Source organism: Tamandua tetradactyla, chromosome 5, assembly GCF_023851605.1.
Source record: "Tamandua tetradactyla isolate mTamTet1 chromosome 5, mTamTet1.pri, whole genome shotgun sequence".
Classification (NCBI taxonomy): domain Eukaryota; kingdom Metazoa; phylum Chordata; class Mammalia; order Pilosa; family Myrmecophagidae; genus Tamandua; species Tamandua tetradactyla.
The window spans coordinates 99,036,063-99,177,364 of NC_135331.1; the positions used below are offsets into that span (position 1 = coordinate 99,036,063).

The following is a 141,302-nucleotide window of genomic DNA, read 5'->3' on the forward strand; positions in this document are numbered from 1 at the left end:
AGTGGATGTTAAACTGGATTAGCTGGAGGCGTGTCTCCACCCATTTGGGTGGATCTTGATTAGTTTCCAAAGTCCTATAAAAGAGGAAACATTTTGGTGAATGAGAGAGATTCAGAGAGAGCAGAGCAGAACGACGTAGCACCACAAAGCAGTGTCCACCAGCCGGCGACCTTTGGGGATGAAGAAGAAAAACGCCTCCCAGGGAGCTTCATGACACAGGAACCCAGGAGAGAAAGCTAGCAGATGATGCCGTGTTCACCAAATGCCCTTCCAGATGAGAGGGAAACCCTGACTGTGTTTGCCATATGCCCTTCCATGTGAGAGAGAAACCCTGAACTTCATCGGCCTTCTTGAACCAAGCTTATCTTTCCCTGGATGCTTTAGATTGGACATTTCTATAGATTTGTTGTAACTGGGACATTTTCTTGGACTTAGAACTGTAAACTAGCAACTTATTAAATTCCTCTTGTTAAAAGCCATTCTGTTCCTGGTATATTGCATTCCAGCAGCTAGCAAACTAGAACAGGGTCCTTAGTGTCCCCACCTTTTCCCAACCCCTACAGCCTCGGCCCACTGTACTCCCTGCCCCTGAATGCCTCTGACTACTTCGGGCTCCCTGAAACCCATGAGGAAAGCACCTCAGCGCTTGCTGCCCCCTCTGCCCCATTCTCCCATCTCCTGTTGGAGTAATTCCTCATCCTTTAAGATTCAGTCCTGTGGTCAAACCTTCAGCAATCCTTTCATGTCCGCAGCCTACCCCCACTACCAGGTTGGGTGAGGAGTCCCTGACTTGTGTTCTCATGATATAGTGTCTACACTGCAATATAATTCTTAACAATCTGATCACTTCCCACTACCTCAAGCACCACCCAAATCCAAGCCACCGTCGCTCACTTGAGCTACTTCAGTAGCCTACTTCCACTCTTGTCCTCCACCAGCAGCTAAAGGAAGCCTTTTAAAACATTCATTTGATCATGTCATCCCTTGCTCAAAACTCCACAGTGGTTCCCATTGCACTCTAGAACCCGGAATCTTACCAGGATGTAGTGGCCTTCGTGCTCTGGTCCCTGCTCCTTCCTGACGTCTTCATCTTCTCTGCTCCTGTCACATTGGTCTTGCTCTTCCTTGAACACACAGGCACCCCTGCCTCAGGTCCTTTGCAAAGGCTGTTCCCTCCCTTCAATCAGGTCCCTGCTCAAAAATCCCCACCTCCAAGGTCCTTCTTTCTTTTCCTTCCCTCATTCATCTCCATCTATGTATCATCTGTGCCAGACTCATAAATGAATGTCTTTATTCGGATGCTGAAGGAGTGGAGGGCTCTGGGGGGAAATGGGAGCACAATGTACGAAAGGGCACAGAGGTAGACTGGAGCTAAGGTCACATGGGGCAGGTGGAGCTGGGAAGGTGAGGTGGGGCCAAATTGCCAAGGGGGTCAGAGGCTGCGGACAGGATTTGTCTTTAGCTGATGTGCAGCATTTACAAGATCTTGAGTCAGAGAGGAAATTTTTGCAGAAAACAGAATTTGGGAGAAGAGTAATCAGGAAGGCATGGAACGTACTTAGAGATTCTGCCATCTTGGAAGATTCCAGAAGACAGGCATTGTCTTTGAGTCTGGCACCTCAAGGCTTGCGCCCTGAAACTTCTGGGCCTCCTTTCCTGGGTTTAATCACTTCCCGACTCCGTAAACTAGTTGTGGACACACCTGGTCCAACCACCCCTGAGGATGCTGGGATGTCTATGAGAAGATGTATAAGAGAAGGGTTAGATGTGAGGGGTTCCCTGAGGGTGAGAACTGGGAAAGGGGCCAGCTGGGGATGATCAAAGGGCCCCTTTTGGCATCACCTCTTGCCCAGGCCTTGGTCACCAAGAAAGGCCAGGGAAATCGGGCAACAGAGTGTCTCAGGTCTCCCCTCCCCCCTGTCTTCGCCCCCTAGGCTTTACTGTGGGTCAGTTGGAGCCTGAAGTGGCTTTTAAGCAATTAGACTGAGCACTGGGCACTTGCAAATCTAATTGTTTCAAAAGCCCTTGAAGTGTTTGAGTCTGAGCTCTTAAAATGCCAGAGAAGAAGAAATCAGAGAAGACGGTGGGAGATGTGGGGGCCCCAGCTTCCCTCCCCCTCTCCCCACCCCCTTTCTGTTCTTCTTATTGGGGCAGGGGGGCTGGGTCAATTCAGGGCAAAAGGGACAACAGCCGCCCTCAGGATGTGAAGTCTCCGCGTCCCCTCTCCCTTCGGATTTCAGGTCTCCTAGTAACAGTCTAACCAAACACTCCCCTTCCAGGAATCATTTTCAGTGGCCTCCCAGCTGAACTGATGAGAACTAGAACTGTCCAGTAAGTAGACTCTCACCCCTGGTGGGCAAAGTGCCCTGCTGTCACACCAGCAAACCTATCAACAACCTCACAGTAATGGTACACTTACAAATGGGCTGGGTACTTGAGATAAAAAAGGCACCCCTAAACTCAGAGAGCCCAGCACCCAACGAGGGAGGAAAGACCTGCTCGAGACAAGCAGAAATGTAAGCGAAGTTGTTCCTAGAAGAGGTATAAACAGCAAACTCTGGGGACACCAAAAAGAATGGGCATGGGGCTGTAAGAGAGAAGTTGGGGACATTCCATGAAGGAGGTGACATTTGATTAGGGCCTGAAGGAGGGATAGGATTTTGCAGGTCAAGTTGATAAGGGAGGCACATAATGAGTCCAAGGAAGGACCATGAACCAGAGCAGACCATGCTGGGGTGCAGGACCCTCAGGACCACCACCAACCCCATTATGCTCTGACTCAGTTTCCTTGTCTGTAAAGTGGATCACTGGACTACTTCTATGAATTCTACTGTGTGTTCTTCCAAGCTTTAGAGTTCCACAGAGGAGCTCTGGACTGCTTCGGGGGCAGCTGGGGGAGCACAGTGGTCAGGATCCAGCCCCCCATCCCTACCCACCTCACCCAGAGCTGCAACTTTTAACTGCTTCATATTTCAAGTTTCAGTATGAATTAAGTTTATTAAAGGTCTGTACTTGTAAAGGTCTATGCTACCCCCTGTAAAACCACTGGACTAGACGGTTTCTTGGGTCCCTTCCAGCTCTGCGCTCCAGATCTTCTGCTAATAGTTCATAGTCTGTCATCAGCTCCTTGTCTTACAGGGAGGGATAGAAAGAGGAATATCAAAGCCCTGACTGCCAGTGTCTCCCTTTGGAAATTCCACCCCAATGACTGGTGTCCTGGGTGGACTCCTGCCACTTGCCCTGAGGAACCAGCCCCAGGGTCAAGCTAGAATACACTGATGGGTTAATGGCAAAAAATCCGCCATTAGCATACCACCGATTTTCATTTTATAGCAAAGTCCCCCAAACTCTTTTTCATTAGGACTAATTGCCTTTCCTTTCACTGAGGCTGTGAAAAAGAGAGTTTGGGTAGCTGCCGATATACCTTTGTGCTGTCAGAGGGTGGCGGTGTCATTACCAGCAAGGCCCGAAGCTTGGACAACAGCCGACCAAACAGCTCAGGGATGTCCCAGCTAAGGCTTTGAGATAGCATGGAGGTTCTCCAGGATTCCACAGGAAATTGTTGAGTAAAAGAAGGAATGAATGAACAAACAAAGCAGCCACTGCCGAAATACCCTTGAAAGGGTCACTTTAGAGGCTGTTATCAGTCATGTTTACCTTGGTGTGAATGAAGTATTTTAGAGCAAGAGTTGACAGAAGAAGAGAAAGATCTTGGAAACTGGGTGCCACTAGTTAAGGAAAGAATGACACAAAGGAAAGGTGAAAGGTACAAGACAATCACACACCCTGGCCCGGACTCTCCCCTCCAACCTCCCTACCTAACCTCATCCCACCCCCGTTTCCCAGCTCAGGGTCTGGGTACTGAAAGGTATTTGGCCTGGAGTAGGGGGACAGGGTAGGGGGTGTCAGCCTGTGCCAACCCAAAACGGGTGGCCCACTGAGTGTAAGCACAGAGGAGCAACAGTGACTTCTGGCCTAAAATACAGGTGGGAAAGAGGGGAAATTCCTACCTGGCCTTCTCCTCTCTTCCCCATCTGCTGCCAAAGCCCCTCCACTTCCCTTTCACAAAGTGCAGACAGAAGTCAGTGGACTCTACAAAGACACCTGCTCCTGCCCAGGGCCTCTGCCCTCTGGAGGCCTCAGAGCAGTCATTGGCTTCAGCTTCAGCACCTGGGACCCCAGGACGGCCCCCACACTCTCAGTGCTGTGGCCCATCTCCCTGGCCCATTCCCCTCTTAGAAGCCACTTCCATCTACAAAAACCTGGGTAGGATTTAAAACACAAATAAAGTCCCCCATTGTTCTCCCACAGTCATAGGTTGAGCTGTCAGACAGTGAGCTGTGGGTCTTAGAACAGGTCACGTAACCTTTCTGAATTTGGGGTCTTTATCTGTAGAATAGGAATCATAGTCCAGTCCTACTGTCTACAGTGGACAAGATAAGTGCAAAGGCACTCTGAAAAGGATATAGCAGGGTCAGTAATAGTATTAGACCATTTAATTGTGGGTTCAAATCCTAGCTCTACCTCTCACTAGCTGGGTGGGCTTGGGCAAGTTCCTAAATTCTTGATGCCTCAATTTCCTCATCAGAGGTGCTTATGTGACCAATCTCCAAACCCTGGGATGTAGATTAATTGGCATAATGTAGGCAAATCACCCGGCCCAGGGCCTAACAGGTGGTAGAGATTAGTTCGCTAAAATTGTAAATTGTACCATTATTTTGTGTTCCGCTAAGAAAGAAAACCTGCTGACCATTAATTGTGAGACATATCTCTGATTTCAGACAACTGTGCCCTAGAAATACTGGATTATTGTGGAAGATGAGGAGAGAAGAAACAAGAACATCAATCTCTTTAGCATTTAGTTTCTCCCCAGAAAACAACCTAGGGAACTTCTGAAAATCCCAGGGCTCAGTCTTCATCCCAATTAAAACAAAAACCTTTGGGGTGTGGCCCAGTAATCTGTCTGTGACTTGGTTTCCCCATCTGCAAAACTGGGATAACAGCAGCATCTATTCGTGGGACTGTTAAGAGTATTGATTAAGTCGATTCATGTAAGTGAATTAGAATATTGCCAGGCCCATAGAAATGCTCCAGTGAATGCTAACAATCATTCATCTCTGTACCCCCAGGTCCCACAACACAATAGGTAGCTCATAAATGTTAGCTGAGTGCAGGAATACACAGTGTCACATGACTGCTGCTACACACACACACACACACACACACACGTCCAGCCAGGAGAGGCCCACTCTGGTTTCTGTCCGGGGTTAGAGGCCCAAGAAGAGGCTCACGTGGCCATGGACCTTCTGTCCAAAGTTCAAGGGAGCCCCACCCCTCCGGGCACTGCCCTCCCCATCCTGGGCCCTGCTCCCCGCCCCCACCCCCACCCCCACCCCTGCGGCAGCACTGCATGCAGTAGGCGCTGCCCCACCCAGAACTGCCACGGCCCCCTGGAGTCAGTGACAAGAACCAAACTTCTCTCCTGGCCTCCACCCCTCCTCTTTCCTGTTCTTATTATTTTCTTTTCCATAAAGATTAGTCCTTGTTGCTCCTCTATCAAGACCTGGAGGATAAACATGTGGTCCGGAGACAGAGGAACCCCAGGCTCGAAGGCCCCACTGCCCCCACCCGGGCAGCATAAACCTGGGGCTTTTAAGCAAGGAATGGTTTTCAGTAAATCTCTCCTATCAGCAGAAACCTTTGAAAGAGTTTGTTTAAAGGCCAGAGAGATAAACAGCAAGAAGAAGTGTTTGTTTAAGATGTATGTTCTGTGTGGCCACTCTGGGGCTGGGATTTACATCTAGGGAGAGAGAAGCCATTCAGAGATCAGGGCGAGGGCCTCCCAGGGCTGCCCAGGGCCCCTGGGTGTGGACTCCAGCCCCAGCAGGGACCCAGGGCCTCAGAGAAGGGAGGTGAGCTGGACTGCACCTGCAGCCCCCACCTAGGCCTGGGGAGAGCAGCGGAGGGGGGCAGAGAGGAGCCCCCGGGAGGGGAAGGAGGCCTCATTGCCCTGCATGAGAGGGAGGGGTTTTCAGAAGGACCTACTGGTTGGGGCACAGGCAGCAATCCCCCAGAAAGCCAGTCCCCCTAAAGTTCAGAGCAGGCCTAGGCTCAGGGCCCACCCCAAATGGCTTCACACACAGCTCAACATAACTGAGGGCTTAAATCTGGGTAGAAGCAGCTCTCTGGCCTTGGACGAGCCACTTAGCCCAGAACTGGAGCCCGAGTTCCTCTTTGTGGAAACAGCAATGCCCGCCTCCAGGGGTTCTGAGTATTCCTTCTTTCATTTAACAAATATGTATTGAGCACCTACTTTATGCCAGACCCTGTTCTATGGGCTGAGGCTACAACAATAAGCAAAGTAAGCAAGTTCCTGCCCTTTTAGAGCTTAAAACAAAGGGAAATAGACGATGAGCATAATAAAAAGAAAATTATAGAGGGTGACACAAAAGAAGATACGGAAAGGAATAGAGCTGGGTACAAGGAATTGGGAAAGGATGGTCAAGACTCGCTGAAAGGTGATCTTTGAAGGAGAGGCAGGTATTAGGTAGAAGACTCTGCCAGGTCAAAGGCCCTGGGGATTAAATCAAACATCACACATTAAGCACTCAGGACAAGCCGTGGAGCATGGTCTGGTGGTCAGCAAATCCTCAGTGAGGTTGTCCTTGAAGGATTACTGGGGGCTGGGGTGGGCAGGGGAGACTTCATGAGGGAAGCAGGACGTGTGCTGGGTTTCTCCCTTCTCCCTGCCAGCAGAGAGGAGAGAAAGACTCGGGAAGAAAAGGTGTCTTGGAGGTGGAGAGAGGAGATATGGAGCAAGTCACCTGAAGCTTCCTGGAGCTTTCTTTACTCTACAGTAAAAAGGAAAAAAACAAATACTCTCCTCACTGGATGTTTGGGAGTATGAAAGGAGACATGGTGTGTGTGTGGGGGGCCTGGAACACGGCCGATGCTCAATAAATGCTGGATTTGCTATTTTTTTCTTTTCCCTTCTCTCTTCCTTTCAGGTTCTTTTCAGCTCTTCCATGGGAGGGTGAGCTGGATGGTAATGGTCTCACCAGGTCCCAGAATTGGAGGAGAAATGTTGGACAGCTGAGTGGTGTCTTCATGTTGCTGAAGGGCTGTGCACAGGGAAAGTTTTGGATTTGTTCCTGGGGCTCCAAAGGGGACAGTAGGGATTTCAGGGAACCAGATTTTCATTCATTCTCAGGAAGAATTTTCCAGGAGTCAGGGCTGTTTTACAGTGACTTGGTCTTCATTAGAGGACGTGAGCTCAGGAATTGTGTGAAGAAAGGCAGCTGATTTTTAGATGGAGATAGAGCAGAGAAGAATCCTGCTCTGGTAGGAGTTTGGACCAGCTAGTTTCTGCAGTCCCTTCCGGCTCTGAGCTTTGGGAGATTTACCTCTGTTTCCCCCAGGCTCTGTCACCCATTGAGCTGCCCACACCCCAGATTTTTCTCCATTGCCTCATTAAAGCCTGCCTGACCTGAGCCCCACTCCCTTGAGGTTCTGCCATGGGACAAGCTAGAAAGCCTGATAGAAAAACTCAAGCTGAATTTGGAATGCTCAGATTGCCACATCAGCTGCCAGGTAACCTAGGTATGTTAGCAGGACCCAGGGGTATGAGGAATGGTGGAGACTCCAGCTCTGTTGCAGAGACAGAGGGACGGATATGTTTGGCGAAACATGTCTGAGGGTTCTGAGGACCCCCCAAACCCTACCTACACTAAGATGAACTCCAGCTAGGATCGCGGACCACAGCTCCAAAGATTTAAAGGGCCAGATTCCCTGCCTTGGCTCCTCCTCACAAACCAGGGAATCTCTGGGCACCTTCTCCCTGCTCCGTCCATGCCCTGCCTAGGAGAGCCGCTAGCTTGTCTGGCAGCTGGAAGCCAGCACTTTTCTTTTCAAAGCCTCTACATCTCCTTCCCCTCCTCCTCCTTCACCCCCCCCAAAAGGAGGATGCCCCTTCTGTTGAGTACACAGCCTATAATTTTGCTGTCAGATCTCAGCCAGGAGGTCAGTGTTGTGACTGACTGTGTAAGGATCGCTCCCTTAAGGGTAATTACACTCAATTCCCCTCTGAAGGACAGCTCTCTCTGGATAGAATACAAGAAAACCCCGCATCCTCATTCACGGAAATTCATGATTTCTGCGGCTGTCACTGGCACCCGGGCAGCGAGACACTTCGAGGAGGTGAGTCCGCGGGGAGCTCGCCGTGGTGGGACCCAGGTCATGGGGGATGGAGGGTCAAGCAGTATGGGGAAGGGGGAGTCCAGAGGGGCCACCTGGAGTCGCTGAGGTCCCAGGCGACAGAGCAGGAACTGGGCCAGAGTGGGGAGCATGTCTGTGCTGAGCTGGCCACGCCCTGCACGGGGAGAGCAAGAAGGCCAGCTGACACCCACCCCAGAGAGAGGAGCCCTCGGCTTTCCTGTGCGCGGCTGTTTAACAGGTTGTTTCTGAGCGCCAATCGCCTGCCATGCCGGATGGGAGGCCCTGAGCGCTACGCAAGGTGGGGCCGCACAGTCTGCTCTGGAGAGAGAGCCCGTGAGCTCTCAGGTGAAAACAAAGCAGGCGAAAGGTGAATTAACAATCCAAGCCTCGCCACCCTCCCCGGAGCCCTTCACAGGGGGCGACACGCTGGTCCTTGTCCCCCCTACCCCGAGGGAGGACGGCAGAGATGCCCAAGACGTTCCAGGTCCAGACTGCTGCACCCCAGCAGCCCTGCACTCCTACTTCTCCCCACCCTAGGGAAACCCGGGCGAGAGCTGGGGAGTCACTCACCCACAACAAACAGTTAAAAGGAAGAAAGCGGGCCTGGCGATATCAATGCACTTTGATAACAATAAACTCTGCTTTTAATTTATGCTAATGTGTAGGGCTGTGGTGACAGTAAGAACTAAATTACAGAGTGGCTTTCGAGCTGGTAATTATCCCTCCATTTTTCGCTGCTCTGGAAGATGGACACACAATTATGCTCTCTTGCTGTATATTAATACAGATTCTTGACATCTTCAGCAGACCTGGAGCTGTCATCGAGCTTTTTGTCTCCTTTAATTGAAAATTAATGGTTACTGGGTTGCCACGGAAACAGAGGCCACGGACGCCAATGGCGCTCACATCTCACTGAGGGACTGGCAGCGTCAGGAGTCCGGAATGACCTTGAAAGTTAAAAGAAAAAAAAACTTAAAAAAGAAGGCGAGAGGAGGGGAAACGAGGACAGGAGGGTGGGAGAGTATGTGTCGGAGCTGAGAGGAGAGAGAGAGGGAGAAGAGAAGGAAAAGAGAAAAAGAGAGAAGAGGGTAAGAAAGGAGAGAAAAAGAGGAGACAAAAAAGAGAGAGAAAATTGCAGGAGGGTGGGAGTATGGTCACTTGAGAGAGGGAAATTAAATTAGAAAGTTTTACCTCCCATTTTTTGCCTCTTTCCTCTCCTTTTTAAAAGGACCCATTGAAAAGCTGGGAGCTGGGCTTCTTCAACTCCAAAATCCATGGTTCTACAGGATCGGTAGAAGTAAGAGTGGGACTATCAGCAGGGGAAGAGACAAAGCCCCCACACCCCAGTGCCGTGGGAGGGGGCAGGTGTGAGGTATGCCCCGTGGGCACTTCCCGGGGACCAAGTGGGCTGTGCTGTCGGAAATGGGGGCCGGAGAGGGGGTGCCTCATGGGGAGCCGGGGGAGCTGCCACAGCATTACCCGGCAGTGATGAGCAGGCGAAAGGGCTCTGTGGGCCCGGCCTTCAGTTTGAAGACACAACAAAAGAGCTCCAAGGAGTCAGAGCTGGGGGGTATTGGAGGGGGAGGGCCCTGGCAGGGAGAGCTGACATTTGCCTGGAAGATAAGAGATAAAGTGAGGCAGTTCAGTGGGCACCGGGGGAAGGCCAGGAGCTTGGGCTTAGGAACTTTTTTTTTTTTCCTAGAAGTTAGTAGACCCAGCCTAGGGAAACTGAGGGCCTCTGAGTGTTCTATCAGGGAAGGTGAGCTCAGCAGCCACCATTCTAGTTCCTCAGCCCAGAGCACACACTCCAGAAATGCAATTAAATTCAACAATGACTGGATGCCTGCAGTGAGCCATAAGCCAAGTGAGGCTTTAAGATCACAATGACAATGAATAAGGCACAGACCCTGTCCCAGACAGGCTCAGAATTGGAGGTGGGGTAGAGAGACAATTATAAAGTTAGCTCCCTCCTCAAGGACACTGCTACAAGGATGTTCATCGCAGTGTTGTTTATAATAAATAATGATTGACAACTGATAAAATATTAGAGGGACCAATAATTGAGGAACGATAAAAGGAAATGCCTTGTGATGCACCCAAATGATGGAGTATTGTAAAGACATTTAAAATTATGTTGGAGAAGAATTAACATTCTAAGGGAAGAGGTTCTCAATATTTTGGTTAATGAAAAAATCCACTTACAAAACAGTAATATATTTATGATACTGTGACCCCATTTCTAAATTTTTAAAGATATGTGTGCATTAAATGTTATACTGTAATAAAAAGTGCATGAATGAACAGGTGTGAATGTGTGATTGTGTGTGTGTCTGCATACGAATGTTTGTAAATATGTGTGCAAATGTGCCTGAGTTTAAGTGCACGTGAAAGCATATGTGTGAGTGCACACTTACAAAAGGCTAGACAGTAAAATCTTACCGTGGTCATCTCTGGGGAGTATGGGATTATGACTGATCCTAATTTCCTTTTTCTGTGCTTTTCTGTATTTTTCCAAATTTTCTATAATAAATAAATATATATGTGTATATATGTGTGTGTGTATATATATTTAGATAACTTGTAAAAAATTTTAATTAGCTTCTCCAGAAATGCTTAGAGATAAAATTCCCAGGAAACAACTCCCCGTACACTTCTACAGAGACTGGGCCACCTTGCCCAGGCACTGCCCCCCGAAAAGCAGACTCATCAGACCCTTTCCCCAGTTACCAGTACCCCATCTCCAGCTCTCACTTCCAGCCCAGACCCTTTCCTGTCCCCAGCCCCCTGGCCAGGGCATCCAGGGACGGAGTGAGAGGCTAAGGAGGGGCTGAGGGGTGGGTGGGGTGAGCTGATCATGCAGCCCTGGAGGCAAGAGTGCCCCGTCCTTGGTTTCGAGGTGGAGAGGGCTTGGAATCTTCAGGCTGCTACCTTCTACCTCATGTTCAGGCCTGCAGGTGGACCACGAGGCCTCAAGGGACAGGAAAGAGTCTCTCTTTTTTGGGACTCCAGAACCTCATTGGACCTCAGTAAAGTCCAAGTCAAAGATTAACAATGGGCATTTATTGAGGAACTACTCATCATTCCAGCTCTAAGATGCATACTATTGTCAGGTTTTACAGACCAAGCATCTGAGCACAGAGAGGCTAAATGACTTGTTACACAGCTGGTGGGTGGCAAAGCAGGCACCCAACCCCAGGGACTGCCTGCCTCCGCGTCTGTGCTCCCCGCCCTCTCTGCTACTCTGTCCCTCACCATGCCCAGAGAACCCAGATGCAACCGGATGCCTCTCAGGATTGTTAGGATTTCTAGAGCAAGTCCTATTCTGGGGTGCATCACCATGATAAACAACATCTTTGCTTGGCCTTTTTACCCTTGACCTGCCTTTGGCAGGACTGAGGGGAGAATAGTCATGTTACCCCTAATTAGAGCAGAACTTGGAAGAAAAGCTGGCTGGGGTGGGCCTCCCAGCAAATGCATCCTTTCCACCTCATCAGACACATCCTTAAATCCCTAGCCCTCTCAGGTCCCGCACTCACCTGGCGTATGGGAGCTCTGCCCCTCACCCGCAATTCACTCCTCCCCCGTCCCAAGTCTTGGCCCCAAAATTGGATTCCACACTCACTTCCTCCAGGAAGCTTTCAGCCCATGGAATTTGAGTTGCCTCTACTATTCCTTCACTCTTCCCCCTGATAAATAAAGCAGCTCATTATGCACATCCTATGTGGCAGGTCCTACTCTAAGCCCTTTTCATGTGTTTATTCCCTTACTCTTTTTAATTGCCTCATGAGGAGATGCTATGATTTTATCCCCCCTGGGGCACGGAAAGGTTAGCTGACTCACCCAAGCTCGCACAGCAAATATGGCAGAGTCAGAATTTGAACGCAGTTAGGCTGAGATCAGAAACCACATCCTCAACTACCACATAGTAAGGGTTTGGGTTCCACTACCCTTCTGTTGCACTGGATGACCTGAAATCAGTAGCTCATTTGGCTGGGCTTAGGGACATTTCAATGATACAAAAGGTCGGGGTAATGGCCTTTCCCCAGAATAGGGCCTGGTCCGGGGCTCTTGTACTTGTCTGCAGGTAGAGACAGGTTTGTCCCCGTTCTTGAGGGTATATGGTGCCTGCCACGTTGGCTCGGGAGCCTCGGGGGCTTAGGTCAATTCTGCCCTCACTGCCCTGCCACCAACACTCAGGACAGGCTCTGTCCATAGGGGAAAGCTGACAGAGGGGCTGGCCAATGGGGTAGTTACAGGGACAAGGTGTCATGGGAGGGTTCGAGCCCCCACCCGACATTCAGAGAAGCAGAGGAGGCCTGGCTTCCTCTCCTCTCCACCTCCCGCCACTCCCCTGCTGCCCTTCCCCACCTCTCCCCTGTCCTTTCCCCCACCTCCCCGCCTCACCTCTGCCATTTCCCTCCCTGCCCCCGTTTCCCAGAGCGAGAACAAACAAGAAGACAAACCAAGCAGCGGAGGTGGTGGCAGCGAGGGGAGCAGGTGAACTTGCCTTCATTTCTCCGCATTTCCCTGGCTTCCCTGATCCGGACCTTAATCCCCGCTCAGCATCCTGTCAGCCCGGTTGTTCTCAAGCTGACATTGCTGCAGGCGCCTTCTCGGCAGCCTTTCCTCAGATCTGCCTCCTCTGGGGACTTCTAAAGAGGAGCCCGAGGTTTCTCTGTTACAGCCGGCTTCACTCGCTGCCCTCAAGCAAAGCCCATGCTCCCAGGGGGGCTGAAGGGAGTGGGGGCTGCAGGGAGGCCTGAAGTTTTGGAGGAAGAGGGGAGGGTGGAGGTGGCTGGACCCCGAAGGCTTCCCGAGTGAGGGTCAGGCCGGGGGCAGGAATTCAACCAGTGCTGCTGGACTCTTCAATGCAGGGAGGGTATTGCCCAGGTATGTGGGCCTGAGAGACAGGGGAAACTGAGGCTGGATCCCAGTGGATTTAGACTGGCACTAGTTCTGGCTGTGGAGGAGGCAGAGGGTCTGGTGATATGCTAAGTCTGCAGGGAGGTCACAGCTCAAGGTGGGCTTGGAGAGAGGGGTGGCTGCGGCCTGTGTCAATTTCCGATGAGCCCAAGTGTGCGTAAAAGAAAACACACATACACACAGGAGCCCACTGATCGCATCAACGAGGGCTTCCTGAATACCTACTATGTGCTGGGTGCTGGAGAGAAACAAGCACAGCAACCTGGAGAAAGAGGCAAAGCATGAGTGTGATGTGAGATGGATGTGGAGCCCAAACCCAGCTCTGCCCAGAGAAGGCATGTGGTCTTGGGCCAGTCACTCAGCTTTTCTGAGTCCCATTTTCCCCAGCTACAAGAGTGACTGGCAATAAAAGCTTCCTTGCAGGATCGATATGAAGTTTAGAGATAAAACATGAAAGCACCCAGCACTGGGAGTTTAGGGTGATTTTTACTATATATGTCATTGTCCTAAGAGGACATTATGGAGTCCAGAGCTTTGTCTGGCTTTTCATAAACAGGGACTCTGTATGAGAATCACATGAGAGCATGTGTGTGTGCATGTGAGTGTCTATGTACTTCGCAGGGATCTGGGCAGGGCCCCATGAAATTGCTGTGAATCCCTGCTTGAAATCAAACTCACTCACAGCCTGAAACAAACACCCAGAACAGTGGGCCCTGGCCAGCCCTGCCTCTTCCCACACACTCCCGGCTCCAGCTTGTGATTCATCCATCCTTCCTTCTCTCTATCCCTTCCATGGGAGCAGGGATACAGGAGGACCCTGGAAACTCAGGAAGTAATGCTCCTTGAGTGGTTCCTCCCTTCTGGACCCTCTGGCTTCTCAGAGTCACACGAGTTACAGGGACTAAATAGGAAGGCAGAACCTGAGAACCCAGGTGCTCAGTTTCCGGGCCTGAGCATTTGCCTTCAGGCAGAAAGCTCTGAGATGGAGGTGCAAGTTGGGTGGACTTCTCGAGGGTCTATAGGGCAAGGAGTCTTCTTCCCAAAGGCAGAGAGACTGGGCAAGTGGCAGAGAGGTTGTCTCCCCATCCAACTTCTCTATCCCATGGGGACGGAAGGAGGGAGACCTAGAGAGAAAGGGCTGCAAATTAGGTTCTGGATTCAGTTTCTATATCTCTTCAATATGATTCCTCCCTGGAGCAGTGAAAAGAACACTGGCCCTTCTTAATGCCAGGAATTACATAGCTAGGTGGGCTTATACAAGTTACTTAACCTCTCTGTGCCTTGGTGACCTCTTCAGTAAAATGGAAATACTATTATTACCTAACTGTCAGTGTTGCGGTGAGGAAAAAATAAAGCAATACATGAAAACACTTCAAACAGGGCCTGTAACAAGGACTGGTAAAAATACAGAGAAATAGGAACCCGTTGGTAGGAAGGTGAAATGGTGCAGCTGCTGTGGAAAACATTTTGGTAGTTCCTCAAAGAGTAAAACACAGAATTATCATATGATTTGGATATCCAACTTCTAGGTATATATCCCCAAATAATTTATTTTTCCCCCATGGGCAGGCACTGGGAATCGAACCCGGGTCTCCCACATGGCAGGCAAGAACTCTGAGCCACCGTAGCCCGTCCTTTTCCCCAAAGAATTTAAAACAAGGATTTGAACAGATATTTGCACACCAATATTCATAGCAGCATTATTCACAACTGCCAAAAGGTGGAAGCAACCCAAGTGCCCACCAATAGATGAAATGCAGATAAACAAAATGTGATATATGTACACAGTGGAATATTATTTAGCCATACCAAAGATGAAATTCTGATGCATGAGACCACATGGATGAACCCTGAAGACATGATTTGAGTGAAATAAGCCAGGCACAGAAGAACAGATAGTCTATGATTCCACTTGTATGAAATATCTATTGTTCTAGTTTGCTAGCTACCAGAAGGTGAAATACCAGAAACAGAGTAGCTTTTAAAAAGGGGAGTTTAATAAGTTGCTAATTTACACTTCTAAGGCTGAGGAAATGTCCCAATTAAAACAAGTCTATAGAAATGTCCAATCTAAGGCATCCATCCAGGGAAAGATACCTTGGTTCAAGAAGGCCAATGAAGTTCAGGTTTCTCTCTCATCTGAGAAGGCACATGGTGAACATAGTCAGGGTTTCTCTCTCAGCTGGAAGGGCACATGGGGAACATGGCATCATCTGCTAGCTTTCTCTCCTGGCTTCTGGTTTCATGAAGCTCCCTGGGAAGCGTTTTCCTTCTTCATCTCCAAAGGTCGCTGGCTGGTGGACTCTCTGCTTTGTGGTGCTGCAGCATTTTCTGCTCTCTGAATCTCTTCCATTCTCCAAAATGCTTCCTTTTTTATAGGATTCCAGAAACTTATCAAGACTCACCCAAATGGGTGGAGACACGTCATCACCTAATCTAGCTTAACAACCACTCTTGATTAAGTCACATCTCCAGGGAGATGATCTGATTAGTTTCAAATACACAGTGCTGAATAGGGATTATTCTGCCTTTACGAAATGGGATTTAGATAAAAACATGGCTTTTCTAGGGTCCATACATCCTTTCAAATGAGTACACCTAAAATATGAAAATTGACAGAGGCAGAAAGTAGAGGACAAGTTACCAGTGGGTAGAGGAAAAGGGGCACTGGGGAGTTAATGCATAACAGGCTCAAGGTTGCTGTTGGGGATGAAGGAAAATTTTTTGGTAATGGATGGTGGTGAGGGTACTGCAACTGCACATGTGAATATGACTAATCCTACTGAATGGTGCGCTTGGGAGGGGTTGGGATGGGAAAGGTTATGTTGTATATATGTTTCCATAATTTAAAAAATATTTTTATTCAGATAACATCACACACATTCAGTCCATCCAAAGTAAGCAACAAATGGCTCACAATATGATCACATAATTGTGTATTCATCACCATGGATCATTTTTAGAACATTTGCATCATTCCAGAAAAAGATAAAAAAGAAAAAACTCATACATTCCACACCACTTACCCCCCTTCTCATTGACCACTAGTATTTCAATCTACCCATTTTTTACCCCATATTCTCCCTATTATTTTTTTTCTCTCTACATTTTTACTCATCTGCCCATATCCTGGATAAAAGGAGCACCAGACACAAGTTTTTACAATCACACAATCACACTGTAAAAGCTCCATAGTTATACAATCGTCTTCAAGAATCAAGGCTACCAGGGGCGGGCCGCGGTGGCTCAGCGGGCAAGAGTGCTTGCCTGCCGTGCCGGAGGACCCCGGTTCGATTCCCGGCCCCAGCCCATGTAAAAAACAAACAAACAAACAAAAATATAATAAAAAAAAACAAGAAAATGTTTAAAAATGTTTCCCTTTCTTCCTCCCTTCCTTCCTTCTCTGTCTTTCCTTCCTTTAAAAAAAAAAAAAAAAGAATCAAGGCTACTGGAATACAGATCAACAGTTTCAAGTATTTCCCTCTAGCCACTCCAATACACCATAAACTAAAAAGGGAAATCTATATAATGCATAAGAATAACCCTCAGGATCACCTTACCACTCTGTTTGAAATTTCTCAGCCATTGAAACTTTATTTTGTCTCATTTCTCTTTTCCCACTTTTGGTCAAGAAGGCTTTCTCAATCTCACAATGCTGTGTCCCAGCTCCTCCCAGGAGTTTTGTCCCACACTGCCAGGGAGATTTACACCCCTGGAAGTCATGTCCCACATTGGGGGGTTGGGGGTAGGGCAGTGAGTTCACCTGCCAAGTTGGTTTAGAGAGAAAGGCCATATCTGAGCAACAAAAGAGGTTCTCTGGGGGGTAATTCTCAGGCATAATTATAAGTGTGCTTAGCTTCTCCTTCGCAGGAACTATGAAATATTTCATAGTTCACAATTTTTAAAAGAGGGAGAAAACAGTGCTGGCACATAGAAAGTGCTCCAAAAATGCATAAAAAGCATCATGCTGGCACAGAAAGTGTTAACTCAAGGTGGGGTGGGTGTGTCTATATGAACATTAGTTGGTAATAAGAAATAGAATGTTGGCAGAGTTTTAGACTCCAGAAATGGGTATAGATGTCAAAAGTCAAAGTAGCCAGGTCAAAAGGTCATATAACTGCACCTAAAAGGTGTTGGTAAATGCTAATTTCCTTCCTTCCTTCCTTCCTCCCTGTCTTCCTTCCTGCTTTCTTTCCTTCCTTCCTTCCATATTCTTTCCTTCCTCTTTACCTTCTAATTTTCATACCAATTTTATAAAACTTCTGATCAATGCCCTCCTGTGCTAAGGAAAGTCAAAATCAAATTCTTCTGATCTGACCTTGATACCTTCTTCTCTTGGGCAGGTGTGGGCGGTGGGGGGGGGATGCCTCCTGGACCCACCGAAGGCACTTGTTGTCCCCAAGTCCTTGGGGAACCACCAGACTCAGAATCCCCAGGAACTTGTTGAACATGTGGATTCCTAGACACACACACACCTGCAGAATCAGCACCCAGGGATGTCACCTGGGAATCAGCGTGTAACAAACCCTCCTCATGATTCTAACATCCTCTAGATATGAGGATCACCTCCTTTGCACATTTTCCCTGTTGCAACGGGCCCTCAGAAGCCCTGAGATGACCTCCTCCTGCTTCTTCGCTGACCAGCCTAGCAGACCAGGGCAAGTCCCTTCCCCTCCCCATCCTCATTTGCCTCACCTGGGAAGCAGCAATTAAAGTTGTGAGGCCCCAGAGAGACCACAGATATAAAAGCGCTAAGTGAACACAAGGTATGGATTATTTCATTCTTTATTTTATGGAATTAATCAATCCTTCTGAGACCCCCTGCCCCACCCCCAGCCCCTCCCCATCCCTGCAGCAGGTGCAGGCTACCTAGGAAGCCCCTAGTCCAACTGCCTCCTCTCGGGGAGTCCTAGCCTCAAGCTGTCTGGCTCCTAAAGCAAGCCCATCTGTTTAGGGGGGTCTCGGAGGCAGCTGGGAGGGGTCCTCAATCACCCCAGCTCCTTCCAAATCAGTGGAGTGGGAAAATACCATTCTAAGGCAGCCTCAAGCTATAGTGTCTGCCTTTGACGGAGTCACAGGAGGCAGGGATGGGAGACACCAGAGGAGGGGGACTCTGTGAGGCAGATCCTGAAACTCTCATGGGCGTGAGACCAGAAACCCGAACCCAGCCCCCCACCCCACCCCGCAAGCCACCGTCCGGAAAAAATAAACTATTTCCTGCAAGCAGCTCCGAAACAAAGTCTGTGAGTGAGCTGTGACACATGTTACATAAATAGAAGCCGCAAAGGGGAAAAGCCTGTTTTCTCTTTCATTATTTATCACTCTCTAACCATCTCCAGCTGGGTGAGTAAACAGGCGCATTGGCCCATAATGAGGAACAGACTGCTGCCGTGGGGCTGCTGGAGGGGCGTGTGTGCGAGTGTGAGCGAGTGTGTGCATGTGTCTGTCTGTCTGTCTGCCCCTGAGAGGGAAGGTGGGAGTCTGAGAAGGAGGAAGGCTTGTGGGGGGCCACCTGACTCTAGGGGATGAGGGGTATCCACGTGGTGCCGAGAGGGCTGGCAGGGGCCGGGTGTGTGGGCTGGAGGAGGAGTCAGAAGGGGAGAGAGCGTGTGGGTGGGGAGAGGATGTGAGAGCTAGGAGGAGAGTGTGAGTCTGTGACTGTGCCCATTTCTGAGCATGACCTCTGCAGGGTGGCCTCTGAGCGTGACCATGGGTGGGTGGGGGAGGGGTGGGGGAGGGGCATTAGGGTGTGTGAAGGGGTGTGACTATAAAAGCCTAGGGGGTGTAGGGTTGTATGGAAGACGGGAGGACTGAAGGGGGTTGTGTATGTGACAGTATGGCCACGTGGGAGTGTATGCAGAGTATGCGGGTGGGGCCTTGAGAGTGTATGAGTATGTGTGTGAGCCCTTGGGAGTGTATGAACATGTGTGTGTGATCTTAGTGGGATTCATGGGTATGTGTGATTGTGTGACCATGGAAATGTGTGAGTTTGTGTGTCCTGTGTGATTCTGATAAAGTATACATATGTGTCACTATGAGAGTATGGGAGTCGGGAACTGTCGGATTGGTGTGAAATTTTATGGCCATAGACATATATGAACATGTTGAGTGAGCTTGTGAGCGTAAATAAGTGTGGGAAACCATAGGAATGTGCCTATATATGTGTGTGAAATCCTAGTGGTGAATATGGGTGTGGTTGTGATTATGTGACTGGAGTGTGTAAATAAGTGTGTGTCTATGTGACTTTCATACTTTGATAGTATGTGTGTGTGTCACTGAGTGACTTCAGAAGTGTGTAAATATGTGTGTGAGGCCAGGGAGTGTGTTAAGGTGTGCATGTTGTAGGTACAATTGTGTGTACCAGCACATACGTGCTTGGCATCTACATATCATCATCCTAGAAAGGAATCCAGCGGCCATCCTCCACCACCAGCTGCCTCTGCCCACTCCCACATCCCTTCCCTGACCTAGGCAGCCCCGGTGGGGGACAGAGAGGGTCTGGCTGAAGGCTGCCCACAGCCTGACCCTGGCCCTTGAGACATGACTGTGCTCATCAGAGACCCAGATGAGGCCAGACCTGAAGGCTGGAGGCTGCAGGCAGTGAGGTAAGGAGTCAGACTACTTTTTGGTGGTCCCAGGAACTCATGCTTGAAGTCTGATTCCTTCCTGGCTCTGGGTTATTGACCTGAATCACCTGTCCTGTGTGGGAAGTTATATGAAGGACAGACCTATGCCCAGAGAATTCTGAAGCATAGCTGGGTCCTTGGGCACCTACTATAACCAGCCCCATCCTAGCTAACCAGTGAATGACACAGAGCCAGCTGGAGACCCGGTCTCTCCAGCCATGCCCACACCAGCCTCCCTAAACTTCTACCCTTCCAACCTAGAGATACCACATTTGTTCAATTATTCATTCAACAAAGCACAAGTTTCAAGGCCCATGGTTTAGAATCCTCAAAGTTGTCCTTGAGAGGCCTTTCTATGGAACTTCAGATGAACCACTTAGCTTCAGTTTCCCCTCTGAAGAAAGGATGCAACCATCCTTTCCCTTCCTACTTCGTAGGGATGTGGTTGTCAGGATTAAGGGGCCCAATGAACATGCCTTTTAAAGAACTGCCTTATGAAATGCCCTCCATAGGCCTGACTCTGAAAGCACATCACAAGGTAGCATGACAGACAAAGACCTGCAGTAATGGAATCATCTCCAGCATGAGTGATTTGGCATCTTCTTTTCCAGCTTCCCACAATATCTTCTCTTAGCACTATAATGGTTTGATTTACTTCAGGGGTCTGCAAACTACAGCCTGTTCTTGCTTTTGTATGGTCTGTGAGCTAAGAATGATTTTATAGATGAATATTTGCCATCAATTCAATAATAGGGGTCATTAACTTTGAACACTAATTAATCACCCCCCCAAAAAATTCCATTCTCCTTATTAGACCTTCATTACAAAAATTATTAGTGTGTTTATAATGGCGTCAATAAAAATTTGGTGGAAATTTATTTTCTCTCTTGTTGTATAGGTATTACATCCTTGATTTTGTCTCTTGGCCTGAAAACCTAAAAAATTTGCTATTTCTTCCTTTTTAGAAAAAGCCTACATGCTCTGCCTTGACTACTCAACTTTGCTGTTGTAGGACAAAAGCAAACATATGTAAAAAAAAAAAAAGCAAAAACATGTAATCAAATGGGCGTGGCTGTGTGCCAATAAAACTTTATTTATAAAAACAAGTGGATTTGGTCATGGTTTGCTGACCCCTGAAGTAGAGCACTGTAAGCTCTTGGCCATTCTGATCAGTTTGGAGAGGAGCAAGTGATTCCCTAATCATGGTCCAAATCAAGCCAATATTTGCTTGAAGAATTGCTGGACTGAATTTGGGAGCTCTGAGCTGGAAGCCGATGGAACTCCCTCCAAGGTCTGAAGAATAAAGCCCACCAGGGAAGGACAGAACTAAGCAATGGAGAGAACCATCGAGGGCATCACTTTAAATGCCCGGATCCTGTCTCATCTGCAGCTTGCCCTATTCCCCGACTTATCAGTTACACAAGGCAATCAATGTCCATTATTATTGAGTGGATTTCCTGATGCTTGCACTGATACAAGAGCACAAAAGAAGGGCACCTCATCCAGCCCAGGGCATCTGGGAAGACTTCCAAGAGGAGGGGCTATCTGAGCTGAGTTTTGAAGTCAGAGTCAGTAGTGAAAGCAAATGGGAGAAAAGAGATTCCAAGCAGAAAGCAAGGCAGGGAGGCAGCACAGCTGCATGAAAGAGCAGAGCACAAGCCTCAGGTGCCCCATGGCAGAGCTGGGAGGGGCCAGGGATGGAATTGGAAGTTCAAAAAAAAGACCACCCTGTGCCTGAGCACCAGGCCAAGGTACTTGAGTTTGGTCCATGGAAATGGGTTTTGAGCAGGGCATGACAAGTTGGGGTTGGCACTTTCCATGGAACTTTTTTGACCACTGTGAAGGATGGATTGGAGGGAGGTACCAGGAGGGAATGAGGTCAAAAGTAAAGAGGATGGTTAGGCTCCTGGAATACTCCAGCTGGAAGGTGATGAGGGTCCTGAGTTGGGAGTTGGAGTTGAGAGAGTGATTCTGAGAAAGGTTTGGAAGCCAAATCCACAGGCTCTGGTGACAGATGGGATGTGAAGAGGAAGGGAGAGGAAGAATCAAGGGGTGATACCTAGTTCCTAGAGTGACAGGTGGGTCGTGGTGCCAACCGTGGGCAGGAAATGCAGAGATGGAGCAGACTTTTGGAGAAAGATGATGACTTGAGTCCAGGATAGGTTGAGTATGCCATGGCTAGAGGCCCACAGACAAGGGGGTGGGAGCAAGGCCCAAGATATGGCTAAGGCTTGGAGTCCCCACCCTACAGGTGGTAGTTAAAATCATGAGAGTAGATGGGAGGGCAAGTAGGTTTAAGAGAGCAATGGATCAAGGCTTAAGCCTTGAGAATACAGAAGGTTTCAGGATGGCATGCTGGAAGGTGACCCCACAAAGGAAAAGGAAAAGTCAAGAAGGGGAATGGGAGAGCAGAGTGTGGCAGGCACTAGGTCCTGCTCATATCTCTCAACACTCACCTCTAAAGGCAGAGGGCTGCTTACCACAAACACCTGCTCTTTGCCTGAGGGCCTTTTTCCGGCTAAGGAAACACTCTGCTCCTGCTCAGGGCAAGCTGGAAGTGCTGGAGAGCTAATGCACCTGGAAGCAGGCCTCAAGCAATGACAGAAGGGGAGGTGGTGGATAACTACCACAGCTTCTTCACCCGTGGGATGAATAACTTGAAGCTTGTTCCATACATCATCCTGAGTTCCCTCGGGCCCCACGCTCCTCTTCCAGCAGTAACTTATATGTTGATGTTTCTTTCCCTTCCTTCTCACTTCCTCATTCCCCTACTGGTATTCCCTGGGGCCTCTTCCCCAAGAAGCTTGAATCCTTGTCTCAGAGTCTGCTTCTGGGAGAACCTAAACCAAGACAAAGGTGTCTTGAAAACCAAATAGAGAAAAAATGTCTAGACATCCTTTCTTGATAACTTTTGTCTTTTGGGGGATCAACTCATCCCTGCCCCATGGTGGGTGGCTGCCTCCACACTTTGACCAATTTCTTCCTGGGGAAAAGTCTCAACAGGGGCTTTCCTTTATTCAAAGGCTGAGCAAACTTCATTATCATGAAATCCTTTCCTATCTCTCATCTTAGTTCCTCCTATAGAGGTCATGGGCTTTTGTATAACAACAAAGGCCTGGAAAGATTCCCCAGCTCTGAGCCTATAACCTCCTTGCACCTCTGGCTTGGTCCTCTCCTTTCCCAGGACATTAAGTGACTTTCATTCTGTTTTCATTCATCATCTGTCCCACCCTGTAGGTGTTCACTTCTTCTCTTTTTTTTACTGTGACCAAGGGACTGGCCATGATTGTGGCCAGGGACCCACAGAAGGAGGTAGGGAGTGCTGGGTGGTCTAGAAACACTCTCCACTGCCAACCAGTGCACAACTGACCCACCCTGCTTCTTACCACTTACCTCTTAGAGCAAGAAACAAGGAATGGTCTTGAACTAGAATTCTTGGGAGGAAGGGCCCTCAAGAAGCCATGTAGTAGAATGGTGAAGTGAATACTCTGAAGCCAGAAGGCGAACGTGGGCCCTTCACTTCTGAGTCATATAACCGTGTGCAAATTTCAACACCTCTGAGCTTTAGCCTTGCCATTCGTAAAGCAAAGATAATAACAACTTAGGCTAAGTTCCCCCAGAAGCTGCCCCTGAGACAACTTTTTCACTTGCAGTGAAATGGTTGATTTAGGAAGTAAAGGAAACACCAGTAGAAAAGTGGGGAAGGGAGACAAGGCAATAAAGTGTCTGCTACTGAACGAGCTACTAGGGTGGGCTCAATCCCACTAGGGAAACTCTGGGAGTCCATGTAGAAGACAAGCCTCAGAGTTATCCCACCAGAGGGATGGGGAACTGGGGTGCTGATATACCAATTCCTGTCATTTATGGACGGAGGACTCTCCCAGAAGGGGTTAATACCCCAGCACTTCTGGCCTCCCCACTGGTGGCAAAGAGGGTTCCAGTAACCAGGGAGAGCCCTCAGGCAAGGAAAGGGAAACACTGGCAACTGGGAGCCTTGAGGTGGGGAGTATGGGCAGGATACCAATAGCATCTGTTACATCATCTTACAGGGCTTTGGAGATGACTTGAGGTCACACATGAAGAGTTCTTAGCACAGTATCTGATATGTGGGTGGTTATTCTCTAATCAAGATCCAGCCTCGCTCCAGCCTTCGGAGTTCTGGCTCCAAGGGATTTTTCTGCTGCCTAACAGCCATGAGGGAAGGCTTAAAGGCCAAAGGATCAGAAGTTAAGAGCTGAGGGAACTGGAAGAAAGAAGGCTCCAGAGGATATGGGGAAGGCCAGAAAGAAGGAGTGTAGGAAAACCAGGAAGGAGGTAGGGTTGTCCCAAATGGAGCTCCCTAAGTGGAGCAAATGGACTATGCCAACTCTGCCTAGTTCTTTTTTTTTTCTTTTTTATAAACAACCAACATTCTTGACATGGTTACAATCAATGGCTCACAGTATCATCACATAGTTGTGTATTTATCACCATGATTATCTTTTTGAACATTTGCATCTCTCCAGCAAATTGCAAGAAAGAAAAATTAAAAAACTCATACATGCCATGTCCCTTACCCCTGCCTCTCATCGACCACTAATATTTCTATCTGCCTAATTTATTTTAACCTTTGTTTCCCCTATTATCTGTTTATTTGTTATCGATATTTTTACTCATCGGTCCATACCATAGATAAAAGGAGCATCAGACACAAGGTTTTCACAATCACACAGTCACACTGTGAAAGCTGTATCATTATACAATCATCTTCAAGAAACATGGCTACTGGAACATACCTCTACAGTTTCAGGTACTTCCCTCCAGCTACTCTAATACACCATAAACTAAAATGGGGAAATCTATATAATGTGTAAGAGCAACCTCCCAAACAACCTCTTGACTCTGTTTGAAATCTCTCAGCCACTTACACTTTATTTTGTCTCATTTCTCTCTTCTCCCTTTTGGTTGAAAAGGTTTCTCCATCCCTTGATGCCGAGTACCAGCTCATTCTAGGATTTCCATCCCACATTGCCAGGGAGGTTGACACCCCTGGGAGTCATGTCCCATATAGAGAGCGGGAGGGTGCTGAGTTTGCTTGTCATGTTGGCTGAGAGATAGGCCACATCTGAGCAATGAAAGAGGGTCTCTAGGGGTGACTCTTGGGCCTAATTTTAAGTAGGCTTAGCCTATCCTTTGCAGGGATAAATCTCACAGGGGCAACACCCTCCACCCAGTCCTTTTGCCACAACTCTTTGCAAACTCTTTTTGCCAGCCCTGGAGGCCAGGTCTGGCATGAAATGTGACATGAACCCATTTTGGAAGCCCAGGAAAATGTGTGAGCCCCTCTCCATGGCCTAGCCAGGTGTCATGCACAGTAAAGACCCTCTCTATATCTCCCCTTATACCTCCCCTGCACCCATTGACTCTGCCATTTGGGGCACTGCTTTCTCTTAAAAAAAAAAAAAAAGGCCATTGTGGGGATCTTGGGTACATATATAAATAGCTTGGCATCCAGTAAGTGCTCAGCAGATGATAGCTCTTTTCAGTGTGAGGCTACTTCTGCTTTGATATTCCTCACACTCCAATGCCAAATTTCTGATTCCCTCTGGCCCAATGACTGAGACCCCAAACTCTGGTCCTATGGGGTTCCATGGGGAAGGGATGATTTCCTTGTGAAGCAAGGGATGTTCTGAGGACATCCCTAGTGGACAAGCAGAAAGGAAGCAAGGAGGGGTGATATGGGGAACAGAGCCCTTGGGGAGGAGGAGATGGCCCTGAGGGAGTGAGGGTGCTGCCTTGTCCCATTTTCTATCCAAGCCACTACTTTGACCTCCAGCTCTCTTCCTCCAAACAATGAAGACATAGTTACCGCATACATTCTACCACAGCTGATACCTGCTGGGCACCAACTTGTCCTGAGGTGTCATGCAACTTTTGTTCTTAGACTTTGCTCTAAAGTATCAACCCATAATCACATCAAATCAACAAGCTTTTACTGTGCCCGTACTATGCATAAACACTATCCACAGTGCAGTGGGAAATTCCAGAATGACTAAAGTTGTGGACCCCTTACCTCAAAGAGTTTATTACCTAGTTGGAGAGATGAGACATAAATGGCTAATCAGTTAACGAACAGTGTGTTAAAAGTTACTAAGTATTCAATAAATATAAGTTAGCCAACAAAACATGGTGACATCAATGGCATGAGTACTAAAGAGGAGAGGGGAAAAAGACCCCAAAGATCTAGAAATAGTAACAGTAGCTGCAATCTGCAGTGCCTACACTGAGAAGAACCCTACTGAGTTATCCTGTTCCTTAACCACCTCTCTGCCAGCCCCTGATCTTTCTTCCCATTCGACATCAGAAAAAAGCAGGTTAAACCCCTTGTGTCAGGCTCTCAGGCTAGAAAGTGGCATAATTGGGATTTAAATCCAAGAGACTTCACAAGGGAAGAAGACATGGGATAGCTGTTGAAAGATGAGGAAGAACTAAATGAAAGGAGAAGGGGCTTCTCTGTGCCCACTCTTTGGCCTGTCCCTTCCCTGCCCCCACACATATTCCACCCCTTTGGTGAAAGGTGGGGTGCCATGCCTGGGAGAAGGGGAAAGGGTGCTGAGTCTCCTTTCTTGTCCCATTCCTCCACCGATGGGAGGGATCTCATGTGACCCAAAGATGCTCTGTTCTAATTCATGGAAAATTGTTCATTGCTTGTCAGGTTATTGTTCATTTCCTGATCCTTAATGACTTGTGATTTTCCACCCATCAGCCTGAAATCCCACCACCCCATGGACAAGGCCTGAGTCTCTGAGTCCCAAAAAATCATTTTGGAGGGTCCTGCAAACATTTCCCAGGGCCCAGGCACCAAGCCAGTTTAACACTAAAAAGGACAACCTGGCCCCTTCCTGCCACTTCTTGGTGCCCTCTCCTTCACATCCCCTCTTGGGACAACTCCCCACACTACTGTGTCCTCTACTAGGGGCAATATGGTAAACTGATAAGCCATCCAAGGGTAGGAGCCCCTTCCTTAGAGGGGAGGGGGGCTGGTGAGTCTAGAGAGTGCCTTGAAGGCTCTTGGCACAGTTCATTAAGATATCAACCTTAATGAAATATTTCTTTGTTAAAATCACCGTTTATCTTGGGGAACAGGGGCCTTTGTGGAAAAGGCTGCCCCCTTCCACCCCCCACCCCCAACCCCCAACTCCACGTAGCACAGACCCTGGGTCTTTCTGAGTCAGGAAGATTGGCAGGCAGGGTGGGGAGGGACAGCTGAGAGGTGCGGAAGGCAAAGGAAGAGGAGATTGCAGAATGGAGGAAAATCACAGGGGGAAAAGAGGACAACCTGACTGGGCTGAAGGCAAAGAAAGAGGGAAACAGAAGGCCTGGCATGGGGGTCCCAGAAGGAAGCACACTGCAGCGTGACATTCCAAACAACCTAACTGTCCATCACAGGAGGCTGGCTAAAGAAATAGGACATGCTGATATGGTGGAATCCTCTCCAGCAGGCTGCTAAATTAATGTCCTAGAAATACAAGTATCAAACCTGAATTAATCTCAGTGACATGAAGTTGAATAAAAAACAACGATGGGAATAAAAAGTAAAAGCAAGTTGCTGAAGAATATCTTTCATTTGAACTTTTCAAATACTGAAGCAACACAAAACAATCTAGATTATAAAACTTACTTTTACCCACCAACTTCAGAAAACATGGTTACTTCTAGGAAGGAAAGGATAGGGATAGAAAGGGAGGGAGAGAGATAAGGTCTCAAACAGATTAGCAACAACTTTTTTTTATTTCTAAGCATAACAGAAGGTGCACAAATCATACGTGTACTGCACAATGAATTTTCACAAAGAAAACATACTGATGCACCCAACTCCCAGATAAAAGGCAAAACATTCCCAGCCCCTCAGAAACCCACTCATGTCACCAATCAGCTGCTCCCCCATCTAGAAGACCATTCTCCTGACTTCTAATGCCATCGATTAGGTTGAACTGTTTTTGAATTTCAGACATGTAATCATTCTGTGTGTTCTCTTCTGTGTACACTTTTTTTTCCCCTCAACATTACGTTTGTGAGATTCATCCATGTTACTGTGAATAGTAGATGGCAATAGTTTGTTCATTCTCATTGCTAAATATTATTCCTTCCTGAGAATACCATGATTTATTTACCGATTCCACTGTTGATGACTATTATGATTAGCGCTGCTAAGAACACTCTAGTGTATGGCCTGTGATGAACATATATACGTACACAATTCTGTTGGTATACACTTAGGAGTGGAGCTGCTGTATTATAATGGCAAAGTTCTATTACTTAATAACTAAAAAAAAAAAAAAAAGGTTTTGAGGAAAAAGTGATACTCAAGCAGTCCAATGAATGGAGATAAAAAATATCCAGAGTCTGGAGTTTGGGGACTATGGGAATTGGGCACTAATGTTCCCGGACCTCGAAGAGTGCCAGGACAGCTACAAGGAATAAGCTTGTCCATTAGTTTACTTTATCCCCACAATGGGGAGGCAGCTGACCATGGGAAAAGGCATCTGCTTGGGAATCTGAAGATGGGTGCAGATCTTTGCTGCACCACCTTCTGGCTGTGTGACCTGGAGCAAGTTACCTGACCTCTCTGAGCACTCCTGTAAAATAGGGAGAAAAATCACCATGCCTGATGTGATGAAGGTGAACAGATGTTGGTCAAGTGCTTGCCACATAGCAGGCCTTAATAAAAGGGAACTCTTATGATTTGCCGTTTTGCAAGGTAGGTACTCTTCATTTTTAGGTGAAGAGGCTGGAGCTCACAAAAGGGAAAAGAGGTGTTTATGGAAAGCACTCCACAAACAGGTCACTCAGAACCCTTGCACGTGTGTTTTGATGCATTCCTCCCAACTACCCTAAGGGATATTCTCCCAATTTTGTGGATGAGGAAATCGAGGCTCAGAGACATCCTGTAACTTGCCCAGGACGCATAGCTGGTAGTGACAGAAGCTGAAGTTCAGTGCAAGACTGCCTGACTCCAGCCCCCATACTCTTAACCATGATCTTCCTGGGAAGACCAGGCCATGAGCCCAGGGTATGTCACAACCAGAGCTCTGGGACTCTGAAAAGACAGAAAGAGGGCCCTCTCCTGCCTGTTCCAGTAACTTTCCCCTCAGGAGCCAAAGGCTACGGTTTTGAACTTTCTCTCAGAGCCCTTGTACCAAGAGGAAGGGCTTTGGGCTAGCTGCTTTGATTGGAGGTGTTCCAGTATTTGGAATCTTTCTTGGTAAGGTCTTGTTCTCCTCACTAAAGGGCCCTTTAAGGTGGAGAGACTGGTAACTCTGGGTTTCAGGACTTAACTGGTCTGGGAACCATCTGGAGGTTGTAGGTTTCTGAAAAATAAACTTAGTGAGTGAAATTTTTAGAGAGCCTCTGATAGAGCCCTGGGTATTCTTTAAGGTGTACAGGAGTGATGATGGTTGGGACTTGGCATGCCATGACAATTAAGCAATATCTAGCTGAAGCTTGTATAAGAGTAGCCTCCAGAACAGCTCTAAACTCTATATGAAATCTCTTATCTACTGATACCTTATTTTGTTACATTCTTTTCTCCCTTTTGGTCAGGAAGGCATTGTTGATCCCATGGTGCCAGGGCCAGTTTCATCCCTGGGAGTCATGACCCACGTTGCAGGGAACCTTACACCCCTGAACATCATGTCCCACATTGGAGGGATGGTAATGATTTTGCTTGCAAAATTCACACCTAGATTCTTACAAGGCTTTAGGATGACCTAAGTATGCTGGTGACACCTGCCCAATAAAACAATTACATAGGATCTGGATGATGCAGGTATCACTGACACTACAACTCCTTCTGGGCATTGCACCCACAGAAAAAGAAGAGAATAAATGATGGAGAACACCCAAGAGGAGGCCTCCTCTCCTCAAATCATTTTTCTTCCAAGCCCAATTTGGAAAGGTCTTCACCAAGAAATTCTCTCTTCCCAGGCGAGGCAGTGACTCACCTAAGCGCCAATCCTCACAGTACCCCCAGCTCACATTTCACACCACGTGTCTGCCCCACATTCACCTGCCTCAGGTGTTTTGGACCAAGAGAGCCTCCAGGACTCCTCCTAGAGGATCTCTGACCAGTCGCTCACTCCTCCCCCACCCCCAACACACACACACACACACACACACACACACACACACGCAGTCAGGAGATGTTTTAAGGGTGGAGAGTGGACAGAGGAGGATGGAGGGATTTATCCAGATTTCCAAAGGTCTCTGAGTGGGGCGTCTGCTACCAACACAGCCCTCGCCCTTGTATCTTAGGCCTTGCTTCATTCCCACTTCCTCATCCCAACCCAAAACACAAACCCCACACCACCACCACAGTCCGCCCAGTCTTCTTGGACAGAGGCCTAGCCAGACGCTGAGTTTTGTTTCCGACCTAATTTGTCCGGATAATTGACTTGACTTTGCACTTCGCTTTGCCGGCACGGATCCGGCCTTGGACCCCCTTCTTCACTGGTTCGCAGAGCACTGACAGGAAATCCCCCTTTCCAGAGCCAGAGGCAGAGCGCACCCGGGGGTGGGAGTGCGGCTCACAAAGCCCAGAAGAAGCCTCTCCCCGAGCCCCCAATTCAGCAAGCCCACCGTAGTGGGGAGTGGGAGCGGGAGTGGGAGGGAGCAAGGAAAGGCCTGGGCAGACGCGAGCTCCCAGCTCTGGGCCCTCGGCCACACCCCGTGCCGGGCGCAGCCCGCGGGGAACCAATAAACCCCGAGGGAGCAGGGCTCCGCTGTTACCTCCAGACTCCAGTTAGAGGCCAAAGTTGCAAAGCACGCCGTAGGAGCACCCCCAGGCCAGGGTGGATCATTTGGGGCCTCTCCACCTCTTCCTCTTCAGGTCTGCAGCCCCATCTCTTCTCCCCAGGCCCCCCTCTTATCCTTCCCTAAAGTTTGGTCCACGTGGTTTACTCTAGCTTTTGAGTGCAACCTCGCGGGGTAAAAGTTGATGCACCTGCTTTAGGCGAATTATGGTAGCACTAGAAGTTGGTCTCCAATCCCTCCGCCATTCGCTCGCTCGCTCCCTCCTCCCTCGCTCTCCTCGCACTCCCTCCCTCCTTCCCCCTCCACCCCTCCTCCTCCCCCGCCCCGCCCGCCCAGCCCGCGCGCCGCCCGCTCGCAGCCACTCGCAGCCCCGGCTCAGTCGCAGCCCCTCGGAGTCCGGAGCCGGCCGCCCCTGTGCACCGGACGGTGTGGCAGCGACCGGGACTGAGCCCCGAGCCCGCGAGGAAGGCGCGGCGCAGGCGGCGGCGGCGCGGCGGGGAGGAGCCCGGGCCGGAACCAGGGCTGGGCCGGGGGCGGGGACGCCGGGGTCCCGGAGACCCGGAGCGAGCGAGCGAGCGTCGCCGGAGGACCGGGAGGAGGAGCGGAGCTGGAACGAGCCGAGTCGCCCACAAAGTGCGATGCCCCGGCGGGGCTAGGGCGCGCGGCGGCCGGCGCGGCGCGGAGGGAGGACGCTCGGGAGCTGCGCGGCTCGGAGGGGCAGCCCCGGCTGGCGGCGGCGGGCCCGGGCTGCGACCCGAGCGAGCCCCATGCCCCGCGCGGGCTGACGGGCCGAAGCCCGTACGGAGCGGCCGGGCGGGACAGGTAGGTGGCGGGCCAGGCCCGGGGACGGGGGTGGGGGCTGGGCCGGCGACCAGACCAACTCCCAAGCTCGCGCACTCTTTCGCCGGCTCACTGGCTCACTTTGTGTTTGCAAACTGCCCGCCGGAGACGCGCCGGGCGCCGGGAGGAGCCGGGCCCGGGCCGGCGCACTTTGTTCCAGCTAGGGGCCGGCCGCGGCTCACTGACTCCGCGCAGCCGCGACACCCCGCCCCAAACCGGGCCCCCGCGGCCCCGAGCCGTCCTGGGAACAGGTGGGGGCTTGGGCGCGGCGGCGGTGGGGGGGCGATTGGAGGCCGGCCGGGGTAGGGGGAAATCTGGAGAGGCCATTGAGGCCCGCCCTTCCCCCAAGAATCTGGACCCCACCTCCTCCCGGCCTGGCCGCAGGGGATGGGGGTATAAAGGGACCCGACCCCCTACTACCACCCCAGCCCCAAGTCAGACAAAGCATACTTCCCGGTCCGGACTTTTTGTGAGCTGGGGAGGGAAGTGGTGAAATGGGCTCCCTGCCCCCCTCCCTCCCTCCCAGACTGTACGGGACTCCCCTAGACGCGCCAGAGGTAGATAGGGAGGGGGTGGGGGGTGGAGAGCTTAGTCCCAATGGCCTTGTTGCCTCGTTTTAGGAAGGTATTGGTCCTGCGTGGGGCCACACCTCGAAGTGCCGGATTCAGGCAACCCTCTCCCCCATCCCTCAGTCATCTCGGAGATAGAGCAGAAAACTTCTTGGGCCTTTGAGAACGCCGGAAAACGGCCCCTGTGATTTTGTGCGCCTGAGCTGAAGAGTGGGGGACCTATCCCGTGGATATCTCTACTCAGCCTGTTTGGGGGAACCCCCGCCCCACCATGTGGGGAGGGGGGGCAGAGGGGCCCGAAGGCCACCATGGAAAGGGTATCGGAGTAATCAAGCAGGAGCACATCCCCTAGGCGCGCAACTCTAATGTCTCCATAGTCCCCCCACCCCTTGCAGACCAGAGCCCACCCGGCCCGCGGCGCTTCGGCCTTGAGCTCCCCACCAACGCCAAGCAAATTTCCTGGGGCTGCGCCTGGGCAGAGCCTTTGGCGCTAGAATGCTGGGCACCCTGAGAGACCTGGGGTCCCGGCCACCCCCGCAAAGGACAGTGTGATTTCGCCGGACGCGGATTCTGAGCCAGACCTAACAGCGGCGGATTTCTCCCCTCCCCCAACTGGGACGACCTCGCAAACACACCCTTGTCCTACCCGGGACTGCCTAGGTTGGAAAGAAGAGGGTGTGGAAACCGGCAGACCCTGAGCCCCGAGAACCGCCCTGCTCATCCCCTCGCACTCGGGGTCGCCCTTACCAACCTCCGCCTAGCCGGTTTTCTCGCTCTCCGGGTGCCTAGGGTTTGAGGTATCTGGAGATCGCAGTGCGTCTCACGCTCTAGCTCCAGGTCTCCCCGCCAGTTAAGCGCTGGAACCCGGAGTTGGGGTGGGGATAGGGAAAGCTGGGGACAACGTCAAGGAGGAGCAGGCCGTTATCTGAAGTGCCATGCCAGCAGTTCCCGGGAAAGCCCAGGAGCCCTTTGGCCCAAGCGGGTTTTTGCCTGAACTTCAGCTTCTTCATGCCCGTTTTAAAGCACCCCACCTGGATTCTTCTAGAATGAACTCTGTTGGGTTTGGGATTGAGTGCCGCGGGCGCTCGGCCTGGGGTGCAGTTGCTGGAATTGGAGCTGTGGCCGGGTGCTGGCAGGAGTGCCCCCTCCACCCACGCAGAAAGGAGGAGCAGCGGATCACCTCTGCGGCCTGTAGCAGCAGGAAGGTCTAACCAGTCTCACGAACCCAGTGGGTAATGGAAACCCCGACGCAGAGAATTCGGACCCGAATTCACTTCGGCGGAGAACAGGGACTGAACAGCCGCTTGACCTACAAGCTTTGTGAGAGCCGGGCATGTCAATCCTCCAGCGCCCCTGCTTAGCCAGCGGGTGGACTGAGGGCCGAAGGTGGGAGGAGCGCCTGAAACCACCCACCTCAGACAACCCCTGGTCACCGGTGGAAAACTGCTCTGGGGAAGTCTCCAGGCTGGATATATGTGCGTCTGTTTCCACTTGAAAAACTTTGTCTTGCCTGGGGGTTCTTTGTCACCTGGCAGGCCAGGTGGGGTGGGGGGGTGGTGGACTGTGCTGTGGTCATTTGCATGGTGTGATCGCTCCCTCTGTGCCCTTATATTTGAACCTCTCAAAAGTAGGCCTTTTCCTGCTGGGCTCCCTCTGGAGTGTCTCTCTCACTCTTGTCAGCCAGGGATGGTGCCATGAGGAGATGGTGATGATGCAGATGTCCTTCTTACCACCACCAGCCCAGGACCCCACCTTACCCTGGCCCTAGCCTTGGCACTAAGCAGAAGGAGACCATGGGAATGTTCTCTCCTGGCTCCAGGAGCTAGGTCCCTGGGTGGGGTTTTCTGTGCCTCTCCTGATCCTGGGCAGGTTTCCCAGAAGGTATGGGTTTGGGGAACCCCTGAGCCTTCCTGAAGGAAGGGCTTGACACCAGTGTTGGAGAATGCCCTGGGCAGAGCAAGCTAGGACCAACTTGCAAAAGGACCTGCCCCTATCCCTTCTGTATAGGTGCCCCCTCACTTGGATTAACACCTAGACATCCCAGCCTGCCCTTTTCTGCCTTTGACCAGGTGCTTCCTTTCCTGCAGGCAGGTAGGTCCGTTCTTGCCCAGGATGTGTACATCCTGCTTGACCCCTACTCTAAACATACCTCTTTCTGAGTGGGAGGCAGAGGATTGGGGGATTTCTCTTGATCCAGTAATTTCCCCCAAATGTTTGCTGAGCCCCTACTCTGTCTGGGCAAGTCCCAGGCTGGGGACTGGCTCTCTAGACTTCACATTTTCAGGGTAGGGGGACAGATAAGTTATCGTATCAGAGAGACAGGTTGGAACCCGGATGTCTTTCGAAGGAGAGGTGAGAGGTACAAGGAGAGGCTTGGGAGGAGCAGAGTACTCTGGATTGGAGAGGGAAGGGTCATTTCTCCAAGGAGATGCTGCACTGACCAAGCTGCATCCTCCTTTCTTATGGCCTATCCCTTCACTGTCTCCACTAACTTAGCGATTTTCCTGTCTCTCTAGAAGGCCTTGTCTTTACGAATAGCCCAAGCCATACAGAATAATTTCTTCCATCCAAGGAGCTGCTCACTGTCTCCCTTCATGATGTTACAACCCTCCCAGCTTCTCCAGACCAAGGCAGGACATACACTATTTCTGAGGGGATCTTGAAGCTCCATTGGCTGAAATGGCTTCCTTGGACTCAGTTCCAGAACTCAGACTTGGTTCTGAACTCTGGAACCCAGGACAAGGAACTCAGGCCTCCCCATAACAGAACATGTATCACAGAACAGTAATGTTGGAACTTTTGAGCAACTTAATTACATTCTTGGAACTTCAGTTTTCTTATGTGTAAAGTAGGTCAATAATTCCCACATTAGAGTCTTTTTGAGAGCTGAATGGTGGAGCAGATGTAAATTTACTAGCACTGTGCCTGGTACATGGCAGTACTGACCAAGGGAGCGGTCTTTATTATTACTAGGGTCCCAACACTGCCATACTGTATGGTGACCTGAGTAATAACCTCCATTTTCTGGGTTGGGAAAATGGAACCCAGAGAGTAGAAGGGACTTGACAAAGCACAGGCTAAAATGAGGGGCTCCTGAGTCCCAGTGTGCGGGTGGGAAAATTTCTAGGATAGGAAAGGGGAAAGGATAGGAGTTGCTGCCAACTGTCTCCTTCTCCTCTACAAGCTCCACAGGGCCTGGGCCTCCTCTCTTCCCTCCAGTATGAAAGCTGTGTCTTCTCTTTCTGGCTCCCCTTTACGGGAGGATTCTGGGTTCAAAACCTGACATGTCCCTCCTGCACACACTTGAAACATATCCCCTAGGCACACCTAAGATGCTCATGGAGATGAATATAAATGGAAGGGACAATTTCCCCAGAATACAAAGGAGGAAAAATGGCTGGTATTCAGTCTGCAAAAAAAAAAAGGGGGTGGTGGTGGAGGATTTCTAGGGCTTGGGAACCCTAGTCTACAAGACAAGTTTGGCAGTGAGTCTCAGACCAGTTTGGGATCCTACTTCTGGATTCATCTCAAAGTAGGGGGAAAAAATTTCCCCTGAGCCTGAAGTTGCTGGCTGTCTTCGGGGTTACCTTCCCGGATTCCTCCAGGAAGTGCACACCTTAGTCACTGCACCGCGAGTTCGGCCATGCCGGGCTCAGCGAGATCCCTTTTTCTTTAGCATGTTGCAGCTGCGGATGCCTTGTGAGATGGCGCCAGGCAGACGCTGCGCGGAGCCTAGACTCAGGGCACAGCCGCCTGAGCTGCAATGGCGAGGGCTCCGGAAACAAGAGGCGCACGCCTGGACCGGGCGACAGGTTGTCGGCCGCAGAGTCAGGGCGTCCAGGGCACGTTGCGGGAGCCGTCCCAGGCCTGGCTGCCGGCCGACGCTCTCTACTTCTGTTTCTGGTCTCAGGACTATTCCCTGGATGGGGTCTTCTGCGGGCAGCCCGGCGCCTTTCTTCTCCCCAGCCCCGCGGTGTTAGCCGTGCGGCTCGTGCTCCGAATCCCACCTGTTCTGACCGCCTCTCCGGGCCACATCTTCTGCCCTACTGGCGCCTCCAGAGCCCGGGTCTGGGCTGTGGCGGTTGGTGGCGCAGGAGGAGGATACATGGTGTTTCCTTTCCCGCTTGGGTTCGTTCTGATGGTACCTGCCGGGGCTACGGTGCAAGTCAATAAAGTGGAGCGTCTAGAATAGCGACCCTCTGGCATTTGTCAGCGTAAGCAGGGTTGGCGGGGCCGGAAGTTACTCAGAACTCCGAAGGGCAGCAAGGGGTGGCGGCAAGCCTTGAGGGCAGGGTAGCTCAGGGGATGGAGATGGGCCCCTTCATTGTATGCGTCCCACAAACGTTGTGGTCCCCCTACAATTGCATGGGCTCGCGGGCGGGACGCGGTGAAGAGGTTCAGTGAGATGTGGCTCCGCTTGCAGCTTGGAAAATAAAAAATGTAGCAGGTCCCAGTGGCCGATCTGACGGATGGGCCCGATGCCCCACAGCGGGGATGAGAGCGCAGGCCCGTCCCCGGGAACTCTCTGGAGAACCGCGGCGCCGTGTTAAGGGAAGCTGGGGGTGGTGCGCTGAGGGGGCTTCAGTTGTCGAGTTCTCCATCCGGCAGGTCTGGTTGGGCTCCCTCGGATTCAGTCCCCCGGCTCTCGAGCCCACATTCCTAGGAGACCAAAGGCTAAAGAAGTTCGCCCAAAAGAGGATGGGTACTGCCTCCTTTCCTTCTGGGGTTCCCTGTTCGGATGAGCACCAGGAAAAGAAAACAGAGCCGGCGGGAGAAAATTTTGGTGAGGGATGGAACATCAAGATTTGCCGGAGACCCGGGGAGGGGCGGCTGCTTTAATCTGTTGGGAAGCAAAGCGCTGGGCGTGGAGAGGCTCCCCGCTTCTCCCAGGCTCCCATATCTCTGGATCGGAGTTGGAGGCGCTTCTGATGAACTGGCCGTGTTGAGGGTGCAGTGTTAGTTCACTGGGAGAATCCTTCCTCTAGGAAGCCTCCAGGATTTCCCCGGAGTGCAAGAGCTGCCACTCCATCCTTCCCAACTGAACGTGCTTGCCTTGGGTTTGCCGCCTGGCCAGCAATTCCCTGAGCTCTTGGGAGCGCATCTGTGTTTGCGAGTTGTGGAAACCTCCTCCGAATCCTGAGCTCCGGAAGGCAGCGCTGAAACAATGTCGGGGGCGCACAGCAGACTCGGCTGGGCACCTTGGGCTTCAGGGAATGATGGAAGAAGGGGAGGCTTGGCTTCATGGCCTCTGTCTTTTGCCACCAGGGAGGGCCTCCTGTGCCATGGGCTACACTCTTTCGGCCGGGGGGATGACTTCTCGGGTGTGGGTAGTAAACAGGGTCAGAACACACCTTACACTGGCTGCCCCATCCCTGGCGGTGAGGGAGCGTTGTTGCCAACTTCCTAAATGCTCTGTGACCTAACTGTGACTCATCCTCTCTGGGCCTTGGCTTTCCTAAGTGTACATTTGGTAAGGGAGCACCTGCTGTCCCCTCTCCCTGGCTTGCTCTCCTCTCCCAGCAGCTGTGGCTTGGTCGCAAGACGGTAAGAGACCAGAAGGTCTCAGGGCACACCCTCTTTGTTCTGGCCACATGCAGAAGCCTGCTATCTCTCCGTGCCCTTCCCATCAGGGGCGCTGTGGAGCACAGGGTAGGGGCCTCTGGGGCCCAGGTGAGTCTCCTCCTTCCCAATTAGGCAGTGGAGCCGGATTAGAAGGGGAGCTGCCTGCCCCCTCCTCCCCGATCCCCATCAAGGAGATTTCCCTTCATCAGAATCTCACATCCTCCAGAAATTAATTTGATGCCTCTTGTTATCAATTAATTGAATCTCGTTGGGAGAGCTCAGTGCGGCAGGCTGTGGCTTGGCCCTAGTGTGCGGCAGCCGTCCGCACCCCACCTCAGGTTGTTCTCCCCTCCCCCGCTACCAGAATAGTCTCCCCTCCCTCCACCATTTATTTTTTCCACCTTACTTTTAATTCCATTCATTTTCTTAGAAAAAAAATTACTACTGTGGGTCACTTTGGATGGATCTCACTGGTTGGGATTCCCCTCTCTTGGACTGTGTGGGGGCACTCTTCCTCTCCCTTAGGCCATTTGACCCTTCCTTAAATAAACAAAACTTCACCCTTTGGAAATTTGGTTCTGACCCTGACTTTGTGTGCTCTAAGAGCTGCTAGTGAGAAACTTGGGGAAGATTGAGGGAGGAAGAGCTGGGGACAGATTCCATGGAGTCTGCTCTCTCACACACACCCTCCCTAGTTGGGGGAGGGCAGCATTGAATCCTAGGTTAGGGACCTTTCAGCCATCAGGATTTTATTCTTGTAAAAATTCCTTTTTTAAAAAATTTTAATTAGAGTCATTTAGGAGCTGTTGCCACTGCCAGAGCGGATCTGTTAAATGTAGGGGCAGAGGGCACTAGTGTATCATACCTCCCGGCTGCCTAGCTGCCAGTTCAGACATATGCAGGAATAATCCCTCAGTGTTTTCTAGATGCTTAGAAACCCTGGCTTTGCCCCCTGCGTGGAAGGTGGGGAGGGAGGTTCTGCAAGGCATCCCAATTAGGGAATCTAGGAGGAGTCTGATGTAGATGCAGGGGGGAATAGGAGGTCACCAGACCCTCGCTGAGAAACTCTGCCATGCTGTCCTCCTATTCTGATCCTCACAGCAACCCTGAGAGTTGTCCAGGTAGTTTGACTGGAATGGGACCCAGGACCAGAGAGGTGATGTGACTTGCCCAGGGTCCTGAATGCTGGCCATAAGGGCTGAGGTCACAGATTTACTACATCCTGATGAGTTTTGTTAACCACCACCACCCCCAAAAGGTCATTGCAATGGCAAATTTTACATAAATATCTCCACTTTGGCTCCTTTTGAAAAAACCCAAGTCCTGTCATCACTGGGCCTGCATTTATGTGGGGTAAGGATAACTGGGATTGAACCCAGCTACCTTCTTGTGCCCTCCAACATCTCACCTGGTCTCCTACGTGGCCTGCTTAGCCAAATGCTTGAGGGCATTTGAGTTAGCAACGTCTTCATGAAGATTTCACTTGTCCTCCATATTCTGCAAGGAAAATCTAGCTAGGAGGTGGGAGGTTGTTTGAGACATTCGGCAGGGTCTGTGCAAGAAGAGCTCAGATGAGGCCCTTTAAGGACACCCTGACCCAAACCCGATTCCCACACAGCTGCTGAAAAACTGACAAAGGTGGATATTTTTTTCTTTCTTCCTGCCATGGAGGAAGTCATAGGGCCTGCGTCTCCAAGGGTCTGTTCCAAGTTGAAACAAGCCCACTCCTGCCCAGGTGAGCCCCTCCACAAAAATCATAGCCCTTTTCGTACCTCCTCTCCCCATATTTATTCTCTCTATGTATTTTTGGTTGAGGGCAAAGGTCAAGGTGTTTGGTGACAGAACAAGGAAACATTGCTCTGAGTCTCAGCCTCCAGCATCTCTTCTCATCCTCTCCACTTCGGGCACCTATTATTACTCTAGACTTGGCCAAAGTGCAGAAGCTAAACTGACCCACTACCCTCCTGCAAGCCTCAGTTTCTTCATCTGCAAAATGACATTATTGTTCCCACCTCATGTCGCTATTGTGGTGAAAATTAAATGATGCCATGTGAAAGCACTTGGCACACAGAAGGTGCTCAGCTGAGGTTTTGTAGAAAAGAGTCCCGGCCCTCCAACTTCCTTTGCTGGAGAACTGCTCAGATGGTTATTCGCTAGGGGCGTGGAAACTGTGGCTGCTCAGAAAGGCTCCCACTCCTCCCTCCAGCAGAAAGTGGAGCTAAACTTGGAGACCCAATGTAGGTACCTCTCAAGGAAAAAGGCCCTCAGAGCAGATGAGGGCCTAAAGCTTGAGCTGATATCGGGTGTGTCCCACCCTCCTGAACGTTCTTCCAAGAATGGAGCTATAGGTGAGGGCTAGAGAAGGACAGAGTGGGAAGCAGAAATCACGTTTCTAGATCTCATGTTGGAACAGGGAGATATGGCAGGACGAGTATATAACTTTGCATATTTGATTGTAGATGTGTCTTGGATGCCTTGAATTGGTCCCCAAGATCCTGTGATACCACACCTAAGAATCACCAGGGGAAACTAAGGAACAGGGCATGGCAGGGGCCGTCTAGGCAGAGCAGCCAGCACCCAGGAAGGGCCAGGCTGGCTGGAGCCCTTCCTGTGCCCACAGAAGCCCCCTGATGCCAGGGGCACCAGCAAACCAGGCTCCAGATGGCCCCTCGGGCCCTGGCGAGGCGTCTCCACCCTTTAACCAGCAGGCCCCCCACGTAAGACGTCACTATTTAATTAGCCGTCTCTGATTAACCAAACTTGGCATTCGGCTCTTCTTGCCCTCATCTTTCCCAGCTCCGAATCAATGGCTTTGATATGCTAATTAGGGAGTAATTTAATTTCAAAAGGCCGCAATTAACAAGGGTGTTGTGGACATGCTGTAGTTAAGCGGAGTAATCTAATTTGCATTAGTAACAAGCAGGGACTAATTAGAAGCTTAATTAGACACTTAGATGGCTCTTATGTTTACTTTCTTAATGAGATGGAGTGGGATCTTTAGTTCTCTTTCTTTTCTTTTTTTTTCGTATTGTTAATTCTTCCTTTTGGTCATGGTACAAGGAAGGGGTGTTGAGGTACGGCCACCTTGTCAGGGCCTAGTGAGAGCATTTTGGGGCTACAGCCAAAGAGCTGTGAACTGGGCTGGGGGACGTAAAAAGAGGTTTAGATTTCAGGGAAATTCCAGAGGGATCCCTGCCCATTCCGGACCTTGCCACCTCTGAGGTAGCATTGGGGCAGAGCACTGGTTTGGGAGTCTGAAGGGCTTTCTGGGTTTCAGTTAAACTCAGCCACTTAGCTGCCAGGTGACCTCATCAAGTCACTTGGCGTCTTTGAAGTGTGGTTCCTTCCTCTGTCAAAGTTGTGTGGAGTGGGGAGGTGGAAAGGTATGGGAAAGGACTTTCAAAGACTGAGCGGAATGGTGATTATTAAGAATAAAATGGATTCACAAATTGTATGCTGGGGCCTTAAGACTCAGCTCAAAAGTCACCTCCTACAGGAAGTCTTCCCAGAGCACCCCCAGATCCAGCTTGAGTGTTCCTCTTAGGCTCCCATAGCCCACAGTGTATATCCACCAAAACATTTACCAAGCTGTGTGTGTACATTGTGTAGGGCAGAGGTTCTCAACCCTGGCAGCATTTGAAATTTCAAATCTTTCAGAAAAGCTTTAAAAAATATCTGTGAAATGTCAGTATTGGTGGATCAGGGTAACTGGGGGAACAGGAGTATGTTGGAGTTCTCCGTATGAGATTTGTATTATTTTTGTAAGCTTATAAAGGGTTTCAAAATAAAAAGGTAAAAAAAAAAAAAGAAAAAAGTATCTGCCTGACCCCCATTCCCCAGAGAATCTGACTTAAGTGCTCTTGAGTGAGGGCCCAGGCACTGATTTTTTTTAGCACTTCACAGGTGACTTTGATGTGTAGGTAGGTAAGCTGGTGTGTTTGCCTGTGTTGCTTTCTCTTCCAGCAAATTGTATCCCTCCCCCCCCAAAAGCAGGTGCTGTGTTTTATTCAGCCTGTCTCCCCAGATCCAGGTACCCAGTGTGCTCAGTATCAGTTGCAGGTGAAGGCCCCATACCCAGCCATCTGCCTTGTGAACTTATCCAGTCTTGACAAGGTCTGAAGTACTGGGTTTTGTTGTTGTTGTTTTTTTTGTTTGTTTGTTTTGCATGGGCAGGCATCAGGAATCAAACCGGGGTCTCCGGCACAGCAGCGAGAACTCTGCCACTGAGCCACCATTGCCCGCTCTGAAGTGCTGGGTTTTGAGAGTGCATGATAAGGGATCTGAAAATGTACTGAAGAGGAGAAAGGAGGGAAGTCGCAAAAGGGGAGAGGCCTGGGGCTCTTGTAAGGCACAAGGCTATACAAGTGTTCTGGACATCACTTAGGGAATGCATGTATCAGGACCTTGAAAACATGCTTACCATTTCTCCGGGATATTCTACCCTTTAGAAACATATTCTAAGCCAAGTAGTCAGAAATGGAGAGTATCCTGTCTGCAGAGTTATTGTAAAAAATAGATAACAACCTGGATGTCCAACTCTAGGGGACTGGCTAAGTAAATTCTGGAACATAAACCCCATTCAAGCACTCTGTGACCATGAACACTTCACAGGTGAAGTGTTACAATTAAAGATGTTGCTGAATAATAATCAGTATTGTGGAAAATGTTGTGGAAATGCTTTTGATAGTAAATGGTGAATGGAAAAATATTAAAATTCCAGTTTCCTTTTTTAAATGTTTATATGCCAATAAAGTGTGAAAATGAGACTAGCTGGAGGGGTATATCCCAAAAGACTAGCAAGGAAGTTATCTCTGGGTGGTAGAATTATGGATACTATTTATATTTTTCTTTACACTTTTTTTTTTCCCCAAAATTTTCTGCCAAGGTGTCTGTTACTTTTATGATTGAAACTTGGAAGAGTACCTGAAACAGCGCCGGCTGGTGCAGTGGCTTACCTTCTAATACAGAGACCTGTTGCAACCTTTTAGATAGGATGTCCTAACCCTACCACTCTATGCTAAGCATCTAGAACCCTGAAATTTTGTGCTAAGAAGAGGCCTAGAATGAGCTAGATTTGGGGCAGGTGGCTCCTAGGGTGTTGGTAGTCATTTGGGAAGAATCTCAGGCCAGATATGCAGTAGGGTTGGGAAAGGGGAGGAAGCATGGGTGCCAGCCTTTGACGGAAACAGGGAGAGTCCCAGAGTACAGGGGGCAGGGACTGGGAAAGGAATTCAACTTGTATTGGAACTCATTGGAGATGCTACTGGCCCTGTCAGAGAGCTAGGTAATCATGTGTCTTCCATCACCCAGCCCTAGTTTCAGGACCCATTTTGGAACTACAGGGCTATTCTAACCCTCAAGTTCAACCTTATTTTCCTCAAGTGTTGAACCAAGGCTGGGAGAAGGGGATGAGATCAATTTTCAACCATACCCTACTCAGAATCAGGTTATAGCAGGATTTCTTGGGTTCCTATAATTCTAATAAATACCTTTTTCTGAAGGCCTTTTTCATGTAGTGCATTTTATTCACTATCCCAGCAACCCTGAAGGAAAGGCTATTGGTATTAGGTCCACTTTACAGATCAGGAAACGGAGGATGAGTCTGGGTATCTCACTGCTCAATGTCACAAAGATAGTAGGTGGCCAGGAAGGGGGTTGCAGTTAGGTTGGTAAATGAGGGTTGGCTAAGTTGCTGTCCTAAGAGCCCTCTTCTCTCACCTGGCAGCCTGAGGGCAGCGGACCTCTGGGGTCCAGACTGAATGGCCAGGGTTGTCCCTGGCTGATTGAGCAGCCTCCTTTGGGCAGTTGTAGGAAGAGTGCTCCTCACTCTGAAAGGTCCTCTCCTTTAAGCCACTTGACAAGTCAGATCCAATAGCAGGGTGGCTAGATAGAGAAGGAAACATGCAGCATCCTCACATTCTAGTCTATGTGGTACCCACTTTTGTGTCTTTTTATATCATCTGGAATTGTGTCATTTCAAAGACTTTTATCTCAAAAAGCTTGAATCTGGTGACCCTCTCCTTTGCAGAATAGGGACCTTTGTATATGCTGTCCCCCTTCAGTGTGCATTTTGCCTGGTCAGTACCTACTTACTCTTCCTATCTAAGCATGAATGCCTTTTCCTCAAAAAAAGGTAGCCTTCCCAGTAGCTCCTCAGTGCTTAGCTTAATCAGCTACTTAACACGTTGAATAAGTGAATAGCCTTGGAGATTGATCACCTAGTTTCAGCCGCCAGGAAGCTCATAACCAAAGTCAGGGTTTGTCCATTGGAGCCCTACTACTTCTCAAAGTCTGGTCCCTGGGCAACCATCAGCAGCATCACCTGGGATGTATATCTCTGGCCCCTTCCAGACACACCAAATCAGACACTCAGGAGATGTGGCCCAAGCAGTCTGCACTTTCACAGGCTGTGGAGGTGGTTCTGATGTGCCCAAGTTTCAGATCCCCTGGCTTAAGGTTTTGGCACGTTTCTTCCCTCTCCTTCTACTCTCCACCCCCACCCCCGTGGTATCTTGAACATATCTGTCTTTTATTACAATCTGCTTCCTAATCTCTCTCTGAAGTTGATAGGGGTATAAACTATAAATAGATCATGTCTAGTCCAGTTCTTCCCATTTTACAGATGAGAAAAGGGCAGCTAAAAGGGGGAATTAATTTACCCAACTGTCAAGTTGAGACGCAGGCTTCCCAAATTCTAGTCTCAGTCTCTCAGCAAGGGCATGTTCTGTGCTAGTCTTTTACACTAGATTATAGACTTCCGGAGACCTGGAAACAGGTCTCCTTATTTCAACTCCACTCACCACTACCGCTGTAGGTACAGGTTGCCTTTGGTCGCGCTCCCGCCCGCTTGCTCCTTTAGGAGCAGGTGCTGGGGGAGGGGAGGGGAGGGGAGGGCGCGCCCCATCTCCAGCTGTGCGCGGGCGCGCCCCGGGAGCGCGCCGGGGGCTACTCCGCCCCTCCCTCCCTTCCTCCTTTCCTCCCTTGCGGGTAAACTCCGGGCATCCATCAGTCTGTTAATTGCACTAATTAGAGATCGCGGAGGTGTTAATTGGAAAACCCTGGTATTGTGCCTGTTTGGGGAAGAAAACGTCAATAAAAATTAATTGATGAGTTGGCAGGGCGGGCGGCGCGGGTTCGCGGCGAGGCACAGGGTGTCGTGGCAAATGTTACGGCCCAGATTAAGTGATTGTTAATTAAAAAGCTACGGTAATTAATACTCCTTACGCCATCTGGGCTCGCGAAAAGGCACAAAAGGTTTCTCCACGTGTGCGGCTCCCCGCTCGTTTCCCTTCCCCCACAAGCACCCCAGCCCCTGGGGTCCCCTTGGCCCTAGGGTAAGTGGATGTCAGGGAGGGGACGGGGTGGGCCCTGGTAAATTCCTGAGGTGGCCTTCATTGGCGGCCGCCCGGGTTCTTCGAAGGACCAGCAGCCTCTAGGGGAAGTGGGAGCCCCCAGTGGCCCACAGACTGCCCTAAAGCGGAAGAGGAGGCTGCGGCTTTCACCCAGCTTCCTTCCTTCGGAGGGTGTCTGCGAGAGCCCTGGGGCCTGGCAGAAGGCTCTGAGGTGCTCTGGCTCCTCCAAGGGGAAGCCAGAGGGATGGGAGACCAGGACTAGCCCAAGTGCAGTCCCACAGTGCTACCCCCAAATCCCAGCGACTCATAATGACCTTGCCTCCGTGTCCTCCCCTGCACCCAAACACACTGTGGTCTGCGAAGGCCGGGATAGGAAATGAGAGCCCAGTTTTTGCCATCCTAGAAAGCCCTTCTGCTCTCCCCTCCTTGTTTGTTGTAAGAAGGAAGAAAGGAGTTGTGACTTGACCAAGTTCACACAGCTGGGCCTTGAGACCAAATGGGCTGATTCTCAGGGGGTTCCCCCTTTTCTACAGGTCCTCAGCTGCTTTGTGAGAAAATGGGTGACTGGATTGGGAAGGTGGGGGTGTGGAGAGAGGGCGGGAGGACCATGGTGTGAAGGGAAGAGGGGGCTCTCCACAGGCACACCCCTAGTACCAGAGCAGGTGACTCAGGTCAATGTTGGGGCGGAGCCCTTTGGGAAAGGGGCCACAGCTGTAACCCAAATGGACACCAGTGAGTCCCCCAGCCACTGGATCACTGTTGCTTTCTGTCCACACATTAGGCTAGGGATTCTTAGTCCCGGAGCTCCCAGGCCAGAATAGACCATCAAGACCACCTCTTCATGGAGGTGGGGAAACTGAGACCCAGAGAAAGAAGAAGCAAAAGATTCACAATTGGTTTGTGACTGAGCCAAGGCTAAGGTCCAGGCCACCTAGTGTCCAAATCCCTGCCTTCTTCCCTAGCTAGGATCCAGGCTCCCATGGACACTGGATTCCTTCCACCCCCACCCCCGGCCATTTTACTTACAGGGCACTGATATCCAGGTCTTCCCCCAGCACTCCAGCTCACCCCATCCCTAGCTGACTAGGCTGCAGGCGCCACAGGCCTGCTCACCCAGAGTGCAGGGAAAACCCCAGTGCCTTTGCAGCACCCTGTGGAGAGGCACACAGGAGGCGGGAGGATTCTTATTCTTGGAGGGCAGAGGTGAGGGTGCAGAGATCGCCTGGGAGCACCTGCCATGCAGGTTTTAAGGGTGATGTAGGTGGACGGGTGGGAGCCTGGAAGGAGGTGTATGGGTGTGTGTCAGCGGGGAAGGCCCCGGGAGGGGGCAGAGCATGCCACATGGGAATTAATGCCATTCATACACCCTGCGGAAATGACTTTTCAAATGCATATAATCTCAAGCATGCAAATGAGAGGCTTGCTTCACCCTGTTTAATATGAATGATCAGCCCTTGAATAGCTATTATTACACGCCACATTGCAGCAATTATGTTGTTCACTGGGTGTCGCTCTGTAGATACCCCCCCAAAATAAAAAGAAAAGAAGGGACACCTCTTATCCCCCTTCTTCCTTCTTTCTCCCCTTTTCCAAACTTGCTGTCTAATCTATAACTTTATGGTGTGCATGTGTGTGTTGGGGGGGGCACTCTTCTTTCTGCTGGATTCTCTTTCCTTTCTCTTGTGTATACACACCCCCCTGAGGCTCTGGTCTTTGTCCCCTGGGGCCCCGGAGTTCTCAGATCTCAGAGAAGCTAGACGTGGAATCAGGGCGGGCAGCTGCTCTCCACCCTCAGCAGGGCCAGAGCTTGGAGAGAAGGAGGCCAGGGTAGGCTCCAGCCGTCGCTCCCCCCCCCCCCCCCCCCCATATATATGTGGCCGAGGCCCAGGCCTGAATGAGAGAAGGTGCTCCTGGCCCAGCGGGGCTGCTGGGAGGGGTCCAGGGTGGGTGGTTGGGTGGAGGGGGCTGGATCCCTGTGCTCTGGCGGGTGGAGGACAGTACCCACTCCATCCATCACGAGGCGGCTGCTGGCCCTAAGGCTGACACGGCCATTAAGGCCTGAGCCCGAGTGCTCAATCTCTTCTGAACCATCACCCCCACCCTCGCCCTCACCCCGCCCTGGCTCGGCTGTCTCAGAAGCTAGGAGGAGGAGCGGCCACTGTGGTGGGGAGAGCTGCAGGGACACCGGAGTCATGGAGGGAGAGGGGCCACCAGAGCGCCAATAGGACCCATGTGTGAACCAGTGGCCTCCCCACGCTCCCCTGCCCTTCACGTCCTCTCACTCCTCCCCTCTCTGCTCCCAGCAGGAATAAAAAGAGGGCAAGTGGCCCAGAAAAGTCGGGGAAGAGAGTTCTCCTGAGTTCGAGGAGAGAATTAGGGGGACGGGGGAGGGTATATTCGTGGGATCCACGGTGTGGGAAGGAACTGGGGATTGTAACAATACATCTTCAACCACAGTTTCTCTAATCTGCTCCCTGCCGGGCCTCTTGGCCTGCAGGTCAGGGTGACCCTGTGGCTGTGGGGTCTGCCTAGGCCGAGCGGGACTTGGGAAGGAAAGAGGGAACACTGGGCGGCTCCCACTGGCTTTGCTAGATGCTCCCGTGGCTTTTGCCACAGGATGATCTCTGTGTGATCTGGGTCAAGTCCTTGATCTCTCTGAGCTTCAGTGTTCCCTCACCACAATTAGGGCAGTTGGGAAAACGGCTGGTCTTCATTGGAGCTTACTCTGCTCATTATGGCAGGTGCTGCTTTATTTCCACGAAGGACTCTACTATGCTAAAGACAAGGAAACTGAAGTGCAGGGAATTTAAGAAGCATGCCAAAGGCCAGTGGTGAATACCAACCATGCCCTGCTTAACTGAAATCCACATTCCCCTGAAGGAGCCATGGATCGGGGGTAGTTGGGGACACCCCAGAATTTGAGAACATCTTGGCTTGCTAAACTAAAGGGCCTCCGATTTTCATCACGGTCTCTGTGTTCAAGCCTCTGAGATACCAGAATTGCCATAGTCTCTGGAGGGATGCTCAGGTCTCTTCCTCCTCCTCCTCGCTGCCCTGGACCACCCCAAACACACCCTCTCTCTTTGTGGGGAAGTTCTAGGCCCCCTGTGAGAGGCGGTGGGAATCACTAACACCCTCATCCCGCCCCAGAAGAGAACTCGGGCCTTGCATCTCTGCCTTTAATAACCCCTTGGCTCTCCAGACCCTCTGTTCCACCTGTAAAACTGGGGTGATAATAAGTACCCCCCACAATTCTGAGGGGGAAATCTGGTGCCTAAAGACAGTGCATATTTATGGAGAGCCTGCTCTGAGCTAGGCACTGGGCTGAGGGAGTCAGAATGGGAGGTGGGAGAGGTGGGACCTGGCTGCCTTACTGCACCCCCCCCCCACACTCAGCTAAGTGTCAGCACCCATAGGTGCTCGTTGATCAATGGCAGCCATTTCTGCAGTGGAAGACACAGTCTTTCACCGTCCCGGCGAGAGACCTCACCTTGGGGAACTCCCTATAAGGAGAGGAGCAAACACAAAAGCCAGAACAGGTGTGAAGGAGCAGTGTGGTGGCGTCCCAGAAAATAGCTCTTCCGCCTTTACGTCCTGTCATTACCCCTGCCTGTACCCCCAAGCTCAAGCCGCTGTTCCCCGCCCCACAGAGCCCGGCTTGGAGGGCGGGGCCAGAACAGGTTTGGGACCTGGAGGGGTGGGGCGGGGGCGGGGCCTCCCCGGGTCCCAGTCCCGGCCCGGGAGTCTGCTGGAAGTTGAGGAAATGGGTCGGAAGGTGGGAGTGGGGCGCAGTCCCTGGGTCTCCGTTGCAGTCTGGAGCTGCCTCTTACCCGGGCCTAGGGGAAGGGTGACATTAGGAGGGACTGCACCCACGGAGGGTCCAGGAGTAGGCCCGCGACCGGCGGGAATTTGGCGCTTGCTGTGTTGTAGGGGATGGGGCGGGGAGGAATGTTGAGGGGCGTCGGTTGCTACCCCAGGTAGAACCGGCCCTGCCCGTCCAGCCTCGGGCCTCAGCCCCTCCCCCGTGTCTCTCCTCCCCCTCCAGGTCCCGCTAGAGCGACATGATGGTGGAATCGGCCTCGGAGACAATCAGGTCGGCTCCGTCTGGTCAGAACGGCGTGGGCAGCCTCTCCGGGCAGGCTGATGGCGGCGGCGGCGGGACTGGGGCCGCAGGCACGGCCGGAGGCGGTGCGGGCAGGGAAGCAGCTGCAGGCGGAGACAGCAACGGCGAGATGAGTCCTGCGGAGCTGCTGCACTTCCAGCAGCAACAGGTAGGAGCCGGCGCCCCTCCCTGGCCTCTGGGGAGAAGAGCTCAAAAGGCCCCATCCCACTCCAGCCTGCAGACCAGGGCACTGCTGCTTCCCACGAAGCAGCCACGCTTTAACATTCTTGAGGAAGTCCAGCTTCCACGGACTGCCCATCCTGCCCCTGGTGTGTCATTCTAGTGGCTGCTTTGAGGTTAGGGTAGCACAACCTTCCAGTGGAAGAGAGGTGGGACTCAGGAAAGCCCCAGAAATGCCAGCAAGGATAGACACCTGAGCACCCTTTCCCTGGGCTTGCAGGCTTAAGGCTATGCCTGTTGAGTGGGTGGTAGGCACCTGTGCTCCATTCTGCACAGCTGCTAGTAAACTGGCTGGTAAGCTACAGAGGCCAGGGAGGGAGGTCCGGGCTCTAGGTGTGAGTGCATTCAGTGCTGGGAGGGGCACTGTGCATTCTGGGGTATCTCCACTTTATTTATTTTAAAACATATCCTGCCTCCGTCTCTGCCTGTGTCCCTAATCCAAGTGGTGAAGAGATTAAACTTTCAGGCCCTAGGGGCCAAAGCAGCCGGGAAAAGGCCAAGGGAGGTAGGCAAAGGCAGATCTCCATTTTAAGGGCTCACCTGGGTTCTCTGTCTGTGCCCCCTTCCTTCTGCTACCCCCAACACCCCACCACGAACTGCATAGTTCAGGAGTTCAGAACCAGTCTCTCTGAGAATTGAGAGGCACTGGGGTGGGGAGCCTGGTTAGGAGATGACAAAACAGGGGCCCCAGGTCCCTGCCCCACACGGGGGAAAAAGGGAGAATCATGCTTGACAAGTTTAGGAAAACCGGCCCAGCCAGCCCTAGCTTTGGGATTCTCCTTCTCTTATTTGACTCTTTTCCTCAAATCACTGCTGGTGGTGCTGGCCCCGGGGGCTCTGCTGGGAATGCGGAAAAGCAGGGGGCCTACACACGCCTCCCTGCCCAGTCCCCCTATCCCAGCCCCGCCTCACGTGTGCACAGATGTGTGTACTCACATTGCCTTCACACCCTCTCAGTCTCTTGTGGCACTCCTCTTTCCTCAGTTCCTCCGGCCCTGCTCCTTCCCTGCTTCCACTCCATAAACCTTAAGGGAACATTTCCCACCACACTCCTTGGACCAGAGGTCAGAGAAGAAGGAGGTACCACCATCAGGAGTCCAGTACCCCTACACTGAGCTGGAGTTGGGGGGAAAGAAAAACAGGTTAATAACAGCCAGCAGCCTTGGCCTCCTTGGTTCCTACAGGACTGGGCTGTTAGATGAGTTGGGATTTAGGTGTGAAATCCCTCTACACACTGGCTGGTCCATGTGGATGTGAATGGAATGAAGAACTCTAAAAAATCACTTCCGTTTGGAACCAGTGGAGACTGGAACAGGAGTGGCTTGGCTCCTTTCCCCGCAGGGAGGTGGTCCTTAGGAGTTAGGTGGCATGCCTCAAGCCTCCCGAAGCAGGTTCTGTGGGGAAGAGACCAAGAGTCTGTGCCATCTGCTTGGGACAGAAATTCAAAGGGCAAAATCCCGTCCTTTATCAAAATAATAACAAAACACACCCCACCAAAAGTCCCAAGTCCCCCCACCTGGTATGGCCAGCTTTTCCCCTCCTGTTCTCTGCAGACAAAGCTATGAAAACATTTGAGTGTGACAGGGGGGAATACCAAAACTGAAAAGTTTCTTTCTAAAAATCATCTAATGTGAAGAGTAAACAGATATCTGGGTAACTGGAGAGACGTTTAGGTGGGAAGAGATAGAACTGTCTGTACCGATCAGGTTTCTTCCTTCTCCATTGCACAAAGCTGTGTTTTACCATCTATATTCCAAGTTCCAGTTATTTCTGTTTGTGTTGGGGAATATCCCAAAGGCCTGGAAAATCCTATATCTGTTTCACAAATAAACTGGGGTGGGGATTTGGAGGCCGGCAGAGGGCTGTTTTACCCATTTGGGCTCACTGTGGGCGTAGTGCCCAGGGCTAAGGAAAATATTTGAGACTTTAAAAAGGTTTTGTTGGCTCTAAACTATGAAAAGAACCCTGCAAAATGGATATTATAAAGTTTTTAATTAAAATGAAACATTCCCTGGGCCATCACTCCACCCCTGATGTATGAAGGGCGCTTTTCGGGGTGCCCCATGGTGAACACTTTCTGGTACCCCAACAACAAACGTTCCTGTGGAGTGGAGTGACTACAGGAAAGAGAGCCTGGTCCTCAGGTTCCTCCTCCCTCAACCCCAGCCACAGCACTGGAGTCCTTGGAGGACAAATACTTTGCATCTTTGGGTCCTTCACATACCTTTTGTCATTAAAGTGCCTCACCATCCCTGAAGGTCATTATTATTATCCCCATGTCACAGAGGAGGAGGCAGCCCAGGGGGAGGCACTGACTTGTCCAAGTGACACAGTAAAGGCTGTAGCTAGGTCTCAGGGCTCCTTGTTCCCAGTTCAGGGCTCAGTGCACCCTCCTCTTTGCTCCTATCACATGCAGGCCCCAGTGGGAGACAGGGAGCAAAGACTTTGGACATAGTAGGTGTAATTAAATGTCTGGTGATGAGTAAATAAGGGTACTCCATTCCCAATCTAAAAGCGTCTTTAAACAAAAATGAACACTAGCCCACTGGCCCTATATAGCTGCTCTAGCACCGACTGGGAACTCCAGCAGAGGGGGTTGGGAGTGGGTCTGTGAACAGGGCACTGGTCTCATACTCCTGGGCTCTCCTTGGGTCTCCAGGCCCCTCTCCCTCTGTCTGTTAGTCCCTGTCCCTCCACTCGGGTAAACAAGCCCTGGACATGCAAATCGGGGCCTTTGGGAGTAATGAGTTGACAGAAGAGAGAGATAAACAGGGCGAGTCAGAAGTCAGACTGGTGACAGGACTTTAGGCTGAAGCAAACAGTGCTGAAGAGGGCATCCACGTCACTTTGGAACAAGAGCAGGCACTTGTTTCCATGCAACGAGCAGGCCGGGAGCTTGTTCAAACAGAGGCTGGAGATGGTGGGGATTGAGGGGGCAGGCGGGAGGGTAGTGACCTGGCTTGGCTGCCACGCAGGGTCTGACTGGAGAGAGGATCTGGCTTGGCTGCACCGTTTCAGTCTTCAGGGCCCAGCTTCCCATGGCGTCCTCTCAACCCCCTTGCTGGCAAATGATACACCACCTTCACTCTGTCCTTGGGGCTTTCACCAGGTCTCCAGTCTCATCCACCCCTGCAGAAGCTACCCCAAGCGCAGTAGACCTTGGAGCATTCACTGATTCAGCAAACATGCGCTGAACCTAACTTTGTGCTGGCCAACTGGAGGAGGGGAAACCCGCCCCCCCCTGCCCAGCTGCTGTTTCAAAATAGACGTATCAGCTGCCCATCATTCCCCTTCCTTCACCAAGGCAAATCCCCTGCCCTGTTGCCCCTTCCCCTATTGCCCTCCACACAACCCCCACCTCCCACCCCAACCCCTGCATGTTTCTCCTCTAAGATGGCTTTTTTCTTTGAAGGCTGCCCTCCCATTGTATCCGAATCTGATTTCACCTGTATGAAAATATTTCTAGTGGGGAGGGGGAGAGTGCTTCCCCAGGAAACCGGCAAGTACCCTCTGGGCACTCTGATGGGGGGCAGCGAGGGCTGGGAGAAGTGTGCATCAGCTTTTGGGAGTTGCAGGGCCTGGGGAGGCCTTGAGGAGTGGGCTCTGTGGCCGAGAACAGCCAGAGAGCTGGACTCAGGGCTGGGAGGGCTGAGCCGGGCGGGGCGGGGGTCGGGCAGAGCTGCTGGCGGCTGCGCTGAAAGGCGTCCTGGGCCCCCAGAGTGCGTGCTCCCATTGTCCACGGGTTGTGGGGGTGACAGGTCAGCGAGGGTCACTGGAGGGTTGCTTAGCGTCTGGGAACTCCCACCGCAGTTGCCGTGGCAACCGGGGCCAAATCCCACCACGTTCACATCCTGTGGGGAGATTCAAAAGGGTTGGGGGGCTCTGCACATTAATGGGCTTTTAAGTCACCCCTCCAAAGAGATGGGGGATGGTGATCAGGGAGTTGGGGGAGGGGAAGAAGAAGAATGCAAGAAACTTTTCTTTCCTTTTCCTCTCCCATCTGGCCCTCCTCTGCCCAAGCTACTTAGGGGGATGGGGTGGGAAGGGGAGGCCTCAGAGGTGAATGAGTACCCCCACCTCTTCACACGCAAGGTCAATGGTTGTCTTTACTCTTCAAGCTGGGCACATTTCTCTTTGGGAGTCCCACCCTCACGCCCCAGATTCTACTCTTTCATCTCTGGTCCCCACATCTTCTGGACTTCCTTTTCCTTCTGGAGAATACGCCCTCCCCCAGAGGTGCCGGGCCTGTAGCGGGAGCCTTGGGGCATGAACCCTCCAGAGGGGAGACTGAGAGACTCTTCCGATTGGGTGAAGTTTCACTCCAGCAGCCGCTGGGAAGTGCTTGGAAGCTGCTCCTCCCGCCTCTGCCTGGAAAGAGTGAGAGAAGGGCAGGGGGAGGTGGAGCTGGAGAGCCAGTTGGCCCGGGTGTGGTTGTAGGTTGTATCAGGGAAGGGGGCCTTCTTGTACCCCTCCTGGTACCCCTCCTGGGTCCTAGCCAAAGGCCGCCCTGTTTTGTGGGTCAGCTTCCCAGTCTCTCCCCTAGTAGGGAGCTGCACCATGGGTGGGGTAGGGGGGAGGAAGAAGGCCCAGCACTCGAGGGAGAGAGCCCCAGACTCCTGCTTTCTTGGGAGGAGCCAGCCCTCTCTGCCTCCTCTCGCCTTCCCTCCCGATATAGGATTTGTAGACCTTTTACTCCCCTCCCTCACCCCTTTTCATGGCAGAGTTTTTGTCCTTACTGATTAGGATTTGGGGACAGAGGAGAGAAGGTGAAGGATTGAAGTGCGGAGGGCCTCATCCCAGAGTCACTCCATCAGGCAGAACCCAGCCATGAACCCCCAAAAACATCGTCAGGGGAGTGGAGGTGGCTTCTCAAAGCAGCCAGCTAGTTTTTCTCCTAGGGGTGCTCCTTTGTCCTGAGAAGCCCCATTGGGTGGAAGGGAGTTGGAAGGGAATTGCATGCCCCATACTTTCACCTGCTCCCAATCTGAAACTAGAGCCCCTGTAGGAGTGACCGGGGATGGGGGTGGGGGGTAGGAAGCTCCTCGGGGCACTGAACCCAGCCTGGGAAAGACCTGCTTCCAGAGAACCCCACAGACGCAGCCCGGAAGTGCATCTGGAAACCGGTTCTTAGCCCAAGATCCACCCAAGTCCCTGCAGCGCCACCGCCCCACCACGCTATTTCAGCCCCTTCCCCGGCACCAGTCCTCCTTCCCAGGGCCGGTCCCCAAAGCTCCCGGGCCGGGCCTGCCTCTCCCAAGCCCACCACCTCCCCCGCGGCAGCGCTGTTGGCCTGGGGGCGTGGGCGGCAGGCTGAGGTCGGCTGCCAGGGGCACCGGAAAAGCGGAGAGAAGGAGCTTATCTAAGGAGCACCTTTCCTTTTTCGGGACTGTTGAGTTCCTTTGTTAATTCTCGTCTGCCTGAGGCTAGAGGCAGGTTCCTTGCAGACCAGGAGTCTTTGGTGGGGAAGGGGTCCTGAAACTGGGCTGTGCACCCCGGATATGAGCCCCCCGCCGCGCACACATGGGCCTGTGTCTGTGCTGTGCTGGGGTTTATTTTAATGGTTCTAATTTGAGAATGCGCCGATGTCATTTTTACGAGGTTGGTGTAAAAAAAATTTACAGCCTTTTCCAAAAAGCTTTTTTTTTTTTTTCCCAAGGAAAAAAAAGGTGTAGAATCACTTGAGGGGTTTTATGGTCTCCTCTCCCCTGCTCCCCCTTTACCCCACCTTCTCTGTGTAATTTCATTTTTATGTCTCTTTGCTGGAGGATGAAGCCTGACTGGTGGAGAAGCTGCATCTCCCCAGGTCAGTTCCTTCAGCGGTTGGGCCCCTGACCTCTGACCTCTTCCCTCCACCCTCTCCTCCTGGCATTGCAAAATTGGATTGAGAGGTTTCCTGTTTACATGACATCAACAAGTACTTATTAGCCATCTACTCTTTACTAACAGTAGGTTAGGTATCAACCCTCTGAGAGTTTATCTTCCAACAATTTTTCCTCAAGTGTAGAATGAAATAAAAAATCACTGCCTGCCCCGTGGTGGTCTGGCCCCTGCTTACCTCTGGGACTTGCTCACGCTGCTCTGTTCTCTGTGCTCTGTTTAATGCACTGAACTTATTCCCACCTCAGGGCCTTTGCTCCAGCTATTTCTGTTTCCCCCACCTTAAATATGCCCCTCCTGGAAAAGGTAGCTTCTTCTCGAACTACACCACGGTCTATGCAGCCAGCCAGCCATTCTTTGCATAATGCTAAGCGCTACCTCATAGTTCACTCCTTTCTCTGTTCAGTGTTTGTCTCACCCTAATTAGAATGTGAACTCCATCAAAGCAAATACCCCAAGTCTCCAGTGCCCAGGACAGTGTCCGTGCCTTAATAAATACTTGTTCAATTATTGATAAAAGAATAGAAAGTCATATTATGACACTGGGGTAAAGGTGATGGGTTTTCCCAGGAGTGCTTCTCAGGTTTGAGGTGAGCCAGCATCCTCCAAAACCTTTCCTCTAACGCTCCCTTCCCCTAAGTCTAGCCAACCCCCAGTTAAAATTTTCAAGATAATTTAGATAAGCCCAAATCCTAATTTTTAAAAATTAGCTAGATGCTTGTTAGACCAAAGAGGTTTTAGGATTTGTTTATTTTGGCGGCCCTTCACCACAACCCGGAATTTGTTAATGAGTCCTCCATCCTGCATCTCTGAGCTCCTCTTCTCTGTGCGGAGCCCAATTCCAGGCCCTATTCTGCCACTCCATGAGGTTAGGGAAAACACTGTCCCCATTTGGACCTCCATTTCCTCATCTGTAAAGTGGATGAGAGCAGTGCCTCTCAAACCCTTTTGCCTGAGAACTACAGTAAGAATTACTTGGAGCCCCAGCACACAGACAGACAGAGAGCAGACACACACACACACACACACACACACACACACACACACACACACACACAAAACAATGTTTTCCTTAACTCTTTTCTATCCACAATACAGATTTATACATATATACACACACACTCATATTCATTGATATATACATACATACATACACCTTCATATGTATATATATACACATATACATATATATATATATGTATTTCTAACCTCTGATAAAAAAAATACTGATATCATGCCTCACCATTGCATCATGATCAGCAATTAGATATTCTGATGCTCCCAGCTTACCAGGTTTATAGTTTGTGCTTCTGTTTCTCCATTCTCAGACTTCAGCCTTCAAACTTGTCTCCCTGAACACCGTCTCACCTCTCACCCCCAGTGCACACAAAATAAAACTGGGACCCCGACACAGATCTGGAATCCTATGGCCTGGAGAAAGGACTGCCAAAAGAGCCCTGCACCTGGCTTCCTTAGAGAAGATACTGCCCCCCACCCCTCCAGTTCTCAGAGACAGAAATGGAGGTGTGGTCCCATCTTAGAGGTGAAAGACCCCACTTATTTTTCTTTTCTTAGTGGCTCCCTATTGCTCTCAAGGCTCCAGCTTCACCTCCCCTCCATCCGGCCTGCCCGCCCTTCCTCCCTGGATGCCATCCGCTATAAGCCATTTGTTCCTAATTGTGGAGATCCTGCTAATGACTTCTAAATGGGTCTTGGGGGGAGGGGAGTTCAGCTTCATTAGTGGGACTGAGTTCTTAGGCTGGAGGGGGAGTCGGAGGCATGGTGTAGGTACTAAAAGAAGTTGGTTAGTAAGGCCTTCTTGGTGGCACTGAGCAAGTGACCTGGAGCCACCTAGGAAGGGGGAAATTAATAATAAACAATAGTTCACCAGGACTTATGGGGTGCCGAGCACATTGTCCCATGTATGTCTCACAGCAACCCTGTGCGTTAAGTACAGGGTTGTTCCTGTTTTGCAGAGGAGGAAACTGAGGCTCACAAAGGGGAAAGGACTTACCCAAGGCCACTCCGTGTACGGAGCCAGATGTGAATCCATAGCTCTCTGGGCAGGTCCACGCACTGCGTGGCCTGGAACTGCCTCCCTTAGAGGAAAAATAGACCTTACCCCCCAGTCCAAAGAGCTCCGCTCTTGGTTTTCAGTCCAATGGGTGAGGTGGGAGAAGGGGAGTGGTGGTGAGGTTTCAGAGGCCACATACCTCCTGGTTTTCTACTCTGTCCTCTCTCGAGTGCCTTCCTCTTTCCCCGCCTGCCCAGGTTTTCTATGCTGGCTTCTCCTTGGTATGGGATTCTGAATGCCTTTTCCCACCCAGGGCTTGGTCTGTGTATCTCCCGTCACCAAGGAAGGGAAACTGGTCCTACCTTTCCCCTGGAGATTTCTTTATCTTCTCCCCGCTTCTCAAGCGGCTTCTCCTGAAAGCCAAAAGGCACACATGTTTGGCGGAAGGCGACTGGCAGGCCCCACTGGCATAGGCATGAGATCACGGAGGCCCTTTGGTTGGGTGAAGGGGCTGAGCAGCCACTTCCTAGCTGGGGGTCTTGGGCCTCAGTTTCCTTATCTAAAATGGAGACAGTGATACCTGTTGTCCAGCCAGCTCACTGTTGTGAAGCTCCAGTTAAATGTAGAAGCACTTTGAAAACTGTCATCACTGTACATGTTAGCTCTTAAGTTGTGTGTTACCCTGTGCGGGCCTCCCATATTCGTCCTAGACCCAAAGGAATTTCAAAAGCAGGTGTTGCACATCTGTCCTGTGCTGGTGCCTAGGGGTGTGGGTGTGGGTGGTACCACAGACACATGTGGCAGCGTCTGTGCTTTCAAGTGGTTATAATCCGGTTGATCTCATCAGAAGAGGAAGTGGACCCAACCTGTCAGTATCAGGGTCAGGGCTGCCATTTTCCACTGTCGCCGAGGTAAGTGGCCCAGGGGTTTGTCGGGCCCCAGTGGCAGCAGGGAGTATAGACACCCTTGGTGCATTAGGGTGATGGGTGTGACTTGGGTGGAGCTTTAGAAAGTCTCAGACCTGCCTGATCCCTTGGTCAACTACTCTCTGGAGGAGGACACATGTGCTTCAGGGACCCCCAAGCTCCCAGAACACTGTCCCAGGCTAGAATTCTGGACAGGTAGAAGATACAAATATTGGTAGGAAGTGGAGAACAAAGCAGCATTTAGGAACTCTGAGCAGTCAGGACCATGCATCTGCCATCTGGGAAAGGGAGCTTGGACCCCAGGCCTGGGTCTGCATAAAACACCCACTCCTGGGTGCAGGATGACCTTTATAGTACCAGGTTGCAAATTGCATCAGGACTGGGCTGTAAGCAAATTATGTGCAATGACCATGGTCTCCCCATTCCTCCAAGCACAGGGCCAGTAGAAGGTAGGTGGCCAAGAATGTGAATGAGTGAAGGAAAGATTGAATGAGTGAAGTGCTTAGAGAATTTCAGAACCTGATGATCTGGGGGCCTCTGTGGGCTTCTCTAGCCTCTCCTGCTACTACCCCCAACACAACTCAATTTCCTTCCCCTGGGAATTGCTCCCTCTGGGCCATTTCACATCTCTGTGGTGTGTGGGTTCACTTTCCTTGCCGAGCTGGTGAATGGACTCCAGTCTGTGCTGCCATCTCTTCTGGGAAGCCCTCCCAGATTTCCCCAGGCAGAGGCCAACCTTGTCTGGGAACACTGTGGGCCCACTTTTGCGTTAGGCTGACCACCTCCTCATCAGTCTCTTGAGTATGAGTCTGTCACCAAAGCACCTGAGCCATGAGTCCCCGGGAGCAGGGAAACACAGTCTGTTTCTCCATGCATCCCCAGCACATAAGCAGATTCTCAATAATTGTGAATGCAGGAAGGAGTGAGTGAGTGAATGAATGATCAAACTCATGGTGGAGGAAATAGTGGGAAGTCACTAGCGGGGCAGCCTTGGCCAGGCCTCGGGTCTGATGTGACTCCTCACGTGGCCTGAAAGAGAGCTGTGGGTGAGACTGGGAGGAATGGGAGAGAAGCCGGGGGGCAGAAGGGGAGGGGAGGCCCGGAGTGGGGGGTGGGGAGGCCCTGTCACAGGACATCTCACAGGAGTGAGATTGCAAGGCCGTGTTGTTTTTTTCCCTGTAAATCTTGTAATTTCATGCTTCAGGGGACCACAGAGTGAGTCAGTGGGGAGTGCTGCGAGGACCCCGACTACTCCCACCACTCCTGGAGACTGAATGGGATCTCCCCCCAGCTTTCCCTCAGCCCCTCCCTGATGCACCTCTCCTTCCAGGGGTCTGAGGGGTTTCAGTCCCCCATCCTGACCTGCACCCCATCTGGGCCACCTAGGCTGGCCGGCTCCTCTGGCCCCGCCTACCCTCCTTCCCCTCTGGCCTCTGACCCCGTATCACCAACTCTACCTCCACCTTTGGAAGACAAAGACCATTTGTCCAACTCCTGTCATTAGACCTGGAGGGGGTCAGTAAAAGCAACACATACTGAGACAGCAGCCTGTTCTGATGACCATCTGGCCGCCTCCCCTCCTCTCCTTGCCCCCCACCCCCACCCCACCCAGCTCTCGGAGCCCTTTGATTCAGAAAGGTCAGGTTTCTACTTTCTGAAGTGAATCTTGGCGAGAAGAAACATCCTCCCTCCCTCTGGAGGCCCAAGACACCTGTCTGGGTGTGAAGCCCAGGGAGCGGGCGGGGGATGGCGAGGAACACACCAGTCTCAGCTCCAGCTCTGCCTGGGCGACATATTCCCATAGGTACACCGGTGTGTATTTAGACACCATCCTCAGGTAAACTAGATTTAAGCCTTCGGGGAGGCTCAGCTGTTCAATAGTGGGGATGGGAGGGCTGTGGAGGTGGATGTGTATATATGCTCGGTACACAGTGGGCGCGCCGTAAAGTGTTTGCTGAGTGGTGAGTGTGCACGAGTGCATCCATAATCCCCCTGAAAAGAGTTTGCCTTGAAGGTGTTTGAGGTGGTGGGATATGGGGAGTAAAAGTCTATGTGAGAAGAAACAAGTGTGCCTGTAGACAGATGTTGTAAAAGCAAGCCCCAACTGGGCACATTTCATTTAAGTGTTCGAGGCACAAGGCTGTGTTGGGGAGAGGCTGGAGAAGATGAAGTAGAGAACTTTTGAGAGAGTGGTGAGAAGGGAAGGGAGTGAACACTACCCAAATGCCAACCAGGAGCCAGGCATCAGTCCTTTAATCCCCCTAGTGACGCACAGATAGGTAGTGTCCTGGTTTTACAGATAAAGAGACAAAAGCACAGAGAGGAGGAATGACTTGCCTGAGGTCACACAGCTGTTAAGTGGCACAGCTGATATCAAACCAATTCTTCCTGATGCCAGAGCCCATGTCAGATGCCCACACACAACTGCTCTGGATCTTTGGGGACCTGGGGGCAGACGGGAGGGTCTGTGTTCCTGGAATGTGGGTTCAGGACAGGTGCTCACATCGCCTGCTTCTAAACCTACCCCTGCCCACTGACCCAGAGTCGGGGGGTAGAGGGCTTGGCTGAACTTCAGATAATTTTCTGGACCTCCCTTACCCCTCACTCTGCTCTATATCTCTCACTGCCCATCTGCCCATCTCCCAAGCCCATGACTCCTTGATTGTCATACCAGTGGACAGGTGACAAACTTCATGCACTTCCCATCCCTATGACCCCTCCAGCCCAGAGCCTAGCCCAAGCTACCTTGACCTCTAAATCCAAATCACCCCAGGTCATGTAATTCTGCATATAGTTCAGAGACAACTTGTAGAACTTGACTTAATCCCCCAAATGCTATAAGGCCCTACAGACTCCCTGAATTTATGCCCTGTTCCACTGACCTCTACATATCACCCCTATCCCTCCATCTATGTGATCTGACTCCACAGTGAATTCTACTCCCTGAGCCCCCAGACTGACCACACAGTCAGGCAGATGACCCTAGAGCCAGGCTTCCTGGGCTCGACTCTGTCTCTGTCACCTCCTAGCCATGTGATCTTGGGCAAGTTACTTAAGCTCTTCATCTTCAAAATGGGGCTGATCATCAGTCCATCATAGTCTGGTAAGAAGCATAAATGAGATCTTGTCTGTGAAGTACCTGACACATGGTATCTATTATAAACACTTGCTGTGGAGCAAGGTGCCATACCTCGTATTATGGGAACAGGCTCAGGCACAGTAGAGGCTCCCAGCAAATGACGTCTTTATTGCTTGCACAGCACAAAGAGTCCAAAAGAGTAGGGGAAGAGATCCCACCTTGGTCCGTCCTCCAGGAAGGCCAATTGCTCAGCAGCATCTCTTTATATCAGACATGAGGGATACCTGTGCTGACCGAGTGCTGAGCTTTTATACATACCAGGGGAAGGAGGCTCTGCCAATGAGAATCTTTGTGCACTGGCAAGTAATTTATCATCTTTTCTGGCTGCCTGCAGTCTCTTATGAAATAGAAACATACCAGACACTTACCTGCAAACAAACAAGAGTGTAAACTTAAACATCTGCACACAAGCAAGAGGGGGAAAGGAAGGGGGTAGGCGAGGGCTGGGAGGTGGCTGCTGAGTGTGTCCTTGACTTCCTCCAATGTCCCACCCCCTGACCTCTCAACCAGGCCTAGCCTACACTCCTCCACATTAGCTTTCAAAATACCCACCTCAGACATGAAGGTAGAGATGGATGGGGTGTATTGTCCTATGGCTCTCAACAGTATTTGATGGTAAAAAAATTGGAGAACATCAGTGACTGCAGAACACTAGGAGGGCTTTGGTAATTCCTATGCATACCATTATTCCAAGCAGGATAATCAGACTTGTCTGGAGTAAGGACTACATCTGTGTCCTCTGACCCCCTCAGGGGTCAGCTGAAGAAAACCTAGATAAGAATCTGTTTGTACGTTTTGCAAACCAGTGGGCTTGTTTCAAGGGATAGTCAGAAATCCAAGGGTGCTTTGTCCTGTCTTGTCCGATGACCCAACTGGTGGGGGGTCTGTTTCCTCCACAAAAGGAAATAAACCCTGGAGGGGCATAGCCACTCGTTATGTCAGGAAAAGATGACAGTAATTTGCTAGTTTTCATTACATCCTGACAGCATGTCCAGAGGTGTGGGGGAAAGGATGCACAGCCAGCGGTTGTGCCATTACTTTGTTACAGGTGTAATGAAGGACATCCTCATGTTAGTACAAAGGTGAAGCAGGAGAAGTCCGCTCCTTGAGTGGCAATCAGGCTCAGCAAAGAGGGCACAGGGAGCAAGGAGTTGGATGGCAGATCTGGCAGTAGGTCAGGTTCCCTGCTGGTGTTCCCCCCTGGTGTTTTCCTTCCAGGTTGCTGCTGGGCCAAATTGCAGGAACAGAAGGGAAGAGCAGCAACCAGTCCCGGCAGGGTGGTCATGTAACCATTTCCTGTGAGAGATGCTTTTCTCAGCCTATCTGTAGGAATTTATCTTCTCCCTCTAAGGCCACACAGTCTGTCTGTCCCTTGCCTTGAGCTGTAACCACACTCCTTTCCCACTGATCTGAGTGTCTTACCCATGTCTTCTGGCCCACTTCCACCCCTTTCTAATAAATGGGAGTTGCCAAGGCTCCTCAAAGGTGTCCCACAGCCCTGCCCAAGGAACCCTGTGGCCCACCCAAGGGTAGGCATCGCTCACTAATTTCCAGTATGCGGGTGTCAGGTCCCTCAGTTCTCACCCACTGGACTGTCACTCTAGGCCTACTTCTGTCATCCCACCCTTCTCCCAGGCCTATTCTCCCAGGATTGTTTGGAGGTCATAATTGTGTAGGGGGTGAGGCTCTGACAGCACAGTGCTGGCTGCCTGTAGGAGGGGTGTGACATGGCAGGTTTACCTAATACCCTGAGTCTGGGCCCATCACTGAGTGGATTGTGCAGTCAAGTGCGGTCCTTGGGCAGGAGATGTCATCTGGGTTCCTGAAGTGGTGACATAGCCACTTTCCCAATGTATCCCATGTATGTACCACAGCCACATGACAAACTGGAAAGGCAAGGCCATAACCCTGAATAGGTGTCTACTTCAACCAAGGCCTAGGACATAAGATGATGGGAGAGGGATGATGCAGGCCACTTGCATAAGTGACCTAGTGCAGCCCCTCTGGGAATAGCTCCAAATGCCCTTTTCAGTCTCTGGCTTGTAGTTGACATCACTCACATTGGTAAATGACAGAGTAAACCTCTTTTAATGAGAGATATTCCATGTTCCTGGGCCCACCATTTCATGGTGTCAGAATTTCCATGTCCAGTGCAATGATGAATCCGTCCAGCAGTGGAAGGAGTCGTGGGAAATTCGGTTATTGCACAGACGTCACACGGGGAAGGCCCTTGTCCTCATCTCCCAGGCAGGGCTCATCTCAGCCTCTCTCCAAGGAAGATATCTGGCCTTGTCAGAGATATAAAGCAACTGGTGTTGCTGGGTCATTCCAATGATGTTCATTATGATAAGGGTCCTTGTCACACACATCCATGTAGGTAAGATAACTGGTACCTTCCATGTTGTAGATTATTTCCAAAGGTTCCTTCCCCACACTGGGGGACCTTGGATTCTCTAATCACGTTCCCTCCATGATCCTGACCAGAATGCCAAGTCATTGGTGACAGCCCGTGAGTCAGTACACAGGTACATGGGGGTTCCCCCTTTTTCCAGTGCCCTGCCTGAGGAATGGGGAACTGGCTGCTGCACAGCAGGTGCCAGATGGCTACAGCTTGGCTGCTCCTCCTGTGAGCCAGCACTGGGCGCCTGGTAGGGCACCTTGAGTTGGGTTCCCCAGGATGCCGTTTCAGGTGGGGGAGTGGGGCTCATCTGGAGTTGCAACAGGATCATTGTTGTATCCAAAGGTGCCAGAGATGTTTGTTCACTGCTCCCAAATCGCACACACACTGATGTATATGGCCTTGGGTCCCAGGGCAGGGACGGGTTGGGGAGGCAGAGGGAACTTTGGCCCCACCCCTAGGCCATTTTCAGTTTAGTCAAGTCTGGGTAAAGAGGTCCTTCCCAGGGACCAGACTTCTCAGTCAGGGTTAGAGGGACAGGAGGGAGATCTGTAGGATGCTCCCCCTCTTCTACCACCTATATCCAGGAATCGTGAGCAAACTGTCCCTACCAAGGCCATGGCCCTCCTTCCAATTTATGTATTTCCCAAAGTTCTCCATTGGAGACCCTATCTATGATGTCCTTTGAAACTCTTGCTCTAACTGCCATAAGAGCATAGCTCAGCGAGTGGGGGCTCCTGAAAGGAAGGGTAAAGTAAACCCACTCAGTCACATCTCCAAGAGGAAGGCCTGGAGTGAGAAGATGAACAAGCTTGTCACTCCATTCAGGGGACTCCTTTCTAATCCTCACACCAACCTCAAGATCAGTCTGGGAGCCTGAATTCCAGAACAGATATAAGAGGACATAAGCCAGGAGAGTGTACACCAGGTGCTGGGAGCCCCAACCTCACTGATCTCAGCATGGTACCAGCCAGCCAACTCTCTGGCATTAATGGGAGAATTCTCAGAATCCCATTTATCACTGTCCTTTCCCTCAAAATATGGAGACAGCATGGCCAAGGTCCCCCAGCCACAGATTGATACCTCCACCCTAAGTAGTAGGGCAGGGATAACCCCTCAGTTTAGCGCACAGAGCCATGAGTCCTGTGTTGCCCAAGACACAGGAATGCAAGCTTGATAAAAATAACTAAAAAATCAACTCACTCCATACTTCCCCATGCATCCTGCTCACTGTGCCTAAACCTGTTGGGCAAATTGTTATATGTTGCATCGTGGGAACACAGACTCTGCCACAACGGAGGCTCCCAGCAAATGACCACTTTATTGCTTGCACAGAGTAAAGGGTCCAGAGGAGTAGGGGAAGAGATCTCACCTTGGTGGGTCCCCTGGGGAGGCCAACTGCTCAGCAGCTCCTGTGGCTCTTTTTGCATCGGAGATGAGGGGCACCTGCACTCACTGAATGCTGAGCTTTTATACACTCCAAGGGGAGGGGCCTCTGCCAGTGAGTAACCTTTGTGCCCTGGCAAGCAGCTGGGACTAGTTAAGATTTAATATGGGTTGGCCCACCCTTCCTCCACTGGTGGACCTGCAGTCTCTTGCAAAATAAAAACATACCAAACACCTGTATGCAAACAAGCACAAATAGAAACATACCAACACCTGCATGCAAACAAACAAGAGTGGAAACATAAACACCTGCATACAAACAAGCAAGAGGGGAAAAGGAGGGGGATAGTCGAGGGCTGGGAGATGGCTACTGAGGATATTCTTGACTTGCCCAACACTCACCTCCTGTATTTTCTCCTAGAGTCCTTTTTTGACTATGGACCTTTTCTTTTGCTGCCCCGATCGGAGTTCCAACAGAACCTCACTAGCTCCTAGGGTGTGTCCCTATAGGCTGTGATCCCCAAACCCTCACAGCTCCTCTTAATGACTGATACCTGTAACCTTACCCACTCACCCCTAAGACCTTCCACCTTACCCTGACCTCCTCCCCCTACCCACCCTGTAGCCCTCCCTCAGCCTGGATCCCACATTGGCTCTGGATTACTCCTCCCCCCAGTCCGATGGCCAGATGGCCCAGGCTGCCTTGCAGACTCAGCCCCTCTCTTGCAGGCTCTCCAGGTGGCCCGGCAGTTCCTGCTGCAGCAGGCCTCAGGCCTGAACTCCCCAGGGAACAATGACAGCAAACAATCTGCCTCCGTGCAGGTGAGGAGGGGGGCACCCCATACCCCACTGGGGCAGGTCAGGAGGGTGGGCTTGGGTCAGGGTTGGGAGGGCTGGCCCAATTGGAGAACTGTTCTCACCAGCCTGGATGCCAAAAAGTGAGCAGCTTTCCAGAAGGAAATGCAGTCACTGCAGGGATGGGGTGAAGAATCTTCCACTTTCTCCCTTTTCTCCACCTGCTCACCTAGGACTACCTCTTTGTCTATCACGGAAAGTTTGTGTGTTTTCTGCTCTGCTGTCTCTCTACCTCCCACTGTGTTTCCTCTTCCCTGTCCCCTACCCTCAGGGTCTTTTTCAGCCACTTCTCATATCTCTGTATTTCTGTCCCTATGGGTCCCTCTGTCCAGCCCTCTCTGTTCTCGTGTCTGGGATTCTGCCCCTTCCAGGTTCTCTGGGTTGCTGCTGTCTCCGCGTCTCTGCCTGTAGTTCTCTCTCATCCAACGACTCAGCTCTCTCCAGGTCTCGCTGCGTTTCCTGTCTCTCGATGTCTCTCTGTCTCTTTTGTTTTTCTTTGCACAATCTGCCCTTTTTCTTCCCTCTCCCTTCCCCCAGCTTGCAGGCCCATCTGGCTGGCTGGGGGGAGGGGGGCCATGGGGGATGGGCCCGAGGAAGCCAGGCCTTCTGTTTACCTTTTGTGTCACAAAGAACTTGGGAGAATTACCGTCTGAGTTGGGGATAGGTCACAACTCTGGCCGCAGACTCCCCTCCCCTCACTAAGCAGCCCTGCATCCTTGCTGGGTCTCTTTCCAGACCCCTCCGGCAGGAGTGGGGATGGGGGGGGGGCTCGGAGTTGGGGAGAGGATTAACCAGAGCTTTGAAAGGAAGTTTATCTAAGGGAGGAAGGGCGAGTTAGATCCTGAACAGGAGACTCTGGAGTCTGGGGGGCGGGGCAGGGGCCCTAGTCGGGTGCTGAGGGAAGGAGGGATGTGAGAGGAGCGAGGGGTGGGGGGGGATGCAGGAAGCTCTGAGAAGAACCCAGGACTGGGCTTTGTCCTGAGAAGAGATTCCAGTGCTCTGACAACGTACCTAGGTCTTATATAAAGCGAGCTTGTATTCAGAAAGTGCTTTGAAAAAGTTCAAGGTGCTGGACAGATGTGCGGCCTTGGCAGTAGCAAGCTTAAAAAAAATCTTGAACCTAATGAAATAGGCTTCAGTGGGGAGGAGTCGGGCAAAAAGGGAGGAGTGGCCTGGGATGGGAGAGGTGAGGACAAAATCTGGCAAGTCAATAATGGGGGGAGGAGAAAGTTCTCACACTGGAGTGATGTAGAAAGTTCTCACGCCCAAGTGGTGTCAGGAGAAGAGGCTCCTCACCCAAAGGGGAAGCATGGTTGATCTGAAACTTGAGTGGAGTGAACAGTGAGGGGAGATGGGCAGCAGCCGCTTCCCAGTGGCCCCCACAGGACGTTACTCTGCTCCCCTTTCTCCTCAGGGCTCCCCTCCCAGCCGCTCTCACTGCCCCTCTCTCAGACCCAGCTTTCAGAGGAGTTCCTAAACCCTGTTAGGTCTCCAGCTCCAGCCTCCTGAGATTGCCAGGTTTATGCCAGAGACTGGGCCCAGGAGAGGCAGTGGTCAGTCACGGAAGACAGCACAGGGAGCTAGGAGTTTAGGGGGAGCTGTCGCTGTCGGCCCCCCCAGCCTTCATCCCATCTTCTTAGCCCCCCAGACTTCCTTTCTGGCATTTCTGGAAGTTCTTGATGTCTGCTACTGTCTTTCTTACTGCAGCTCCAGTCTAGAACTAGTCTGAGGAATTTCTTCTGGTCGTTTACAAGGGAGCCCAACCCAAACCAAGCTCTAGCCTGGTCTCCTCACATTGCTCCCCACGCACCCAGGGACCCCAGGCCCCCTACATAAGAGGTTGAGTTTGGGTCCTTGATTCCAGTGCTCAGTTGCATCCATCCCAACCCTCAGTCCCCAAATAAGCTTCCTCTGTGCCAGGCAGTGTTCCTGCTCCTCCTGGTCAGGCCGTGTGGCCCAGCACATTATATTCATGGTGGGGAGGGCTTGGGGACCCAAACAGATGACCTGAGCAGGGTCCCTGAGGGTGAGTCTGGAGGCAGCTGTCAACATTTAGCCTGAGGCTCACACTGCCAGGGCTTTAGTAAGCATTTAGCTGCCCTGGTTACTCTCCAGATGGTGACTCATGGGCCTTGCTGAGCTTGCTAGCTGATGGGTGCCCATCCTGTCACATCCAAACCTGGCAAGGGGTCAGTGGGGACGCAAGGAGAGCTCCAAATCAGTGCTCAGAACCCCAAGGTGGCTTGGGGGGAGAGAGATGGGGTCAGCCAGTTCAGAAGATCAGCATGTGTGAGCCACCTCACTGACTCCCTTGTACCCTTGGGCCACCTTAGCAGACAAGTACATACAAGGTGATCCATTCAGCAATCTGCAGCAGCTTCTTCCGCCAGCTACCAGACCAAGTGACAGGAATGTGGAGCCAGGGAGGCCTTCCAAGGTCATCGCTTCCATTCCACTGCCTACAGATAGGAAAGCCCCAAGGAAGGGAAGGCCACATCCCTTCTCGCATGCCACACTCAGTGACTCACATTCCTTGTACCTGGAAAGATCTTTTGAGCATTCCTTCTCAGCCACCCTGCTGTGGGCCAGGTCCATCTCCTCTAATTCAGTTCTTGCTGCTGACAATAATGAATGACCCATCCCCTTAGTCCTCAGTGACCTTTGCCATGCAGTGCCCTCTAAGGCCCCTGGCATGCCTAATGTGCCGTAGGGGAGAAGGGAGAGGGAAAGGGAGATAGGGAGAGTCCAGAAGGTTTTTTAAAAGTCATTTTCTTTACATTTGCATTGAATTTAAGGCCATAGGGATCACTTTACCTCACCTTCTTCCGTTGTCTCACTGAGGGGTGGGGAGCAGTTTATTTAACCTCTCTGGGCCTCAGTTTCCTTATATGTAAAATGGCAGAGGTGATGATACCCTCCTCACAGGGTTGCTATAAAGAGTCAATGATGCTTTTTTATTTCTTTGCTTTATATATATGTTATACTATATACAATAAAAGTTAAAAAAAAATTAAGAGTCACTGAGATGATACACATAAGGGGCTTAGGAGAGTGTCTGGCATGCAGTGAGCACCCAACATCGTTCTCCTGTGCTGCCTGCAAAGTTGACAGGTGTTCAAACCCATTAGCAGATGGGGAAAGTGAGGCCAAGAACCTCAGTCTTTTGACTCAGAAATCTGGGACCCTGGACTTGGGCTTTTTTTGTGGGAGTCCTCAAGTTGGAGGGAAGGAGATGGAAAGAAAGCAGGGCCCATGATGCCTATTTGGAGTTGTTGTTGGGCACTCCCAGCCTAGAGTTTTGCAACCCAAGCCTTGGGACAGCAGAACCTGAGTTCTTTGAGCAGCCAATCCAGCTGCCTCGGGGGCACTCAACAACAAACCCAGGGACTGGCACTGCCAGGGGGGCAGTTCTGTGCCATCATCTGCCCCCAACCCCAGGACCCTCAGAGACCGTTTACAGGGAGTCCTTCCAGGATGCAGTTGTGAAGAAGGAAAAGTTTTCCTTTGGAGTCTCCAGCCTCATCTACGCTTTCATTTCCATGGATGGTCTAGTTTCCACATACTCTCCCTACCCTTTCTCAAGACCAGCTCTGGGTCCAGAGGAGTGGGAGAAGAGTTGGTGGGGGGGCAGGCAGTGTGGGACATGGGAACACTGGAAACTGTGGAGTACACAGACTTGGCTCAACTCCCAGTCCTGTCCCTGAAGTCCCCATTTCCTCAGTGGTAGAGATGGAGGTAAAAAGACTCCAAAGGGGGCATATCCCCCCTTGCTTAGGGACCCTTTGGAGCCTTCATTCACATGATTTTTCTGTGACTAAAACACAACAATTAGCCTGGGGTAAAGGAGTAAAGCTCAAGGCTGGAGCTCTATCATGAGTTGTCAGGAGAAGGGTTGGAGACTCTGGGACTTCCCCAGTGTACCTGGATTCACTTTCCTGGTTGCTCCTTCTTTCTGGGGATTTCCTAATTGGTGGCTTAAGGCTTTGTCCTGTCCCTGCCAGGGATCATCGGAGTGGTGTGGGGAAACCAGCTCCTCCTTCACCGGCCCACAGGTGGGGTTGGGGCAGGGGGGACATGATGGGGGCCACTGAGAACCCTGGGGACCTAAGCTGTCACAATTGCCACCGAGGACAAGTCCCTGCAAGATGCTCCTCCCTGCCTGGGCCCCACCCCGCACCCTTCCTTCCCCACACCAGGGTGGGTTGGGCAGAGTGGTCTCAGTCTGCTAGGAAAGGCACTTCAGCTGGGGCAGCAGACACTTAGTGAGCACATACTGTGTGCTCCCTGCAAGGGCTTGAAAGTGAGGGAGAGATGAGAGAAGAGTCCTGTGTACTCGGGCTCTTGGGGTGATGAAGTTGCAGATGGCCCCCTTGGGACACCTGTCCACTGGGGCACAAGGGAACAGCACAGCAAAGTGGCGTTGAACTCCCTGGCCATGACTGCACAAGCCTGGGGGCGTCAGGGCAGGTGGGTTGGGAAAAGAATGCTATTGCTTCTCCCCTAACCTCTTACCTATAGTTTGATTTGGGGGGCCTTCTCTGGAAACCTAACCCAGGGCAGAGGACAGAAAGCTGCTCTACTTTTAGAATCTGGGTATTCCAGCTGGATGGAGTCCTCTCTTATAGTCTAGTCCTTTTGTTTTTTATGTTTGAGGAAACTGATAGCCCAGAAAGAACAGTGACTTGCCTGAGGTCGCATGGCAAGTTCAGTGCAGAGCTCGGAGTGGAAAGCTGCCCTTCTGCCTCCCGGCCTGGTCCTCTCTCCACCGCTCCTGCAGTCATGGCTACACATACTTGCACACACCACACACCTGGGCTTCAGCTCTGGGTCACTGTGTGGGGTCTAGACTGGTGTACTGGAGTATGTGGTGTGTGTGTGAGCCAAACCCAGGCAAGGTCTTCGTGCCTGTGGGCCCCTCGTTGAATCCCTCTTCTGACTGCAGACAGCCCTCCTAGGCAGGCCCACCTTGCAGACAGTGGTCTCAGGAGGGCTGGAGTGTGAGTCTGAAGTGACTCGGTGCTGCCCCTCCCCATCTCCGAGGGGAGAGACCCTCCAAAGCATGAGCTCTACTGACTGCTGTCACTAGACTCTCATCTTCCACCACCAAAGACGACACAGACTCCAAGAACAGCTAGCCCCTTGAGCTGACCTGGGAGTGCTAACCTACTGTGTGCCAGTTTTGTTCTAAATCTTGATTTATTAATCTTCATGATAACCTTAAGAGGTTAGCACTGTTGCCTACTTCCATTGTAGAGATAAGAACACAGAGAACAGGGAGGTTAAGTCACGTGTCTAAAGACACACAGCTAGTAAGTAGCAGTCAGGATTTGAACCCAGACAGGCTGACTCTAGCCAATCTACCATCCTGTGGGGGGACCTGGAGGCTGTACCTCTCCCAGGGTGGAGCCAAGGTGAGCCGCCTAATGGACCAAATCTGCAGGTACCCGTGTCGGTGGCCATGATGTCGCCACAGATGCTCACCCCCCAGCAGATGCAGCAGATCCTGTCGCCCCCACAGCTGCAGGCCTTGCTCCAGCAGCAACAAGCGCTCATGCTTCAGCAGGTGAGTCTGTCCTGGGTCAGTGAGGAGTTGAGAATAGGAGTCAGGAGTGGGTTGGGCGCTGTCCATCCCTCCTCCGGGCGAGCCTTCCACCTCCCACCCTGTTGACAACCAACATCACTGAAGGCCGAAGCTGTCACAGAAAACCAGTTTGGCTGCCAGAGAGACTGCTCAAGCTAGGCCGGTCTGCATTCCTCCAGGGCAGCTCAGGGAAGGTCAAAGTCAGGCCTCTCCCCAACCAGCCCCCCACCCCTATACCACCTTCCTCTGTGTTGGCTCCGCCTCTATCTCCAGAACCCCAGGGAAAAGCAAAATACTGGAACGTGCTGGCTCCTTGTCTAACCTGTTTAGGAGACACACCCAGAGGCAGGGAGGGTTTTGAGCTGCGGGATGGGGTCCCTTCTCCCTCCCCCACACTCTCCTCTTCCTGGCCCTGCTCAGGGCAGTCTGGGGAAAGCAAACAACTCCTTGCCAGGAGGCCTATGTCACCATCCCAGTGAAACTCCCCACCCTTGTCCCTGGGAGCTCAGGGAGAACAGAACTGGGGCTGCTCTGGGGTTCGCAATCCCTGCCCTTGGTAACCCCTCCCACCCCCACCCTCCACCCCACACAGCTGCAGGAATATTACAAGAAGCAGCAAGAGCAACTCCACTTACAACTCCTCACTCAACAGCAAGCTGGGAAACAGCAACCCAAAGAGGTAAGGACACAGGCAGGACTTGCCCCCCATCTATAGCCCCAACTCTGTAGTGGCCAGAAGAGAATTGCCTCGTGGGAATCGTAGTGAAATCAGGAAAAAGGGAGGGGAGTCAAGGGAGCAGTGGGAGAGATGGGAAGACAGCCTACTTAAATTCCTTTATCTACCCTCACCCCATTCATTCTTTCTCTCATTCCTTGCATGGTTAGATTAATGAGAGCAAGGAGGCTGAGCGTCTGTGCACACGCGTGTGGATGAGTGTGTGCGTGTTGTCCTCAGAGTACCTGACAGTACACACTCATGTCCGGCTGCCTTGTCTTCCTGCCCAGTCATCTTGCCCGCTTGTCTTTTTGTGACCCAGCACCTCAGCCTTCCACTTGTCTCCCTGAGAATCTTTCAGTCCCTCAATAACCTCACCTCCCGCATGCCCCCACTTCCGCTGTCTGTACTGTCCTGCCTTTCCCCCTCCAGCTACCCCTTCCCTTCCCCCCACAGGTCTGCTCTCAGAACTCCCCTGGCCCACCCGGACACCTTCCCTCCCCATCTGGGCCCCAGCCTCCTGAGCAGCCATACCAGGCCCTGCAGCATAAGCCCCCACCCCACCCCTGTGTCCCAAACCTGCATCTCTCTCCTGCTGTCCAAACCACTGCCAAGTTCTAAGTTGCCTGTTCCCCAAAGGCTGCCCTGATGAAGCCCAGTCACTCTCCACAGCCCTTAGCGTACCGCCACCCCCACCCCCCACCCCACCCCACAGCACTCTTGTAATTGCAACATTATCTACCCATAAATCTCTAGGCAGGGTTTACCTTTTTGCTCTTTATTGAATGGCCAGCCCTCCATCCCACCCCACCCCCAGGCAGGCAGAGACATCCCTGACTCCCAGGCACCTAGGCATGCTTGGCTCCTGGGGCTCAGAAAAAACTTGCTGACAGCCTGACTTGTCAGTGCCTGTGTGAGGAACAGAAGCGGGGGGGTGGGGTAGGGGAAGATGTCCGCACACCTGGGGCAGTGGCAATGTGACTGTTCGCTGAGCCTGGGTTGCGGTGACCAGCTGATCTTTTCCAGTCTTGTCTGATTCCTTGATTCTCTGTGTCTAAGAAGCGAGAAAGGAGAGGAGCTGGAGGAGAGAAGTCCCCTCCCCAGATTGGAAGAGGGGCACCCTGGGCATGTGGGAAAGGGTGCCCGCCAGGCGGGAGTGGCCCCCAGAGTCTGACAGGCTCATCCATCATTGTGATGAGAGGGGCTCCCCCCCAGGCGCTCACACAGCTGCGGTGCGGGGAGCTCAAGCGGCGGGAGGAGGGAGGGCGGGAGGAAGTGGGGGGAGGGAGGGCGTCATGCTGCGTGTCTGGCTCTAGCTGTGTGTGTGTTTGCGCGTGTGCGTGCGTGCGTGCATGCGTGTGTTTACTGCGAGGAGGCATGCAGCCCTATGGAAGCTGGGCCGGGAGCAGAGAAGCTGCTGCTGCAGACGCCGCAACGGCAGCTCCCGGGGCTGACAGGCCCTGGGAGGGGGTGGCCGCAGGGTGGGGGCCAGATGGCATGCCTGAGGCTGATGGCACCCCTCTCTGCCCACCCCCTCGCGCCCCCCACCAGGCACTGGGGAATAAGCAGCTGGCCTTCCAGCAGCAGCTCCTGCAAATGCAACAGTTGCAGCAGCAGCACCTGCTCAACCTGCAGAGGCAGGGGCTGGTCAGCCTACAGCCCAGCCAGGCCTCGGGGCCCCTCCAGACCCTCCCACAAGGTGAGCCTCCCACTGTCCCCCTCCCCTCCACACCCCACCCCGCAGCCCTGCCTGCTACCCCAGTGTGGGCAACCCTCCCCCCAGGCTGTGTTCCTGGGACCCCAACAGCCTCCCCTCTGTCTCCTGCAGCAGCTGTGTGCCCGACGGACCTGCCCCAGCTGTGGAAGGGCGAGGGTGCCCCTGGGCAGCCCGCCGAGGACAGCGTCAAGCAGGAGGGGCTGGACCTCACCGGCACGGCTGCCACCGCTACCTCGTTCGCCGCCCCCCCCAAGGTCTCACCTCCCCTCTCCCACCACACCCTGCCCAACGGACAGCCCACTGTGCTCACGCCCCGGAGAGACAGGTATGGGGGTCTGGGCTGGGAGGGGGCACTGCGGACCTGCCCACGGGAATACCTGGACCCTGAAGGTTGGGGTCCTGGTGGGGGCCGGGAGGGAGGAGTTGAGGATCAGGGACCCGTAAGTTCTCCCCCTTTTCCCAGGGCGCACACAAAAATTGTTTATGGGATGAGGGCTGGGGCTCTGGGAAGCCAGTAGGAGGGACAAAAACGTCACCAGCAGGGGAGCTGGGGCTGAGCTGGCCCTGGCCGCCTGGAGTCTTCAGGGTCCCTGACCACCACCTCCCTCCTGCCCTCCCAGCTCCTCCCACGAGGAGACCGCCAGCGCCCACCCCCTCTACGGACATGGAGAATGCAAGTGGCCAGGGTGTGAGACCCTATGTGAAGACCTGGGCCAGTTTATCAAGTAGGTGTCACCCATTTCCCCACCCCCACCCCAGTCTCCCCCAGCTGCCTTCCCCCACAGGGTCCCTTCACCCCCACCACCCCCCAGCCTAGCTTGCCCCTTCTGGGGCGTTCAGTCACCAGCTGTCCCACTGTGCTTATCCCTTCTCTGCTCCCGGTCAGCTCCTCCATCACTCACTCCTGTCCCCCACCCTACTCTGGGGCCTGCAGCCTCCTCACCCCATCTCCAGGCTGCCAGAGCAGAACAGGGCGGGGTGTGAGGAAGAGGCCCAGAGAGGGCGAACGTAAGCACTTCTCCACCACCACCCTCTCCAGCCTCCCCCCCCAGACTCAGTCCCTGTAGCAATGGCCTGGTGGTGGGGCCCGAGGGCCGGCGGCCAGGCAGGGCGGGAGGCAGCCAGGGGCTGGCAGCAGGCAACCAGCTGCCACAGCCGTGCCAGGCTCTGTCACTGACTGATTAACTCCGCTGTCTCTCAGACCCTTGCAGCATCAGGGTCAAACAAATTGTTTTCACGCTTCGTCAGAGGTTTACTTAATTAGTTCATTTGCAATTAGATCTCTCTGTAGCTGGGATTTTAGCAAAGACATCAAAGGAGGCTGATGAGAAGGCAGCTTCCTCCTTCGCCCCGTTTTTTCCACCTCTCTTCTTTCTTTGTATCTCTTGTTCTGTCTGCTTTTCAGTCTGTGGGCGGGACTAGAGGCTGGGCTGGGAGGGTGGTGACAGCAGGAAAGCCTGGGCCAACTTTCCCTCCTCTGCCTCCCCCTCCGGTGCAGACACCTCAACACAGAGCATGCCCTGGACGACCGGAGCACGGCCCAGTGCAGGGTCCAGATGCAGGTGGTCCAGCAGCTGGAGATCCAGGTGTGGCCCTGGGGATGTGGGGGAGGGGCCTCTGTCTTCCTCACCCCCCACCCCACCCCACGCAGCACTGACTTGCATGAGTGGCCTGGGGTCTCGTGGGTGGGTCATGGGGCCAAAGCCACCATGGTAGGCTGTATAGGTTCTGATCACCGTGGTATACGGTGAGGGTGGCTGGGTCTGAGGGGCAAACAAGAGTCGGATGGTCGTGGTTCGGGGGTGAAATATTCCCCTTCCATGCGGGAGACCTGGGTTTGCTGCCCCGGCCATGCACCCCGCACCCCCCTCCAAAAAAAAAAAGTGGGGGGCATCTCTGCTGGGGAGATTCAGAAGAGACTTGCTACATAAAAGCCACAACATAATAACTAATGTTTAGCACTTACTATGTGCTAAACTAAATTCTCTGCCTATGTGGCTCCATTCATCCTCACAACAGCCGTACGTGGCCATAACACCATTTCACAAGTGAAGAAAACTGAGGCCCAAGAGGTGAAATAACTTCCCCGAAGTCACCCAGCTAGGGTGGGAACGCAGGCAGCCTGGCTCCGAGCCTGAGTTCAGGAGCAGGAAGCCCAGTTACTCGGGACAGTGGGACAGTGGGCCCTTCCCCAGTTCCCTCTGGCACCTGAGAGGGGGTGGTCACAAAAGATAACACTGAGTTTAGGAATGGGGGCAATGAGTCATGTATCTGTCCTCTGTCCTCTGTGGGGACCCTCTCACATGGAAGTGCCACTGGGCCGGGCCATCGGGTGCTGCTTAGAGAAACGCCAGTCATGGGGTCTCGCCTGAGGGGGAGAAGAGGCACATGCTATTAGGCCTCAATGTGTTAGGGCCGGGGACCCCCGGGTGCTCTAAGGGTCTGGCCCAGAGAAGGAGAGGGGAAGGCTTTGCGGAGTGGGCGGCTGGGTCCTCTGTAAGGCTGGGGATGAGTGGGAAGGTCAGAGAAGACCCCAGGCCTTCCAGGGGCAGGGGACAGTGGGGCGCCAGGATGCTGAGGCACAGAGGTGAGTGACAGCAAGGATAGGGGGCTTTCTGAAGAGCCCGTGGGGACCAGGGGAGGTGGGATGTGGGGAAGGAAGAAAGAGCCTCTGAGCGCTCCCCTCTGGCTTACCCCCCCACCCTACCCCCTGCTCTCCGCAGCTTGCCAAGGAGAGTGAGAGGCTGCAGGCCATGATGGCTCACCTGCACATGAGGCCCTCTGAGCCCAAGCCCTTCAGCCAGCCGGTGAGTGACAGCCCCTCCCAGCCCCGCCCATGGCCCCTCACCCCAAGCCGCCTCAGCGCCCCATCCCTATCCCTGCCCCAGCACCCTCCCCATAACTCACAGCTGAACCCCATCTCGGCTCCCCCTCATGCTCCAAGGTGACCGTCTCGGCAGCCGACTCCTTCCCAGACGGCCTCGTGCACCCCCCAACCTCGGCCGCCGCCCCCGTCACCCCCCTCCGGCCCCCCGGCCTTGGCTCTGCCTCCCTGCATAGCGGGGGCCCCGCCCGACGGAGGAGCAGTGATAAGTTCTGCTCCCCCATCTCCTCAGGTGAGGAGGGGTGCAGGGGAGGGGTGTGCCTTCCTAGACCTGGGTGCCCCCACCTGCCTCCCTCACCCTCCACTGTCTCCCCAGAGCTGGCCCAGAATCATGAGTTCTACAAGAACGCTGACGTCAGGCCCCCCTTCACCTACGCCTCCCTCATCCGCCAGGTGAGCCTCACGGGGAGGGGCAGGGCGCCCCGGCCCTCACCCCACCCACCCACCCCCACCCCCAGGCCTTGAGGGCCAGAGACAAGCACTCATGCCCGCCCACACTCACGCAGGGGTTTTCCTTCTCCCCTGGGCACCCTCTCCCACAAGTTTCCTTCCGTCTCCTCCGGCTCAGTCTGCCTGCCGGTCATGTGGACATGTCTCCAGGAGCACACACATTCTTCTTTACTGCTCACACCCACTGTGTCATTCATATTCTCATTTATATACAACATTCCTGTGAGACCCCTTTTTCTGATCGCCTGTTGGTCACTCTTCTGCCTCCTTCCCTCTCTGCCTCGTACAAACACACCTACCTTTCTTCCCTCCCTCGTGTCCTTAATGCCCGTGCTATTCACACGCACACATAAACATACACAGGACTGATCTCTCTGACACCCCCAGAGGGATGCGCCTGTTGGCACACGTTCTCACACACACATACACCATCTCATGTATAAGGTGCCTTTTGTCACAATCATGACAAATTCCTAAGAGCCTCCATCCCATTTCTTTCCTAAGAATACCACCTTCCTCTCTCTCCCAAGCAGGAGCATTGGAAGTCATTTTCCCTCCAGAAGAAATCCTTGTGTTTCTTTCAAAAGTGCACAGCCCTGGAGGCTTGTGTTCCCTCTGGGGGTCACCAGCCAGCACCCTCTCCGGTGGCCCTTAAGCTCTTACGGACAAAGCTCCCTTGTCCTCACATTTCAGCAGCAGGCTTTCTCTGCTCACAGGGTGATATAGGGGTTCAGGCAGAAGGGGGATCCTGGGGCAGAGCACAGATGTCACCTTTGAGGCCAGAACTGAGGGTGCCTTTGCTTCCTGCTTGCCCACAGGCCATTCTGGAAACCCCTGACAGGCAGCTGACCCTGAATGAGATCTACAACTGGTTCACCAGGATGTTTGCCTATTTCCGGAGAAACACTGCCACCTGGAAGGTGAGGCTTGCCCCTTCCACCTCCCCCAGGAGGCCCAGTCGCCCTTGGGCGTCTCCAAATCCCTTTGAGACCAAGGCTGCCTAACAGTTTGCCCCTCCCCCAAGAGGTAGTTTTGCAGAAATGGGCCATGTGTCCCCTGCATCCCCACCTCAGCAGGAGCTGCAGAATGTTCGGTAACTGCCTCTTAATGAACCTCTCCTTCCATGCCTTCTGCCATCTTCTTTCTGGGGAATCCCCTCCCTTCTCTGGGCTGCCAGCCTCCTGAGCCCCAGTCCAGCCTCATGAAGTAGGGCCTCTAAGAGTTGGTAATGGCCAAGCCTGGTAAGGCGTCTGGGTCAGATTCACAGAGACCCTAAGGGTCCGGGTGCCTTGGCTAAAGGCGCGTATTCTGAAGCACTGAGAGTGGGGGAAGGATGTGCAGGTGTGGGTTCATGATGGCTGAGACCCATGGACCCACATTCCAGGGACAAGCACAGGCATTCGCACACTCTCCCCCACTCTGCCATCAGGGGCAGGAAGATAATTGTCTCCATCCAATTAGTCATTTTAACACCTTCAGCCATAAGAGCTTTCCTGGGGGACCAGAGGCAGGCAAGGGGGGTGGGGGGGATGGAGCCAGAAAAATGGGACACGGAGATGTGGGCCAGAATGCTAAGCCATTTGTTTTTCTGTAGCTAAAATGGTGTATGTATGTCTCTTCCTGATGGGTGAGAGATTTGGGTCTGTGCAGCAGGGTGAGAAGGGGCTGTTTAAATTGGGAGTGGGCGGAGGAAGGGAGGAGGGTGTGTTGCTGCTGTGGGGAGGTTAGACTCAGCGGAGAGTCCCTAGCCCAGAACCTTAATTGGATCCCTGGCTCTTGAGTCCCTCTGCTGGCCAGTGAAGAAACTGCAGTTACATGGGCCACCTCCCTTCATCTGACCAGGTTTCAACAAGTGTTACTCCGAGGCCCCTGCCCAGGATGCAGTGAGGTCTGCACAGGGACCAGCCTTCTCTGTCCTGGGAGTGAGCTGAGCCTAGCAGGGAGGGTCTGGTCCATGACTTTCCACACCGCCGTGCCCAGTTCTCGAGGCCTGGGAGAGAGACTGTAAGACTGGTGATTGGCTGTGAGTGATGTCATTGACTGCCAATCACAGCCCTGCCCTCTTTCCAAGTCAGCAGGCCTTCTTGGGGTCACCTGGTCCAATCCCCAACCTCGAAGCCTGTTTGGAGAAAGGGTTTTGTAAATGACAAAGTCCTATACAGATTAAGGGATCAATGCGATTATTATTTAAGGGGTTTCAACCACTTCTACTTTAATATTATTAATCCTTTGCCTTTAGGAGCGGCCATGTAGGGCCTCCTTTCCAGATGACATCCTCCTTCCTGTTCTCTCTTACCTGTGCCACCCCACCACAGTTTCTGCTTCTCTCCTTTCTTGAGATCTGGAGAGCTGGTTTAGGTGACCTCCTCAAACTACTTGATGCTTATTACGAAACCACCACCACTACCACCCCCTGTAGCCCCAACCCCTTGGCCTTCCATATCACCTTTCCCTGCTTGCCCAGCTTTGGTCATCTGAGTGGTGTGTCCCCTCCCTGTGGCAGTGCCTGAGGCCCACTTTGACCTTCAGGGTTTTTTGCAGTCAGGTGTCGTTCATGTTACTTGGAAAAAATATCCCCTGTCTACACCCAGTTCTGTTTCTCTCCCATTGTCTACTTTCCATTTTTCTGCCCTTTGAGGTCCCTCTTCTTTTTCTTCCTTGACCATTTCGGCTTCCTTCCCTCCCCCCTTCTTCACCCTTTCTGGTCCGCATCCTGAGATGTTGTCCACTTTGGACCTGGGCAGAAGGGTTAGAGTAGGCCAGCTGCCGTTCACCCAGGGACAGAGCTGCCATCTGCCAAGCTGACGGTCCTCCTGTCGTCCCCCCACCCTGTGTCCGTTCCCTCCCAAGGCCCGTGTTGTGGGCCCATCCTTTTGTTTACGCAGCCCCCGCCAGACCCCTTAAATTGCCGTTAATGTTTCAGCGTAACGAATTAGTCTCTCATCACGAATCAGGCTTCGAAATGAGGGAAAAAAGCCCCAGTGAGGCCATCCTCGGAAATTGGGGTCATTCTCATTTGCAAAGTGGAGGATCGGAGCCCCGTAATGCGGGCAAATTTATTCCGAGGCAGGAGCCCCGGCGTGATTAGGCCCTTTGTAATTATCACTCCAAGAGATTCCACTCCAGCCGCCCGCCTCCCTCGTGGATTAGCAAGCGAGTCGGAAAAATACACAGGATTTAATTAGAGGCAAATTAAAATTGGTAATGAAATCGGGCCAGTTGCAAGTGGCAAGAGTTGGAAGGGAGAGAGGGAGAGGGGGTCTCCAGGGGCACGAGCTGCCCGCCCTGTCCGCTTTCTTCCCGTTTAGAAATGTAAAGAGGAGACAAGGAGGGGGACAAGGTGGGGGGGCTGAGGGAGGACAGGTAGCAGGGACAGGGATGCAGGCAGACAGGGATGGTAATGGCTGGGGGCTCGGGGGGCAGAGAGAGGACATGCAGGACGGGATCGAGGGACATGGTGGGGGGAGGTGGTGGGCAGACTAGTGTCCTAGCCCCTGCTCCCAGGGGGAGGATTGGACCAAGCACCCCCGCCCTCACCCATGTGTGTCCTACAAACCAGATGACCTCAATTCCTGAAGTTATCCTGCTGGGAGGAGGTGGGAGTGACAAGGTGACTTTTCCTCTTTTCTGTCCTCTTCCTGCCTTACAGCTGCTAAACGCACGCTCTCTTCTCCACGTGGTGTGTTTCTATAAGTTTGTATTGAGCCTCTACTTTATACCCTGTGCCTGCTCTGAATCACAGCTCAAAGCTGGGGTTCCCAGACTCCTTAGGGGTGTGTGAAGCTGCAGTGAGGTTCTATATGTTATTCCAAAACTTTTAGAAGCTTAAATGGAAATTCTGCATGTGCCTGAGATGAGGCATCCCGGGTTCACTGAAACCCCAGAGCCCTGCCTGCTGTGGTCTGGAATGTTATCTCATGCTGATCAGAAGCCCTGCTGATCAGTTCCATGTGTCTTTGATTAACAGTGATGGGAAAACAAATTATTACTAACTAGATGTCATTTAGTTGGTAGAAGTTTTCCAAAACGTGGCAGGGAGAAGGGGGGCGGTGATAATAAAATGAGCTGTCAGTGGTGAAAAAGCCTGGAGCCCCTGGCTCCGAGGGCAGAGAAAGGCCTCCATCCCCTCTGGCTGGGTCTCCTCCCAGCCCGCCCCCCGGGCAGGGTGAAGGTGGGCTGCTGCAGTGTGTGCTTACGGAAGCACCTCTGAGCACCTGTGCCACCCCCAGAATGCCGTGCGTCACAACCTCAGCCTGCACAAGTGCTTTGTCCGTGTGGAGAATGTCAAGGGCGCTGTGTGGACCGTGGACGAGCGAGAGTATCAGAAACGGAGACCACCAAAGATGACGGGGTACGTGGGCCCGGATGTGAGCGGGGTGCACCCACGTGGAGGCATGAGCCTGGCCCCGTGGGCAGATGGCAGGGAGGAAAGGGGTGGTGGGCCCCAGTACTGGGGGAGGAAAGGCTGAACTCTGCAAGTGACAGAGGATCAGAAGGCGGGCACCTACTTAGGTCTTGCCCTGTCTTCATCTTGACTGTGGAAGGAGCCAAGGGGGACCTGATACCAGAGGTACAGTGGTCCATAGTAGCATGACAGGAGCTGGGATGTGGGCTCCTGTTGGTGAGGGAGCTGCCATCTGCAGGGCCCATGCTTCCCCCAACTCACAGAGAGCTGCCCACAATCACCAGAGGAGGAGCTAACCATGAGATCCCTCAGCCCAGCCTCTTCATTTTACAGGGGGAAGGAGGCCCAGAGAGGGTGAGGGGCTGATGGGAGGCCACACAGCAGAATCATAGCACAGCTGGGTTGAGGACCTGGTCTCTGACTTTCCAGTCTTTTGCTTTCTGCTCTTCCAGCCATTATACAGAAGTAGAAGAAGCCAGGAGAGACTCAGATCCTCTTTTGGCTTCTCTTTTAGTACCATCTTTGCCTTCTCCCCATCCAGACACCCCCACACAGGTCATGTTTTTACTTGTGCCTCTTGGGCCAGAGGTCTGTGTGGAGGGAAGAGAAGACTAAACCAAGTCAGAGGGATGTATCCTTGGGTACCTGCTCTCCTCAGAGCTTCCTTCTCCCAGGCAAGAGCCTCTCCACCCCCAGGCTGTTGTGGGGCTGAGGCAGGGTGGTGACCTGGGAAAGGGAAGGCACACCACCCCCTCCTGAGCACCCCCGAGCACCAGTCACTGTGGTAGGCATTTTCATATGTCATCACCGACTTGGAATCAGGAGACCTGGGTTGGCAGTTCCCTCAGCTGTGTGATGTGGACCAGCCCCTTAACCTCTCCCAGACTCTGTAAACCACCCATTCCCTATGGAGAGGGAGAGCCTTGACCACTGCTTTCTGTGACCCAGCTCCCAAGCACCCTTGCGCAGAGCAGCTCTTTATGTGGAGCATGCAGGGACAGGCAACACACAGAGTGACGTGAAAGTGCAGGTTTTGCCAGTGTGAGACTCTCCGGCCATACTCACACCTATTGCTAATCATGGGGAAAGGCCTAGGGGCAGCAAGGGGTGCGGACAGAGCTGGGGAGGGATCCCGGTGCTCCTCTCGCCCAGCTCTGCGACTGTGGACACCTTCCCGAGGCCCCTGAGCCTCCACACCGTCACCCGTGCCGGGAGCTGGTGGTCCTGTGTGCCAGGCATGCGCAGGGGCTCGGTGCACCTTGGCTGGCCCTGTTGTGGCTAAGCGGGTCCTTGGGACAGTGCCGGGCACAAAGCAGGCCCTTAATTAGGGCCAGGAGGTGACAAGTGAGGAGTGAGGAGTGCACTACTGACCAACTGCATCCCCCCCCCCAAGGAGCCCCACCCTGGTGAAGAACATGATCTCGGGCCTCAGCTACGGAGCACTCAACGCCAGCTACCAGGTGACTGGGCCACAGAGCCTGCCCGCCCCCTCCACCTGCTGCCTCCTTGCCCTCCCACCAGCATGCTGGGGCCTATTGGAGGAGCCTTCCCCTGCAGAGGGACCGCTGGAGGAGGGTAGGCTAGGAAGGAGGGGGATGTCCACCTGTGTGGCCAGAACCCTGACCCTCTGCCCACCCCAGCCCAGGGCTCACAGCTGTGTTTCAGGTCTGGGATGGGTGGGGGGTGGGCTGGGAGCAGGGAACCTGACCTCAGCCCTGACACCCCTTCGCAGCGTGTTAGTCTGGGTCCTCTGTCTCCTGGAGAGCGGAGAAGCCGGCCCCAGGCTCCCAGGCTGGGAGGCAGGTCAGGGCCAGCGTTCTGGCCTTGGGTGAGGTGCCATGTAGAAAAGGCTGGGTCTAGACTTGGGGGGCGGGGGGTGAGGGGGTGCCAAGAGAGACCTGCCAGCAGGGCCACAGCCGACAGGTAAAGCCGACCAGGTCCCCGAGGGCATGGGGAAGGCGTGGGGATGTGGCTGGGTGGGCCCCTCCCCTGTGGAGCCCACTGACAGGGCCCTGCCTGTGCCCCCCAGGCTGCCCTGGCCGAGAGCAGCTTCCCCCTCCTCAACAGCCCTGGTATGCTGAACCCCGGCTCCGCCAGCAGCCTCTTGCCCCTCAGCCATGACGACATGGGCGCCCCTGGGGAGCCGCTGCCCAGCAACGGCAGCAGCAGCCCCCCTCGCCTCTCCCCACCCCAGTACAGGTGAGCACATAGCACGGACCCCCACCCGCCCCAGTGCCCCCTCAGACATCTGGGAGGAAGGATCTTCTCTCTGGGATTCGCCCATCTTATCACCCCACCAGTCTCTCTACGACTGACCTGACTCCCCTCTACTCTATCTTTTCCTTCCCCCTCCCTCTCCTCCCCTCTCCCTTCTCCACCTCCTCCCCTCCTGCCTTCTTCACCCACTTTCCTGTCTCCTCTCTCCTCTCTTCCTTATGCTCTTCTCTCTTCTTATCCTCTCTCCTCTTTCCCTCCTTTTTATTAATTTTTTAAAAATTTTTATTGTGGTAGCATACATACAACGTAACATTTCCCATTTTTAGGCACTTTCAAGTATACAATTCAGTGGTGTTAATTACTGCACAGTGTGCTACCGTCACTACCATCTATTACCAAAACTCTTCCTTCACCCCAAACAGAAACTCTGAGCCAGTTAAACATTGGGTCCCCCGTTCCACACCGTCACCTCACCCTGGTAGCTCATAATCTAGTGTCTGTGAATTTGGATTCTGGTCATTATCAGTGAGATCATGTAGTAGTTGTCATTTGTATTTCACTCAGTGTGATGTCCTCAGGGTTCATCCGTGTCGTAGCGTGTATCAGAACTTCTTCCCCTTTACAGCTGAGTAATATTCCATGTATGGATGTACCACGTTTTGTCTGTCCTTCGCTGTGTAAGTGCTGCGATGAACCTTGGGTTCAAGTAGCCATCCAAGCTCCTGCTTTCAGTTCTTTGGAGTCCACACCCAGAGGTGGGATTGCCAGGCTGTATTGATTCTGTTAAACCTTCTGGGGAACTGCCAAACTCTTCACAGCTGCTGCCCTGTTGTACATCCCACGGACAGTGCACTGGGGCTCCTTTTCTCCGCAGCCTCCTCAACACTTATTTTCCGATTGTTTAATAAACCCATCCTAGTGGGTGTCACGCAGTCCCTTTCTATTTTCCCTCCTACTCTCTCCTCTTTTTCCTTCTTCTCCTTCCTCTGCTCTCTCTCATCTCCCCACCCCCTCCTTCCCAACCAAAGCAGCCTCTGTCTCAACTCTCCGTTTTTTGAGGCGCGCCCGGGGCCCCCACGTCCCAGGGATGATAGCAGCCTGGTGGATCTGTGCTGTGGACACCCCACTATGCCCGGAGTTCTGTATGGGGGGGGGGAGTCAGGGAAGGGCCCCGAGTGCCCATGTCACCCCTTCTGCTGCAGCCACCAGGTGCAGGTGAAAGAGGAGCCGGCTGAGGCGGAGGAGGATGGGCGACCAGGGCCCCCCTTGGGCCCCACCCACCCCAGCACCACGGGGCCCCCGGAAGACAGGGATCTGGAGGAGGAGCTGCCAGGAGAGGAGCTGTCCTAAGGGGCTTTTGGGGCAGGCGGGGCAGGGGTGGGACCTGTCACCCCCAGAACCCAGGCCCCACATACCCCGACTCCACAGCCCCTCCCAGACCTCAAGGCACTTCCAGGACTCAGATGGTGGGGGGTGGTGAGGGAGGGTAGGGGACCCTGGGCCAGCAGCTCCCAATGTGACCTGAATGACAGCCGCGCCTGGGCAGGGCGGTCCCACCCCTGAGAAGACACAGAACCCCTGGTCTGGGACTGGAGGGGGACATGTTGGAGGGCCCAGACCCCTCCTCAGCCCCTCCCCCACATCTGGATACCCCTACCCCCACCAGCAGCAGCAGCCCGGCCTCCCCTCCAGCTCGCCCCTGTTCTGGCCCCTCGGTGCCGTGGAGACCCGCAGGCGGGGCTAAGCCTCCCCTCCCACCCCCAGGGCCCCTTGCCCCTGGCTCTGGCAGTGTTTTCTGGCTAGAGGCCCCCACTTGCCTGATCCGTGCTCCCTTCCACCTTCTTTTCCGTACTGTGAAGAAATACACACACACACACACACACACACACACACACACACACACACACAACTCCCGTCCCTGGCCTGGGTGGGGGACCTTAATGAAGTGTCAGATCATCCCCAGAAGAAACCAACCCCCTGAACTGCACCCCGGTAAACAGTGGGGTCGGGGTCGGACCAGGGCACGTGCCCTGTGGGAGTCTGGGGAGCAGGGCCGCCTGGCCCCAGCGCCTGCCCCTGTTGCTGGGTGCTCCTCTAGTTGCCCCCACATGAGGGAGCGGAGGGAGAGGCCCATCGCCCACCGCCTCCAGAGGTCTGCACCAAGCAGACTTCTGGGGGTGGAGCCTCTGAAGCAGGGGCGCTAACCCTGAGGCTGGAGGTGGGGCCAGAGGGGGTGCCAGACCCTCTGGGGGTCCCCAGCCTCCTCTCGGAAGGCAAGGCTGGAAGGCAAGGCTTAGGTGGGTTACCTCTGCCCTCAGCCTGGGACCCTCCCTCGTTGCAGTCCTTCTCTCACCCGCCCCCAGCACTCCCTCCTTGTCCCTCCCCCCCCCCCCCCCCCCCCCCAGTTAAACGGATGACCAAAGACCTTTCTTACGCCGGAAGCAAAAACCAAAACTTTTTGTTGGCTTTTCCTTGTCGCCTCCTGCACACCCTGCTCTCCCCACTCCTACTCCCCCCCCCCCAAGGCTGGAAGCCCTCCCTTCACTTAAGTTATTGTTTTAAACCAAAGTTTACAGTGTCTGTTGGTGGCCAAGACTCCCCCCCACCCCTCCTTCCACCCCCACCCCAAGGACCCTGGTACGCAACAGAGGCTGGGGTGGGGGGGCCCGTTCCTCTGCTGCTGCCCAGCCCTGCCTGGCCGGGAAGAGGGAGAGGGTAGAAGGTGGGAGGTGGGCAGACTCCCACCCCCACCCCTGCTCGCTGCAGGGCTCACATCTCCGGCAATCAGCAGCTGAGCCCTGAATTCCCAACCCCGGGCTGCTTCCTGGGGGATTTCCAGACCCTCTCTAGGACCAAGTCCCTCACCACGCTGGGAGTGTGGATTCCAGCAGAGGAGCTGGAACAAAAAGTGAGACCCTCCACAGACCCCCTATGGGGGACCCCAACACAAGGCCATGGACTGGGTGTGTCTGACGCCCGTAGCACCCCAGGCCGGGCCCCTTTGCTGAGAAGACTCCTTGGAATATTTCCCAAGAACCCCCCACATACGTCCCTTCACCAGCCACCCCTCGCAAATGGCAGGGGGGCCCCTGCCCCCTCCCCCCATGTATTCCCCACCTGTGTTCCATTTGATCAGCACAGAAATTATTAAACATCCTCTATTCACCGGGCCCTGCGTGTGTCACCAGGGTGAGGGAGGGGAGGGTGTTCAGCCAGGGAGGAGGTGGCTGCACTCCGGGGAGCCCGGGGCCAAGGTGCCAGCTGGACAGTAGGGGCTTCTGCCCTGTAGAAGTGGTTTCTGCGAGGGCACGGATAGAGGGGAGTGGGCACGTGTGGGCGCACCCCAGGTACCTGTCAGCCTCCAGGTTTAAAGGCGGCTTCCTCCAGCCTCTCGCCGCTCCCCCAGTGTCCCCTCCTCACTCACTCACTATCCCGCGGTCCTCCGTGTTTTCTCTCAAACCAGGTCTCTATCGTTCTATTCTCACCTCCTTGCCCCACATTTCACAAGCATGAAATCCAAGTTCCTGCCAGGCTGTTTTCAGTAAGAGAGTAGATGCCCTTCAGAGACAGAGAGGCCTCCTGCTGCTGGGCCCCTTTGCCTCCACCCCCCGCCCCCGGGCCCAGGTGCCCCCATGGGGAGGAAGTCGCAGTCACCGTGCCCTCGGGGGCTGCCCCATGTCGGCGGGTGTTGGGGTCCTCGTGTTTGGGTGTAGTGAGGGTACCGTGCCTGTGGCACACGTGTCTGCACTGACCACGGTGCCGGTGGGCTTGGGGCTGGGAGAGGGGCTCTCCAAATCTGTGCAGAGGGGAGACCGGACAGCTAGGGGAGGGAAGGAATTGAGGCCATCCAAGCGCCCAAGCCAAAGGTCCACCCTGATACCGCCCCCAGCCCCACCACACGCCAGCCCACCCGCTTCCCAGCCCACCCCACTGCCGTCCTCAGCAGGGAAGCCTCCTCCTCACTTCCCAGGGTCTCAGCCAGTCTTCTTTGCCAATTCCCTCCTTCCATCACCGCTGTTATCTCCCAGCTATTCTCTCATCATGGGTAGGGGAGCTCAGACCCAGCCAGAAAGAAGCATGTGTATTGAGGGGTGGGGTTGGGGGGTTGAGGAAGCAACAGAACTGGAATCGATCACCCTTCCCGCATACCTCCACCAAACTGCTGGAACTTTCCAAAAGCCAAGTTTAGGGGAGAAGGTGAGGCAGGAAGGGGAGGATAGGATCTGGAGATTGATTCTCTGCTGAGTTATCTGATGTCTGCTCACATAACTGTTTTTCATCCTTTCCCACTCCTTTCAGCCATCATCTGTTTGTTTTTGTTTCCCTCACTCTCCTCTCCCACCCACTTTCTGTCTCTGTCTTCCCTCTTTTTCCCTCTCTCTGCTGCACCCCCATCCACTCTGCCTCCTCCCTCTGTTTCAATCCTCTGGACACCTGCACAGAGCCGGGGGTGAATTCCCCCCACACACACACACCCTTTAGAAAGGGGAGCCCAGCTGGGGCCTCTGGTGAGCACCCCACCCCACGCTCTCCACTTGCCCACCAGATACTTTCTAAAGAAACAGCACTACTTTGTATTGTAAGCTGCCCTCCCAGCCCTCAGCAGAGGCTGCTGGGCTCCGTACAGTAGAACTAGCTGCATGTAATGTGTGGACAACAGCATTCTCTACAATGCAATAAAATAATTACCCACAATTTCACTGCGGCCGCTTCTCCTCCCCCTTCTTCCCCTCTGGGGACCCGCCAGCCCCCTAGAAAGTCCTAGAAAATCCAGAGGTGCTGGTTGTCAAGCCCTCGTCCCACTGCCTGAAGGAGTGGAGCCCTCTCTGTCTCTACTGGACGGCCGCAGGGGTGTCCTTCCCATGCCAGCAAGTCTAAGGGGACAAGACTGCACCCAGCCGCCCTCAGGACAGTCCTGCAAGTCATCCGCTGTCCTGCTTCCATAGAGTCCTTTTCCTTTTATTCTGCCTGCAGGGGTATGGCAATGATCTGGTCTGTGAATTTGGAGGTGGGGTGAGGATCTCTCCAGAGCACTGGCAGAAGAGAGGGTATTGCCATGTAAAGAATCGGAGGCTGCTATGTCTCACCACCTCTGGGTGGTTTGGACTTATAGACTCAATAATTAACTCATTTATCTTACTGATCTGACAGATCCCACTTGGGGAAGCCCCCAGTGCCCATTATTACCTTTTTCTAAACAAGAACCACCTTTCCGCACCACCCCAACCAGGCTTTGCTATCAGGAAGCTCTGCATGTGGGTCAGTCTCCCCACTGTGTAGCCTTTCAAGGCAGGTGGGTAGTTCTGGCTTGCAGCTCTTCACGTCTTAGTATTTCTGCTCTTATGGGGATAGGGAAGCTATCTTGGGAAGCTTTTTTCAGGCCAGCAAAAAAAGAGAAACCTGAAGTCGGACATTTTACAGGTGAGATCTGTAGCACTCTGGGCTCTGTGTGGGCAGAAGTCCCCCTTCCCGGCCTACCCAGAAAGTTCTTTCCCTTGCCCAAGGCCTTTTGCCAGGAGCCAGCAGAGGGCGCTTTACACAAAGCAGAGCTGCTGCTTTGGACAAACTAGCCCATCAGAAAGAAGGGTGCAGTGGTGATGGGGGGGCGGGTATGCAGGTAGGAGTTCGACTTCTTGTGAAAACTAGAGCCCTTCAACCCCACACCCCAGAGACTAGCCTCGGGTCTGGATCAGAAAAGGGTTCATTCTGGTGTTTGTGGCCTTCCCCAAACCCCTCCACCTCATGACCTAGGAAGCATCCTAAATGGAACCTAGAGAAGGCAGGAGAGACCAAGGGAGGGATCTGGAGGGAAGGCAGCGCATGCCCAGCCCAAGGAAGTTCTCAGCGAACATTTTAAGTCATAGTAATAAGAATTGCTAATTTATAATGCGTTCTCATTGTATACCCAACACTATTCTAAAAGGTGTGTATTTCCTTTACTCCTCACGATAATTGTGCGTTAGAGACTATTGTTTTCCCCATTTTACAGATGAGGAATCTGAAGCCCAGAGAATCAGAGGTTAACTGAGATGAAAGGTTAAAAATGAAGAGTCTGTGGGTTACACTGGGGAAAGGGAAGGCAGAGGCTCTAAGGATTAGCCCAGCTTCCTAGCAGCACTCTTTACTTTGACTTTTCCCCCCACCCCTTCCTTGGAGACTCTCAGTGGGAAAACTGAGGCACAGGGAAACTCAAGAGCCAAGAATTCAGCACTAGCGTCAGAGAACCCCAGCTGCCATTCTTCTCCTGGAAGAAGGAGGTGAAGTGGGGCTTCGAATGGCCAGTGAAGGACAGAGGGAACTGGAGAAAGAAGGCTGGAACACCCTATAAATAATTAAATGGGGGACCTTACTGATGGAACGGGGTGGGGGTGAGAGCAAGGAAGACAAAGAGGGCCCTGTCTGAGATGAGGAAGTCACAGTGTGTCAACACACACACACACACACACGGGGTCACACACACATCGCACATGCACACAACCACACACCTGAGCACACACACACGCATGCACACTGATACTCAGATGTGTTCACATGGAGAGGCTCCTTCCATCTTTAAAGGCTGTGATTAGCCCGTGGACACCCAGGGCCGGGTAGAGACCACACAGCAGCCGCAGTGGCAGCCCATCACACACGCCACATGCCTGCACGCCTGAGCCCGGACCCTCTCTGCTGGCTGCTGTCTGCCTCCCGGCTCAGGAGCAAAAGTTTAGAAAAACACGGCCCCTCCCTAGAGGGTGATCACGGCAGCAGCCAAGGCTGAAAGGCACTCTGTCCTGGCTCTGGGCGGGCAGGACGGGCGTGGGGCTGGCCCTCCTGAAGGTGGGCCACATTGGCAGGGAGCAGGGCAGGGTGGGAGGGAAACAGCCCAGTCCCCGCTGTACCCGTGCACCCCGGGGTTTCTATCCCAGGCCCTCCCGCGGGGGTTGGTGCCCCTCCTGTCCTCCATTCTGAAATTCAGGAATCTGCTTGTCTGTATCAGGTAGCTGCCCCAGTTCAGGAGGGTGCCAAGGACAGGGGGAAGGGGTGGGTTCGCAGGCTGGGTCTGGGAGCTGAGCTGGTTCTCTGACTGGGAAACAGATGGAAATCGGCTGAGTGCTGTGTGCTGTGTGCTGTGGGAAGGCAAATTTAGGCCCTGCAGTCTGCCTGGTGTGGGTTCAAATCCTGACTGGTAGCTCTGTGGCCTTGGGAAAGCTTCTTGACCACTCTGGGCCTCAGATTCCTCATCTCTAGAATGGGATGGGATAATAATCTCTACATTCCTGGCTTGTAGATAAGATTAATGATATAATATATTAAAACAGTGCCTGGCATGTTGTCAGCCCTCAGCCCAGTAACAGCGATTCATAAAACGCAGTCTCAGAGGCCAGTGATGAGAGGGGTCGGGGTGAGAGTGCTCAGAGAGGGCCTGTGTGTCCTGGAGGATTCTGAGGAAGAGAGACTGGAACAGGGACAGGGAATTTGGGTAGGAAGAGGAGAGAGGAGAGAACATTCTAGATCTGTAGAGGACTGAAGTGGAGGTTGGAGAAGCTTAACGGAGCAGAAAAATAAGGGTTGGATGGCCGTGGGTAAGGCAGAGGCGGGGTGGCCAATGGATTGCCAGGAGCCTGGCCATCCACTGTCCCTGCCAGCTGGGCTAGACGCTGGCCTAGAGGACCACTGTGCACTCTCCTTCTCTATGAAGTGATGACGAGAATTCTTGACTGCCCAGAAGGTCAAAAGGAGAATTAAATGGAATTGTGGGTGTGACACTCACACTCCAGGCCTGTTGAAACCCAGCAAGTGGTGAGGCTGATGACCTTTTGATGAAGATTGAAAGACACAGTCTATGTCACTGAGTTGCTTACAGCTAAAGGAGGACAGTCTTGGACTTAAATAAACACAGAGCAGACTTGGCAGGGGCCAAACTGATGGTTCAAACACCCAGTGCTGTGGCATTCGGAGGCCTTCAGAGAAAGATAAGATTTAGCAGGAGGGCTTTCCAAGGAGGGGGTGACAGCAGAGAAGGCGGGGTGGGACTGGTTTAAGACATTTGGGGGTAAGCCAGGAAAGCAGGATAAGCTAGAGAAGTGGGAGAGGATGCTGGGTGCTACTGGAAAGGGGGTTCCCCAAGGCCACACTGGGGAACAAGGGACAGTCCTGGGGTTGGGGGGAAAAAAGCGGAGCCCACAGGAGGGTTTAGAGCAGAGGAGTGACGGGAGCCACCTGGGGTCGGGAAGGAAGCATCTGGAAGGGAATAGACTAGATGGAACCCTGGGGCTCTGGGCCCATTGGGAGACCCTCTGAGACTGTCAGGGGACCAGCGATGGAGTCCTAACAGGGCTGCTTTGGAGAACGATAGCAGCAGGCTTTTGTTAGTAGTAGTATTAGAGAAGTTGTAAATTGACAGAACAATCCTGCATAAAATACAGGATGCTTGTACACCACCCCACTGCCAACACCTTGCACTGGTGTGAAACATTTGTTACAATCGATGATAACACATCTTTATAGTTGTACTATTAATTAAAGGCCATGGTTTAACTTAGGGTTCAGTCTATGTAGTGTAGTCCTATGGATTCTTTTTAAAATATTTATTCTGCGACCGTATAGAAAATCTAACATTTCCCCTTTTAATCACATGCTGATCTGTATTCCAGTGCTGTTATAATTGCATCCACAATGTTGTGTTCCCATCACCACCATCCATTCCCACAACACTTCCATCGTTCCAAGTAGGAGCCCTGCATTTTTTAAACCTTAACTTCGCATTCCCTATGCTCACCTCACCCCTGGTGTCCGATGCTCTGGATTCTCACTGTGAGTTTGCTTATTCTTGTCATGTCAAATCAGTGAGCTCTACAATGTTTGTCCAAAATAAGTGTCTGACTTATTTTACTCAACATGATGCCTTAGAGGTTTGTCCGTGTCGCATTTCCAGGGCCTCGTTCCTCTCTGTGGCTGCATGACACTCTATTGCATGTGTGCACCGCATTTTTTTGTCCCCTCGTTGGCTGATGGACACTTGGGTTGACCCCATCTTCTGGCAATTGTGAACGATGCCGCTAGGAATGTTGGTGTGCAAATATCTGTTCGAGGAGGCTTTTTGGACAATGAAAGAATAAAGATGGGATGGCGAGGTTACATGGGAGACGGAGGTCCGGAATGACTCCGGTGGGATATGCCCTAAACGCCCTCAGGAGAGGGAGGACATTGAGTGTGGCACGTTTTTACAATAGACTGTTGTAGCGTGGTGAAAGTAAACAAGTAAGAGCTACATGTCAGTAGGGGAAATCAGAGCAAAACAAATGAAGCAAGTGGGGGAAATACATAGAGAGTATTTCCATTTACGTAATGTTTGAAGACATGCACAATGATGCTTTATATCAGGTAAGTGCACATATACATATAGGAAACATTTAAAGAATTGTTAGGAATGATAAATAATAAATCCAGGATCTCGGCTGTCACCCTAAGGGAGAAGGGGAGAAAGTAGGAAAGGGTGCTCACAGGCCTTCAGATATGTTGGTAATGGTTATATCCAACTGTGGTGGGAATACAGAGGTCAGAATTTTGTTCTCTGCACCTTTTATGTGGCTGAAATATTTTATTTACCAACGAAAGAAGGATGATTCCAAGGTTTGGGACGTGGGTCACGGGAAGAATTCTCATCCAGTCGCGCCCCTCCTCTCCCCCTCGAAAAAAACTCAGCAGGGCAAAGGAAGAGATGAAGTGTTAGAGTGGGCTTGCGGGGCCTGCAGGGTCTTGAGGTGCCCCCGCCCAGAGTGGGTGGCGAGCGGGACCATGTGAAGCACGCCTGGGTCCGCACACCTGGTCTGGGTCCGCACACCTGGTCTGGGTCCGCACACCTGACCTGGGTCCGCACACCTGGCTTGGGTCCGCACACCTGGCCTGGGTCCGCACACCTGGTCTGGGTCCGCACACCTGGCCAGGGTCCGCACACCTGGCTTGGGTCCGCACACCTGGCCTGGGTCTGCACACTTGGCCTGGGTCCGCACACCTGGCTGCGGGCGAGAGGTATGGCCAGAGAGAGAAGGACGACATGGTCTGCGAGCATGAAGAAGGAAGACCCAGGAGAGAGGGTAGTCCTGAGGCCAAGGTGGGGGTCTTGGCAACCAGAAGCTTCTGACACCCTAGGACGAAACAGTTCCCACAGTCAGTAAGGGCAGAAGCATGATGGTTTAAGGAGCAAGTGTGGGGGTGGGGGAGCCATGGGTAGAGATCCCTCTTTCAATGAGTTTTGTAGCAAAGGGAAAGAGAGAAGACCCCAGAAATGGAGGGGAAGGGGGACAAAACTATGGAATGGGTGAAAAAAGGCATGATTTTATGTGTTTTGAGGATGGGGGGAGAGGACAGACTAGAGTCAAATATTTTTCTTCCTGTGAGTGTGTGTATGTCTGAGTGTGTGTATGTGTGAATGAGTGTGTGTGTGTGCCTTCCCTCCTCCATAGGACTTGGCGACTCCCATGTCTCCTTCTCCTTCATCTCTTCCCCAGAACTTGGAACAGGACTCTGCCACAGACCTGCTCAGGAAGAGGGGTTGGTGCATGGAAACAGCCATGAGACTATGTCTGGGCAGGGGGAAACAGAGAAGGGAGTGGGAATCCCAGGCAGGGGCTGGGGCTGGACCTGACAGGCAATGGGGCTCCCTGACAGTGACTCCCGGAGTTGTCGCAGTTGATGACAGCACACTCTTACAGCTGTACTGGTCACTAATGGTACACAGACCCATGAACCACCATATGGAAAGACAGGTTTTGGTGAACGGGAGTCAAGATGGAGCAGCAGGAGGCAGTGGGAGGGGAGGTGGGCACTGGTGAGAGTGGAAGCCTCACCTCTAAGGCCGCCACCCCTGTCGGGGGTGTCTCACCCACCGTCATCCCTCCTCCCATCACACTCGCTGACCCCCACCCAGCCGCCGATCCCTTCACACTCACATTTCTCTTCTCCTCCCTCTATCTAACTCCTTCCTCATTCTCCTCGTGCTTCCTGCTGCCCAAGTAACACTTGGCTGTGGTTAGCAGCTCCCAGGCACCCCTTCCCACGATATACCCTGGACCTGTCACATCTTCACCCCCACCCCAGGCCTGACCCAGGCCAGCGGGGCTTCCTAACTTTGCCTCCATGCCTGAGAGTCTCCCCCAACTGGCCCACGTATCTGCCCCCATGCTGGAGCACACAAAATCAGTCCACAGAGCTTTATCAGCATCTCCTGTGTGGCCGGCTGAGCTGGGAGCTCTGGGGAAAGCTGAAAGCAGCTACTGGGTACAGGCCCTGCCTGCATGGGCTCACAGAGAGCTCGGGAAAGAAGACTGATACATACCTAATTGGTACATAATAAGTCAAGGTAAGACAACATGCCAAAGAACATACTCCATTTCCTTTTGCTGCAAGCAACCCTTGATATAGGCAAGGTCCTTTTTATGACACTTGAAAGTTTAATTATTTAAAAAGATCTTCCTATAAAAATTTTTATTAATATGGTGACATTGAAGGCAGCAGCAGAGAAAGGAATGGAAATAGACAAATAAAGAATGAAGCATAACGACAAAGTTAATCATTCGTTCATTCAAAATTTACTGCATCCAAGGCCCCAGATGAGCTCTGGAAGTACAAGATGAACGAGACACGGTTCTTTCCCTCAAGGAACCCCAGAGATAGACAGGCACATAAGCTGAAGAATGACAATACAACGTCTAGTTTGGGGTCAGGAACACAGAGGGGAGCTTCCGGTCAGAAGCGGCATTTGAGCTGAGTCCTGAAAGGTGGCTAGACAGAGGGGACAGCACATTCCAAGGTGCAGAGTCTGGAGGGCCAGTGGGCTCAGAAGCACCATGCCCCAATTCAGTGGGGGTAGGAGAATTGGGCCAGGAGAGGTGGATGGGGCCAGGCTGTGGGAGCTTGGTTGCCCAACTTAGAAATGTGGAACTTTTACTCTAAACAAAATAAAATGCTTTTGAGCAGGGGAGTGGCAAGACCATGGCAGTTTTTACAAATGGGCATTTTGTAGGTTAGATTTGGTGGGGGGCTCGAAGGGAAGGAGAGCACCAGCCGGCCATCCACTCAGGCTCAGGTGCGCGTGTGCAGGACAAGAGCTGGGTGGTGAGAGGGAAATGGGAGAAAGGTGACTCCCCCCCCGCCCAAAAAAAAAGGAGGAAGGTGGGACTGGTTCCATAAACAGAAGGCAAGGGAAACTAAGGTTTCCTTAGGGATTCTAAGGTTTTAGACCTTGGATAACAGAGACTAACGGAAGCCGCTGGCTGAAATCAGGACGTGTGGAGATGAACGTATGAGTCATCTGGGATTGGTCCGGGTCAAACTGAACTCAACGTAACAACAGAAAATCTAATTGGAGTAACTTCTAATTAAAGATGGTGGGTTGCACTTATGCATTTACCGTCCTGCCCTCCTGACACCCTGCTAAACTACAGTAGAGGAATATTTTTTAAAGGTATGGAGGAATAGAGACAAGTACAACAAGGCAGAAGACAACAGCGACAAGTTTAAAAGCTAGAGGGGAGACGGGCGAGGAAAGCCGAGGTTCCAACCAGCAATGAGAAGAGCTGAGAGCCACCTCCGTTCATCGTGGCGCTCCCTCTCCTAAGGCTCAGGAATTAGTGGCTGGTACTGGTTACTTCTCCAAGTAGTATTAAAGGTGAATCTAAACACAAGAAAAATGTTGAAAGTCAGTTTCAGGAGCAGCAGTTCCTCCAGATCCCCTCCCCCATGCAGTGGAGGCCAGCCCCTTCCCCTCCCTGCACCCCCACAGATGACAGGAGGCGACAGGAGGGAGTAAATCAGAGGGTCTGTGGACTGGGGTCACTGGCATAGTTGAGGCAGAGGCATTACATGGGGATTAAGTGAAAGACTCTGACATTGAAGTTTCCCCAAAGGCCAGGATCAGCAAGGACCAGCCATGGGCATAGAGCTTCCAACCAGCATTTTAGTCTCATCCGTCAGTAGAAATCCAAGGATCACCAGACAGATGAAGAAAGCACTGAATGTGTAAAACAGATCAAAATTAAAAGACAAAAAGTAACTTGGAGGACACTTCTATGCAGATAAAGGCAAATGTCAAACAAATCATTATTTATTATCAGAGAGATAGGATAATGTAGCCTATGAAATATGACTTAGATGCTATGAAAATGAACATGTGGAGAACAAAATGAGCTCTTAGGAATCAAAACTATGATAGTGGAAATGAAAACTCAAACAAGAAGATTGGAGGTTAAATGAAAGAAATCCTCCCAAAAGTACAGCAAATAAAACAGCACCATCAAAAAAGGAAAATGGAAAAGACACTAGAATTAAAGGACAGGTCCAGGATAGCCCAAAAACTAAATAACAGGAGATCTAGAAAGAGAGAAACAGAAAGGGGAAAATCACTAAAGAAGTAATTCATGAACATTTCCCATAATTGATGGACATAAAATTTCCAAATAAAGTAGGCCAAAGGGTGTACGAAATGTGCTCTCATCAAAGCACATTACTGTGAGGTTTCAGAACACTGCAGATAAAGAGAAGATCCTACAAACTTCTTGAGAGAGATGTCAGGCACAGTAAATTCTAGACTTCTGACCTAGAATTCTGTATGCTGCCTAACTATTAAATGAGAAAGTGGAATGAAAACATGTTGAGATATGCAAATTCACAAAATAATGCCACTTCTATTCACCATTTCTCACAATGGAAGGGTAGAGGATGGGTTCCACCAAAAACAAAAAAGAGGAAGCAGAAGATCTAACAGTATAGAGAGACAGAGGGGATCCTGTATGAGGGGTAGGGAGCAGCCAGATCAGACCAGAGAAGTCAAAGAGCTTTGAAACAAATTCCTTCAAGAAGACGAAAGACAGGATATCTAAAATTTAAACATATTATGATGAGATCTACACCTCTGGGTAAGAGAAACATGAGTAAAGAGAAACTAAGCAAATAAAAAAGGACAATTAACTCTAGAAAGAACAACATCTTGAAGGGAAAGGCTTAGCTGTAAATAACGTTTAGTCATAATTTAAAAAAAACACCAAATCTTAATTTAATCACAAATATGATGTAACCACACTGGGAGAATGAGAAGCCAGGTAGGAGTTGTTGTGGGAAGATTACAACAGGAAAGGTAGATGAAAGAGAAATTCATCTACATCTTCTATGGTGACAATTTCATTGGCTTCTAAAACTGAAAAGTCAAAAAGTGGCAACACAAGATTCTTTTCTACAGGTATGCTGAATAACACAGGAGTACTCTAAAGAGTGGAAAGTGGTTGTGCCTGGGAAGTAGAAAGGGGGGAGCTGGGGAGGGGTTGGGGGGTGGGGCATGGGAACTGCTGCTTGTCTCAACAGTCATGGTAGAGCTGGTTGATTCCTTCAGCCATGGGCACCCGGCGCTCTGTTCTGCTTGGCGCTTACCCGTGCGCCCGCCTGCCGTCAGGCGAGCTCTGCCGACACAGGGGCCGGCCCGCTCAGCCTGCTGCCCCAGCACATGGCCCAGTTCCTGGCAGACAGCAGGCGCTTGATGTTGTGTTTGTGCAATGAATCAGCGTAGGTCCTAGCTGGGAGGGAACTCTCATTTCAACCCTGTTATTTTACAGGTTAGCAAACCGGCTCATGGAGGAGAAATGACTCGGTTAGTGGCAGCCCCCCGGGCAATGACGTCAGTCTCTGGGTTCTCTGTCCAGCGAGCCCTCAACGACCAAGGGCTGCCTTCTAAGCTGCCTAAAAGGGACAGGGGAGCTAAGCAGCTCTCCTGGAGGGAGGATTTAGAGAGAGAGAACCAGAGGAGTGAGAATAAGGAAGACAAATGCATATGGGAGAAATACAAATGGGCGTTAGAGAGGAAGGTGAGACACCTGCCAGAATTGCGTAGCACAGCTGGAGTGAGGACAACCTCAGAGGGATGGCCCCACTGGAGCTAAGGCTTCAAGATCGCAGCCCATGGCGGCAAGCCAGGGGTCACGCAGCTGCTACTGCAGTTGCCAAGCCCGCCTCTCAACGCCCCGGGGACTGCAGGATGGACCCTGGCATGCCGCCACAGAAAAAACTGATTTCCACCTTTCACCTGTGAGCCAAAACAGCCAAAAAGGGTAAGAAAATGGCCCCCCCTCACTTTCGCTTCCCAAATACCACCAACAGCATCAACATTAGGGGGAAATGATTTTGCACCCAGATCCCTAGTTGCGGACGAATTTTGAGATGTGGCTCTCAGCCTTCTGAGATCTCCAAAGAAGGGTGGACCAGAGGCTGAGAGCAGTGTTCCACAGACCCCACCACACCCTCCACTGTTTCCATGTCATCACTCCCAGCTCTCCCTCTGTCCGGGCGATCGTACCAGAAGCTTCCTTTCCCAGGCCTTCAGTGAATATCCTCCTGCCTATTAAGAAACTCATGCAAACATGCCTGGAGGGGCCCCTAGCAGATCCATTCCACACATGGCCCAACTCGAGTCCCAGTGGGGGCTTAGCAAAGGCCCCCTGCTCCGCATGCCTGAGGAAATATTCGCATCGCTAACGGGCCAAATTGTCCTCCCCCTCTCATCCATCAGGAAGCATCCAGAGAGAAGAATTTCAGGTTTTAGCTCGGCTGTGGGAAGAGACTATCTGGCAGGATGCCAGAGGCTGATTTGGAGTGCTAGGACAAAGCAGTAAGTTTAGAAGAAAGGAAGCGGGGGAGGGTCTCCCCAGAGGGCGTCTGTGTGACCCCCCAGCACATGAGCTCTGGCTCTGTGCCAGGGACACGCCCAGTCCAGGCAGTCCTGACTGTCATAATGTGGATACTTTGTGTCTGCACTTTGCCTGTGTGGGTTGCCAGGTTGCTGAGCTGGATGAGCCTGGGGAACTTTAATTTTTAAATCGACTTCTTTTGTGTGTTTGTTTGAGCAGTTTTATTAGGTTTATAGAAAGGTAATGCAGAAAGTACAGAATTCCCATTGCCGCCTCTCTCCCACCCTCCCCCCACCTCAGTTCCCCCTCTTATTTACATCTTGCCAGAGTGTGGTATAATTTTTTTACAATTGATGAACCAATATCAATACAATGTTATTAACTAAAGTCCATAGTTTACATTAGGGTTGCTCTTTGTATGTGCAGTTCTGTGGGTTTTGACAAGTGCATAATGCCATATACCCACTATTTCAGTATCACACAGAATAACTTCACTGCCCTAAAAATGTCCTGTGCTGTGCCTAGTTACCCCTCCTCTGCTGCCCTATAACTTAGCAACTACTGGTCTTTTTACTGGTTCTATAGTTTTGCCTTTTCCAGAATGTTAGTATTGGAATCATACAGCATGTAGCCTTTTCAGACTGGCTTCTTTCACTTAGCAATGTGCATTTGAGCTCCCCCTGTGTCTTTTCGTGACTTGAAAGCTCATTTCTTTTTATCACTGAATAATATTCCATTATATGGCTGTACCAGTTGCTTATCCATTCACCTACTGAGGGGCATCTCAGTTGCTTCCTATCTTTGGCAAGTATGGATAAAGCTACTATAAGCATCCATGTGCAGCCGTTGGTGTACATCAGTTTTCGACTCCTTTGGGTCAAAACCTAAAGAGAACGATTGCTGGATCGTATGGTAAGCCTGTGTTCAGCTTTGTAAGAAATGGCCAGACTGTTTTCCAAAGTGGCTACACCATTTTGCATTTCCCCCAGCAATGAAGGAGGTCAGGAGAACTTTTCAGGCATAATACCCAATTGTGACGGTGTGAAGTATTCAGGCCAGGGAAGGGATAAAGTTAGGGTCTGCTTGGGTCAAAGAGTGTGTGGTCATGCAGACTCTTACTCCAAGAGCTTCTGGAGTCAGTCTTCAAGGCAGGACCTGGTGTCCCCACCCACCTTACAGATGCCATCCCGTAGCATGCTCTGTGCCTGCTGCAGCACCTGGACAGTCCTCTAAGGGACTGAGGAGGACAGAATCATTTCTACCTTCCTCTTGTCCTGGCAACACGGGCCCCTGGTCTCCTACTCATCCCCTTTCCCCACCCGTCTTGGAGTCAGACAGATTAGGTTCAAATTCAGCCTCTACCACCTTCTAGCTGTGAGACTGAGGACCAGGGGGTGTCATCCTTCCAAGACTTGGCTCTCTCACCTGTAAAATGAGAGCTAAGGGTAACGGTCTCACAGGGATGCTGTAAGGATTAGTAACACTTGTGAGGTTCTCAGCAGTGCTTGGCACGTTTCAGTTGTCTCTTGGTGTATAAAAACCACCCTGAAACTTCACGACTTAAAACAACCCTTCATTGTTTCTCACGATTCTGTGAGTTCAGGTGGGCCCAGCCTCGCAGTGTTGGCTGGAGTCACTCATGCGGCAGCCCACCTGGGCTGCGACTTCCAAGACAGCCTCATTCACAAGTGTGGTGCCTCAGCAAGGGTGGCAGGCACAGGCAGGCGGGCTGGACCTCTCCCACCAGCACAGTGGACTTCTTGTGTGGTGCATTCTATCGGTCAAAACAAAATCTGAAGCCAGTCCAGATTCACGAAGGGGAAACTGCCTCCACCCCCCGATAGGAGACACGACATGGCCCAGGAGGCCCTGCTGGGACGATCTTTGGAACGGTCTACTTGGCACATGAGCTAAGGGGCAGATGGTTAGTGGTGGAGTGTGGCTTGGCCATTTGGATTAGCACTTCTTGGAGCCTGGGCCAGAGCAGAAGGTAAATTTGTCAGACTGAGAAGCTGGAATTTATTTTATACAATGGTTTGTTGGCTTGATTTGTAAGTTTTCACTATCATGATGTGTGATCTGGGGGCCATCGTTTGCACACTTACCATGGGCTGCAAACATGAGGGCAGGGCCTCATCTGGTAGTGATGGAGCCAAGACCTCACCGGCTGTCCTGGAGATGGTTTAGGGGACTTTGGACATGGCACAAATATAACTTTGCCTTTCAATCCTTTTGACATCATCAAAGAGAAAACTCTCAGTGTAGTGCTAGCCCTTGTCTAACACCTCACCCACACTCACTAATCTCTGATACACTATGTGTCAGTATCTGGAAGCAACAATATCTAATTAAAATGTAGTATATTGCTTTGTTTCCCCTGTATTTATTTTTATGATCACCAAACGATGCTGGTTTTCCATTTCTTTCCATAGCAGGGAGTTGACTGGATTGAAGAGAGATAGCTCTACAAGGCGGCCAGAACCCAAGGACTTTCGAGCTCGGAGTTACAAGCTCCCAAACCCCTTTCGGAGCGTCTCTTATTTCCAGAGGAAAAGCCAATCCCCTCGATGTCCCCAAAGCTCTCAATCTGTACTTCTTTCCTCCCTCCCTCAACAAACTCTCCTTGTTCCTCTCCACATTGATGTCACTTCCCACACATGTCCCATGACACCCTCAATAGGCCACTTAGGGACACGTCTCTCGTTTTGCTTCCCGAAACACTCCCCCCGCCACGTTCTCTTATGGCAGGCAGCACGGTGCAGTGGGAGGCAGTTGGGCCCCACGGAGGTCCCCCCCTGCCAGGAGAGGTCCTGGCTCCATCACTCCCACCCCTCATGTTTGCAGCCCGGGGCAAGAGTGCAAACAGAGGTCCCCAGATCCTTCTTTTTTAATTTTTTAAATTAATTATTAATTTTTTAAAAACATGACAACAAAGAAACACAAACATTCTCAATATATGATCATTCCATTTTACATATATAATCACTCATTCACAATATCATCGCATAGTTGCATATTCATCATCATGATCATTTCTTAGAACATTTGTATCAATTCAGAAAAAGAAATAAAATGACAATAGAAAAAAATTCATACATACCATACCCCTTACCCCTCCCTTTCTTTTTTTAAATTTATTTATTTTTTATTTATGATACATAACCACATACAAACACAAACATCCTTATCATATTATCATACTGTTCTTGTTATATAATCAATAACTCACATGATCATCACAGTTGTATATTCATCGTCATGATCATTTCTTAGAACATCTGTATCAGTTCAGAAAAAGCAATAAAAAGAAAACAGAAAAAAATCCATACATATCATACCCCATACCCCTCCCCTTCACCAATCACCAGCATTTCAATCTACTAAATTTATTTTAACATTTGTTCCCCCTATTATTTATTTTTAATCCATATATTTTACTTGTCCGTTGATAAGGTAGACAAAAGGAGCATCAGACACAAGGCTGTCACAGCCACACAGTCACACTGTGACAGCCATATCATCATCTTCAAGAAGCATGGCCACTGGAGCACAGCTCCACATTTTCAAGCACTTCCCTCCAGCCTCTCCAATACATCTTGACTAACAAGGGGATATCTATTTAATGCGTAAGAATAACCTGCAGGATAACCTCTCGACTCTGTTTGGAATCTCTCAGCCATTGACACTTTATTTTGTCTCATTTCTCTCTTCCCCCTTTTGGTCGAGAAGATTTTCTCAGTCCCTTGATGCTGAGTCCCAGCTCATTCTAGGATTTCTGTCCCATGTTGCCAGGAAGGTCCACACCCCTAGGAGTCATGTCCCATGTAGAGAGGGGGAGGGCGGTGAGTTTGCTTGTTGTGTTGGCTGAGAAAGAGAGACCACATCTGAGCAACAGAAGAGTTTCTCTTGGGGGTGACTCTTCGGTCTAATTTTATGTAGGCTTAGCCTATCCTTTGTGGGATTAAGTTTCATATGAACAAACCCCAAGATTGGAGGCTCAGCCTATTGCTTTGGCTGTCCCTACTGCCTGTGAGAATATCAAGAATTCTCCACTTGGGGAAGTTGAATTTTCCCCCTTTCTGGTCATTCCCCCAAGGGGACTCTGCAAATACTTCCCTATTCACTGTTCAAATTGCTCTGGGATTTACCCAGATCCTTCATTTTGATAGAGAAATGTTACAAATCAAGCCAGCATTAAATAAGATCCAGCTTCCCAGTCTGACAAATATGCCTTTATCCTAACCAAACGATATCTGCCTGCACATGCATATCTGTAAAGCTGTAGCTTTTATATGATGAAGGTCAGCAGAATATCAAAATTGTGGAATTTTTTTTAATTAAAAAATTTTTTTAAACATAACAACATACAAACATGAACATTCTTACCATATGATCATTCCATTCTTGGTATATAATCAATAGTTCACAATATTATCACATAGTTGTATATTCATTCATCACCATGATCATTTCTTAGAACATTTGCATCAATTCAGAAAAAGAAATAAAAAGATGAAAGAAAAAACTCATACATACCATACCCCTTACCCCTCCCTCTCATTGATTGCTAGTATTTCCATCTCCCCAATATATTTTAGCCTTTATTTCCCATTTTTTTTCTATATCCCTTATCACTCCCTTTCATTGATCACTAGCATTTCAATCTACTAAATTTATTTTAACATTTGCTCCCCCTGTTATTTATTTATTTTTAACCCATATGTTTTACTCACCTGTCCATAAGGTAGATAAAAGGACACAAGGTTTTCACAATCACACAGTCACATTGTGAAAGCTATATCATTATACAGTCGTCTTCAAGAAACATGGCTACTGGAACACAGCTCTACATTTTCAGGCAGTTCCCTTCAGCCTCTCTGTTACACCTTAACTAAAGAGGAGATACCTATTTAATGCGTAAGAATAACCTCCAGGATAACCTCTCAGCTCGGGAATCTCTCAGCCATTGACGCTTTATTTTGTCTCATTTCTCTCTTCTGCCTTGTGGTCTAGAAGGTTTTCTCATTTCCTTGATGCTGAGTCCCAGCTCATTCCAGGATTTCTGTCCCCTGTTGCCAGGAAGGTTTACACCCCTGAGAGTCATGTCCCATATAGAGAGGGGGAAGGCAGTGAGTTTGCTTGTCATGTTGGCTGAGAGAGAGAGGCCACATCTGAGCAACAAAAGAGGTTCTCTTGGGGGTGACTCTTAGGCCTAATTTTAAGTAGGCTTAGCCTATCTTTTGTGGGGATAAGTTTCATATGAACAAACCCCAAGACTGAGGGCTTGGCCCACTGCTTGTGAGAATCTCAAGAATTCTCCACACGGGGAAGTTGAATTTTCCCCCTTTCTCGCCATTTCCCCAACAGGACTTTGCAAATACTTTTTAATTCACTGTTCAGATCACTCTGGGATTCATCGGGGCATCACTCTGAACAAACCTACAAAATCTCATGCCCTACTCAAGGTTCCATGTACTTATGGTGTTCAATTAAACCATTCACATAAGTTATATTAGGAAATTCACTAGTCAAAATAAAAATTTTGTACCAAATAAACATGTTTTGCTTTAGTCTCACACATAAGCTAAAGTTTTAAAATACAAATTACCATCTATTTTCAATACCCTACAATATTGACATTCCTTTGTTCTTCCTCATGCAAAAAGATTTTTTGATTTGTACATTTAATCACTATCATTATACACTCTAGGCATTCCTAGATTATACCATCTCAGTTTTTATCGTTTATCTTTCCTTCTGATTTCATTTATGCCCCCAGCCCTCCTCCTCTATCATTCTCACATTCAGTTTCATTCAGTGTTCTAACATTATTGTGTAACAGTTAGGTAGTATTGTGCTACCCATTTCTGAATTTTTACAAGCAGTCCTGTTGCACAATATGCATCCCTTCTGCTCCGATTACCCAACATCTGCTCTATTTCTATCTCCCAATGGTTTCTGTTCTATTCAATTCCACTGGTCAGTTTATCTGTCTTTATGCCAGTACCATGCTGTTTTGCTACGTAGCTTTGTAATAACATCTTAAGTGAGGTAGTTGACACATCTAACTTCATTTTTCTTTCTCAGGATGTTTTTAGCTATTTGGGGCACCCTGCTCTTCTAGATAAATTTGGTTATTGGTTTTCCTATTTCTGAAATGTAAGTTTTTTTTGGATTTTTTTTTGTTGTTGTAAAATCAAAGTACTACTTTATTAAATGAGTTATTTTACACAATATGAACATCAATATAATTACAATTGTAAAAAAATTTTTATAACAAGGATGGACTGATTTTCAGATTTCCAAATCAGAGTTAACTGTACATTTACACAGAATTGTCTTTGCGTGAAGCCCAAAAGGGAACAGCATAAAAATGAGTGTTTCTGTAGCCCCTTTATTTTTGCTGATCAACGGTTTGTTAGAAAAGCAGCTGCAGGTTTGTTACCTAAGGTCTGAGACAGTAGAAGAGTCAAAGGTGTCATGAATTCACCTGTATACAACTTCATGCCTGAACATGGGCCAGTTCTGGAGGAAGTGGAGCCCTAGGATGCTTGCTCTCAAAGTGCTGCTTGAAGGCCTTAGGGTCTGGCATTTGTGTCCTACAGACAGTGCAGGTATATATTAAGGCAGCTTTGGCAGCCGCCTTTTGGCCATGTCCTTGTTTCTTCTTTTGTCCAGCTTGCTTTTTGGCATTTTTCTGCTGAGACCGAATCTTCTGCTGTCCACGAGCCATATCCGGGCCGGGACAGTCTTCCGTCAGAGAGACTGCGCAGCGCTAGAGGGCCAGGGGAAGTCGCCGGAAGCTTTTTTTTTTGGATTTTAATTGGTATTGCATTGAATCTGTAAATCAATTTAGGTAGAATTGAGATCTTCGCTATATTAGTCTTCCAATCCATGGACATAGTATGCCCTTCCATCTATGTAGGTCTTCTGTGAAAATCACGGAATTTAATCATTATGTAGGTCTGGGTTCTGTTGACAGAATGGCAATGTTTAGATGACTAATCAATAAAGACATCCGTAATTCATGAATTGTCATAATTTATTCTATGAATTTCCTTTTCTTGTCCTCATTTCAGGGAGATCACCAAGTATGTTTTTGTAATCAAGATTTTCATGTAATTTTAAATTCATAATGATATAAAAGATTAAAAATAAAATGTAATTTGGTATAAAGTATAAACTATTTGAATATATTTAGATCATAAATGCATTTTAAAATAAATGTAAAAATTATTGATATACTTAAAAATTTTGTGTTTAAAAACATTCAACTTTGTCTATCGTGATTAAAAAGTAGAAGATACAAATTATAATTGATGATTACTGTGCTGGTTTGAAACTATTATGTACCCCAGGAAAGCCACGTTCTTTTTTTTTTTTTTTTTTTTTAATTTTTTTATTAATCAAAAAAATAACATGGATGGACCTAGAGAATATTATCCTGAGTGAATCCAGCCAAAAACTAAAGGACAAATACTGTGTGGTCCCACTGATGTGAACGGACATTCGAGAATAAACTTGAAATATGTCATTGGTAACAGAGTTCAGCAGGAGTTAGAAACAGGGTAAGACTATGGGTAATTGAAGCTGAAGGGATACAGACTGTGCAACAGGACTAGATACAAAAACTCAAAAATGGACAGCACAATAATACTTAATTGTAAAGTAATCATGTTAAAACACTGAATGAAGCTGCATCTGAGCTATAGGTTTTTGTTTTGTTTTGTGTTGTTTTGTTTTGATTTTACTATTATTACTTTTATTTTTTTCTCTATATTAACATTCTATATCTTTTTCGGTTATGTTGCTAGTTCTTCTAAACCAATGCAAATGTACTAAGAAATGATGATCATGCATCTATGTGATGATGTTAAGAATTAATGATTGCATGTGTAGAATGGTATGATCTCTAAATGTTGGGTTAATTTCTTTTTTTCCGTTAATTAAAAAAAAAAAGAGAAGGGATAATTGGAGATGAAGGGATACAGACTGTACAACGGGACTGGATATAAAAACTCAGAAATGGACAGCACAATACTACCCAATTGTAATGCAATTATGTTAAAACACTGAATGAAGCTGCATGTGAGGTATAGGTTTTTTGTTTTTGTTTTTTTTGTTTTTTTTCTTTCTATTATTGTTTTAATTCTTATTCTGTTGTCTTTTTATTTCTTTTTCTAAATCGATGCAAATGTACTAAGAAATGATGAATATGCAACTATGTGATGTTATTAAGAATTACTGATTGTACATGTAGATTGGAATGATTTCTAATTGTTTTGTTAATTCTTTTCTTAATTAATAAAAAAAAAATAGATAAAAAAAAAAGAAAAGAAATTAACACAACATTTAGAAATCATTCCATTCTACACATGCACTCAGTAATTCTTAGTATCATCACATAGATGTATGATCATCATTTCTTAGTACATTTGCATCGATTTAGGAAAAGAACTAGCAAAACAGCAGAAAAAGATATAGAATGTTAATATAGAGAAGAGAATTAAAATAATAATACTAATAATATATATAAAAAGGAAAAAGAAAAAAACAAAAACAAAAGATACAAACACACAAACAAACAAACAAAAAACCATATTTCAGGTGCAGCTTCATTCAGTGTTCCAACCTAGTTACATTACACTTAGGTATTATTGTGCTGTCCATTTTTGAGTTTTTGTATCTAGTCCTGTTGCACAGTCTGTATCCCTTCAGCTCCAATTACCCATTATCTTACCCTGTTTCTAACTCCTGCTGGTCTCTGTTACCAATGATATATTCCAAGCTGATTCTCGAATGTCGGTTCACATCAGTGGGACCATACAGTATTTGTCCTTTAGTTTTTGGCTAGACTCACTCAGCATAATGTTCTCTAGGTCCATCTATGTTATTGCATGCTTCATAAGTTTAGTCTGTCTTAAAGCTGCATAATATTCCATCGTAGGTATACGCCACAGTTTGTTTAGCCACTCGTCTGTTGATGGGCATTTTGGCTGTTTCCATCTCTTTGAAGTTGTAGATAATGCTGCTATAAACACTGGTGTGCAAATGTCCGTCTGTGTCTTTGCCCTTAAGTCCTTTGAGTAGATACCTAGCAGTGGTATTGCTGGGTTGTAATCCATTCTGCCATTCTATGTCTTTTGATTGGGAAATTCAGTCCATTAACTTTTAGTGTTATTACTGTTTGGATAATATTTTCCTCTACCATTTTGCCTTTTGTATTATATATATCATATCTGATTGTCCTTCTTTCTACACTTTACTCCATACCTCTCTCTTCTGTCTTTTCGTATCTGACTCTAGTGCTCCCTTTAGTATTTCTTGCAGAGCTGGTCTCTTGGTCACAAATTCTCTCAGTGACTTTTTGTCTATAAATGTTTTAATTTCTCCTTCATTTTTGAAGGACAATTTTGCTGGATATAGGAGTCTTGGTTGGCAGTTTTTCTCTTTTAGTGATTTAAATATATCATCCCACTGTCTTCTAGCTTCCATGGTTTCTGCTGAGAAATCTACACATAGTCTTATTGGGTTTCCCTTGTATGTGACAGATTGTTTTTCTCTTGCTGCTTTCAAGATCCTCTCTTTCTCTTTGACCTCTGACATTCTAACTAGTAGATGTCTTGGAGAACGCCTATTTGGGTCTATTCTCTTTGGGGTGCGCTGCACTTCTTGGATCTGTATATTTAGGTCTTTCATAAGAGTTGGGAAATTTTCAGTGATAATTTCTTCCATTAGTTTTTCTCCTCCTTTTCCCTTCTCTTCTCCTTCTGGGACACCCACAACACGTATATTTGTGCGCTTCATATTGTCATTCAGTTCCCTGATTCCCTGCTCAAGTTTTTCCATTCTTTTCCCTATAGTTTCTGTTTCTTTTTGGAATTCAGTTGTTCCATCCTCCAGTTCACTAATTGTAGCTTCTGTCTCTTTAGATCTACCATTGTAGGTATCCATTGTTTTTTCCATTTTTTCTTCTTTGTCCTTCACTCCCACAAGTTCTGTGATTTGTTTTTTCAGATTTTCTATTTCTTCTTTTTGTTCAGCCCATATCTTCTTCATGTCCTCCCTCAATTTATTGATTTGGTTTTTGAAGAGTTTTTCCATTTCTGTTCGTATATTCAGCATTAGTTGTCTCAGCTCCTGTATCTCATTTGAACTATTGGTTTGTTCCTTTGATTGGGCCATATCTTCAATTTTCCGAGCGTCATCCATTATTTTCTGCTGGTGTCTGGGCATTTGATCAGATCTCCCTGGGTGTGGGACCCAGCTGGTTGAAAGGTTTTTCTGTGGAATCTCTGGGCTCTGTTTTTCTTTTCCTGCCCAGTAGGTGGCGCTCGTGGCGGTCGTTTGTCTGCGGGGCAGTCGGCCCGGGAAACCGCGCGTGGAGGCGGGGGTCGCTGGCCGTGGCTTGGGGGAGTGCCGGTCCAAATTGCCCAGCTGGCCCGAGACGCCAAGCGTGACGGGAGGGCCCCGCTATCCAATGTTCCCAGTCAGACCGGGGAGCCACGTGCGTGGAGGGGACCCCAGACGCCAGCCACCCCAGCCGGGAAAACGTGCACCCCTCGGGTATCTCACAGCAGTGGATTCTCCCTACCCGTTCAGCCGTTCCAGAATGGGGTACGCTGTCTTTTTTGGTCTCTGTCGTGACTCCGGGAGCTGTTTTGTATTGTTTCTGTTTCTTTAGTTGCTTTTCTGGAGGAGGAACTAAGACCCGCGCGTCTTACTAAGCCGCCATCTTCTCCGGAAGTAAGCCACGTTCTTTTAATCCGTTCTTGTGGGTGCAGACCTATTGTTGGGTGGGACCTTTCAATTTGGTTGTTTCCATGGAGAAATGACATCACCCACTCAAGGTGGGACTGTCCTTGCTGGAGTCCTTTAAAGGAGAGACATTTTGGAGAGAGCTCAGAGACAGAAATGCCCCGGGAGGAACAAGCAAGGAAACACACCCAGAAGCCCAGAGTCTGGAGAGAAGGGCCAGCAGCGGTTGCCCTGAGCCTTCCCATGTGACAGAAGGTTCCCGGGTACATGAGCCTTTCCTCCGTGAAGGGTTCCTCTTGTTGATGTCTTAATTTGGACATTTTCATGGCCTTAGAATTGTAAGGCCTTAATAAATTCCCTTTGTAAAAGCCAATCCACTTCTGGTATATTGCATTCTGGCAGCTTTAGCAAACGAAAACATATACCAATCTATTGGTTTATACATGAATACCTTACTGTAACTTTAATATAACTCTTGAAATCAATTGTGCAAGACCTACTTTGTAGTTTTTCTTCCTATTTGCTTTGGCTATGCTAAATTTTTTGTGTTTCCATATAAATTTTAGGATTAGCTTGTCAAATTCTGCAACAATAACAACAAAAAAGTCTGCTGGAATTTTTATTAGAATTTCATTGACTGTTGATCAATTTGAAAGACATTAAATCTTCTGATCCATGGACATAGTACTTTTCTCCAGTTACTAAATTCCTCTTTAATTTTTCTCAAAAATTATATTTTATAGTTTCTAGTATATAGTTCTTGCACATATTTTAAAAATGTATTCCTAAGTATTTCATATTTTTTATATCAAAATAAATTTTATTATAAAGAACAAGGGAAATATTTGTTTCTTACAAAATTCCCCTTGCCTTAGCACACAGGCACCTATACTTTTTGGTGGCTTTTTCCCTGCATATTAGTCAGGAGGGAAAGATGATGTAAATTCAGTTGTACATCCAAGTAAAAGTCAGTATAATCTTCAGCCCAACATATATTTCCAAATGTATAGAAGTATTAAATTGAAGCCAATATTATTAAGCAATGTTATATATATTATTGTATTTTGGGGTACTATTATTCCAAGCAAACTTGGGAGCCATTTTGATAGAACAATCATTCACAACATCGATCACAGTTTTCTCCCTGTTAATAAGTATTTCATATTTTGATGCCATAGTAAACAGTATTGCTTTAAAAATTTTTTTTATTGAATAATGCAACATTTATACAAAGCAAAGAAAGAGAAAGGTAATGGTTTTCAAAGCATTCTTCAACAAGTAGTTACAAGACAGATTCCAGAGTTTGTCATGGGCTACCATATCATCATCTCAGATTTTTCCTTCTAGTTGCTTCAGAATATAGGAGGTTAGAAGGAATAAATATCTTTTTATCATCACAATCGAATTTTATTTCTTTTTTTGTGAAAAATATTGCACAAAAAAGCAATAAATTTCAAAGCACAGCACAACAATCAGTTGTAGGACAGATTTCAGAGTTTCATATGGGTAACAATTCCACAATTTTAGGTTTTTGCTTCTCTTCTAGCTGCTCTAAGGATATGGAAAGTAAAAGAGGTATCAATTTAATGATTCAGCAATCATATTTGTTTGTTAAACCCCACCTTCCCTGTATAACTCCACCATCACCTCTGATCTTTCTATCCCACCCTTCAGGGGTATTTGAGCTATGGCCATTCTTAGTTTTTCATGTTGAAAAGGGCTGTCATTAATATGGGGTAGGTAGATGGAACCAGCTCATGTTCTGGGGAGGCTGTGCCCTCCAGGTTTCAGGACTTATCTGGTCCAGGGACCCATCTGGAGGTTTTAGATTTCTAGAAAGTTACTCTAGTGCATAGAACCTTTGTAGAATCTTATATATTGCCCTAGGTGTTCTTTAGAATTGGCTGGAATGGTTCCGGTTGAGGGTTGGCAGGTTGTGATAGGTAGTAAGGTCTAACGGAAGTTTGCATAAGAGCAACCTCCAGAGTACCTCTTGACTCTATTTGAACTCTCTCTGCCACTGATACTTTATTAGTTATACTTCATTTCCCCCTTTTGGTCAGGATGGAATTGTTGATCCCACAGTGCCAGGGCTGGACTCATATCTGGGAGTCATCTCCCACGCTGACAGGGAGATGTTCACCCCTGGATGTCATGTTCCACATAGCGGGGAGGGCAATGATTTCATTTGCAGAGTGGGGCTTAGAGAGACTGAGGCCACATCTGAGCAACAAAGAGGTCCTCCAGAAGTAACTCTTAGGCGTGTCTATAGGTAGTCTAAGCTTCACAAGAGTAAGCCTCAAGATCAAGGGCTTGGCCTATTGATTTGGGGATCCCTAATGTTTGACACAGTATCAGGGGATTCCCTCATGGTAGTTTAATAATTCCGTATTTTAAACAGTATTGCTTTTTAAATTTCAATACCCAGGTGTTTGTTGCTAAAAAATACAATTGATTTTTGTATACTGATTTTGTATCCTGGGATTTTGGTAAACTCACTTATTTCTGCTAGTATGTTTGTTCTAAGTTCTTAGACTTTCTACATAAATAACTTTATTATCTGCCAATAAAGACAACCCTGCTTTTTGCTTTTCCAGTTTGGATGCCTTTTTCTTTTCCTTGCCTTTGTGCACTGACTAGAACCTCCAGGAGGATGTTGAATTGAAGTGGTTAGAATGAACAGCCTTGCCTTGCTTTCTTTATAAGGTGGAAGAAATTTCATTATATTCCTAGTTTGCTGGGGGTTTTGCTTAAATGAGTGTTGAATTCAGTCAGATACTTTTTTTCATCAGTTGAGATGATCATACAGCATTTCATTTTTAGTCTATTCATATGGTGAATTGCACTGATGGACTTAAACAAATCTTGAATTCCTGGGATAAATCCCAGTGAGTGAGTCATGATGTATTATTCTTCTTACATATTACTGAATTCAAATTGCTAAACTCTCTTAAGCATTTTTGCATTTATGTTCATGAGGAATATTTATCTGTAGTTTTCCTTTCTTCCAGCATCTTTGTCTGGTTTTCTTTATCAAAATAATGCTGACCTCATAAAAGGAGTTGCCAAATGTTCCCTCTTATTCTGTTTTCTGGACGAATTTTATGTAGAATTGGTATTATTTTTAATGTCAAATAATATTGGTATTTTTTTTCCTTTTTATGCTTGGTAGAATTCACTTGTGAGACTACTTGGGCCCAGAATTTTCTGTTTATTTATTTGAGTCCTTCCCGTTGACCAGTGGTTCTCAGAGTCTCCCCCACCAGATACTGATTCAGTAGGTCTGGGACAAAGTCTGGGATAAAAAAATCTCCACTTTTTTTTTTAAAACAGTATCCATAAATTAATTTATTTTTAATAAACTTTGAATTTTACAACAGCTTTAAATTTACAGACGAACTGCAAAGATATTATATATATATACCCCATACCCAGTTTCTCCTATCACTAACATCTTGCATTTTTATGGTACTTTTGTTACAATTAACAAACCAATATTGGTACAGTATTATATATCAATCTTATTATATCAATTACTGAGAGAAGAATGCTGACATCTCCATCCATAATTGTGAATATGTCTATCTCTCCTTTTAATTCATCAGATTTTGCCTCATGCATTTTGAAACTCTACATACACTTTTAAGATTTTTATGTCTTCTTGATGAATCTACTTCATTATCATTATGAAATGTTTTTCTTTATACCTGGTAATATTCCTTTTTCTGAAATTTATTTTGTCTGATATTAATAAAGTCACTCCAGCTTTGTTTTCATTAGTGTTAGCATGGTATATCTTTTTTCATTCTTTTACTTTTAATCTATTTGTGTCTTTTATATTTAAAGTGGATTTCTTATAGTCAACATATAGCAAAACTCGCTTCTTCATCAAATCTAACAATCTTGGCCTTTTAATTGGATTTTTTAGATCATGTATATTTGATTTAATTGTTGATATGATCATTTGAAAACAAATAGCAAGTTTAACATCCTGCTGTTTGTTTTCTATTTGCCATATATGGTCTTTGTTTCTTTTTTTTTCCTCCCTTCTTCTGGATTAATGGAGATTTTCTGTTTACAATTCATCTCCACTACTGAGTTATTGGTACACCTCTTTATTCTATATTTTTAGTGATTACTCTAGGGTTTACAATATGTAGCTTTAATTTATCACATTCCTGGTTTAAATAATATCATACTACCTCACCTTATAAAGTATAGTTTGATGTCCCTCACATCCTCTGTGTTATTATTGTCATATGTTTTATGCCTACATATGTTGTTAATGTCACAAAACTATGTTAATTCTTTTGTTTTAAGTGATTATCACTTAAAGAGATTCTTAATGTCTTTTATATTTATGTACCTGTTTACCACTTTTAGCACTCTTTATTCCATTGCATAGATCCAAATGTCCATCTAATAGCATTTTCCTTCTCCCTAAAGAATTTCCTTTGATATTTCTTGCAGGGAAGGTATATAGATGATGAGTTCTCTAAAATTTTTCAATGTCTGAAAAAGTTAGGTTTCATTTTTTTGAAAAATACTTTTAATGGGTATAGAATTCTAGGATGGCATTTTCTTTTTTTCTCTTAGTACTTTAAAAATGTCTCTCCACTGTTCTTTGACTGGCCTAGTTTCTCATGAGTGATCTATCGTTCTTTTCCTTTGTTCCTCTGCAGGTGAGGTATCTTTAGTTTCTGGTTACTTACACAATTTTCTCTTTATCATTGTTTTTCAGCAATTTGATTATGATGCATCTCTTTGTGATTTTCTTTAAATTTCTTGTATCTGGTAAATTGAGCCTCTTGAAGCTGTTGTTTTTAGTTCTCATCAAATTTGGAAATTTTTGACCATTATTTCTTTAAATATATTTTCTGTTCCTCTTCCCAATCTGGGTCTACAATTACACATGTATTAGACTGCTTGATATTGTCCCACTTATCACTAATACTCTGTTTAATTTTTCCTTCTTGCTTATTTCTCTATGTTTTCTTTTGAATAGTTTTTATTCCTATATATTCAACATTGCTACATATTCAAATCTATCGATTCTGCAGTATCTACTGTTAATCCCATCCAGTGAATTTTTAATTTAAGACATGTCCCTGATGTACATGTTTCATCTCTGGAAATTCCATTTGGATCATTTTTTTTTCAACCTACTAATTTTATTTTAACATTTGTTCCCCCTATGTATTTATTTATTTTTAATTTATATGTTTTTCTCATCTGTCCATAAGGTAGATAGAAGGAGCATCAGACACAAGGTTTTCACAATCACACAGTCACGTTGCGAAAGCTATATCATTATACAATCATCTTCAAGCAACATGACTAGTGGAACACAGCTCTACATTTTTAGGCAGTTCCCTCCAGCCTCTCTGTTACACCTTAACTAAAAAGGAGATACCTATTTAATGCGTAAGAATGACCTCCAGGATAACCTCTCAACTCTGTCTGGAATCTCTCAGCCATTGCCACTTTATTTTGTCTCATTTCTCTCTTTCGCCTTTTGATCTAGAAGGTTTTCTCATTTCCTTGATGCTGAGTCCCAGCTCATTCTAGGATTTCTGTCCCATGTTGCCAGGAAGGTCCACACCCTTGGGAGTCATGTCCCACGTAGACAGGGGGAGGGTGGTGAGTTTGTTTGTCATGTTGGCTGAGAGAGAGAGGCCACATCTGAGCAACAAAAGAGGTTCTCTTGAAGGTGACTCTTAGGCCTAATTTTAAGTAGGCTTAGTCTATCCTTTGTGGGGATAAGCTTTATATGAACAAATCCCGAGATCGAGGGCTCAGCCTACTGCTTTGATTATCCCCACTGCCTGAGAGAATATCAAGAATTCTCCACTTGGGGAAGTTGAATTTTCCCCCTTTCTCGTCATTCCCCCAAGGGGACTTTGCAAATATTTTTTTACTCACTGTTCAAATCCTTCTGGGATTTCTCAAGGCATCACTCTGGACAAACCTACAAAATCTCATGCCCTACTCAAGGTCCCATGTACTTACGGTGTTCAATTGAGCTGTCCACATAAGTTATATTAGGAAATGCACTAGTCAAAATATAAATTTTGTACCAAATAAATATTTTTTGCTTTCGTCTCACACATAAAGTTTTAAAATATTAATTGCCATCTATTTTCAACATCCTGCATTATTGACATTCCTTTGTTCTTCCTCAGGCAAAACATTTTTAAATTTGTACATTTAGTCACTATCATTGTACACTCTAGGTATTCCTAGATTATATCATCTCAGTTTTTATTGTCTGTCTTTCCTTCTGATTTCATTTGTGCCCCCAGCCCTCCTCACATTCACCTTCAGTGTTCTAACATTACTGAATTACAGTTAGGTAGTATTGTGCTATCCATTTCTGAATTTTTACAATCAACCCTGTTGCACAATCTGTATTCCTTCAGTTCCAATTACCCAATTACTTCCCAATTCTATCTCCTAATGACCTCTGTTCTTAACTGAAATTATCCAAGTTTATTCATTAATGTTAGTTCATATCAGTGAGACCAAAAAAGTATTTGTCCTTTTGTTTCTGGCTAATCTCACTCAGCATAATGTCCTTAAGGTCCAGCCATGTTGTTACATACTTCATAACTTTATTCTGTCTTACAGCTGCATAATATTGCATCATATATATATACCACAAAGTATGCATGTTTAGCCACACATCTGTTGATGGACATTTTGGCTGTTTCCATCTCTTGACAATTGTAAATAATGCTGCCATTTGGATCATTTTTATAAACTACTTTTCTCCCCTCCCTGTGTTTATGGTTTTTCCTACCTACTTGAATATATGAGGTATATTTATATTATCTGTTTCACTGTCTTCTGATGATTACTTCTTATTTTCATTTCTGGTCTCTCTATTGATTTTTATTTCTCCTGATTATGGGCCATATTTCCTATTTCCTTGCATGTCTTTTGTGGTGGTGGTTTATTTGTTTTTAGATGCCCTTTAGCAGACTGAAGAACTTTCTTTCTGTTCCTAGTTTTCTGAGAGATTTTATCAGGAATGAATTTGGATTTTGTCAAATGCTTTTGCTGCATCTGAGCTGATCATATAGTTTTCTTTTTTTTTAATAGTTTTTTGATATGATGAATTTAATTGATTGGTTTTCAAGCATTAAACCAAACTTGCAAACCCCGCTTGACCATGATGTATATCCTTGTTAATTAGCTAGATTCAAAATCCATAATTATAGCAATTTAGCAAATATATAATTTCGCACATATATATAACAGCATAAATAGAGCAATTATATGAAATTCACAGTTATGGCTGGAGATTTCAACCTTCCTCTCTCAGTAGTCAATAGAATAAGACTGCTACATAATAACGTATTGATATTGGTTTAATGATAATTGTGACAAATGTACCATTTGGGAACACTTTGTATTATATTTGCAAATTTTTCCACTCATTCAATTTACTAGAATTTTATTTAGAGTTTTTACATCTATGTTCTTGAAGAATACTAGTAGTTTTGATTGAATGCCAATATTGTTAATTTTACATTGGTGCTAGATTGTATTGTATTCTTTTAAATAGTGTTGGACTTTGTTCTGTGCACAGTTAATATACTTGGAATCAGTTCTATACTTTTAAGGCTTGCTTTTAAGAAATTTTAGGAGAGACAGAGTGTAACTTAAATATCTACCAACTTAGACATCTTCTGAGGATACACCCAATTCTCCATGCATTGTGAGGTCTTTTCACTCTGGCTGGTGGAAACATGGAATAGTTTCAGCCCTTAGAGTTCTATGCATTGCACTGCTTGCGGCCTTCAGTGCTTCCTTCCTTAGCCTTTCCTTTCATTTGTGTGAAATCAGAACTCAGCCAAAATGTGGTAAGTACATACAATGGGGAATATTATTCAGCCATAAAAAGGAATGGAGTTCTGATATATGTGACAACATGGATGAACAATGAAGACAGCATGTTGAGTGAAACAAGCCAAACACAAAAGGACAAATATTCTATGATCTCACTGATAATAAATAATTAGAATAAGGAAATCCATAGAGTCAGAAACTAGAATACAGGTTATTAGGGACCAGGGTCAGGGTAGGGAATGAAGAGTTAATGTTTAAATTGTACACAGTTTCTATGTGGGTGGATGGAAAAGTCTGGTAATGGATGGGGGTAATAGTAACACAACATTGTAAATTAATTGACACCATTGAATTATATATGTGAATGTGGTTAAAAGGGAGATTTTAGGTTGTATATATGTTATTAGAATAAAAAATTTAAAAAACGGAAAACATAAGATTGCACAACACAGTGTAACCTATTACAAATAATGGACTATAGCTATAGTGCAATTATAAAAATGCTCTTTCACAAGTTGTAACAAATGTACCACACCAATGCAAAGTGTTAATAATATGGTGGTAATGGGAACTCTGTATTTTATGCATGAATCTTTCTGTAAACCTACAACTTCTGTATTTAAAAAAAGAAAAGAAAAGGGAAGGGAAAGGAAGGAAAGCAAAGGGGAGGGAGTTAGGAAAAAAAATAAAAATGCAGCCAAAGACTCAAGGAGACCCCTCTGCAGATCCCTGGAGATATGTGCAACTCCTCCCCTTGGTATGCTGCCCTGCAAATTCTAGCTGTTATGAAAATTCTTGCTCCCTGAGCTCTAAACCTGTCTTCACAATCTGCAAGAAATTCAAGCTGTTTGAGTCCCCCCTCCCAGCACCAAATCCTGGAACCTGCCTCAGGTAGTAAGCTGGGGTACTCATAGAGCTCGTCTTATTTGTTTTCCTTTTCTCAGGGATCACAGTCCTGAATTGCCTTTGTCCAAAGTCTGAAAATCATTGTTCATATATTTCGTCTGGGGTCCAGCTTGTGTGTATGTGTGTGTGTTGTGTTTAAGGCAGGGAGGTAAACATGAGCCCTATTCTTTCACTATAGAAGTCTTGTTTGTGTTACTACACTTATTTTTTGTGTGCTTATGGATACAGGAGCTCTGGTGTAGCCCCAGTCTTAGACTCTAAGGCCAAAGGTCTAAGAGAAACACCAAGTGGACATGTTACTTTGGGCAAGTTGCTAATGCTCTCTGAGCTTCAGTTTTCATTACTTTTAAATGGAGGAGAAGATAATAGTATTGGCCTTAAGGTTTGTTGTAAGAAATGGGTAAGATATCACACATCAGCACCTAAAACAGTGCCTGGCACATCAGGCGTGAGTGTTCAATAAATGTGAGTTATTATTTCAGGGACAATCAAGTCCACTCTCCTCCCATTTTCACTCAAAGAGAGTGTCCATCCTCTTTTCTGAAGCTGTCGTAACTCCTGGATGGAAAAAAAAAAAGAGTTTTTGATCATACCACGTCTTCATTCCCTTCTTTTCCTGAATTTTCAACTTCTCTCTCTGTCTTCAGACTGTTTTCCCTCAGCCTAAAACATATGCTTGTCTACTGCCTTCTAAATACAAATAAACAAAAATATTCCCTCTTTCCTACCTCCCCCCTCGAGCTCCCTTCCTCTTGCTTTATTTCCTTTCACTGCCAAATTTCTTGAAAGAGTGCTCTGTACTCTCTGCCTTCCATTGCTCACCTCATACTCGCCCTGCATCTCCCCACTCCCTCCAGCACTCAGACAGTGTGCGCTCACAAAGCCCAGGGTGAACTTTCAACTGTAGTGACCACTTCTTCTTATTTTTTTTCCTGTGCTTTTAATTTTTTCATTGTGAAAAATGACATATATACCAAAAGGCAATAAATTTCAAAGCACACCGCAACAATTAGTTATAGAACAGATTTCAGAGTTTGGTATGGGTTACAGTTCCACAACTTTAGGTCTTTCCTTTTGGCTGCTCCAAGACACTGGAGAATAGAAGAAATATTAATGTAACGATTCAGTGGTCATATGCATTTGTTAAATCCTATCTTCTCTATTATGACTCTACTTTCTCCTTTGATCTTTCTCCCAGTCTTTAGGGGTATTTGGGCTATGCCCACTCTAACTTTTTCATGTTGGAAAAGGGCTGTTGATAATATGGGGTAGGGGGATGGAACTAGTTGCTGTTCTGGAGAAGCTGGGCCCTCTGGGTTTCAGGACTTTTCTATCCTTGGAATCCATCTGGAGGTTGTAGGTTTCTGGAAAGTAACCAGAGCGCATGGAACATTTGTAGAGTCTCAGATAAAGCCCCTGAGTGTTCTTTAGGGTTGTCAGGAATGGTTTTGATTGAGGTTTGGCAAGTCATGATAATTAGCAATATCTAGCTGAATCTTGTGTGAGCGTGACCTCCAGAGCAGCCTCTCCACTCTATTTGAACTCTCTCAGCCACTGATACCTTATTTGTTCCACTTCATTCCCCCTTTTAGTCAGGATGGCATTGTTGACCCCACGGTGTCAGGGCGAAGCTCATCCCTGGGAGTCATCTCCTGCCCCACCAGGGAGGCTTTCACCCCTGGATGTCATGTCCCACGTAGTGGGGGTGGGCAATGATTTCACTTGCAGAGTTGGGCTTAGAGAGAGAAGTGACTGCTTCTTTATCCTCATTCCACCCAACCTCCCTGAATTTGACTCTGGATGAAACCTCTTCTTAGGGCTTCCATGATGCTGTTTTATCTAAACCTGGGTAACCAGGGCCCCTGACTGAGCATGGAGTTCATGGGGCTAAAGGAATATGCCCTCCTGGAGCACGTGAATCATCTATGAGGCCATACTCCAGGAGCCCTATAGTGAGGGAGTCTTTGCCCAAACAGCCTTAAGCTAGCTTCCAGAGCTCCTTCCCTGAGACTTTCTACCTAGTGTGTCCACCCTGGGCCTGATGGGATGGCGAGGGCACAGCTGTCTGTAGGTGGAGAATGTGGACAGAGTTTGGATGTGTGGTTGGGATGTCCACACACATTGACATGGGTCTCTTATTCTACAGGACAAGCCAGGAGTCTGAAAAGAAAGGTGACTGTGAGCCGGGGCCTTTGCTGCTACCTTCCCTCAAGTCCTGCAAATGTCTGGGGTGGACCTGACTCCCCTCTCTTGGTTCTACCTCTAGCGCTCTGACCATTTCTCCCTGGTTCCTTTGCTGACTCTGCTCCCTCTTCCATCTTCCCAGAAAAGGCTTCCCAGGAGTCAAGCGTTGGCCTCCACCCTCTCCCACCTTTGTCCCCTTCTCTCAGGGCTCTCACTGTGCAGTAAAGCAGTTCACCATCCGTACATCTGTCTCCTCCCCCAGAGGGGGATGCTCCTGAGAGCCAGGCCTCTGAGTCATCTTGGTTTCCCCAATACAGAGCTGACACTCCCATGGGTGCTCAATCAATGTTTGAATGAAAAACAGAATGAGTAAATGAATCTCACTCATTCACTCCCGTGGTTTAAATTGGCCCAGCTAAGTTTGCATTTCCGCAGTGGATGTGGTAAAAAGAATAAGAGCGTGAGCTCTGGGGTCAGACCTCCAGGCCGCAAATCCCAGCTCGCCACTTTAGAAGCTGGATGTGCTCTGGGCAGAATCTTTCAATTTCTCTGTGCCTTGGTTTATTCTTCTGCAAAATAGGGATAATTACAGTGCCTACTCAATAAGGAAGCTGCAAAGACTGAAAGATGTAATCACAGACCTCCACTTGCCTTCCTCTGTGCCCTTGTTCATGCTGTTTGCCTTGCCTCAAAGCCCATCAGTGCCACACCTGCTTAGTGAGCCTGTCTGTTCTTCAAGACCCAACTCAAATGCACCACGTCCTTGCAGCCTTCCCAGATCCCCACCTGCCCCCTCCCCAGTTACACAACCAGGGTTTGTTTACTGAAGGCCATAATCCCACTCTGCCCAGTTTATGGTTAAATCTGTCCATGCCTCATTCTTCCCCACAGAGTTGAAGCTTCTTGAGGGCAAGAGCTCAATAGTCAGTGCTTAATGGATGCTTATGGCATGGATGAATGAATAAATGAATGCTTGGGGGATACTCCAGATACTCCAACAATACTCAGATGAATCTAGAAGGACTGGTTTTAGGGAGTCTTGAACTGAGTCCTCCACGATATCAAACATGCCTCCTTCAACTCACCCTATAGGTTTAAAGGGACTTTGACTAGCCAAAGAGCCTTTGCCAAGCTATTGAGAGTTTGACTTATTAACAGGGCACTGAACTGTTTAAAAATTTGAAAAAGTGATCAGACTTCGAGGAGCGATATGAATGAAGCTGATCTGGATAGGACTAAGGTATATCAGAAGACTAGGGAAAGGATGGTATCGTCCACATTTTAAAACAGAAAGCTGACCTGGGAGAGAAGACGGGTAAAAGGTCTTTCCCTCTGTTCCCTCTGTCTCTGCTTGTCAATACAAGAAGATGGTGTGGCCTGGTGTGAAGATTAAACAACACAATGTTTTAAAAGGTGTGGCAGAGTGTGTGGCACAAACTGGCTATCTATAAATTGTAGAACCATCATCAATGTTTTATTTATTTCTTTATTTTATTGTTGTTAGGAAGCCCTGCATTTACTAGGAGTGGAGGCTGGCAAACTGGCTAATTTGCAGTTAGTAAGTAGCAATTTTTGCTTAAGTACTCTAATTTCCACTTCCAGCCCCATGATTATTATTAGCATATGTATTAGTTTCCTATGACTGCTGAAACAAGTCACCACACCTCCATGAATTAAAGCAGCACCATTTTATTATTGTACGGTTCTGACAGTCAGAGATCCCACCTGGGTCCCACCGAGCTAAACGCAAGGGGTTGGCAGGATGGAGTGAGTGCCTTTTCAGGACCTGTAGCCCTCGTCCTCAGTCTGCAAAGCCAGCAACCACAGGGTGGGTCCTTCTCACGCTGCCATCTCTAACCCTTCTCTTGTCATCACATCATTCTCATTCTGATCTGACCACAGCTGGAAAAGATTCCCCACTTTTAAGGACTCATGACTTTTAAGGACTCATGTCATTAGGCTGGTTCAAACTGGATAATCAGCATAATCTTCCCATCTTAAAGGCCATAACTTTAGTCACATCTGCAAAGTTCCTCTTGCGATGTGAGGCAACACATCTTAAATTCCTGGAATTAGGACATGTACGTCTTTGGGGAGTCATCACCCTGCCTAACCCAGAACACTAACTTAAAAACTGTCCTAAGTATATTTTCCATGTGGGGGCTCTACAATCTCCCCCTTTGGAGGGTCCCCCATCATCATAGTAGCAAAACATCATGTAGGTTTACAATGTGTGTTAGGCACTGTTCTAAGGGCTTTGTATTTCTCTACTCATTCAATCTTCACAAAACTTTATGAGGCGCCCTGCACCACGAGTGTGGGCTGTACATGGTGACTTCCTTCCAAAGGGGACGTTATGGTAAGGGTGGGGACACCCCCTCAGCCAGACGATCAGGGACAACATGGAGACTCATAAAACATGTTAACAGAATGTACCCTGGATATGATGCGATGAGAATGGCACTTTATCTCTGTGATCTTCCTCTCCCAACCCATAATCCCACTGGAATCATGAGAAAAACATCAGACAAATTCCAATAAAGGAACGTCCTAGTACTCAAGACTGTCAAGGTCATCAAAAACAAGGACAGGCTGAGAAATTGTCACAGCCAAGAGGAGCCTAAGGGGACAGGAGAAAATGTGTGGGATTATTAAACCTTCCCACCCGGGAAACCCCTGAAACTCTCTCAAATGTTTGGGACTCCCAAGTTAATAGGCCAAGTCCTTGATCTCGAAGCTTGCTCTTCTGAAATTTATTTTGTAGCAGAGAAACTAAGCCTAACTCTAATTATGCCTAAGAGTTACTTCCAGAAAACCTCTTTTATTGCTCAGATGTGGCTTCTCTGTCTCTCTCTAAGCCCAACTCTGCAAGTAAAATCATTACCCTCCCCACTACATAGGACATGACAGCCAGGGCAACGTGGGGGATGACTCCCAGGGATGAGCCTAGTCCTGGCACTGTGGGATCGACAACGCCTTCCTGACGAAAAGGGGGGAGGAAAATGCAACAAAATAAGGTATATAAGTCATGTCAAGAATATTTGTATGTCAATGTTTGTGTGTCAAGAATGTTTGCATGTTTGTTCTTTGTTCATAAAAAAAAATATTTTTTAAAAATAAGTTATAAGTGGCTAAGAGTTCAAATAGAGCCGAGAGGCTATTCTGGAGACTACTCTTATGCAAGCTTCAGTTGGATATTGCTAGTGGCCACGGTTTGCCAGACCCCAACCAACGTCATTCCTGTTAACCCTAAAGAACACCCGGGGCTCTATCTGAGCTCCTACAGAAGTTGCATGCACTAAGTTTACTTCCCAGTAACCTACAACGTCCAGATGTTTCCTAGGCCAGATAAGTCCTGAAACCCAGAGGGCCAGCCTCTCCAAGAACATCAACTAGTTCCATCCCCCATCCTATATTATCAACACCCCTTTCCAACAAGAAAAAGAGTGGGCATAATCCAAATTTCCCTAAAGATTGGGAAAAGGGTCAAAGGAGAAGGAGGATTTATAACAGAGAAGATAGGATTTAACAGATGAGGATGACTGCTGAATCATTACACTGATAGTATTTCTTTTAGTCTAGTTTCTTGGAGCAGCTAGAAGGAAAACCTGTAATTGTGGAACTGTAACCCATATCAAACTTTGAAATTTGTTCTATAACTATTTGTTAAAATGTTCTTTGAAATTTATTGCTTTTTTGTATATATGTTTCACAATAATTTTTTTTTTTAAAGAGGAGCCTAAAGAGACATGATGACTAAATGTAATATGGTGCCCTGGATGGGATCATGAAATAGAAAAAGGACATTTGGTAAAAGCTAAGGAAATAAACTATGGACTTTAGGTAGTAATAGTGTATTTTTTTATTTTAAATATTTTATTATTTAAATCTTTATTTAGTAAAAGATTTATTGTTTAAATATTTTATTTAAATGTTTATTTAGTAAAAGATTCATTATTTAAGTATTTCCAAGATTTACTTCTCTTTCTTGCTGAAGCTCAGGTAACATTCGGACATAGAATGTAGGGAAACATGAACTGGAATGAAGACATTAAAAGAATATCTATGGGGAGCTGATTTGCAATCCTGGCTCTGTGTTTTGGAGCAAGTCATATAAACTTTCTTGGTCTATAAAATGCTGAAGATATACCAAGCAATGGTTACAGTCTCTTTAAACTCTTGCGATTTTTACATTTTCTTTAAAAAAGTAATACTGACTTTCTCTTTCAGGTTATAAAAGTAGTACATGCTCATTGTGAAACACTTGGAAAACACAGTAAAGAATAAAAGATAATTGTCAAAAAGAAAAAAGAATATCTAACCTGAACACAAACCCTGACCCTATCTTACATTATACAATGGCAATCAACAACCTTTCCGTGAATGACGGGTGAAGCGATTACGCCTTTAGAATGCAGTTAACATTCGAACAGAGAATGTAGGGAGCCATGAGCTGGCCTCCTTGATGGCAGGGACGTGTTTCCACTGTCAGACTGGGTGCCATCTCCTGGCTACTCAACCACTGGGCATGTCCAATGAAGAGATACAGCCTGCATTTTGGGGGAAAGACCAGTGCTTCTGAACTGCTTTCCACCCCCCAGCCCCTCCCCGGGGACGTTTAGCAATACCTAGAGACATTTTTGGTTGTCACAGCTGGGGCAGTATGACTGGCACCCAATGGTTATGGAGTAAGCAGAACACTGCTAAACCTCCTACAATGCTAAACCTTGTGCCGAGGCTGGGAATCCCTAGGATAGACCCTATTTCAAATACTCTCTCCCATTTTCCTCATAAGGACAGTCATATGTTTCTAACCATGTGTGCCAACCTCTGATTTGGGAATATGGTCACCATAAGTACATGGTGACACTGCTTGAGAGCTCCACCCAGGGGGCAGGAGCAAGTGGCCAGCACAGGGCCTTGCTCCCCTCTCCTCCAGCCCCTGCCTTAGTTGCCCTGTCTACCCAACCAGCGGAGCTGCCAGGCTGCCCCATTTCCTGGGGCAGAAGGAAGTTAAAGCCCCTAGGAGGTCACGGCTGAGTCAGCCCTTCTTGGCCTCTTTTCCATGAGCACGTGGAGGCGTGAGAGAGGCAGTCACACTCATCTCTATCATGGCTCATGCTTGCTTGGGGCCGCCAGACAAGGAGGTGTGGCAGGGAGTGGGCAGCTACCGACTCAGTCTGTCCTTGCCCAAGGCCTTCCTGAGGCTTGCCAGGCAGGGCATGTCCTGGCAGCTGTGTTTCTTTGGGCAAGTCACACCTTTTTTATGGACCTTGGCTCTTTATATGTTCAAAGTGGAGAATATTCTATCTGAGAACGTACAAATTAGTCAGTAAGAAAATTTTTATTGCACATTGACTAAGGCACCACTCTAGGTACTGGAGAAAGTATAGCAGACAAGACAGCACCCGTCCTCAAGGAGGTCATATTCTAGTGAGCAAAGACAGAAAATATACTTGTAAACAAGGAATCCATTTTAGTGTAAAGGCTGTGAAATAGGGGTAGAGAGAGCTGAGGATCTGCATTATTTGCATGTTATTTGCCTATCGGCTGTCAAATTCATTCCTTCCCTTCTGTGTTTTGTAGGGGCTGGAAGCCTATAAACTACATTTCCCAAAATTCAATTAGGTTCTGCCAGTGGGATGAACTGGCAAGAGATGGGAAGGCATGAAAAGGAAGAAGCCAGCTCTACCTACTTCTGGAGGTGACTTCTGAAGTGGCAGTGGTGGCACCTGGAAGGCTCCATCAACTTCAGTAAGAATTCCCCCGTGGAAGCTGCAGAGTTTCATCTGCTCAGCAGCAAGTGTGGGTTTGTGGGATCCAACCTATGGTGGGCAGCAACTTCCTAGCCTCTGAGCATCACTCCCTTTTCCCTTTTGCTCAGCTACTCTTCCGGCATATTTGTAATCAACTCCCTATAATAAATCCCCCTCTACTTGCAGTACTTAGAATGGTTTCTGTTTACCTGATTGGAAACGAATTGATACAGATGGCAACAACTGAAGTGATAAATGGGAGTGATTTGATGCTTATTATTGCCAGGTTCAGAGTGAAAAAGAAATCCCAAACCCAAACTGTCAGTGACTTTTCGCTTATTAGAGTCATGATGTCATCCCACCACCAGCTTGACTGCTTTGGGCCAGACCACCCCAGTGGGCTTTCTGCAAGGACCAGGTTGTGTATCCCCTACCCCCCACTCAACAGTCTTCCTCCACCTGCACCACTTCCCTCCTCACCTGCCATCCCATCTTGTTCCCCTCTGTTAGGAAGTGCTTTCTGACGAACTGACTCAAACCCACTTTCTATACTTTCTGTCTGCTTTGCTCGGTCTATTCTTTCCAACAATGTCAGACTGTCCTCAAGGACCTTTAGAATCGGAACAGAGCTGCAGAGATGGATACAGTTCCCTCTGCCCATTCCTAAATGCCAGCCCATACAGATGCCTCCCCTGGAGCAGGCCTACAGATTAAGGAAAATATTCTTAAATGGGTTTTTTTTGGGGGGGGTCCATATCTCCTAGACTTGTATTAGAAGTGCTGTGTTTGCTTTGGGGGTACTTTTTCAGGGAGGATGCCCATCACTCTCATCAGATTCTCAAAAAAATATGGGATCCAGGAAAAGCCATAACCAGCAGGGTAAGACAAAGATCTCTGCCAAATGCAAATAATCCTTCAAGAACAGCAGCATATCAGAACCATTGTCTCCAAGTGGGATGCAGGAAGAAATATTTATATTTGCCTGATTTATATCAGATTCATTTATGTCTACTTTTGTGCCACCTATTCACTTTTCTATTTTCATGTATGTTTATTATGTACATTACGTATTAATACAAAGTAGCACAAGTATATAATTTATAAGCAGACATATTGTCACTGAAGTTCAATTTTTTTTTTCTTTTCTTCTTTTTTATCTGAAGTTCAATTTTTAAAAATCGATATGTGTCCTGTCGAGATAGTCTGGGGGCCATGGCATGAGGGCATTATATGGGATTAACAACCCAGAATAAATGAACTTTTCACTGAAGAAAGGGCAAGAGATCCTCAGATGGGCGTGGAGGATCGGGATGGCAGGCAGCCCCCTTACCCCCGCCCCTACCCTTCCACCACCAAACACTGAAGGGCAGCAGGTGCGGATGGAGGGCTGAGGGACTTAAGCAAGTTACCTAACCTCTCTGCGCTTTGGTTTTCTCATCTGTAACATGGGGGAAATACTGGCATTTAAAATTAATTGGTATTTAATATTGGGAATTTTTAATTGGTTAATTCACATAAAGTACTGTGAACTGTGCCTGCCTTATAGTAAGCACTGCGTGTTTGCCAATAAAACTCAATGGAATAGAAACGTTGCCTTCTGAAGCTGCTGGGTGAGCATCAGGAAGGGAAGTGTTAGGCCGACTATGTACCAGTTGTACTTAATTCTCACTACAACTGAAAGGTGGTTACTGCTACCCCAGTTTTACACAGGGGACACGGAGGCTCAGGGAGAACCAGTGATCTGCCCAGGAGCACACAGCTGGTTAGAAGTAACCGAGCTAGGTTGCAAATTCAATCTCTGTGGCACCAAATCAAGCCCCACTCTTTCTACTCTACCCTGTCAAGCTCCTAGTACCCCAAGTACGAATGAGTGAGAAGAGGGTTGCAGAGGACCACGTACCCATCTTCAACAATCAGCTTTGGTGGAGGGAGGGCACAAGTTAAGAAGGGCCTCACCGCTAAAGACCGTGCCAGGGCTTGGAATGAGCACTTCCCTTGGCCTCAGAACACATGGTGTAAATCCCTGCTCCACTTGTTACTAGCTGTGTGGCCTTGGGCAAGTCACTCACCTCTCTGTGCCTCAGTTTCCTCATCTGTAAAATAGGGATAATAATGATTTGGATTATTGTGGGCATGAAAGAAAGCATCAAATCTAGAAGTATCTAGCAATGGCCTGGCATATAAGACATTCTCAACTCATATTTGCTGGATGTGACACGCCACCATCACGCCCATCACCAGGAGTAAAAGGGAGGAATAGCAATCAGGCCTGGGGCTCAGGGCTCCAACCCTCCACCTCATTGGGCACCCTCTCTTCCCAGAACAGGTAGGATTAGAGCCCTATTTTTAACTCATTGCCCGTGGGGAGAAAAAGGGGGGAGGGGAGCTAGAAGTTCTCAGGCTCCCCTGAGAACTGGTAACTCCCCACTCCACACACAAACACCTCCCTTCTACACCCCTTCTTCTGGGAGGCTGTGCCTCTCCCCTCTCCCCTTCTTGGGCCGTTCTGTCCTGCCGCCAGTCTCCAGTGTGCTGAGACACAGCTGTGGTCCAGCTGCAGAGTTCAGCCGCCACCTGGCCCTCTGCCAGAGACAGGAAGTCGGGGAAGAATTGCAAGGCTGCCTGTCTGTCTGTTGCAGGGGAGGGGTGGGCGCCGGGGTGGGCGCCAGGGTGGGTGTCAGGGGCTGGAGCTGGGCCAGAACGTGTGAATCCTTGTATCGAAAGGCCTTTGAGAGGAGAGTCCTGAACTGGTCTGCTCTGCTTTTGGAGGCTGAGGGGCCGGTGCACAGCCCTTGCAGCGGTGCCTGGAGAGCTCTGGGGGGAGGGGAGAAATAAGCCTCAGGGGCAGGAAAGAACACTGGGATGGGAGTCTGGAAACCGGGGATTTAGTAGGATATTGCAGCTAACTCATTATGAGTCTTACATTATCCCCCTTCCCCTCTCTGGCCTCTATTTTCCCATCTGTGAAACTGGAAATGATTATTGAGCAATCTGGGGCAGGCACAATTCTGAGGAAAACATTAGAAAAAAAAGGCAAAGTCCCTCCTCTCAGAGAGCTTTCTTTCTAGCACCATGTAAATAAATAATAGGTCAAGTGATGAAAAGGTCTATTAAGAATAATAAAGCCATAGCAGGGGGAAGAGAGCGAGGGGTCTGGGAAGGACTCCCTGAGACAGTACCATGAGCAGAACCTAAAGGAAATGAGGAAGGGGGCCATGAGGTTATCTAGGGGAAGCACATTCTGGGCAGAGGGAAATACAGTGCAAAGGCCCTGGGGTGGGAACACATCTGGCTGGCAAGTAAAACAAACAGACAAAAAATATTGAGGAAATAGCATGACTGGAAGGGAATGAGTGAGGAGAGATGAAAGTCAAGGCAGGTAGGGCCCCATAGGGCCCAGCTCACTGGGGCCTGAAGGCCAATTAAGAACTTTTCATGCTATGCTGAACTAACATGTAGACCCCAGGAAAGCTAGGCCTGGAGTAAGGCGGAAAGCCACCTGGTGTTGGGGGAAAGGAGAGGGCACATCAGCAACCTTTGCTCATTCACTCTAGGGCCCGGCCAGGCAGGAAGAGACAGTAACAGAATGGGACTAGGGTGAGGCATGTGAGGCCTGGAGTGAGTGAGGCATTTGGTTCACGTGCAAAACTTAAGGGGGCACCAAAATGCTCAGTAATTAAGATAAATTTTACGGCAATATTTTTAAAAATCTAAATTAAAGCCCCCCCCCAAAAGCTATGGGGGACCAAATTTTAAATAAAGGCAGGATCTGACCCTGAACTTGCACAACTCTATCCTGCTTGCTTCACCCGAATTGCAACCCTGGTACCGATAAAACTTTATTTTCAAAAACAGGCGCTTGGTCCATGGAGCTGTGTTCACTGATTTTTTTTTTTTTAATATTACATTAAAATCATATTTATCTTGGCATCCTCTTAAATTTTGCTCATTCACTTCACCCTAGTCCTGGCTCTAGAGAATAGTGAAATGATGGGGTGTGCACACTGAAAGTCCCAGTGCTTATCCTTCCTAAGGCTCAGAGAGGTGAACAGACTTTCCCAAGGAATCACAGCAGATAATGGAGCTGGGATGTGAACTGGCGTCCCACTGCCTGGCCATCACTCCCTAACACCTCTGTCCTGGATGTTGACCTTAGTAAGTGCTGATGTTTTAAAAACTTTTTATTCGAGTGTAAGAGTCATACAAAAAGAGGTGTACGTACCCTAAATGAGCAGCTTGTTGCAGTGTTCACAAACTGGGCATATCTGAGTAACCAGTATGTGGGTATTACATTTAAAGCATCCTTTTGTATTTCCAAGAAACCAGACATATTATTTAGTCAGTACCTGGCGGATTCAGAAGGTTTTTGAGATCAAACAGGCACCTTCAGACAAATAAGGCTCAGGGCAGAGCTGATCCAGAGTTTAGGTTTCCTGGGTAGGGACTGAAAAGCTTTGGGGGGCCCAGTGCTGGGGTCTGTGGTTGGGGGTGGGGGCATATGCAGGCAGAGGACGGGAAAACCGCGGGGGCTTCTCTGGACACGGTGCCCACACCCCATAGGACGCGTGGAAGCAGGTGAGGTCCAGTCAGCGGGTCCAGGTAAGCTGGTAAGAATGTAGCAGCCGCCAAAGTCTTGGCGCAGGCACGTCCCAGTGACTCAGCCGGTGCCAGGAAGTGGGAGCCCGCCTCGCTCCGCAGAGCTCCCAGACAGCAGCCTGCTCCCGGCCGGCTCCCGGGCCGCCAGGTCAGGCCCCCACAGCGCGCGGCCCGGCCCCGGGGGCGGGACCCCCGCAGTCCAGCCCGGCCTTCCCGGTCTCGGCCGCACCAGCTCCGGCCCGGCTCCGGGACGCGGTCACGGGCGGCGAAAGCGCAACTGGCGCCGTGGGGGCCCCCGTGGTCCTGGCCCCGACGGCGCCCGGAGGACCTGCGAGCGCGGTAAGGAGCGACTGGAGGGAGAGAGGGAGGAGAAGCCCGGCTCCCCGCGTCCCGGCCTTCCTTCACGCCCCGGCTTGTAACGCGGGACTCCCAGGGCTGGCCTGGCGCCGTTGCCGCCGCCTTAATTGCTTACTGGCCTTCGTGGTGTCGAGCCCAGACGCGACTCCGAGGCGGCCGGCGTCCTGTGTGGTTGAGACGCTGTCACCCCAGCGGCAGCCCCACCTGAGGCTCGTCCGGGTGGGCCGCAAGCTCCGAGCCTTCCTCCACCCCGCGGGGGCCCGAGGGCCAGAGTCAGGCTGAGGGTCCTTGAACTTTGTCGGTCTGCCTGGCGGCGTCTCCTCCCCACCCCCACATCCCCGAGGAGGAACCCAGCTCACAATTCCAGATGCGCCTCCCGGCTGGCCCCGCCGAAAGAGGACCCCTCCCTCCCCGTTTCTCCACGCACCCCCTTCTCAAGAAGGCCAGTCTGGAGCTGAAATGAGAGCTGAATTCGGAGAACCTTTCTTGGCCTCCAAAATTGGGTTTCTGACACAAATTCCCATGCACAGCTGGTAGGGATGGGAAGCCCGGGGCTGCTAAGAGGCCACGCGAGGGAAGCGGGGAAGGAGGCTGGATGGTCACTAACCGGATTTCCCGGAGGTACAGCTGGTGGCAGGGTGAGCGCGTGGTCTCTAAGCCCCAGACCGTGCCACCCGATTTCGGGCCATGGGAAAAGGGTGCATGAGTTCTTGATCACCACCTTCTTTGGAGCAACAAATTGGGGGTGGGGGGGGCGCAGTTTTTCAGAGAACTTGCCGGAGGTGATGCGATCACAATGGTTTCTCTCGCTCTCTTCTCATTTTCACAAACTTTTGTGGAGTTTAAAACAGGCCAAGGAACACGCGCAATCCCCTTCTCCTGCCCCGTGTGGCTCTGGGCTGGGGTGTGGGCGGGGGTGGGTGGGTGGAGGTTTGGGAGCCGGGGGCCCCGCTCTGAGAGCGCGAAGGAAACGCGCCGAGCCGGCTTCCTGTGGGGGCTCGGGCCACGACGCCCCGCGGACAGACGTGTCCGGCCCGGGCCACGCGGAGTCCGCCGAGGGGGAAAGGACGCGGGGGCGGGGGCAATAGGGAAGGCGAGGAGGGGGCGGGGAGAGGGTGGGCCAGGAGGAGGGGACCCGAGAGGCCAGCAGGGGAGGAGCGAGGGGGCTGGTGGAAGAGAAGGAAGAAGGAAGGGGGCGAGCGGTGCGAGCTGGCGCCGAAATGGGAAAAAGGAGCGAGTGAGAGGGGAGGGGACGCCAGGCGAGCACCGAGGAGCCGAGTGGCCCTGGCTGGGGTTCTGGCTTGGCGCCCGCAGCAGGCGCGCATGGCGGGCCCCGCGCAGTGACCCGGGCTGGGCGAAAGAGTAGCGTGCTGCTTGCACGAGTAAGTTAGTCGCTGGAGGAGGACGGGGGGAAGCGCGCGTCCGCGGCTGGACCTCCCCGGCTCCCCTTCCCCCTCCCGCCCCGCACTCGCCCACTCCGCTCCGGGTTCGTGGGTGTAGCTCGGCCCCGCCCTATGAGCCCCGTTTTCCGCAGGTCCCGGGCCGATGTCCCAGGTGAGCAGCCAGCACCCCCCTCACTGCGACGCGCCCCATGGAGCCCCCAGCGCAGCCACGGGCCCAGGTAGGAACCGGGATAGAGAGAAAGGACCGACGCGAGCCGAGTATGCGGTTGGGGCGGGGGGCCAGATGCACCCCCCGGCCCCCTGAGACGTGGGGAGACTGTTTGGCTGAGCCCGGGTCGGGTGGGGGCGAGAAATCTTGGTATCGGGGGACCGGGTGCAAGGAGAGTGGAGGGCTGGGGTGACGGGAGCAGGGCCTGGAAAGGACAAGGTGGTTGCGCCAAGTTGGCTTCAACCCTCACCTCCCACCCCCCACCCCCCACCCCCAACACCAGACATACGCCGTGTTGTCTGTCTGTCCGTCTGGGATTTGTGTCCCAACCGTTTCTGCCCAGTGTGTAAATATTTGTGGGGGCCTCGGGCGAGGGGGAGGGTGGGGTGTCTGAGTCTTTCTCTCCCTCCCTTCCCCCAGCCCAACAGAGCCCGGCGCTTCCCGAAACTTTTGACCGCCGCTGCAAGCGGCTACAGGACCGGCCCCTCCCCTCCCTCTTGCCATCTCGTCTTGCTGCTTTCCTCCCCTCCCCTGCCAACCAGTCCCCGCCACCCCCACCCTGCAAACAGAGACCCACACATACACACACACACACACACACACTCTCACCCCCACCCGGTATCCGCAAACCAAGGTTTTATGCCTCCCCCTCCCCAACTTTACCCGGGATTCTGGGCTGGGGGTTGGGGGTTGCAGGTTCCTGGGGAGGTCTGGGGTGGGGGCCCTGTAGGCCGTGTCTCCCAGTCCATTCCCCTCACTTTATAAATGCTTAAATTGAGGTTCACAGTGGGAGACAGGGTGAAGGAGAAGCCAGAAGCATCTGGGATTTGTTGTGAGGCTAGGGGAGGGGGGTAGGAGTATTGGCACAGATTTCATGACTAATCCCACCTCTAATTTAGTCTCTTTCTTTTGCCTTCCTCCCACCCACCACCCTTCTCTCTTTCTCCCCTCTTTGATTCTTTGAATAGTAAAGGGTCTAACCCTGTACCTTAGACACTCATTCCTTGCGACTTCTTGGACAAGTCCCTTCACCTCTCTGGCCTTATCTCCACATCGGCCCATAGGGGCCTGTCAGCCTGTTTCGAGAGGCCCCTCTCCAGCTCTCCGGTCTATGGTCTCCATCTAGTATGGAACCTGAAATGCTAAGCTCCCAGGACCCTGGAGGTGGGGGGTCCCCTCAACCAGAGTGAGGACAAGTAGGAGATGTCTGGCCAGGAGCCAGCACATAGTTGTGGTTAATGTGTGTCTGCTGTGCATCTTCGCTAACTCTCAGATTTCCTCCTCTCCTGCAGGAGGCCCCTGGAGCAGGGACTTCTGGGGAATAAGCTCCTTGAAGAAGTGGGCTCCTTTAGCCTGGAGAGAGAGCTGGGGGCAGGGGGCTAGGAAAGATCTTTCTCTGAGTCTGGGAACCCTCTCTCTCTCTCTTTCTCCTTCCTCTCTTTCTTGGCCTCTTGCTTCTCTCCCATCCTCCCATTTTTCCTGTCTTTCTTCTCCTTATCCATTTTCTCTCCTCTTTCCTCCACCCTCCTTCCATGATCCCCTCCCCTGTCTGTCCCATTCTTAGCCCCGGAAGGATGAGAAGGGAGCTAAATGTGCTCAGGGCAGGGGACAAGCGCCAGGGTGGACTACTTGGAGGGTTAAGTCCCAGGGTGTAATTTGAGGCTCCTAGTCCCCCCCAGCAAGCCCCCTCCCCAGCCTGGGCTGGGCCAGACAATGCTGCTTTCATAGCACCAGCCCTCACTCTGCTGCCTTGGGAGAATAAGCCTGCTGCCCAGGAAGCCCAAACCGCAGGAGACCCAGCCAAAACCCCACAGACGCCTGAAGCTGAGACCAGAATCCCCCACACTCCCTCCTGAGCACCGACAAAACAGCAAGGCCTCTGCCTTGTCCCCAGGGGCCCTGCTGGCAGGACACCCAAGGAGCAAGTCTGCCCCTCCCTCAGCTGCCCAAGATGCAGATGGGGCACTAGGGGACTTGGGGCAGCTCTGGCTGGGGCAGGGGGCCAAGTCCCCACACCCTTGGCTCCCCCAGTGGCCTCTTCCCCACCCACTACTGAGAGCCCCGGAGTCTGGCTCCCTAATCCACAGCAGATTTCTGCCCAGCACTGGGGCGTCACATTCCTGCTCTTGGTTCTAAATTGAATTTCCTGGGGAATTGGAGCCTTCAGCCCTAAAATAAAATCAACCTGACCCAGCCTAACTGACCAGCTCAGGCCCTTGCCACTCCTCAGCCTTGTGGCCTGTGACTGTGACCAGTAGACTCTAGTTAACCATGTGTGCCTTAAGGGTGTCTGACCTTCTTGGGGTTTGGGGCCAGGTGCCCTAATCCTCAGCCCTCCTTTGTTCTCTCTCCTTCCCCTGACCTGGGACATTCCAAATGCCATAACTCAGTACTCACCAACAGAGTTGTGCTGAGTGCCCACTGGAGAGTAGAGATGGATACTGACACTGCCCCTAGCCCCAAGCGGGTGAGTTGGGAAAGTTTACATTCTGGTTGAGGAGCCTGAACTTCACTACTCAGTTATAATTATCGAAAGGTAGTACTGGGTGCTGAGTTCTCAGCAAGTAGACCATTGGGAGGGGGCCCAATGGTCTTGGGGGGTCAGGAAGGCTTTCTAGAGGAAGAGGTGAAGCCTGCGCTGGATCGTGAGGATGGATTGGATCTGGAGAGTGGGAGAGGGAAGGGTAGGGTCTTCTGGCCAAGAGGAACATGTAAGCATGGATGGACTGGTCAGAAGGCCTGATGGTGGCCCGGGTCCTTGGAGAGGCAGTCTTCCTAGAACACAGGATCCTTGTAAACTGATTACCCTGAAGAGGTAGACCGAGGCCTGAATCCCAGGCCAGGGGGTGATCCAAGTGTGTGGTTCCAGCTGCCACTCTCTGGCCAGATCAAGTCCTGGGCTTCTTTCTCCAAAACAGTCAGAGCTCCAAGGGGGAAGGCCAGGTCCGCTGCCCACAACAACCACGGAGGCAATGGAGGACCTGGTCTCTCTCCACCCAGCCAGAGCCCTGGTGGCTGGAGCCCCCAAGGACATTATCCAGGCTTGGAGTGAGTCCATCCCACCTGAAAGAGTTCCCCTACACGCTCTAGGTCCACCTCGCAACTCGAGGTACTGACCAGAAACTTAGCCAGTGTCAGGCGGGGGAGTTTTAAGGCAAAGGGACTGCTGCCTTTCTGTATTTCCCCCTTGTGGATAGGGACCCCTGAGCAGAGGATTCCACTTAGAACTGTCATCGGCGTGTAAGACACCCACCGCACCCCCGGACAGATGGAGCAGGTGTGAGTCTGTGGGCAGATGGCTTCACCTGGGAGGAAGGGGCCTGAATCATGGAGTTCAGCTCCCCCCCACTTCACTTTGGCAGCGCACCTTTATGAAGGACGGAAATTGCACATGCACACAGGGGTCCTTCTTGGCCTTTGCTGGCCACCCTTCCCTCCTGCCCACTCCACATTTCTACCCTCTTGAATGTCTCTGAAGGAATTTCTCCTCCAAGATGCCCTCCCTGCTATGGCTGGATGGAAGAAAGCTGGGCTCTTTGGCATCTTGAAGTGTGACACGTGGCCTCAGCCTCTTGCCTGCTGTTCTGCTCTGTCCGCTGCAAGCACGTGCTGTTTCTTTGTCCGGTGCCTCGGGATCCGGGCCCTGCGTGGCAGTGTTCTCAGTCACAGATCAGGTCTTCCTGTGCTTTCTTATTCCTTCTCCTTCTGCTTCCGTGTATCTGGCACTTAGGACAATTTCCTCTTCTGCCTTCAGTGTGTGGCTTCCTGAGACATCTGCTAGGTCCCCTCTGCTGCCCCACCCTCCTCCAGGAGATCTGCCCCTCTGTTTCCAGGTCACTGTTTCCAGACTTGGTTTTCTTTCCTCTCCAGAGCTGATGGTCACCCTCCTGTGGCAGGTTTTCTGCAGGAGGGGTTTCCTGGCATCTCAGCTCAGCTCTGTATCGTTTCCTGTCCCCATCAGATTCAAGGTCGCCAGCCTTGTAGGTGCCTATCAGGAGACTGCCTCAAGAGTGGAGACACTTTGGGTGAGGATGGTGGAGATGGGGCCTCCCTTCTCCCTAAACTCTGATGCCCACCTTCTTCCCACTAACCCTGGGGGCCTGAGAGCAGCAACACTGGCTCCCTGTGTACAGGACCCATGGTGTCCTCCTGTGCACCTTGGTGACCCCCAGAGGAAGCCTGGAAAATGACTCCGATGGCCCGCCATGCCCCAGCTGTCGGTTTAGCTCACCAGCCTCAACCCCACCAAGCAGCTTGCGGTTCCCTTGTTCACTCGGAGGTCTGGGTTCCTACTGTCCTCAAAATTCAAAATTCAGGGTGGGCATTGCCTTCTCCAGTTAGCCTAGCCACACACACCCCCGACTAGGCTGAGGACCTATCTTCTGTGTTCCCATAATTCCTTTTTTTTTTTTGTAGCACCTACTGTTGACATATTGCAAGGTACATAGTAGGTGTTCACTTAATAAGTGTTAAGCCAAACAGCACAGAATAGAAGGAAGGATGGACAGAAGGGAGGGAGGGAGGGAGGTTGGTTCATGAATGACCCCCTACACACTAGACACCGTTGTGAGCTTTCCATTTATTCCCTGAAACCCTGAGAAATAAGCTCCAAGATCCGCCTTTACACACATTGTGGCCCAAGTTTTGGTAACATGCCCCAGCTGGTAAGTGGTAAAAACCAGGGCTTGGATCTTGCAGCTCCTGGCTCTGGAACCTTTCATTCTGCCACTGGAAAGGGTCAGGACACCTGTTTCAGGGCCCCAGGCAAGGTGCTTCTGGAGGCCACAGTCTGCAGCTGGGAGGGTTGCTCCCTTCCTGGGAATTAGAATGAAAGCCTGGAACCTCCCTGTTTGTTCTAGTGAGGTCTGAGCTGGGGTGGCTCAGGCTCAGGGCTAGAAGAGATGCCATCTAGCAGGCAGCCTCTTCCTCCTTGGGTGCCGTCTCCCCTTGCCTGCTCCACCCTGACCCAGCCATGTGATCTTGGAAGAGCAATCTGGCTTCTCCGTCTTTAACCTGGGACCTCCATTTTTTCTGGTCCCCCATGCTTCCATTTTCCCTTTGGTGCCTCCCTGGGATCCTACCTGGCATCCGGCCTCTTGTTGTTCCTGGGCTCAGGCTGGTGGTACCTCATGGGGTGGCATCACCCTAAACTGAAGCTCCATGCCCATTAAGCTATAGCTCCCCATTCCCATAGATATTTATTAAATATCCCATAGATATTTAATACCAATGGAATCATGTAATATTTGCCCTTTTGTGTCTGGCTTCTTTTACTCAGCATTGTGTTTTCACAATTCATACTTTTTTACTCTCTGCTGTATGTTTAACGGCCTCCAGTCTCTCCCTCTTTTCTCCAGTGCCCTCTGCTTTCCTGTTCTCTGGCCCTTCTCTCTTTTGCACCTGAACCCTTTCTCTCTCCGTCCAGCAGCCTCCCTCCCTTTGGTCTCTACCTCAGTTATTTCCCATTTCAGTAATTCTCAGGCCTACCCACTCCTCACGCCCTGCGTCCTCTCTCACCCAGAACTTGGGGTAGAACCAGCTCTGGGACATATCCTGAGGGCAAAGGAGGGGCAGACGGGCCCCTTCCCACAGCAGGGCCTCACACAGACCCCTCCAAAGGCTGCCGAGTCTCCCTACTGATGGCACAGTTCTCACCCTCTCTGTCCTTTCCCCTCTGTCCCCCCTTCCCCATCTCGCAGGACAAGTCTGACACTCCCAGGTGCACTCACCCACCTCCCTGAACCTTGCCACCCTCACATTTTCTCCACTTTCCCTCTGCTTCAGGCCTCCGCACCCTGTGGACTGCACCTTGGGGCTACAGGTCCAAAAAGCAGATGAGGCTGGAGAAAGCCCACCTCTCTGCCTCTCCGGTGCAGAAGTGGGTACCCTGACCAGCTCCTGTCAAGTAACTCTGCAGCCCTCCAGGTGTGCCGGGAGCTCCGGCCCTTCCCTCCTCCCTGCTCCAGCGCCTGTCTCCAGCCAGGGCCTGTGGTTTTCCCTGGGCAGGTGGGAGCATGCCCGCCCAGGCCAGTCTCTCTCTGTGCTACCCACATGGGGCCTATGGGGCCTGATTCCACCAGCCCCGGGGAAGCAGGGTCTTTGGTGCAAGACTATCTCAGGGGTTTCTGAGGGTCAGAGGCTATAGAAGGATGTTCAGGGGCCAGCAAGAAAGCTGTACTACTGGATCTTCTCCTCCAGATGTTCCTATTCTCTGACCTCTAATTATCTCCTTCTGTTCATTTGCTCTCTCTCTCCCTCTCTCATTTGGAGGCAGCTCAGAGAAGGACACCATAAATGAGCACCTCTCTGTTCTCTGTGATTTATTCCATTTCCTGGATCTCTGTCTCTGGGTGTGTCTCTTTCTTGGTCCCTGTGTGGTGAGTGTGGGTGGGAGTTTTAGTCTCCGGGCTTTTCTGCTCTTTCGCTTCATCTTTCTCTCCTCCCTTGTAGCTCTGCCTCTCCCCACCTCCTTTTGGTGTCTTTCCCTCTGTGAGTCTCTTTGTTTCTGTGTCTCCGCTGCTCCTTTCTCCCTGCGTGGTGGGGCTGGCGGTGGTATACGTCCTCTTGGGCTCACTGTCATTCCCGCTTCAGGACCTGGGGTCTCAGGGATGCTTGACTTACACCCGGCACCTGGCAACCACCCCAGCCCGGGCCCTGCCCGCAGCCCCTGGCTTTCCTCTCCTTTCTCTCGCCTCATCCCGCATTGCCCTCCCACTCCCAGTGGCTGAGAGTGTGGGAGCCAGGGCCCCTTTCTGCCTCTCTCCCTCCCCTCCCCCATAACCTTCTTCCCCTGAACCCAGGGGGCCCTCGACCTGGCGCCTCAAGAGTTGTGGGTTTGAAGGTGGCTCCATTTCTGCCTTCCGCCCACCCTGCACAGAGGGGCCGAGTTAAGCGCTGTAATTACATGTGGCTGCGGTTCACCTCCTGCCCGGCCCTCCTGGGCTGGCTCCCTCTCTCTCTGCCCTCTTCCTGCCTGGAGCCCTGTCTCACGGCCGGAGCCTTCTCCTCATCCCCACGTCTCCCTCTGACTCTTTCTCTCACTGTGACCCTCACTCTCTGACTCAGTTTCTCACTGTCTGTCTCCCTGTTGCTCTCTCTGTATCGTGTTCCCTTTTTCCTCGCTTCTGCCTCCGCTCAGTCTTTATCTTTATCTCCATCGCTGACTTTCACTGTATTGGAGTCTCCCGTCCCCCTCCCTGTTCAGGGCTGTCACTGGGTTTCTGTGGCTCTCCTTCCTGCCCAGTCTCCCATGGTCTGATGTGCTATCTGTCTTTGCTTCTATCTTTCACTATCCCTTCGATTCTTTCTCTCAGTATCTCTCCATCAGTGACCGTCTCATCTATCGGTTCTGTGTTTCTGTCCCCTCAATGCTTCCCTTTGTACTACACATGTCTGGCCCCTCCGCCCAACATCGCATGCACACACACACTCACAGATCAGTTGTGGCTCTGGAGCTTCCTATTTTGGAATCTGGCGCTGGTGACAGACATGGGAAAGGGCTGGGCGACTGGTGCAAAGCTGAAAACGGGGGCTCACCGGGAATCCTGGGCTGCGGGAAACAGGAGAGCACCAGAAAAACAGGCCTTGGTCATCTGCTTTTTCCCTAGCCCAGACTCCATCCCTCCTACCTGAGCTGGAGGTAGTAACAGGGTCAGCTCACCCTGCAGAGGCAGCACCAGAGGAGGGCTCCCTGGAGGAGGTGGTGCACCCCATGCCCCAAGGCAATGGCCCTGGGACCCACCCAGCCCTGGACAGCACTGACTTCGACGTCCCCACAGAAGCTGTGACACGTGAGTCCTAGCAAGCTGGGGGTACTGGGGTGGCTGCATGTAGGAGTTATACTA

At 50.2% G+C, this 141,302-nt stretch overlaps 3 protein-coding genes and 2 long non-coding RNA genes across 9 annotated transcripts in view; 2 read left to right on the forward strand and 3 right to left on the reverse strand.

Moving 5' to 3' along the window:
- Positions 1 to 8,830: 8,830 nt before the first annotated feature.
- Positions 8,831 to 30,749, reverse strand: LOC143682645 (uncharacterized). The gene is made up of 3 exons (XR_013175205.1): positions 30,531 to 30,749; positions 9,406 to 9,494; positions 8,831 to 9,161 (listed from the first exon to the last, which is right to left on the reverse strand). It is a non-coding gene; the product is annotated as an uncharacterized LOC143682645 (long non-coding RNA).
- A 547-nt stretch (positions 30,750 to 31,296) lies between these two features.
- Positions 31,297 to 88,483, forward strand: FOXP4 (forkhead box P4). Of its 4 annotated transcripts, none has more exons than XM_077161767.1 (17): positions 31,297 to 31,376; positions 48,923 to 49,148; positions 65,689 to 65,781; positions 71,255 to 71,377; positions 71,988 to 72,074; positions 73,662 to 73,809; positions 73,939 to 74,152; positions 74,448 to 74,552; positions 75,326 to 75,413; positions 76,551 to 76,634; positions 76,772 to 76,943; positions 77,028 to 77,104; positions 77,980 to 78,081; positions 81,391 to 81,512; positions 82,960 to 83,026; positions 83,596 to 83,765; positions 84,986 to 88,483. In XM_077161767.1, the coding sequence occupies exons 2-17, from the start codon at positions 48,939 to 48,941 to the stop codon at positions 85,131 to 85,133; spliced, it is 2,010 nt and encodes a 669-aa protein (XP_077017882.1). In that variant the 5' UTR covers positions 31,297 to 31,376; positions 48,923 to 48,938; the 3' UTR covers positions 85,134 to 88,483. The 4 variants fall into 4 exon arrangements, with proteins under 4 accessions (XP_077017882.1, XP_077017883.1, XP_077017884.1 ...); XM_077161768.1 differs by having other exon boundaries at positions 73,942 to 74,152; XM_077161769.1 differs by lacking the exon at positions 65,689 to 65,781.
- A 4,874-nt stretch (positions 88,484 to 93,357) lies between these two features.
- Positions 93,358 to 99,528, reverse strand: LOC143684635 (uncharacterized). 2 transcript variants are annotated; one of them, XR_013176121.1, is made up of 4 exons: positions 99,109 to 99,528; positions 96,329 to 96,441; positions 93,781 to 93,913; positions 93,358 to 93,704 (listed from the first exon to the last, which is right to left on the reverse strand). It is a non-coding gene; the product is annotated as an uncharacterized LOC143684635 (long non-coding RNA). The 2 variants fall into 2 exon arrangements; XR_013176120.1 differs by lacking the exon at positions 93,358 to 93,704 and having other exon boundaries at positions 93,711 to 93,913.
- A 6,096-nt stretch (positions 99,529 to 105,624) lies between these two features.
- Positions 105,625 to 106,226, reverse strand: ZNF706 (zinc finger protein 706). The gene has a single exon (XM_077159218.1). It carries the CDS (start codon positions 106,170 to 106,172, stop codon positions 105,942 to 105,944), a length of 231 nt encoding a protein of 76 aa, XP_077015333.1. The 5' UTR covers positions 106,173 to 106,226; the 3' UTR covers positions 105,625 to 105,941.
- Positions 106,227 to 133,031: 26,805 nt separating this feature from the next.
- Positions 133,032 to 141,302, forward strand: part of MDFI (MyoD family inhibitor) — a 15,072-nt gene continuing 6,801 nt past the window's right edge. Inside the window, exons 1-3 of the mRNA XM_077159219.1 lie at positions 133,032 to 133,229; positions 133,382 to 133,468; positions 141,066 to 141,248. Of these exons, the coding sequence (XP_077015334.1) occupies positions 133,393 to 133,468; positions 141,066 to 141,248 (259 nt within the window). The 5' untranslated portion in view covers positions 133,032 to 133,229; positions 133,382 to 133,392. The remainder of the gene's footprint in view (positions 133,230 to 133,381; positions 133,469 to 141,065; positions 141,249 to 141,302) is intronic.

Bases quoted from the DNA above. Each gene is read 5' to 3' on its own strand.
- FOXP4 (XM_077161767.1), top strand. From the start codon at position 48,939: ATGATGGTGGAATCGGCCTCGGAGACAATCAGGTCGGCTCCGTCTGGT. The intron at 71,378-71,987 runs GTGAGTCTGTCC...CACCCCACACAG, and splicing joins AAGCGCTCATGCTTCAGCAG to CTGCAGGAATATTACAAGAA. The intron at 75,414-76,550 runs GTGTGGCCCTGG...TGCTCTCCGCAG, and splicing joins TCCAGCAGCTGGAGATCCAG to CTTGCCAAGGAGAGTGAGAG.
- ZNF706 (XM_077159218.1), bottom strand. From the start codon at position 106,172: ATGGCTCGTGGACAGCAGAAGATTCGGTCTCAGCAGAAAAATGCCAAA.